We start from the raw sequence: 144,179 nt of genomic DNA, 5'->3' as shown, positions 1-144,179 counted from the left end.
GAGAAAAAGCAGACAATATATAACAGAGATAGATATTCAGTAACATGGCAGTATTATTCACCAGAAGCATTACCACAGCATTGAACAACACAAATGTTTACTTCCTTTTGTAAATGGACCACTAATATTTTACAGGAAATGTGTATTTACTGTGAATTTAGTACTGGTGGATCAAATAATATGCAGTTGTGGCAGAGTAGTTGCTGACTGCTAGGAGGCATTTGACTACTGCTGTTATGCTTATTTTTCATCTCACCTCACGGTAACACTTTAAATGAATACTAATGCATAACATATTTTCTCTCTCTAAATGACAGGACTCTCTGGATGTGTGGCTTATATCAAAATGAAAGGTTACACTCTGCCTGTCAGCGGATATAGTGAAGTGGTGGAGGTATGGCCTAGCTTGGCTCTAATCGAGTCAAGTTGTGGCTCTGCGGGTTTCTGCATCCCATCACCTTGTTCTGAAGATGACACAACCATGATGGGGAGGCGGTGTGGACCTGACTTGCTGAATGGCTCCTGCATCTGTGTACATAATTTCACCGATCAGGCATGTGACCTCTGCAATTCCATAAATGATGGATGCGCCGATCCACAGTCACAGGACAGTTTTCCTTTGTGGCTTATAGCTGTGATCCTTCCTGTTGCTTCCATTATGATTTTTATAACTCTGCTTATTGCCCTGAAGAAACGGAGTGCAAAGGCTAATGCTCCCAAGTGTCAGAGTCATAGCTCAGCACAGAGAACACAACATGGGAGAGACAATGAAGCGTTTCACTTAGATGAAAACAGAACAATGACAGGGACTTTATATGCAGAGGGAGACAAGCCACCTGACATTATTTGTCCCGAAAGACAGTTGTCAAATATGGAGTTTTACTATGGAACCAATGCGTCCAGAGCTCAGCCCGTTGTCCCAAACAGTGAACTGGAGTACTATGAAATTGGCAGTATCTGTAGTGCAACTCATTCAGACGTTACCTCCCTGAGGCTCAGTTGGCATGAGCATGTACAGTACAGTACAAAGTGTGCAGGACCTGATCCTAAAAGCTGTGGAGACTGTCAGATGTTATTAGTAGATCAAAAGAAAGACCCCTCAAGACTAGATCCGAAGAAACAGTCTCCTATGAATCTCAACACCCTTTCTCTTCCAAAAAGGCAGGTGTCAATAAAGTTAGAACCTGAAGTGCGACAGGTTAAGGAGTCACAGCGTACACCGCCATGTTTTATGAGAAGGTCTCCAACCCCAGAGCTCCTGGAGCCTGTACAGTGCCTCTCTTTCGATGAGATCCGTCAGTTGAACTCTCCTCTAGAACAAATTGACTCCTGCAAGTATCACTCATGTCAAATGACACTGAGGCCTTGGCCAGTGAATTCCATCACAATGAGCGACCTCTCATCTGATAGTGAAACAGACAGCATATTCACCAGCTCAGAGTATGAGTGTGGACAATTGTCTGTTATCAGAGACAAGGAATTTACTCATGACAGGTCATCACTGTCTGCATTCAGCTTCGGACGAAAAATCTTCTCTGTCCCTGCAGCTTTCAAAGACAACTGCCAGTACACTGAAGCTCAGTACATGTCTTCTGGGGCAATTGAGCAATGGGAAAAAATGCTGAATCTGCAGCTGAGATTTAGCACCTTTTCGGAAGTGTTTGAGGATATTGCGTGTCTGCCAATTGAACCCAGTCATAAATGTGATGTGCAGAGCGACTTAGAAGAAATCATTTGCTAGTTGCAGTTGTGTCTTTGTCAATAATGTAATATGTGAGAGAAAGGCAAGTACTTATGCAAAGTTATGCTAATTGCACTACGGATATGGAAATTAGTTCAACAGCTGTAATAATTATTGCTTGTACCGTATGCCTCATTAGAACATTTAATCATGTCAATATGTCAAGTTGAATCTGTATTTTTGGTTGGACTTTGATCACGATTAGTCATTGAACAAATCTTGTAATGACAGGTGGGATTTGAAAAGGGAAATTGCTGTATATTTTAATTAACACTCAGTTTTTGATGTGGGTACTTAATGTGCTGAATGTGTCAATGTTTACCATTATTTTAGTGAGTTTGATTGTTCATTATGTTAAGGCTCAGCACAGCGATCTGTTCATTCAATCTGAGGGGGCACAACATGCCCCCCCCCCCCCCACAAGATTTTAGCTTTCTCAGAATGTATCTGCATATTCTGTAAATATATATATATATCTCTGCTGTCCGGCAGAAACCAGCTAACTCCAAAATGTACATTTTTCAGAAAATGACAAAAACTAAACTAAAAGTGGAGTTAGGAGGTTTTGTTCATCATTGATAAGAACAGCTGAATGGACCTCCAAGCTCACAATGAGGTTGGAGGTCAAAAGGGGGTGGAGCCTGGAGTCAGCAAAACCAGCTAACTCCATCCCCCTTTGGTGGAGTAAACTGGATTAGCAGTAAATTTGAGGATCCAATGGAGTTAGCTGGTTTTGTCAGAAGCACTTTTTAATACTTTCAATTGGTTCAATATTTTTAAATCAACACACAGACGTAAAGGGTGTTCAATAGCACTCATTTATGGAAAAAAATGCAAAAGCGCAAAAATGGAGTTAGCTGGTTTCTGCCGGACAGCAACGAGATATAAATGCGGTTAAAGATAACCACTGTAGTGAATGAAAAAGTATAGATTTTGTATTTTTATTCATTAGGGGAGTGATGGGATAATCAAATGATGTGTATGAAAAAAAAAATACAAAAATATTAACTTGGTGATTTCCGCTAATAAAGTATGTCCATCCACTTAGGACCATCTTTTCCTGGGATATCAGCTTTCGCTCATTTATTACTTCATATTCTATGCACCCATAGGCTTCCATTGGATCATCTATGGTCATATCCATAACTAATAAACATGTCATGCTAAGCATTTGCATGTCATTGTTTTATATATGCTAATAAATACCCAGCCTGTTTTCACATGAACTTGTAGACACATATATTGGTGTTTTTCTTTTTTTAAGTGGGGTTTTGGGCAATTTCTTGTACGTAAAAATACATCCATGATGTTGAAGACTGGAATCCTATAGCCTAACCAAGTGGTTCTCAACCTTTTCAGGCTGTGACCCCCCAAAATAATCATATTCGAACTGGGGACCCCACTCCCTGATAAGCACTTGGAATTGTAGGAGTTGAGACATATTTAGTTTGACTCGGTTCCACAGATAAATAGTGAAATTAGCAGATCTGCAAGCTCACAGCGCCTTGCGTTGCGAGGCGTTGAGCTTGTAGATCTGCTATTTTCAAAATATTTGCCTCTTTCTTATATTATTTGACGATTTGGCCAATGTTTGAACAGTTTTTATAGTATAGTTTGTTGATTACTTTTGATGCAGTAATGGTCTTTCTTTTTTTATTTATTAAAAAGGTCTTAAAAGTCCTTGAATTGTCACTTCACTGTCATCTGGGGACCCCCTAGCCCTGGTTCAGAGCGTTAGTGAGTTCCCTACGCTCTGAACCAGGGCTAGGGACCCCCCAAAATCACCCACTGGGGGTCCCGACCCACAGGTTGAGAACCACTGCAACAGATCAGAACTGATTTGTGTAGACTTGCATCCATTCATACCTGACATTTCTCCAGTGTAGAGAAAGCCTAGCCTGTGTAGAGGTTACACTAGTAATGATTTGGCTCCGTCTACTGGACAATTATTACGTTACATATATATACATGACTGTCATACGATGACAATCATGGAACCGATTGTTCCTGGTTTCCAATTTTTTTGACATTTACAACTCTCACATGTACATAAACGTTCAAATTTCAAATATAAAGTGCTTACCCCTGAGCCACGGATGTTACAAGTTGAGCCGGCCCACTATAAGTACCCGTATCTCCCGTATTGTTCAATAAAATGCATTTTAATCCGATTGGCGGCCATTTTCTATTCTTTATTTATATATATTTTTAATGTATCAGAGTGCAATACACCTCCCAACCAGTAGTGTCGCATAGTTGAAAGCATCGGAGAAAATTCGGAGAAAATGGCTGGCAATCGGATTAAAACGTTTTTTATTTAACAATACGGAATATACAGGTACTTCGACCTTTGCTTGCCGGCTCAACTTGTTACATCCGTGGCATGGGGGTCAGCACTTTGTATTTGAACGTTTATGTACATAAAAAAAATCGAAACCCAGGAACAAACGGTTCCATGACGCTTGTGACAGACGAGCGTCATGTGAACCATGGCTTGAGATTTATGCAATGCCGAGTACTGTGTATTTCATTGGGTCTAATTGTTGTTATTAAATACTATCTCTCTCTCTCAATCTCTCTCTCTCTCTCTCTCTCTCTCTCTCTCTCTCTCTCTCTCTCTCTCTCTATATATATATATATATATATATATATATATATATATATATATATATATATATATATATATATATATTAGCTGTAGTATACAACCCTCGTAGACGTATTTATGATTCTGACGTTTTCAATCTACGAGAGTTGTAGGGTGCACTTCCCATAGTGACCTGGACTTTCTGCACTATGCCCCGTAGACACTCCAAACATTGTACAAAAGGAAAGTAAAGGCGCTTACCGCCGAGCCCCAAATGTTAACTGGGTCTACGGGGTAGTAGTGTAATGTAATAATCCATATCTTTCAATAAAGAAGTGTTTTAATGCCGTCTGAGGCCGATTCTGTCGGAAGTTCCCAATGGGCGGTAGTGACGGGAAGTGAGGGGGCGCATCCGGTGAAACCCGGAATTACACTAAATGTAAACAGGAAGTAAACGAGGGTGAAAAAATGGCGTTCGACCACAGACGGCATTAAAACACTTCTTTATTGAAAGATATGGATTATTACATTACACTACTACCCCGTAGACCCAGTTAACATTTGGGGCTTGGCGGTAAGCGCCTTTATTTTCATTTTGTACAATGTTTGGAGTGTCTACGGGGCATAGTGCAGAAAGTCCAGGTCACTATGGGAAGTGCACCCTACAACTCTCGTAGATTGAAAACGTCAGAATCATAAATACGTCTACGAGGGTTGTATACTACAGCTATATATATATAGGCTATATATATATATATATACACACGCACGCACACACTCACACACACACACACACACACACACACACACACACACACACACACACACACACACACACACACACACACACACACACACACACACACACACACACACACACACACTGTTCTGCCTCACCAGTTGGGGAGAGAGAGATAAAGAAAGAGAGAGAATGCAGATCATGATTTGAAGCCAACAACAATTCTTTATAATCAAAACAAGGTCAAAATGTCGTATTCATGTTGACAAAAACATAGATGAAACACTTGAAATCCCATCATGGATTGGACATACATAATACATTGCTCTGAAATCACTTTGACATAATTTAGCAGCAGTGTCAAAAAATGCCCAAGAGCAGAGGCATTATACAGTATATCTTAATATATTTTTAGCAGCAGTGCGCCAAAGGTGCAAAAGAAGCAGAGGGCCAACATACATGGAAAAAACTTGTCATTATGGGCCTAGATCTTTAAAATCCCTTCTTAAAACATACTTTTATGAAAAGGCGTTTCCATAATCATTTCTTTTTTGAAAATGTATGTTTTGATTTCTCATTACACATTATATTTTATATCACTATTTATTGTCTCCGCCGAAGGTGGAGAATATGTTTTCGCTTTGTGTGAGCAAACATTGTTAGCCAAGCTAACATTGGGCAAGCTCCACGTGACACGTGTCAATTTGTTGACACCAATGCCTCTGATTGGCTAGAGGGACGCGTGACGAAATAAAATTCTATAAATAGGTGTGTCACTTCAAAAAGCCCCTACTTTTTGAAGTGAGGTAAAACAGGATCAATCAGACTTGATTGGAACAGTACCTTCAGTAAGTCCAAGTCACCCGTCTGTGCGTGTGTGTTTCCCTCTGAGAACACCTAACATTGGTCAAGCAAAGGCGCAGAAGGCCAAAGCTAAGAAAGCATACTCATCTACAATTGTAACGTAGAAGAGGACTAGAGTTGAAATGATCCCACAACAAAGCCGAACTCTTAATACGTGTCAATATGTTGACATCAATGTCTCTGATTGGCTAGAGGGACGCATGACGAAATACAATCCTATAATAAAAAGGTGTGTCACTTCAAAAAGCCGTTTACGTTTTTGAAGCGAGGTAAGACAGGATCAATCAGTCTTGATTGGAACAGTATCTTCTAGTCCAAATCACCCGTCCGTGCGTGTGTGTGTCCCTTTGAGAACACCTGACATTGGTCAAGCAAAGGCGCAGAAGGCCAAAGCTAAGAAAGCATACTCATCTACAACAGTAACACAGAAGAGGACTAGAGTTGAATTGATCCCACAACAAGACCGAAATCTTAATACGTATTAATATGTTGACACCAATGCCTTTGATTGGCTAGAGGAATGCATGACGAAATACAATTCTATAAATAGGTGTGTCACTTCAAAAAACCGTTTACGTTTTTGAAGCGAGGTAAGACAGGATCAATCAGTCTTGATTGGAACAGTATCTTCTAGTCCAAATCACCCGTCCGTGCGTGTGTGTGTCCCTCTGAGAACACCTAACATTGGTCAAACAAAGGCGCAGAAGGCCAAAGCTGATCAAACACACCAATCAACTGCTGAAACTGTTCAAAACATATTTTTAAACATTAGAAGACAAAATATGATTTTTAAATCATTTTTTTTTTAATAAATATTTCTTTAACATACACCTTTTTATTTAACTACAGTATATATCTTTTACTCTACTGTATCTCATTAGTTATTGCTATGATAATATAATTGCTATAGTCTGCTGGCGGAGACTTGTGCTCCGAGGAGCACATTTTCTAGTTTATTCTGTTGCTGATTTTATTGTAGCCTATTATTAGTTTCATTCTTAGTTTAATGTCAAGTACATTGTGATTTTGTTATTATATTTGTAAATAAATCTTCTGGAATTAAAGACTGATTTTGGAATTAAAGAATGATAGGACAGAAGGACAGGAGAGGTTCACACCTGAAAATACAGCAGCTGTAATTTGACCATTGTGGGATTATATTTGTAAACTCATTATATTCTGTTCAACAGAAAACAATTACAAGGTTTGAACTAAATTAAATTAAATGTTTTGATATCAGCAGCAAATGACAGTAAATTACTATTACTAGACTGCGCATTCCCCTAATTAGCCTAATAGCTTTTAGAAGGAGACCTTTATCTGAATTCCAATATTTTTTTTGAGATTTTCAGAACAGAGAAGATAATAGCAAAATATGAAATAATTATAAATCCAAGTGGGACCAACAAACTAAATACAGCAAATCCAAATGAAATATCTTCTATGTATTTTTCCTTTCGGCAGGCCAGTCTGATGATTGAAATGCGATCACAATAGCAATGTGCAATGATGTTAGAGTTACAGTATGGTAAAGTGAGAGCCTGAGCTACAACTACAGACATTCTAATGAATGTCACAATCCAACTTGACCCACAAACAATCATCATAATAGAATTCGTAACCAAAGCTGTGTATCGCAAAGGAAGACATATGGCAATAAAGCGATCAATGGCCATCATCAGCAAAATCAGAGAATGAATGGCTCCTAGGGAATGGACAAAATACATCTGAGTGAAGCAAGCACCAAATGAAACCATTCTGTCATAGGACAGGTGGGTGGTGCTAAGGTGGTGGAAGAGGTGCTAAGGTGAGAACCAGGTATACTTAATGAACTGGAGGCGTGTCCACAAAAAAACATAATTTTAACACTTTCTGTACACTTTTTTGAAAAAATCTTCCTCCTAGTATAACCATAATACCTGATGATTATGTTTTAGGGGGGGGGGGAATCACTGAAAATCACGGCACCCCGTCTTTAAGGGCTGGCCAACCACATCATCACGCTCATGTCACTATGACTCAGCCATAACCATATAAGGAGTTCCCAATGCAGCTAGGCCCAAAAATGGAGTGTGTTGTCTAACCTAAATGTGTCGTCATCAGGCGCAAACCAATGTCATGTATCTCCTATCCAACAACTAGCGTTATTATTTTAGTATGCAATAAAAAATGACAATGATTTTATAATTTGGGGGGAGGGCCACCAAAAAAAATCTTGCTTAGGCCACACAAATCCTAGGGCCGGCCCTGGTGGAGAGTATGTTTTACCCTTTGTGTGTGTGTCTGTCTCAGCCAAGCTAACATTGGTCAAGCTTCACGTGACACGTGACAATATGTAATAAAATAAATAGGTAAGACAGGATTAATCAGGAACAGTACTCGCCTGGCGGAGACCTGTGCTCCGAGGAGCACATATTTTCTTAGTTTTTGCGACTGGGGGCACCACAATGTTTTTTGTGTAGAAACAGGAATTTGGTTTGGCTCCTCCCCTTTCTTAGTCCACTTCATCACGGGTGCTTCAGTGTTTATTCCTACTAAGAACAACACTACATGTTTAGGGCAGTGGTCTTGACAGATTCTGCTGTTAGCAATCTATCTTGAGAGATTAGGGGCAAACAAATCAGTCAGCTAAACCTGATTAATGCCACCAGTCTCAGGCTTTTCTCACATTTTCTCACATGTCAGCACTTATATTGACAAAGCGGTACAAACGGTGACACAAAGCTCTGCCAATCTGTTAAGCTGACGGGTCGGGTTGGCCAATCAGGGAAACCGGTGCCCACACCCCTCACAAACACACTTTCGGTGTCCGTCCTCCGCAGACCCACAGACAGACAGATACAGCCATTTGTGGTTTTTCGGTTCTTGGAAACTGTTGGTCCGATTTATTTGCCACTTGTCACTGCACACCCCCAGGTCACGCGACAGGTTTGAGGTCGTTCAGTCGGTTGGCGCCCGAGTTATGCCTGGGACATATGGCAGACATGCAGAGATGTTAAAGGGATTCTAGGCAACTTCAGAGATCAAAAAAAGAAAAAAAAAAAGATTAATTGACCACATATATGAAGTTAAACAACTAAATTCTATCCAAACGATATCTTAAAAGTAAATTCCGTGCCTCAAAAAATACGTTTGAGAGCGTTTTAATGTTTTAAAACCGAAACAAAAAATAGCGCATAGACAAGATGGCTTCCGCTCGTTTTTGCTCGGGTGCACTCAGGCTGGACTCGGTTCCATTCGGTTTCACTTGAACTCGCCACCTGATTGGCCAACCTTCGCTGTCAATCACAGAACATTGAGCGAGGACGCTGATAGGACAGTTCACACGGACGCGCACATGCATGCGTTTCATTTACGTCCCGGACAGAGCTGGATACCTGGATGTCAAAACATAAATAGTAGGGAAAATAGGCCTACAGATTTCAGAAAGTGTTTCAATGCAGGAAAACACCCCAGCATCATTATATAGTGGCTGATAGAGGGGAAAAAATTCAAAATACATATATATAAATATTTTTTAATTTAGGCTTAAAGTTACCTAGAATCCCTTTAAGTAGTCTCTGGTCAGACGACTTCCTCGCCACCTCCAACTGGCACAAGTCCATGCCCACACTCACTAGTGGTGGAGAATAACTAGTACATTTACTCAAGTACTGTACTCAAGTACAATTTTGAGGTATTTTTACTTTACTGGAGTACTTCCAATTTTCAGTACTTTTACGGTTTTCAGTACTATTTGCCTCTGAGTACGTCTCAGGGGCAAATACTGTACTTTTACTCCACTACAATTATTTGAAAACTTTAGTTACAAGTTACTTTGTAGATTTTGATTATTATTAAAAAACATACATTAACCACATCAGCCCCATATACATTTCGGCCATTTGAATATAGCCGATCTACAAGCTCACAATGCATCGCAATGCAACGCATTGTGAGCTTGTAGATCTGCTAATTTCAAAAGATTGTTATACGTTTTATACATTTAGAAAACTTGTGAAATAGGACATTCTGCATAATGAGTACTTTCTACTTTTGGTACTTTAAGTACATTTTAATGACAATACTTTTGCACTTATAATTTTTAATTCCGGACTTTTACTTGTAACATTGCAGTATTGATTCTTTTACTTAAGTAAGAAATGTGAATATTTCTTCCACCACTGAGAGCACAGTAGTTTCTTCTCTTTCATTTATTTCAGTGCAGGACAGCTGCACAATGTGGCACTGGCCATGTGTGTTCAGAGATAAGAAGAAGAAAGTCCACACACTGTTCTCAAGCTCCAAAAAAATGTGTGCTCAGAAACACTTAAAAGTTTAACAGTTTAATTCAATGAACTTTTCCATTTTCCATCAAAAATTACACTTAAACTGACACGGTTCCACTGCCATGTCACAAATGACAGAAAAAAAATATATTAACACCTTATGGAAGCTTAAGAAAAAACGAATACATCTGTGGTCATAGCTTTTGTTTCATGTTAGCTTATTTGATCGTAAAATATTGGCTACACTGGTCCATGTTTCTATGATTCTAATTTAGCTCTGTGAGCTTAGGTTTGATACTTGATAAATTCCATGGATAAATAATATAGGAAGAGGGTATTATTCAGATAATATCAAGGTGTAAATCTTAACTAAAGGACACATACAGTTAGTTACAGCTTTAATTTGCGTGCAGTCTTTCACAGTAGGAGCTGTTGCAAAACATTGCGTTCTTTGTCATCAACCCCTTTGAGGTTCATTACTGAATCCATGAAGAGAGGAAAAATCACTCAGGAGGACTGTGTACGCTGTATCCTTCATAGCAACACTTTTGTAAACAAAGGAGTCATTAACCTAATGAGCTAAACAAAAAAAGTACAGTAAACATTTCCTGGTTGTTACACAAGCCGTTTGCTAGAGTGACTTTCTTCAATAACAAGGTTAAAGGTTATCATGATTACATTGACAGTGTTTGTGTTAGCCAATCAGAGGCAGGTTTAAGTGATGATATGAAATGTTGTGGGCGATCTGTGTTTGGATGTTCAATTTCATTAAAGTGCATTATGGATAAAGAACACATTTGTAATATTATTATTTAGTGTTTAGCCTGCAGTGGCTAAACACTATCCAAAACAACATAACAACATTTCCTCTTGCACATGTTTTACTCAAAACACATACTGTATCTGAAAAACAACTGGCCAAATTGGCATGGAATTTGCTGTGCGCCTTCCTTTGGTGACCTGACCCCACAGCCTTTCCTATATAGTGCCACCCTTAGGTCAAAGGCATTATGTCAGTCCAAATGCATTCACAATATCTCAATCAAATGGGCAGATGTCATGAAACCTGCTGAGTGCATTTTGACTGATCACGTGAGCTTCCCTCTAGTGCAGACATGTCCAAAATCCGGCCCAGGGGCCAATCATGGAAGGTCAAGTGCATTATGATTAACACCTTTGTTGTATTTAGTTGTTTAGCCTGACCTGTGTAAAGTGTATTATTTATGTCCTGCCAGTATAATCATGTGAAATCCATACCTTGAAGTATTTTGAGTGTTTTGAAATTAACCTGGGCAGATAGGCTATTTCTCATTGAATAAGAATTTGTAAGGATTCCTAACTCCTTTTCACACCTGGTTATATTTTGGCTACACTGCCATTTGAACGAAAGACAATTTATTGGACTACAAATATAAAAGCAATGTGCATGCATGTGAAAAAAGTCTGAAAACATTGAACATATGTGCTGTTTTGTTCACAGCATATATGAGTGAGTTACATTTGGCTACACTGCCAAAGAAAAGACTTGATATTGCACTGTAGGTAAAGAAAATGATTGTAATGTGATGCATTTGTCTGTGACTTTGTTATGGTCCAAAGGTACGACAGGAGATGCAGTCAGCTCTAAGGTATTTTCATATTTTCAAATATTTTCAAAAAGTTTGAACAACCCTGCTAGTGCCACCCTCAAACCAAAATAGAGATCTCATAAATAGGCAGATTGCAGAAGGAACTGTCACCCTGAGCGACCTACAGTAGCTGCAGAAGGAACTCATCATACATGGCTGACACTGTCGCAGGCGTGCCTAACTTTGTTTTTGGGTGGGGGGGCAGATTTTTAGGGAGTAAAAAAAAATATATATATATATATGTATATATATATATATATATATATATATAATTGCAGCGCAGCCTAATAGCCTTTTACATTACGAACTTAGGACACTAAGATCCAGGAGCAACTGAAGAGCAGCTGCCATCAGACAGAAGCCTACCGTGTGTGTGTGTGTGTGTGTGTGTGTGTGTGTGTGTGTGTGTGTGTGTGTGTGTGTGTGTGTGTGTGTGTGTGTGTGTGTGTGTGTGTGTGTGTGTGTGTGTGTGTGTGTGTGTGTGTGTGTGTGTGTGTGTGTGTGCAGCCAACCAAGCAGGCAGACAGCCTGCCACTGAGACAGTGTTGGAGGATACAATAGCCTACATAAAGTTAACACTACAGCCTTTGTCAACAGTATTTCGGAAGGCTAAATGTTTTCTACAGCTGTGTGGATTATGTTAGATTATTAAGGTTTCGAGGCCTATCAGGCTCGAAGCCTTATTACATCTCTATACTTTCGCTATTCTTCTTCCGCCACTTTTTGCAGTCCTGGCCTAACCGTGTGGTCACTTTTTACGAAACTCTGCAATATGGTAGAGGGCAATGACAAACGGCCAAGGCCCGAAACTCACAACCATCGGCCAAAGGGTGGCGCTGTAGCAATCAATTGAAAAATGCCAACTTTGAACAGGTACAACTCATGCCCTGTTTGACCTACAGCCATGAAACTTCAATACACATATGCGTCTCTTCATGCCCGACAACTTTTGTGTTCTGACTTTTGACCTCTGACCTTTAGATCTCCCACCATTTTGAATTATATGAAAATCAGTAAAAATCTATCTCCTCCTGGGATCTTTGCAACGCGTTGTGAGCTTGTAGATCGACTATTTTCATTAGTTTCCATTCCGAGAAGACAAAAAAAATCTTTATTGGTCAATGTTTTGTGAACCAGCGAAACAGAGGCTTGGTTCATAAAGGACGGAAAAAACTATAGATATCAACAGACACCGTCAGGGAGGTCTTATCTCTAGCTCAATGAGATGAGAGGCAACCTGTGAATCCATAGGTTGCTGTTTCGATCCCTGTCCCCAACAATGCGTTGAGGTGATCATCATTTGGAATTCTTAGTTTTACAAATAGTGTTTCTTGAGGTTAGGTCGTTGTTTTACTGAGGTTAAGGTTAGTGAGGGTGGGTGTAGAAAAGAGTCATCTAGTCAGCAACCTTCCCCCTATTCCCATGGATTGGATCCACCCCTCTCACCTGCTCTCACTCATCACCAATCACACCTGTCTTCACTCACAACTCATTAGTGGCCTGGTGGCTTTTGTGTAGTTTTTCAAATATTTAACTTTAAGCGCCCGATGCCACGTTACAATGCTCTATACACCAGGGAACTAAATTACTCATATGCTGTGTTTCTTTTGCCAGGATTCGATCCCATGACCTTGCGGTTCAGAGTCAAGAGCTCTTCCAACTGAGCTACCCAGACACAAGAAACAATATACATTGACATTATATGAACGTGCAACTTTTACACTACAGATTTTTTCCAATTTAATAAAAAAAAAATCTAAGCTGTGTGATATATACATTTTGAGTTAAGACCATTAATATCAACCCATGTCCCTCTGCACTCTAGCAATCAGTGCACCTGGTGATACCTAGCCTGTCAGTCATTGGCTCCTCAATGGTGCTGAAAAGTAACTATTTACATTTACTCAAGTACCAATACAAGTGATTACAATGCACAGTACAATTTTGAGGTACTTTTACTTTACTTTTCATTTGTGTTACTTCTACTCTACTACGATTACAGCATACTATGACAGCTTTAGTTACTTGTTACTTGTTACTTTGCAGATTTAATTATTAGTACAACACCCTCGCCTCTCTCTCTCTCTCTCTCTCTCTCTCTCTCTCTCTCTCTCTCTCTCTCTCTCTCTCTCTCTCTCTCGTTGCTGCTTGCAGCTATATTTATTATTATTAGATCAAAGCCTTTATAAACTTCAGCATCTCTGCAGTTTAATCAAGTGGCACACTAACTCTCAACCCGTTCAACGTTCAACACAGCATGCAGGCACATTATGTTTACATTTTAGGATATGAGCACGCAGATAAAAGTTTTGTCAGCTCTAAAACGTCCCTTTGAAATCCATGGCACAGGTTTTTTTAGACCCCATCTCCCAGACAGCATAGTCAGTCATGGTTTTGAATCCCATAGCCCGAAGAGACTGTCCATCCAATAACAGAACAGATAGGCAGTGAACACTTCTGGTGAGCGGTGACTGCTGTGACGGGTGTAGAACCAAGGCTATGATAGAAGAAGGTATAGTCAGTCCACGGGCCAGGCAGGCGCCACGGAAGTTCGGTGAAATTCATTGGAGTCAACGAGAACCGACAGGACCAGCTTGTGAACAAATGGTATTTCTGAACGATTGGGACCTTTGTCGGTTCAGGAATATAAAAGAAGACCTATCACAGGTTGTTTTCTAATGATTAGTTTTTAGATGTGCACACTGTATAATTTTATTGAGGCACTAAAACAGCGCCATGTATCGTTTCTGGCTCGGCAGTATCGCAAGATTTCGTTGTCAGGCTGTCAGTGACCGACAGTCTCAGATACTTTGGCATGTTCAGAAAAGTACTCTTTAGATACCTCAATAAAATTATACAGTGTACACATCAAAAAGCAACACAGCTGTAAACAATGTGTGATATGTCTTTTATTTTCCTGGGTGGAGTATTTTACATTTTGTTCAGAAATAGTGTTTGTTCATAAGCTGGTCCACCTGGCTCTCATTGACAATGTATTCCACTGAACTCTCAGCTGCAGTTTGCCTCCCAGTGTCCCAATGCGACTAATCTGCCGGCTGGAATAGCTGCATAGCGAAAATTACGTAGATGGCTCTACCTTCTTTTTATTTACCTTGTGTAGAACAAGGTAATTAAAAAGAAGGTACGGTCATCTATAATAGTTCAACCTGGTAACCCAACTGTGCTTGAGCTCCACTTTGTGTTGGGCTGCCATGAAGGTGAGTCCGAGGGGCTTTTTGATTGCACTCTTTGGACTGCCGTGTATAATTACTTGGTTTGTAGTGATTTGTTACGTTGCTCTGTTGAGTTGTAGTGTTGGCTTGGATGCCAAGTGTAGGGTGCTATGTTAAAGTGTGTGATACCACCCCTATATTCCCCTCTGTACGGCTGCAGCCAATAGGAGTGGAGCACAAGCCAACTGGTCCATCCGTGCAATAAGGGGATGTTTTTAATGTTGTATGTCATTGCTCAGCAACAGTATTTAAAATTAATTTGGAATAAAACAGAGTTTTATTTGTACCAAATAAAGATTTAGATTTGTTCTATTCTACTTGAGAGTCCTGCCTGTTAATAGGTTAGCGGGGTTATGTTGTATAGACAGAATCAAAAGGGGTTTATTTGTCACTAGCAGTATCATCATGTTGTTGTTCTACTTCTTTCAGTTAAAATAGTACTGTATAAGCAGCAAAATGTCGGTGTGGTCTAGTGCTGGCTTCAGGTGCTGAAGAACAGGGCATCAACCTTGTTGATCAGGGTATCAACCTTGTTGATCAGGGTTCATGCTATTTATTTTCATCTTACACTATAGTAAGTTGCTCTGGATAAGAGTGTCTGCTAAAATGACTAAATTATACATTTAGTCATGAGTTCTTCTGCATGGTGGTCTGACAGGGTCTGTACTGTAGTGAAGGCTAGAGGTTAAGTTGCATTGGCAAATGTGAATGTTTGTAGCCTAGGTCAATGGTTAATTCTCAACATCAGGTCCAGGGACCACCAGGGGTCCATGTGGACCCTTAAACGTCTGGTAACTAACTCTGTCAGGGTTTAATTAATACTGAGATTTCATAGTGTAAAAAAAAAGGAGAAAAAAATGTGTCAAATGGGGGTCCATGGCCTAATGCATATCAAACTGGGGGTCCTTGAAATGCAAAAGGTTGAGAATCACTGCACTGGCCTAGTGGCACTGCACTATAACCATAGAGGTATTATATAACGACAATAACTCATTAGCATATTTTTTTCCCCTCCAATTTATTCTGTTTCCTAATAATGAAGTAAGAAAGAAAATAAATCTTAACCCCAGGCCAGCATAATCCATATTCTTTGTGGAGCATTGCCAGCATTACCAGGGAGCTCACACCCACTGTGAGCTTGTAGATTGGTTATTTTTGTTTTTAGAGATCAAAGAAAAACGGTCCAAGTAGGCCTAACCAACTCAGGTCCAGTTAAGTCTAGAGGGTTTAAAGGGATATTTCACTTTCAAACATGTTGGGGTCATTTTATGGTCTACTCTGGCTTTTGTGAGCACCCAGACAGTTTTTAAGTTGCTTGCTTCAGTATTTAGATATTTGATATTCCTTTTATCAGACACGCCCTCCTATACAATTTAATGTAACTCCAAACTCCCTTTTAGATTAGATTAATTGAAAACACGTGTCCTTGGTTCTGGTGACTGATAGTCCTTCTAATGCGTGCGGGCTGGGGCCGTGTTTTTTCAATTACTTTTTTAATTTATTGTATTTTATTGTATTATTATTATATATTTTTTTTCATTTTCTAAAAAAAATATGAAAAAAAGTAATTGAACTGAGGCTGATCAGACCCCGGCCTGTGTCCAAGTGGCATGCTACGTGTCCCCACTGTCTCTTGGGGGCTTAGGGTGGCCTTGGTTCATAGCGTCATAGAAGGAGTTCTCCTTTACGCTATGTGGTACTTTCGATTCTTTCCTATGATTCTTTCCCCTCGCACTGCGGTAGCGCAGCCTCTCGTCTGTAGTAAAAATTAAAAAATACACCTTTGCTAAAACAAACCAAAAACAAAGACGGTTTTATGGAGTTGAAAGCCTACTCTACTAAGTGGGAACACTCTGAGCCCCCCACCTCACGTCTAAAATACACTTTTTGGCCAGGAAAAAAAATCACGTTTTCACCAGAAGGAAGAATCTGGTCAATAGGAAAATTCCATTGACCAGATCTGTAGAGGGCACTGTGGAGTAACCAAAAACATATGGTGAAATATTTTCTTTTCTGGCCAAAAAGTGTATTTTAGACGTGAGGTGGGGGGCTCAGAGTGTTCCCACTTAGTAGTACTAGGCCCGATCCGAGGTTGGTCCAGACAGAGTCCAAAACTCATCATCGTCCCAAAACATGTCGACTGTCATCCCTTCTAAATAGTCAATTTCCTCCTCGTTCTGTTATGTTGGTCAGGATCGGTGCCTTCTGGACTTCTCCCCAAACTGCCACAATCCTCTGCATTGAAGTGTTTTCCCTTGGCTTTTTGTTGAATGGTACTTTCCATCTTTACTTCCCCTGCTTTTGAGCAGTTGACCAAATATCTAAAATGATAAGGTAAATCTGAAAAAAATTAAACTCATGTTTAATTATGAAGGATGGCAGCCTTTTGTCGGTTTAGTTATAGCTCTTCATACACACACGTCATGCGAAGTCCGGCCCCCTGGCCTCTCCTCTCCTCTCCTCTCCTCTCCTCTCCTCTTCCCTCCCCGCTTTGCTTTGCGGCCCTAATAGCCCTCATGTGAAAAAGAGGTCAGACTTCCTGTACCTGGTTGCTATGGCAACCTGCCAGATCAGGCGGAGGGTCTGATAGGCAAATCAGAGAATCAATCAAGCCGAGAGTCTGATCACTGATCGAGGTGGGGTAAGGAGCCTAAAAAATAGCCAGAGCTCTGATCAACAGTCTGTGGCAAGTTTCGGGGCAAATGGAGTGATCCTGTGCTTGCTTACCCCGGACGAACTTTCGGAGCTTTTGTCAATTATATAGTAGTAAGATAGTAAGATAAGATAGTAAGATATGTTTTCCACTACATAAAACCGTCTTTGTTTTGGTGAGTAGCTGATAGCTTTATTTTTCCTAGTAAATACCGGTCCATATCTATCGGTCAGATATGAATTAATTACATCAATAAATGGAGGAAGGAAACGTGTTATAATAGTATTTGGGTTTATTCTAGAGAAGAGATCTTACAAGCGTTGGACATGCATAGTTCCAGATATATTCTTCTGACGTTCTAACAGAGATACAAAGTTATATACACATAACGTGGGGTTACGCCTTTCGTCATCACGTCAGCCATCAGTTATGTCCAGGGGGGGGGGGGTAGGTTAAGACTTAGACAGGGGCCATTTTCGAATTGCAGCCTCCTGAAGGTGTATCTTTAGGGCAGTTTTGAAAGTGAGTAGGGTTTTACACTCTTACACCCTTTTGGTAGGGCATTCCACATTTTTGATGAATAGCATGAGAACGAGTTCATTCCCTTTGTTGAGCCAAATCTGGGTTGAACATGATTCGTGGAGCTGCCTCTGGTGTTATGATCGTGGACTTCATTAAAGGTAGGGTAAGTGATTTGCAATTATTAAAATAATTGCAAAATGGGTCTATGTTCTGATAGTGCTCGTTACTATAGAGTGTCCTGTCCATATAAGGAGTCTCCATGTCTCTCCAGCTCTTCATAAAACAGAAAATGCATTTTCGTTTCAGTTTCATTTCCAATTTTATCCAATCAGGATAGAGAACTCAATCAGGATATAGATTAAACAAGTGAAATTGGAAGTGATGACACTAAGAAATGAGCAGGCAAAATTAGAACTGGAACACTATAAAAATGAAGCTTAAAAATGGGTACTTTCTCCTGATTGGCTGAGATTTTGACAACTACCAAAAAATGAATTTTCTGTTTATTAAAGAGCCGGAGAGACGGGGAGACTCCTGTTACTGAACAAACACTCTATAGCAATGATTACTATCAGAATATAGTGCTTTAACCTTTAAAAAAAATACTTTTTGTTTTAACCCAAAAATATCACTTACCCTACCTTTAACGTTTTGGAAGTATTTTGACAAATACAGGGGGATCCCAATGTTGTGGTGTATCTTGAAGACCAGGCCCATAGCAAGTTGCTGTACTCTGTCCTCAACCCTAAGCCATCCAATCCTAGCAAAATGAGCAGGGGTTAGATGGGTTTTGTGATTGAGGCCAAGAAGTAGCCTTACTAGTTTGTTTTGGGATGTTTGGAGCCTTGTTTTTAAGGCCTTGGAGGTGTTGTGAAAGTGATACCATGAGGAGCATGCATAATCGTAATAACCATGAATGAGGGCCCCTGCAAGAATCTTCAGAGTATTCTTACTGACTAGACGTCCAATCCTATACAAAAAGCGTATTCTTTGGTTGACCTTTTTGATCACTCTTTCGGCGTTTTTGTTACCGGAGAGGTTTGCCTCCAAGATGGAACCCAGGTAGGTAATTTCCTCCTTTCTTGTGATAACATCATCACCCTCTTTGATAGTTTGTTGTCGGCGAGCCAGATACAGATCTTGTTGAGTTCAGAGCTGAGTGTTTTCTCAACCTGCAGCCTGTCCCTGTCCGAGACCAGCAGAGCCGAGTCATCTGCGAACAGGAACAGTTTGCAGTCGCAAGCTGAAGAGATATCGTTCACATATATATATATATATATATATATATATATATATATATATATATATATATATATATCAGGAACAGTAAAGGTCCTAGTATACTTCCTTGCAGAACACCACAAGTCACTGGGAGGGGAGGGGACTGGGTGCCGTTTACTTCCACCACTTGCTCCCTCCCTTCCAGGTAGGATCTCATCCAGCTCACCGACGTATCATCAAAACCTATTGCTTTAAGCTTATCGATCATAATTGGGTAATTAACGGTGTCAAGAGTGTCAAGAGTGTCAGAGAGTGTCAGAGAGTGTCAGTAGACGTGGTCAAAAACCAGGAGACTCTCAAATGGCTCCGTTTCCGGGGCAACCAAGGTTGGGGTAACATTTATGCATAGAGTTTATAACAACAAATCCGTGTGGCAACAAGGTTAGCCTGCTATCTAATATTGTTGACATAGCTGAAGGGGCCCATCAGACCAAAACAATGTTGCAGGCTGCCTGAGAGGCACTGACACTTTTAACCATATTAACACATACAAATGGAAAATGGTACACAATCAGACCCATCAGTAGCAAAAGTGTATTTTTAAATTTTTACTACAGACGAAAGGCTGCGCTACCGCGGTGCGAGAGGGGAAAGAATTAAAAGCACCATAGCGTTAAGGAGAACTCCTTCCTCCGCACTGCCAGCGAGCGAGCGTTCTGACGGCGACGTCGCGCGAAAAACTGTCCTCATTTGGGGCGATATGGAGCGTCGGCCATCGCGTTGCGACGTAGCATTAACCAATCATATTAATAGTGGGAAAAGTACTTAAATATTTTTGGACTTAAGTAAAAGTATCAATACTGCGATGTAGAAATACTCTGTTACAAGCAAAAGTCCGGAATAAAAAATTTACTTGAGTAAAAGTACAAAAGTATTGGTATCAAAATGTAGGTTAAAGTAGGCTACCAAAAGTAGAAAGTAGCTACTCATGGTGCAGAATGTCCCATTTCAAGTTTACAAATGTATACAAATCTTATACTAAATCTATAAACAATAGCAGATCTACAAGCTCACAATGCCTTGCATCACTTGTAGATCTGCTATTTTCAAATGGCTGAAATGTATATAGGGCTGAAGTGGTTAATGTATGTTTTGTAATGATAATCAAATCTACAAAGTAACTAGTAACTAAAGTTTTCAAATAATTGTATAGTGGAGCAAAAGTAGGCTACAATATTTGCCTCTAAGATGTAGTGGAGTAAAAGTATTGGAAATTGTAAAAACTCAAGTAAAGCACAAATACCTCATAATTGTACTTGAGTACATGTTACTTTCCACCACTGCTATTAAATTAATAAATAATAGGAGCGGACTTGTGGAAAGGACACACACACACACACACACACACACACACACACACACACACACACACGCACACACGCACACTCTCCTTCAGATATTATTTTCTCCATATGCTGCACATGATAGTCTACTCTACGCAAGTAGGCCTACGCATCATGCACAAACACACCACTTAAATTCTTCTTAAACAACCGCTATGGCATATGTTTGCCTGTTTGACTGAAATAAACGTGGCCTGAAGTGAGGGTCTCACTCACTGTATGAAAAGATACATAGTGCATGCATATGATCCATCATCCACTCAAGTCCCGCACCCGCAGGTGCAGGACAAACAATAGTTCATCAAATAGAAAAAATAAGTGCACACTGGTATGTATTGCTGTCAACGTTTCGATCAGTTAGAAGTTCATCAGGAATTTTACATTTTCATTAGGAAACATGTAGCTTTAGAATACAACTCTCGTAGACGTATTTATGATTCTGACGTTTTCAATCTACGAGAGTTGTAGGGTTCACCCTTATTTTTAACTCTATGGGTTCACCCCCCATGGACACAGGGACTTTCAGCACTATACCCCCGTAGACACTCCAAACATGTACAAATTGGGGAAAAAAAAACGGTGCTCACCCCCACATCCAAAATGTTAAGTCTCGCTACGGGGTAGTAGTTTAATGTAATAATCCATATCTTTCAACAAAGAAGTGTTTTAATGCCGTCTGTGGCCGATTCTGTCGTAAGTTCCCAATGGGTGGTAGCGACGCGCCCATCTGGTGAAACCCGGAATTACACTCAATGTAAACAGAAAGTAAACGAGGGTGAAAAAATGGCGTTCGGCCACAGACGGCATTAAAACACTTATTTGTTGAAAGATATGAATTATTACATTAAACTACTACCCCGTAGCGAGAGTTAACATGGCGTGGGGATAAGCACCATTTTTTCAATTTGTACATGTTTGGAGTGTCTACGGGGTATAGTGCTAAAAGTCCCTGTGTCCATGGGGCGTGAACCCTACAACTCTCGTAGATTGAAAACGTCAGAATCATAAATACGTCTACGAGAGTTGTATTCTACAGCTAGGAAATGTAGGCCTACTGTAGCGTATAGATCCCAAGTTTTCAATACAATTCCCGAAGAAGCAATAAATAAATAAATAGCGGCTGTGGTGGAAGTGGAAAGTAACTGGTACATGTACTCAAGTACTGTAGTTGGCCTACTGTACTTAAATACAATTTTGAGTTATTTTTTACTTTACTGGAGTATTTCCAAATTTCAATACTTTTACTTCTCCACTACATCTCAGAGGCAATTCAGGCAAATATTCCTACTTTTACTCCACTACACAATTATTTGAAAACTTTAGTTAGTTACTTTGCAGATATACATTATTCAATTATAAAACATACATTAACCACTTTAGCCCAATTATATACATAGGATATTTGAAAATAGCCGATCTACAAGCTCACAATGCATCACCCATGCATTGTGAGCTTGTAGATCTGCTACCTATTTTCAAACATTTTAGTACTTTTACTTTAGGTACTTTAAGTATATTTTGATGCCAATACTTTTGTAGCCTACTTTTACTGAACATTGGCCTTTTACTTGTTGTAACAGAGTAGCCTATTTCTTCAGATTGTTTGCTACTTTTACTTAAGTAAAATATGATATCTGACTACTTCTTCCACCACTGAATAGCGGATATTTTTTCACTCACTGTAGCCTACTGTTTGATGGTGGTCGTTTGAACTTTATAGGCTATAAATAAAATATGAAGTAGGTCCTAATGAGGGTCTCACTATAGGCCTAGCCTACTGTGTTTAGAACAATCCTCAAATATGAAGAAAGTGATGTGCAGTAGCTGATGTGTTGTCCGTCCACTATAGGTATTTGACGTCTGTGGACGGTATAAAACGTCTGACAATAAAAAATAATAGCCTATACTATAGATGTATATGCATATCAAACAGGCACAAAGCACATTTTTTTTCACTCTATGACAAAGCAGTGTGCAGATCTCAACCAGGTCCACAATGGAAATAAGTTCCTTTAGGGTTTTTTGTGTTATCCTTTTAACAACCATAGTAAAATCCTACCTCTGTACTGTTTACAAATCTGTTAATAAAGTATTTAATCAATAAATAAAAAACAATAAAAAGTGTTTGGGGGCGGGGCACAGCCGCGAAACCTCGCTCAAATAGAGACCCTGCGAGCGAAAATAGGAGGGGTGGACGACGTCGCTGCACGGTTCGTTGTCGCTCGCGGTAGGTCAGGACGGTCTCATTGAAAAACATGTATTTTAATGAGATTTCATCGCCCGCTCGCGTCGCGTCGCGTCGCATCGCTGGCAGTGCGGATGAGGTGTGACGCTACGGACCAGAGGTAGGGTGGCCTTCTTCTGTGCGTTGTGTTGTCGTTGCTGCTGGGCCTGGCCCTGGGCACAATCACCTTGATGGATTTTTAATCCCTCCTTGCAGGTTTTATCGCAAGGAGCTATACAATATTTATTAACAGGAAAATCATATTCAAAATAAATGTAAAACAGTTTTAATTAATTATGAACAAACACTCAAACAGTGTCAAATTTCTTCTGGAGTTGAGCGTTTTCCTGTTAGTTTCGTTTCAACCACCAGAGGGCAGTATAACATTGTCTAAATGTCAGCAACACTTTCCAAATCATTACATATCATTCAAATGAAGTGCACTGGGTTGTCACTTGTCAGTTTATACATCTTTGTCACACACTCTTGTTTTCTGCATTGTCCAATTGTTTATTTATTTGGGCCTAACACTAACACATTTACCCAACAACGTACAGGTAGAATCCATACAAATAAATAGCAGATGTCACTTAGGGATGGTTTGTGCTATGCCGGACAAAAATCCATGGCCATCATCACTGTAAGTATAACTGTATGCAACAACAACAAAAAATCTGATTGTGCTGCCAATAGAGTAGCCTATTGTAAGGAAGTTCAAAACAGAAGTCATTGATACATTGAACTTGGCCCAAACTGAAAATGTTGATTGTAACCACCAGAAACATAGCCATAGACCATATTCACACGGCGGCCATGTTTCTATGAAGTCAATGAAAGTAGCTACCCCGGGTGGCGGCACTTTCAATGTTAAATTCCAATATGGCCGCCGTGTGAATATGGTCTATAACCCTGACTGGCCCTTTCTGGGCCTCAAAGTGAGAAGTGGTTTGATGGGAAAAGTGCATACCTTGAGTGCATCTCATTTACCTAATTGCCTAATTTTGCTTTAGTTTTGTTTGACTTATTAACCATGCTCTGCTGATGAGCACATTGGTATCTTCTCCTTTCTAATAACGATAACAGACAGAAGGGGGCAGCAAAATATAATTGTGTAATATTCTGTACTAAACAGACTCAATTGTTTCTAATGACTGGGATGGCAATAGATCCATTAATGCTTTGCAATTGTTACTCAATTGTGTTAACTGATTCCCGGAAAGATATTTGTCATTTTCAAATTGAATTGAATTGAATTCTATTCTATTACAGTGTATTACATCCGTCTTGATCACATGACTATAGAGATCATGTGTACCGAAATCTGAAGGAGTAATATCAAGAAATTAGTTTTACATAAGTCAGCCTCCTGGTGGCACTGTAAAAGGCAGATGTGAAAAATGCAGGGCAAAGGTTTTTCCTTGGCCTCCAGGGAGTGTGCATACAAGGGAGTGCGCATTTTACACAGTTCGGTGCAGTCAGAGGTAAAAACGTGAATCGGCCCGTTTTAGTGCCACCATGAGGCTAATTTCACGGAAATTGCATGCTGTGTTCATGATTTGAGGCATTTTGTTCAAAACGTAGAACTCCTGCAAACTTTGGAAGCCAATCTTAGCCAATCAGGATGGAATATGAAAAATCTATATTATTTTTGTTTAATGACAATAGAGATGCTGTGTACCGATTTGCATGATGTTTGGACAAAATCTGTAGGAGTACTATAAAAAAATTGGCCTCATGGTGGCGCTATAACAGGCCCATGTGAACATTTTGGGTCAGAGGTTCTGCTCTGGCATCCAGGGAGTGTGTGTGCACTGTTTCACGTCAATCGGGCCAACGGTGCTGGAGATTAGCTGTCCACTGACAGACACCCGGACGGACGGACACACAGACGGACAGACAGACAGGGTGCAAAACAAAGTCTCGGCCATGCTTTCGGCTGCCGCCTGGCGGAGACAATAATACAAGCAATAGCAACAGCAGTAGTTATGATGACTAGCTACTCCACTACATCTCAGAGGCAAATGTTGTTCTTTTTTACTCTAATACAATTATTTGAAAACTAGTCACTAGTTACTTTGGAGATTTTGATAATCATTACAATACATTAACCATTTAAAGGGCAAGACCACTTTGGTAGAGGTTTGGGTTGTGTAGTTACCTTGCCATGATGTAACTCCAAAGGTGGGCAAGAAATAAAAAAATATTGCTCCATTGATTAGAAATTGATAATTCAAAATATGCTCCTCATTGACTTACATTGTACGGTAAAACAGCTCTCAAAGTCACTCTTTTAGCACATAAACGAACGCAAACAAAGTTGATTCAGACAATATAGAACATCACCAAACCCAGTACTGTTTTTTTTTTAAATAAAAATGTCAACTTCCTGTTGATTTTGCCATTTTTAATAAGTAGAAAACCTGGACTGGATCCGCGGATCCGGATCCAGATCTTCAAATTGTAAAATCAACAGGAAGTTGACATTTTTATAAAAAAAACAAACAGTACTGGGTTTGGTGATGCTCTATATTGCCTGAATCAGCTATGATTCAGGCAATTTATGTGCTAAAAGAGTGACTTTGAGAGCTGTTTTACCGTACAATGTAAGTCAATGAGGAGCATATTTTGAATTATCAATTTCTAATCAATGGAGCAATTATTCTTTATTTCTTAACCACCTTTGGGGTTACATCATGGCAAGGTAACTACACAACCCAAACCTCTACCAAAGTGGTCTTACCCTTTAAGCCCTATGTCATACTTGGGATATTTGAATAGTTGATCTTAAAGCTCACAATTCATCACGTCGTGAGCTTGTATATATCGACTATTTTCAAAACGTTTGAACGACAGAGTCACAGACAGTGAGACAGCTAGACAGACATAGATTTGGTAAATTAACATTTTTATGGAAATACTTTTGTACTTTTACTTAGGTAAAGTTTTGAATACAGGCATTTTACTTGTAACAGAGTGTTGTGGTATTGCTACTTTTACTTAAGTATACAAATCAGAGTACTTTTTCCACGACTGTCGGCGTCACATGATGAATGAATGTATGAAATAGGGAACAAGGGGTTAATGGCTGAGATACCAGGGTGGATGTTGTTGGCCTGGCATGATACTGTGCTCAGTGACCTATGATGTCCTCGCGCCAAACCAGACTTTGATCAAGTTGAATCCTGTGTCATCCCTTATTTTCCCCTTCAAAATGACTGACACTAACAACACTGTATGAAATGGTTATTTATTTTGTCACCAGAACAGAACATTTTGACACCAATTATTTTGTTTTATTTTATCATGGGAGGAGAAGAAGACCTCAGAGAGATGCTCAGATGAAAGCTAAATGTGCTAAAATGCATCGCCGTATGTTTTTTACTGTAAAGAAAAGAAAAGAAGAAATTAGGTGATTTCTCTCTTTGTTTTTCTTGTTCCTTGAGTGTTGCTATTTTCCCATCTTTTTCAGAAGATCTCCATACAACAAACCGTTTTAAGCATTACAGTGGTTGGTACAAGACATTTATTAAGGCTATCCTAAAACAAACAAACGAACAAATAACTAAATTAATAATAACAATAAGAATAATACATGAAAATAAAATATCACAACAGACCTTAAAAGTACCTTCACTTTGTAGAAGAATCAGATTATTTAACACTGAGGTAGACTAAACTAGAGCACCCCGTGTGCAGCACTCCATAACATGCACTTATTTCTAAGTAGTTTATCAGAAAATAAACAATAAAATAATTCATCACAGCCTCATAGAAAGCTCAAGTATTGCTGCAAAGTAAGTAATCAATATGGAATCAGAATTCATGATGAAAAGAGCACAAACAAAAACAATTACATCTCAAACAAAATAGGGGAGTGAAGAAAAGAGAGGGAAAATAAACTAGTGACGTATCAGCTTGGTCAATATTTGCAATCACAAATACGGTGTGCATATATTAATTTGTTTTGGTGATATCATGCAGTATCACATCTCACGTCAACACGTACATAAGTGCAAGCTCACAATTGGCATAAGTGAATAATACAAGACAAGAACACAATATGTACAGGTATCACTACATATACTATATACATTCAGTTTTCTGCCACTAATACCTGTTCCTTCAGGCAGTGTAAAATACAACAATGTATGAATGTACTCCATACACTAGAGAGGAAATATGGTTTTGCTAAAAAAGTGGACTACTTTATTTCTGATATCTTTTGTTTTCAGACCATAAATAATTGGATTCAATGTTGGAGGGAAAATTAATGTCGAGACCCCTATGAACCTCCTCACATGTGGTGAAATATTCTTCAGTCTATATGATATAATTGTAAAAAGGCCCAGACACTCCAAGAGAAGGAAGACAATTAAATGTGTCGCGCAGGTCTGCAGTGCTTTGGCCCTTGTATCAGGCCGTTTGCTTCTAAAACATGCAATAAGGATCTGAAGATATGTATACAGAATTGTCCCATTGCTTATCACCTGTGAAACAGCAACTGTAAAAAGACCATAAATGTTATTGATGGTTGTGTTTGCACATACCAGAGTCAACAAGGACGGGTTGTCACAGTAAGGGTGTGTTATCGCAGATCTACAGCGCGGTAAACGCAACAGAAGGATAAAGAGCACGCCCATCAAAAGCAAATTCAGGAGCCATACTATGGTGATTATTTTCATCATGTAGGAATTTGTCATAATAGTGGTATATTTCAATGGCAAACATATGGCAATATATCTATCATAGGCCATAGCAGTCAAAATGAACACAGCACCTACCCCATAAATGTGAATGAAAAAAGCTTGGGCCACACAGGCAGAGAAATGCATGGTCTTGGTGTCCAGCAGTATTTCTTTGATGACCTGAGGAAAGAGGGCTGTTGAGCCTATGAGATCATTGATGGGAAGATTCAGCAATAGAAGATACATGGGCTGGTGAAGGCTCTTGTTAAGGACAATGGTCAGGATTAGAACAAGGTTACAGAAAAGTATAACCATGTAACTTAGAGTTGCAAAAAGAAATGCAGGAAATACACTTTCAGGGGAGAGTTCGAAGCCTTGCAGTGTCAAAGAAAATGATGTGTTGTAGTAGTCCACCATTATTCCAGCCTAAAATTTAAAAGAAATATATATACAGTATATTGTCACAATATGTTAACAGTTGATACATCACAATTTTAGGAAACAGATGTGGAATGATTGATGTAGATAATATAAAAAATCAGTTACATAAATGAATCACTGCTGATGACATTGAGAACCCATACATAATTATATTCTTGCAAGATGGTTGGAAAAAATATCTCACCAAAGGATTTCCAGAATAAAGTATGTCAGATTTCTTCACTTCTCTCACTGTCTCCACTTTATAACATTATCATTTCATTTAACTCACATGACAGTCTGTTCCTAAATGATCATTTACGGAAATAAAAGTTTTGCACCAAAACGTCAAAGCTACTGTGTTGAAGACAAAAATGAAATCGCTGTATTGTTGCTCCTCCAGCAGCTCTGTACTTGTGGCTTTATAACAGTGCTACACTAGAGGTTATGCCACCACACAAAGCTCTCTTGGGTCCAATGAGGTGTTGTGAAGAAAAGTGGATCTAGAGATTGTTGTCTAAAGAACATTAATCAAGAGTTTGTCACAAGAGACCATGGTTTGAAAAATATAAGTCAGTATAGCCAGCTTGCATGAATTTTGCATTTGTTTATATGGGGGGAAAAAAATCATTTACTGTACGTATATTAAGTGACATATGGGTAACCTTGGTTCTACCCTGACACTTAGAGCAACGTGCTTGGGTTTTGCTTGCATGTCAGGATATTTTAATGGTTCCTGTCAGTGTTTGTTTGTTAGCACGATAAATTGAGGCTAGGCAGATCCTCACAACGGAATGGGCAGATTTCCATCAAACTTGATGGAAATGATCACGCAAAGAGATGTTCTGGGTCAAAACCTCAAAGCACAAGGCAACGATCTTGAAAGATGTACTAGAACAAGAGATGTTGGTTAAATAGATATCCTATACTGCCGATTAAAGAAATGTAATAGATACTGCCAATGAGATACTGTAGATGGGCTCTGATAGCCTGACGGAAAAAGCTATTTATGTGTCTCTCTGTAGTGGCTTTGTGACAGGTGTGGCTCCTCTGCTGTACAAGAATCTATGATCGTTTCTTTGATTTTGCTGATCTTCAATAAGTAGCTGTTGGCCTGGCACCATAGCAACAGATCTGCCACCTCCAGGAAGGCCTTCTCGTCACTAATTGTACCACGACTGTGTCATCAGCAAACTTTCATGATGGAGTTATAGCTATTCCAGGTCACAACGACAGTGAGTACAGTGGAGGTGTACTTTATTTTGTATCCCCTTGAGGTATTGTCTTTGCCAGGCCGATGGCATGGCCGAGACTATGTTTTGCACCCTGTCCGTCTGGCCGTCCGGCCGTCCGTCCGGCCAGCCATCTCCGGCACAGTTGGCATGATGGAAGCGAAACTCTGCATACACTCACACTCCCTGGATGTCAGAGCAGAACCTCTGCCCGCCACCAGGAGGCCGATTCTTGTTTTTTTTACAGTACTCCTACAGATTTTGTCCAAACATCACACATATCGGTACACAATATCTATAGTCATTAAACTAAATGGATTTTTCAGATTTTTTATATTCCATCCTGATTGGCTAAGATTGGCTTCCAAAGTTTGCAGGAGTGCCCCGTTTTGAACAAAATGCCTCAGATCATGAACACAGCGTGCAATTTCCGTGAAATTCTGCACGCACATTCCCACTAGGCGGAGAAAGAAATGCCACTTGAACATTTTCAAATCAGCCTCATGTTCGCGCTATAACAGGCCGATTTGCGTTTTTACCTATAACTCCACCGATCTGTGTAAAACTTTGTATGCGCACTCCCTAGAAGTCAAGGAAATACCTTTGTCCTGCATTTTCCACATCTGCCTTTTATAGCGCCACCAGGAGGCCGACTTACGTAAAAAAAATATATATGTTACTCCTTCAAATGTTATCCAAATTTTTTACGCATATTGGCCCACAATAACCTACCTGACCTGGCGGAGACCTGTGCTCCGAGCAGCACTTTTTTAAGTTTGTCCTCTGCATTTGACACATCCTAACTGGTAAGGAGCAGTGAGCACCCACTGTGCAGCGGGCACTGGCAGGATTATGAGTAACAACATGCATGTCTTTTGGTGTGGGAGGAAACCGGAGTATCCGGAGTGAAACTCAACGCAAACATGGGGAGTACGTGCAAACTCCACACAGAAAGGCCAAACCTAAGACCCTCTTGCTGTGAGGCAACATACTAACCACTGCACGGCCATGCTGCAGGGCTCTGCACTCAGCCTTGGGGTGCTCTGTTGTTGAGGGCGATGGTGACTGATGTGTGTCCATCCAACCTGGGGTCCGGCAGTCACAAAGTGTAAGATCTGCGAGGTGTTCGCAGTTCTAGAACTTTTATCGATGTTGAACATGCTGTTTTTCTGTACCTTTTACTAAGCTCCCTATATTGCCTCTCTTGAAGCCTCTCTTCACTGACAATTGTTTTTTATGTGATTCTAAGATTGGGAAGGTCAACCTGAGACCACTGTTGTTTACACCGAACCTGCAACGAGTTCACCATTTGATGTACCCTACTGTATGTAGGCTTTGTGTATTTTGTTGTCTTGTATCTACAGTACCTGTATGTGTTGCTACAAAACCAATTGCCTTCCAGGGACAGATTAAGTTGAAAATATAAAACAGTTCCCCAGTACTAACATTAGTATCAAATATTTAGTTCAAGGTTTATTGAACAAACATATCCCTGGGTAGACCACCTGGCCTAGCAGAGATGTGCTCTGTGGAGCATCACTTTTTAGTTTGTTATCATTGTGCACTGCTTTGGTCAACATTTGCTTTTAAATGTGCTTTATAAATAAATTGACTTGACTTCTAGTTCTATGTTTTTGCTCTGCACAAAGTCTCCAAAAACACTTAAAATTGAATTCCTAACCCCTGCATACCATACACAAAACAATCTACTTTGATGTTATCCTTTGGAGCAAAAATCCTACTTTTATTCTAGAAAACCTTTGGTCCTCATATTTAAAATGGTCATAGTGTAGGCATATTATGAGCCTGTTTTTTGTTTGTTTGTTTGTTTGTTTTTCTTTTCTCTCCCTTTTGTCTTAGTTGCAACTTACAGGTATAGTGTGATTGGCAGATTGTGTGTCTGATGCAGCCTGGTTGTGTGGTGATTGGTAGACTTTGTGATTGATTCAAAGGTGTCCTGGGTGCCGATTGGCTTTGGTACGACGTACAGCTCTCCTAGGACAGCTGAACAGAAGTCAACATTTCTCTGCCCTTGCCAACACCGGCACCTAACATGACCATCCACAGGTGTGTGTGCTGTAGGGGGTGCTATGGGGGGGCGACCCCTTAGTTCTGGCGCTGGCTGGGGGGCTGGGAGCTCCACATGCACGCGCGAGCACGCACCGTCAGCTGCGGTCTTAACACCTTAAAGTTTAAACAATAGCCTCTCAAGGTTCGCGCCGTCAGCGGCGAGCCGTTCTCAATAGCGTCTACCTGGCTGCTTTGCATAGGCTACTCGAAAAAAGCCATGGACTTGAATTGAATGTGTACATTCCTCTCACAATGAGAGACAACAGTCTCTGCACTGCAGAGTGTGAAGGGGATCGCTTAGAAGAGGACCCAGTTCTCTGAGACAAGACAAAGACAAGTTGTCTGATTATTTTAAGTACTTATGTGTGGGTGTCTGGGTGAGTCTATGTAAAGGGCTTTTATATGAAACTAAAAGGAAAATAAAATAATTAATTAATTGAAACAAAAATAAAAACAACAAATTAACAATGCAACTAAATAATAAGATATAATTACATTAAAAATCACATGTTGAATACAGTATTTCAACTAGCACTGAGCTGATTGGCTATGTGCACATGCGTGCACGTGCGCGTGCACGTGACGTCAGAAAATATAGCCCCCCTAGTTCAAAAATCCACAGCTCATCACTGTGTGTGTGTGTGTGTGTGTGTGTGTGTGTGTGTGTGTGTGTGTGTGTGTGTGTGTGTGTGTGTGTGTGTGTGCGCGCGCGCGCTCGCGCACGCCTGCACACTGTGCATGCCTGCTAGTGTGTGCCTGCATACAAGTCTGTATCCTAGTATGTAGAGTTAGTTTTAATAGTATCAGAGTAACTGATAATGAGGCTCTCTCATTGGAGTTTTAAAGCAGATGGAGGAAAACACAAACTAGAAAGTGAGACTGGCCTCTGTAAAGGTTCTTACACATAGTTCTGTTTCCTATGTGCCAGTACATTCCCTGGTCATGTTGTGCCAATAGGTTAGAGACAGTAACATTTCCCATGGGTTTGTTGTGGTTAAGTAGTTCATAGAAAAAGCTGGTGCAGGACAAAGTAGGCTAAGTAAAAGCGTAAAGAAGACAAAGAAGAAAAAAGACAAAAAAGAACGCACAACAGCTGAAAGCTCCGAAAATATGTTCTGCATACACACAAACACAATGTTTCGACCAATTGTTTGGTCAAAACGTTGGTTCAAATGGTTCCCAATGGGCAGTACTGACGGTGCGCATCCGGTGAAAGCCGGAATTACACTCAATGTAAACAGGAATTAAACGAGGGGGGGAAATGGCGTTCGTCCACAGACGGGATTAAAACACTTCTTTATTGAGAAATATGGACTAATACATTGCACAAATACTCCGGACACCTAGTTAACATTTGGGGCAAGCGGGTAAGCACCTTATATTTTGCATTTGTACATGTTTGGAGAAAAAAATATCAAATTTAAAAAACGGCCAATTACTCGATTAAAAAAAAAAAGTTCTAATCTTGTGCCATCGAACGAAGCTTCGAATATTCAAGTTATTTGGGTCAGCCCTAATATACACACACACACACACACACACACACACACACAAACACACACCGTATATCTAGGTGTGCCCTGGGATCTTTTGGCTATGCCAGGTGTGCCTTGGCACCAAAAAGGTTGAGAAACACAAGAATCAATATATCAACCAATAACTGTTATTGGTTGATATATTGATTCTTGTACCACACCTCCTCAGGTCCATCTGTGCTTATTACCAAGATGTTTTACTGTACCAATTCTTAATAGTTAAATATTGCAATAGAATCCCAATCAATTGTAATTTAAACATTACAAATGTAATAACAAATTCTAAACAACTTCTTATCAGGTAACAACTACATATTCTTGTAACTCATGTCTTGCATTACCAATGCTGGCCAAATCAATCAACTACATGGCAGAAAACACAAGCATCACACATCCCACTATACCCACTACATGCCTGACCTCGCAAAAAAAAACTCCCACAGACGTACAGGGACTGACCTGCTTCACACTGTCACCCGTCTACACATGACATCTTATGTCATACTTCCTTGTTATTGAACACACACCACACCCAAATCAGCTCCATAATACACGCCCATCACAGATGGCATCGTTCAATCAATCGTGTCAGTGTCAATAATCAAACAACATAAAGTATACAACATAAGTATACAACATAAAGAAAAGTCATCATTAAGTTTGCCTCTTATAAAACAAATAATTATTACAAATGAGAGCATAACTCAACAGTAATATTTATTCAAGGAAATCTAGGTTTAGGAGAGGTGGTGCGGCGCACTAGCGCCCTTTATTGACGGGCCGCAGCTGACAGTGTGGTTGCAGTGTAGGCCTAATGCGACCACCAGTCAGATATAATGTACATGAGAGAGAAAAGGGGGGGGGGACACTTGATACACAAAAACAAAGCTGGCAATGTATTGCTATCCAGGGATGCTTTGGCTACTGTGCAAAGCACTACATTTAGTCAGTGAGAATTGCATTGTACATAAACTGCGCTCGGAAAGGTTTCTTTTAGGAGCGCTTGTGCACTTGTACCCCGACATGATAGATTCTCCATCACAGTATAGCAGCAAAGCCCAACACAGTTTTTGATCCAACTCGAGGGGGTTCAATAATTTCCAAAATTCACTTTTTTGTGATGCCCCAGCCCCGTGCAGTCAAATCCGCGGTGTCAATAAATCCTATACTGCCCGCTCTTTGATGAGTCCTCCATCCATGAATCGAATACAAACTGCAACTAGTTCCCGTTTGGAAAGATCTTTATACTCATCCGCGAGTAGGCCTATTGCAAAATATTGTCCACTGAGTTCAGCTTTTATTTTACCAAGCAGGACTGATGCTGCAGCCTCAAGCAGCTCGTCCTGAATGCGGTTTAGGCGGTGGCGGCCGTGTAGCGTTTAGGCGTCCTCGCGTCGATGAGTTTGCTCCGGACGAACTTTTTTTTTTACGCCGGTGCCATTGCTGTCTCTCTGCTGTCTCAAGAATCAAAAATGAATCAAGAGAACGAGTCCAGCCTGGACATTGTGTGTGTGGTGTTTATATTGTGGGCTTATGTCATGACGTAGAAAACCGGTTCTGTGAATGAGGGACACAGACAGACAGACACGTACATTTCACACTCGAGTGTGAAAAGGGATTCTGAGAATACACATTGGCTCAAAAGACTCAACATCCTCCAGACACGCAGGACGTAGAGAGAGAATGGATGTGTATAAGCTGTTTGTCGGCCTTAAGTATAGGGGGCGAGATTCATAATAGTGACTATACACAAAAAGCTGTCTGGCGGAGGGAAGGTTCAGTGTATTCGAGGTAAGGCACGTGCCTGACTTGGCCTACAGTGCGTCCACCCGTGGCGACCATGTGCTAAAGATCTAATCACAGGGCTATTTGATTGAATATTTTATTAGGCAAAATGTAAAACGGCACAATTACATTTAAAATACTTTGACTAAAAGGTCTGTCCAAAAAGGTTGTTGCGGTCTTGTTTCCATTGAGGTCCTTGGTATTCAATTCCTAGTCATATATAGTAGCACCAAAATATCAACACAAAAATACAGAAAAAATAACACTATGTACAAACACTCCCTCTAGTTTTGTGACTGTGGGTGTCGCTAGCTTTTTGGAGGTCAGATATGTGCGTATAGGGGGCATTTCGGGCAAATTTGCATTTACAATTTTGAAGACCAATCCCATTTTTAGTTGTTTAACTTGTTGTTTCTATCCTGAGCCAGCCTAGGCTGGCAAAATGAGTGGGAGAAAGGTGGGTCATGGGCCCCAGTCCGAGAAGTAGTCGAATCAGTTTGTTTTCGGAGGTTTGAAGCTGATGTGGTCAATTAAGGCTTAACTAGACTGCGGGTTACCAGGCCTAGCTGCTTAAAAGAAAGTGTAGAAGAAGACGTCCAGATTCAGAATCATTCATTTATTCAGCATCAACATAGCAACAGCTTCCAGGGGCAGGGAGCCCCTGTCCTCCCCCAGCCTCACGGCGTGTGGAGACAGCACTCACTCACAAGTCACAATTCAGTCAACTCTTTATACTGTAGGTTCACATGTGGGTGGTGGTCAGTGAGAATCCCCCCACCTAGAAGATCAACTCCTTTGATCAGTGTCATCCTGCCGTCGAGGTGTGTTCAGGAAGAGAAGACAAAGGCCAGGCCTGTTGTCTCTCAGGTTAACAAAAGACCTAGCAGAGTCCCTTGATTAGCAGACGCCAGGCTGGGTCGGAATCAACGCATTATTCTTCTTAACTTTTAGCAAGGTTTCATCTGCTTTTGACTTGCATACTGTTCATAAAATATAAGCAAATAAAGGCCAATATACGACACTGAAGAGTGACATTGAGATGTTGGAGTATATACCAAGAGGTGCAAGCATAGTCAAAAAGGGTCTGAATCAGTGCCCCTGAAAGGGTCCTGAGGTCACCCTTGTTGAGAGAAGAGGAAACTCTGCCCATAAATCTGGTTCTCTGGTTTACTCTTTTGATCACCTTTGTTGCCATGCTTTCACCTGTCAATAGAACGAAAGACAGCAACCAGCGACAACCCCCCTGTTTGCCCTGGAATGTCACCAGTAAAGCCCGTATTTCTCGAAAAATTTACAAATGCAAAATATAAGGTGGCCCATTTATGTTAACTAGGTGTCCGGAGTATTTGTGCAATGTATTAGTCCATATTTTCAATTAAGAAGTGTTTTAATCCCGTCTGTGGCCGATTCTGTCGGAAGTTCCCAATGGGCGGTAGTGACGGGGCACATCCGGTGAAAGCCGGAATTACACTCAATGTACAGGAAGTAAACGAGGGGGGGAAATGGTGTTCGGCCACAGACGGGATTATAACACTTCTTTATAGAAAAACGTGGACTAATACATTGCACAAATATTCCGGACTAGTTAACTCTTTGACTGCCAGAGTTTTTCAGTAAAGTGTCAGCCCAGTGCCAGAGATTCTGAACATTTTTTCCCCATCTTTGAAGACTCACAGAATATGTTGTGTTTTGACAAAAATTACACAAAACATCTCAAAAGAGAGGTGTGGCTGTCTACTTTAAAAGTGAGTTGCTAGCATATGCCGTTCTTTACTTATCGGCAGTTGAATATAGCTTGGTTTCAGCTAAATCAGCCCTTTTCAAATGGAAACCTGAGAAAACAGGCTTTTAGTGAAAGATGCTCTCTGGAGCAGAAAACTCTCTGTAGCCTTTTATTTTTCTCCTCCGTGGTATCAGATATGTGAACCATAGTTGTTATCAAACTAATTACAAAAAAAACACGCAAACAAACACCTCAGAAAGTATTTTTTTTTACAGAGTTTTACATTCAAAGATCAGTTGTGAAGTGTCAGCCCAGTGCCAGAGATTGAGCATTTTGCCCTATCTTTGAAGACTCTATGTTGTGTTTTGACTAAAATTACACGAAATATCTCAAAAGAGAGTTAGTTTCTAGCATGTGCTGTTTTTTACTTATCGGCAGTTGAATATAGCTTGGTTTCAGAGTTTTATATTCAAGACAGGAATTTGGTAAATTAACATTTTGATGGTAATACTTTTGTACTTTTACTTAGGTAAGGTTTTGATAGGCATTTTACTTGTAACAGAGTGTTGTGGTATTGCTACTTTTACTTAAGTATACAAATCAGTACTTTTTCCACGACTGTCGGCGTCACATGATGAATGAATGTATGAAATAGGGAACAAGGGGTTACTGGCTGAGATACCAGGGTGGATGTTGTTGGCCTGGCATGATACTGTGCTCAGTGACCTGCAGTATATGATGTCCTCGCACCAAACCGGACTTTGATCAAGTTGAATCCTGTGTCATCCCTTATTTTCCCCTTCAAAATGACTGACACTAACAACACTGTATGAAATGGTTATTTATTTGTCACCAGACCAGAACATTTTGACACCAATTCTTTTGTTTTATTTTATCATGGGAGGAAAAGAAGACCTCAGAGAGATGCTCAGATGAAAGCTAAATGTGCTAAAATGCATCGCCGTATGTTTTTTTACTGTACAAAAAAAGAAAAGAAGAAATTAGGTGATTTCTCTCTTTGTTTTTCTTGTTCTTTGAGTGTTGCTATTTTCCCATCTTTTCAGAAGATCAACAAATCGTTTTAAGCATTACAGTGGTACAAGACATTTATTAAGGGTATCCTAAAACAAACAAACAAAAAAATAACTAAATTAATAATAAGAATAAGAATAATACATGAAAATAAAATATCACAACAGACCTTAAAAGTACCTTCACTTTGTAGAAGAATCAGATTATTTAACACTGAGGGTGAACAGTATTACACGCTTAGGCATTGGCACTAGGGTGAAAAAATAGGGGTCACAAAATCGTGGGATAAAAATTTAAAAATAAATAAATAAAGAGCACTCCGTGTGCAGCACTCCATAACATGCACTTATTTATAAGTAGTTTATCAGAAAATAAACAATGAAATAATTCATCATAGCCTCATAGAAAGCTCAAGTAAATCAATTGTGTATTGCTGCAAAGTAAGTAATCAATATGGAATCAGAATTCATGATGAAAAGAGCACAAACAAAATAGGGGAGTGAAGAAAAGAAAAGAGAGGGAAAATAAACTAGTGACGTATCAGCTTGGTCAATATTTTTAATCACAATACAGTGTGCATATATTAATTTGTTTTGGTGATATCATGCAGTATCACATCTCACGTCAACACGTACATAAGTGCAAGCTCACAATTGGCATAAGTGAATAATACAAGACAAGAACACAATATGTACAGGTATCACTACATATACTATATACATTCAGTTTTCTGCCACTAATACCTGTTCCTTCAGGCAGTGTAAAATACAACAATATATGAATGTACTCTATACACTAGAGGGAAAATATGGTTTTGCTAAAAAAGTGGACTACTTTATTCCTGATATCTTTTGTTTTCAGACCATAAATGATTGGATTTAATGTTGGAGGGAAAATTAATGTCGAGACCCCTATGAACCTCCTCACATGTGGTGAAATATTCTTCAGTCTGTATGATATAATTGTAAAAAGGCCCAGACACTCCAAGAGAAGGAAGACAATTAAATGTGTCGCGCAGGTCTGCAGTGCTTTGGCCCTTGTATCAGGCCGTTTGCTTCTAAAACATGCAATAAGGATCTGAAGATATGTATACAGAATTGTCCCATTGCTTATCACCTGTAACACAGCAAGTAAAAAAAGACCATAAATGTTATTGATGGTTGTGTTTGCACATACCAGAGTCAACAAGGACGGGTTGTCACAGTAAGGGTGTGTTATCGCAGATCTACAGCGCGGTAAACGCAACAGAAGGATAAAGAGCACGCCCATCAAAAGCAAATTCAGGAGCCATACTATGGTGATTATTTTCATCATGTAGGAATTTGTCATAATAGTGGTATATTTCAATGGCAAACATATGGCAATATATCTATCATAGGCCATAGCAGTCAAAATGAACACAGCACCTACCCCATAAATGTGAATGAAAAAAGCTTGGGCCACACAGGCAGAGAAATGCATGGTCTTGGTGTCCAAGAGTATTTCTTTGATGACCTGAGGAAAGAGGGCTGTTGAGCCTATGAGATCATTGATGGGAAGATTCAGCAATAGAAGATACATGGGCTGGTGAAGGCTCTTGTTAAGGACAATGGTCAGGATTAGAACAAGGTTACAGAAAAGTATAACCATGTAACTTAGAGTTGCAAAAAGAAATGCAGGAAATACACCTTCAGGGGAGAGTTCGAAGCCTTGCAGTGTCAAAGAAAATGATGTGTTGTAGTAGTCCACCATTATTCCAGCCTAAAATTAAAAAAATATATATATACAGTATATTGTCACAACATGTTAACAGTTAATACATCACAATTTTAGGAAACAGATGTGGAGTGATTGATGTAGATAATATTACAAAATCAGTTACATAAATGAATCACTGCTGTTGACATTGGGAACCCATACATAATTATATTCTTGCAAGATATCTCACCAAATGATTTCTAGAATAAAGTATGTCAGATTTCTTCACTTCTCTCACTGTCTCCACTTTATAACATTATCATTTCATTTAACTCCGACATGAAAGTCTGTTCCTAAATGATCATTTACGGAAATAACAGTTTTGCACCAAAACGTCAATGCTACTGTGTTGAAGACAAAAATAAAATCGCTGTATTGTTGCTCCTCCAGCAGCTCTGTACTTGTGGCTTTATAACAGTGCTACACTAGAAGTTATGCCACCACACAAAGCTCTCTTGGGTCCAATGAGGTGTTGAGAAGAAAAGTGGATCTAGAGATTGTTGTCTGAAGAACATTAATCAAGAGTTTGTCACAAGAGACCATGGTTTGAAAAATATAAGTCAGTATAGCCAGCTTGCATGAATTTTGCATTTGTTTATATGGGGCAAAAAAATACATTTACTGTACGTATATTAAGTGACATTTGGGTAACCTTGGTTCTACCCTGACACTTAGAGCAATGTGCTTGGGTTTTGCTTGCATGTCAGGATATTTTAATGGTTCCTGTCAGTGTTTGTTTGTTAGGAAACAAGCCCGCAAGGACTTTCATGAACGTCCTGTTAAAAGGAATTATCCTTATCCTAGGCAGATCCTCATAACGGAATGGTCAGATTTCCATCAAACTGGGTCAAAACCTCAAAGCACAAGGCAACGATCTTGAAAGATGTACTAGAACAAGAGATGTTGGTGAAATAGATATCCTATGCCGAATAAAGAAATGTAATAGATACTGCCAATGAAATACTGTAGATGGGCTCTGACGGAAAAAGCTATTTATGTGTCTCTCTGTAGTGGCTTTGTGACAGGTGTGGCTCCTCTGCGGCCTTCTCGTCACTGATTGTACCACGACTGTGTCATCAGCAAACTTTCATGATGGAGTTATAGCTATTCCAGGTCACAACGACAGTGAGTACAGTGGAGGTGTACTTTATTTTGTATCCCCTTGAGGTATTGTCTTTGCCAGGCCGATGGCATGGCCGAGACTATGTTTTGCACCCTGTCCGTCCGGCCGGCCGTCTGGCCGTCTGGAAGCGAAACTGAGCATACACTCACACTCCCTGGATGTCAGAGCAGAACCTCTGCCCGCCACCAGGAGGCCGATTCTTGGATGATTTTCTTTACAGTACTCCAACAGATTTTGTCCAAACATCACACACATCGGTACACTGTATCTATAGTCATTAAACTAAATGGATTTTTCAGATTTTTTATATTCCATCCTGATTGGCTAAGATTGGCTTCCAAAGTTTGCAGGAGTGCTCCGTTTTGAACAAAATGCCTCAGATCATGAACACAGCGTGCAATTTCCGTGAAATTTTGCACGCACATTCCCACTAGGCCGAGAACTTGAACATTTTCAAATCAGCCTCATGTTAGCGCTATAACAGGCCGATTTGTGTTTTTACCTATAACTCCACCGATCTGTGTAAAACTTTGTATGCTGATGTGCCGTGACAGACCTGTCACTCTTGGTTCAATAAACCCTAAAGTCCAGTTTATAGACGACATACACAGAAATTACCTTTTACATGCGCAAGGCATCTTTATTGACAAACAAGGGAGATTCCCTCTATACTATGTGAATAAAAGAACAGCAAATTAATGATATTAAAACAATACGACCTGATATATCACGAAGGCAATTCGCTCCACATCTAAGTCTGCATGCAAACAAGCGTTCGGTTGAGCGCCTGGAGAATTCTGAAGTTCTTATCTATTACATTCAGTATATCAACGCTGTGGCTATCAAGGCCTGTCTTCTGACTGCACTCTATAAAGTAAAGGTTGACGGCCCAAGGTTCCACAATGGACCATCAAGCCCTCCTTGGGTACGAATTTAGTACCCACAACAACACAAGATTAAACACTTAAACAGTACTTTATAGAAATTATCCACTTGCATAACATATTTCATGTTTAAAAAATCAGGTCCCATTATTCTCTTTTTGAGTCATGTGAGCCGAGGAAAACCCTTTTCTTTGAAGGGGAAACTCTGAACTAGGCTGGGGCAGTCCCAAACCTACCATCTGGACATGAGCTCTTATTGGGGACAATTACATCATTTGATTCCATATTGCATTGCTAAACTTAGGGTCCCTCAGTGGGGCATTCCCACTGAGTTTTCCTTTACAAGCAACTATTCTAACATGTGTAATATATATATATTTTAAAAAAAAATCATTTATCTATTTCTCTGTGTGCATGTTTGGTTTCTTCTCCAATTCCTCTGGTTGAGGTGGTCACTTTTCCGAGCCCGGAGGAGGAGGTTCCGACAGAGCCCAAGACTAGGCCCCCCCCCCAACCCATCCAGTGCCATTAACGAATGTACTTGGCACTGAATGAGCTAAGAGGCGGAGGTCCCACTCCCGAGCCCCCCGGGTCCGTACCCTCCTGGGGCCTGAGACCGGAGCCCCCCGTATTATACACAGGGGCCCCAACCCCCAAGCGCCAGTCAGATCCGTACCCTCCTTGAGGTCAAAGGTCGGGCGTAGATATCGTGCAGGGGTGTTCTTCGTCAAGTTCAGCATTGGGGCCCAGGTGGCAATATAATGTTTCTGTGGTGTGTATTGGGATAGCCCATATTTAATGTGCCTAAAGCTGCCAGGGAGATCGCTACGATCAGATTACATCCCCCAACATTACTATCAAAATCAACATTTATTATCTAAATTATCAAACTTATTATGTATTCTGGGGTCGTTCAGTGGCCTTGGGCAGCATAGATGTCGGGCCGTGTAAAAATCTCTCTGTTTGGTCTCTCAATACTACATCTGTCTTTAAAGAATCACTCTGATTAAACCCCATGAAACAATGGTATGTTCCTGTCTGGCTGAGAGTGATATGGGTACTAGTCAAATTTATTGTGTAGTCACCCTCCTTGATATAAAAAAAAAAAAAAATTGTGTAGTAAATATTGTCTAGTGGCAAGTCTTTCACTTAGGTCTTTGGCCCGTATTATGCTTTGGACTTTAATTATACTATCTGGACTATCGACTGTATTTGTACTATTATACTATCTAATTTGTGGCGTGCTTGTGTATGAGAGTGTGTGCGTGTCACTGTCTCTCCTTCCTTACACTTAAGTGTCTCTGTATTGGTCACTCTGCCATAAGTCTAAGCATATCCATTTAACAAAAATTAACGGCAACATTACAACACTTCGACATGAAAGTTTCTACAAGTCACTTAACATTATACTATGTATCTCAATATCAATCTGCTATTATATTATTTCCCTCCTTGACCTGACACCCGGCAGGGCACACAGCATAGGAATGTGCAGAGGCCAGGGTGCCACCCTCCTTTACCCTTTTTGACATACACAACAACACATACCATACACAAAATGTAATTGGAAACACAACAAAACAACTTTCCTGTGCTTTATGCACAGGTCAATTGACATTATCCTCGGGCTGTACAAAATTGTACACTTCTCTTCTGCAACCCATGACCTGTTTCAGAGAAATGGAAGGTTAATGACAGCAAAATTACATAACCTTAATCACACCTTGGTCAATCAGTGGTCACAATGCGCACTCCCTAGAAGTCAAGGAAACACCTTTGCCCTGCATTTTTCACATCTGCCTTTTATAGCGCCACCAGGAGGCCGACTTATGTAAAAGAATATATATATGTTACTCCTTCAAATGTTATCCAAATTTCACGCAAATCGGTACACATGATCTCTATAGTCATGTGATCAAGACGGATCTGTTTGATTTTTCATATTCCATCCTGATTGGCTAAGATTGACATCTAAAGTTTGCAGGAGTGGCCCGTTTTGAACAAAATGCCGCAAATCATGAACCTTGGGGGTGCTCTGTTGTTGAGGGCGATGGTGACTGAGGTGTGTCCATCCAACCTGGGGTCCGGCAGTCACAAAGTGTAAGATCCAGGTGTTCGCAGTTCTAGAACTTTTATCGATGTTGAACATGCTGTTTTTCTGTACCTTTTACTAAGCTCCCTATATTGCCTCTCTTGAAGCCTCTCTTCACTGATAATAGTTTTTTATGTGATTCTAAGATTGGGAAGGTCAACCTGAGACCACTGTTGTTTACACCGAACCTGCAACGAGTTCACCATTTGATGTACCCTACTGTATGTAGGCTTTGTGTATTTTGTTGTCTTGTATCTACAGTACCTGTATGTGTTGCTACAAAACCAATTGCCTTCCAGGGACAGATTAAGTTGAAAATGTAAAACAGTTCCTCAGTACTAACATTAGTATCAAATATTTAGTTCAAGGTTTATTGAACAAACATATCCCTGGGTAGACCACCTGGCCTAGCAGAGTTATGCTCTGTGGAGCATCACTTTTTAGTTTGTTATCAATCATTGTGCACTGCTTTGGTCAACATTTGCTTTTAAATGTGCTTTATAAATAAATTGACTTGACTTTTAGTTCTATGTTTTTGCTCTGCACAAAGTCTCCAAAAACACTTAAAATGTAATTCCTAAAGCCTGCATACCATACACAAAACAATCTACTTTTATGTTATAGCCCGCTTCCTTTGGAGCAAAAATCCTACTTTTATTCTAGAAAACCTTTGGTCCTCATATTTAAAATGGTCATAGTGTAGGCATATTATGAGCCTGCTTTTTGTTTGTTTGTTTGTTTGTTTTACTTTTCTCTCCCTTTTGTATTAGTTTTAACTTACAGGTATAGTGTGATTGGCAGATTGTGTGTCTGATGCATATACTTTAATTCGCTGCTGATCTTTGAACGAGCTTGCGATGAAATTACAGCTTCATGTACCTGAACATGTAGGGGAGAACTGACCCTGTGTTTAACAGTTTACAACTGTGCAGCCTGCTGAAGTAACTCAATGTTACAAATGTCAAGTGAAAATTCAACCTAAAACATCAAGCAAAAATGTTATAATTTGATTTAATACAAAGAATAACACCCTGCCAAAAGCTAAACCAAAAAATGTCAATTAATATGTCATTATACAGAATGTCTATTGAAGTTTCATATCGATATGAACTGCATATTATTATAATGCTGACACGTATGGACCAGACCATCTATCTGCAAGTGTTAAAAATCACCTTAATAAACAATCAACAAATAATCTGCTGTTTGAATTTCCTTTAATTGCATGAATTATAAAGGTGTTTTAAACAGTGGTATTTATTCAGCAGTATATATATTAACACATTTCAGTACTTTTACCTCAGTAGAATGATGTGAACATGCTTAAATCATTTAAGCATCAATATTGATCGTTTATATCTTTATATCAGTGCCTAAGCCGATCACCATTTTCTTTATCGCATACATAAGGTGCCCTTCATAATATCTCCTATTTATGGTTCACATTAGATACATTAATTAATATACAGTGCTTTTGATTACAACGCTGAATTAAATCACAGGCTTTTCAGTATAATTACAGTGTTATAGCACATTTATAAAGGGGGTCTAATTCAGCCATGTATTTAACATCGGTGTTAAAACTGCAATAAGCCATGTCTACATAACACATTATGGGGTTACATTGACATAATTATGATTATGATCTTTATTTATATAGCACCCGGCATACATAGAAGTGCTTTACACAAAAAAAGAAAGAGCAAAATACCCACAGAATATCAGATTAATCATTGCGATAAGCGAGGCAAAATATATATGTTTTAAGATTACACTTAAAAATATCTACTGATTCAGCCATTCTCAGATTGACTGGCAGGGAGTTCCAAAGTTTGGGGGCATACAAACTAGAGCTGCCTCTCCATGTCTCTTGACAGTTAGAACTTCTAAACATTCAGTGCCAGAGGATCTCAGCGACCTATGCTAGGTTCATACCTCTTGATCATACCTGACATGTATACTGGTGCACAGTCTTTAAGTGATTTATAAAATCATTTTAAAATCTATTCTAGAAGTAACAGGTAGCCAATGCAGAGATCTTACCGGTGTGATGTGTGCTCTGCGCTTAGTCCTGATGAGGACATGTGCTGCAGCATTCTGTATTGTTTGTCATTTTGCAATTGCTTTCTTTGGCAGACCAGCTAAAAGAGTGTTACAGTAGTCTATAACCTGTTACTAGTAATAAAGTCATGCATCAGCTTTTCAGTATCAGCCAGAGAGAGAAACTGCTGCACCTTAACAATGTTTCTGAGGTGATAAAAAAAAGAGCTTTTGGTTATATTTTCTATATGAATCTCAAAATTTTAATCTGAGTCAAGTATGACCCCTAGATTTCTGGCCTGGCTTTCAATGTTAAGAGCGAGTTTTTTTAGGTGTGCAGACACCTAAAGCACCTCTCTCTGCTCTTTCTCACCAATGACCAATACCTTCGTTTTGTCCTGGTTAAGCTGATAACATGATACATGCATGCATATAAGAGCTCGATCACTGCATTTTGGATGTATTTGAAGTTAGGTACAGCGTAACGCAGTATGAAAGCCAACATCCAGGTCTGTGTTTCTGATCACTGTCAGGTGGATTTCCCTTTATAAATACATTTAGATTTCTCTTTTAACATGGTCATCATATTTCTCTTAATTTCTTTTGTTCGTAGTCCATATATAAGAGGATTCACAAGAGGCGGGAAAACCAAAATAGACACACCTAATGCCCTTCTCAGGTAAGGTGATGCCTCTTCAAAACGATGAGCAATCAGAGTACAGGCAGTGTTTAATTCTAGCAATAAGAACACTACCAGATGTGTACCACATGTGTGGATGGCTTTCACCCTGGCATCTGACTGGTTATTCTTTATGCAGGTAATCAAAATCTGGATGTAGGTGAAAGTGATCACTAGCAATGATCCCCCTTGGATAAGAGCTGTAATAAACAACCCATAGTAGTTATTCACAGAAGTGTCTCCACAAAGGAGTTTCACCAAAGATGGATTATTGCAGTACATATCCACAACAGTCCTCCTGCAGATTTTTAACCGTGTGACCAGACCAAGCAGCAATAAGATCAAGGTGAAATCTATGAGCCATACAATTACAATAATTCTTACCAGGGTATTTTGAGTCATGACAGAGTTATATCTCAAGGGCCAGCATATAGCAACATACCGATCATATGCCATGGCAGTCAAGAACAGTAAATTTCCTGTACCGTAAAGATGAAGGAGCAAAGCCTGGATAAAACATGCAGGAAAGGAAATAGATCTGTTCTGTAATATGATGCTGAGCACAAGCTGAGGGAAAAAAGCTGTAGCACCCATAATGTCACATATAGGTAAGTTGAAGAGCAGGATAAACATTGGCTTATGCAGAGTTCTTTTCATGGCAATGGTTGTTAATAACAGCAAATTACAAAAGAGAATGAATAGATATGTAAGAGTCCCAAAAATGAATGCTGGATAAATCATTGCAGGAGATAGGTCTAATGGTATCATTGTCAGTAATGTTCCATTAATGAGCGAGGTGTTAGTCACCATGATTATATCATGCTGTTAATTGATAATAAAAGAAAAAAGTTAATATTTAAGCACATCTCTAACTAAAACAATATTACCATTAACAAATACAGACAGTTATTTCATAATAGAATGATGATAAGATCACAATAAGTTATCCTACCTATTCCTCCACCACAGTGGAGACGTGTCATTAGATGTATAGCACAGGCTCTTTTATTGGGATTTAGTAGGACAACCCATTAGATTGCCCAAGAGTGCAGGTCTGTCATACTATATTATTCTCCTAAGTATACAATATACTTAGTTGACCGGAGTCCCCCAGGATAAAGCTTATTCATTATATCAAATTGAGCTGAATGAATGAATCATTTGATTAGACAATAAAATAAAAAAAATACTGCACTGCTGTCATTACCCATTACATGCATAAATAACTGAGGATAGAAAATAAATACAAATTAAAAAACAATAAAGCAAAAATGGGCTTATTTCCATTGTGGTCCTGTGATGTTTGATCAGAAAGCATTCAACAACTTTGTATTGTAGGTCAGTCGGTTGGTTGGTCTGTCCGTCCATCCAACACTTCGCTGTGCACTTTCATTCTACCTGGAGGAGGAGCCCAAGCCATTTGAGTGACCCCATAACCTTTCCTCTAGTGCCACTCTCAGGATAAACATTTAAGCTTTGAACACAATATAGTATATTACAGGATGAACCCTGATTTTGACGACATCATGGTCTTTCCTTTAGTCCCACCCTTATGCCAAAATGTATGCTTTTTAATTATGCCACTTTATTATCTCTGCCAGGCTGAGGGCAGATTCTATTTAATTTGTTTGGGTATGGGTTGGCGCCCCAGCCTGTGTCTTCCGTGAGGAAGAAGCCCAACAAACCCACAGTGAGGCCTTTAAGGAGGGCCTTTCAGGCAAGCCGCAAGTGGAGCCTGCAGTACCACCACAGCCCAAGACACCATCACGCCGGAGTGAAATGTTTGGAGCGGGGGAGTCGGGTGCAACGTTCAGGCCCTGGACCTGGTGACACAAAGGAGGAGCCCGGCCAGGAGGCCATCCACAGAGCCTAGTCCCTCCAAGTGCCAGAGCCTCCCCCGGTCCCGGCAGAGTAGTTCTGGAGAAGCGGACTGAGGGGCCCTGCCTTGCCCTGTCTTGAGGACTGACCGTGGGTAGCTACTGCAACGTAAGTCGGGGCTTGATCAACCCCAGCTGGGTCACCTGGGAGAGGGTGTATGTTGCGAGACCCGAAACACCCGATGACCCCAGGCTACAACACTGATGATACCTCCCAGGTGCATCCACGTGATGTATTTTATTTATTTATTGTATGGCTTCTCAAAATCATGCTGTAGAACATAAATGAACATGAACAAAGCGGATTCAGCCGGGAAAAAAAGAGTCCTGGTACTTTATGTTACTGTATATTACCACAACAGAAATCATTAGGTCACCAACGGTATGTGCTGCTACTTCTGCCAGTGGGAAAATAGGCAGAAATAAAGAATGTATCAAGACTCTTTTCATTATTTATTGGCAGACTCTGTTTTGTTCACACTTGTTTATGTGCTTTTGAGTCCTGTTTTGCGATAATCACTACTTCCAGTTGCTCATTCACTAGCCTACAGAAGCAACAGAAAAATATGATTGACAATATTTGGATAATACAACCCCAGGTTAAATATTTATTAAAAGCTTTCCCTTTTACAATATGTTGCATTGTATATGTTATAAGACAAGGCAAAGTTGATTTGGATAGCACATTTCAACGACAAGGCAATTCAAAGTGGTTCACACTAAACATGGGTGTTATGGTGGTTTGGTGGTTAGCACTGTTGCCTCCCTCGGATTGAATCCCACTGTGGGCCGACTGGGGCCTTTTCTGTGAGGAGTCACAGAGGAGTCACAGTTCACATGAGTTTCCTCCAGGTCCTCCTCCTCCCAACAAATGACATGCATGTTACAGGTAGGTTATACCAGTGGTTCTCAAAGTTGGGTCTGGGAACCGCCAAGGTAGCCTGGTATCCAGCCTGCTTCGCTACGTTCGGCAGACTTTTTTTTCTCTCTTCGCTTCTCAGTCTGGAAAGCCTCCTATCTCCAAGGGAGGCGGGACATGCCACAAGCTTCGAATCGAACCTGGGGCTTCTGATTGGTCTGTGGTGCGGGGCGGGACCAAAAAAACAGTGTGATCGTTGTGATTCGTCATTCGTTTGAACAACATCCAATCAGCAACGACGTTGCCCAACGTAACATATGTAGTTCCAGTGTAGTTCTGCAAAACCTCCCAATGGGAGGCTTTCCAGACTGAGAAGCGAAGAGAGAAAAAAAAGTCCGCCGAACGTAGCGAAGCAGGCTGGATCCCAGGCTACCGCCAAGGGTCCTTGAGGGGATTCCAGGGGGTCCCCAGCAAAATGATTATAATTTTAAAACCCAGGACCTTCTAGCTGTGAGGCGACAGCGCTACCGACTGTGCCACCGTGCCCAAAATCTGTTTGACCACTTTAACACTAGGGGCTCTATTTTCGCCGGTGCCTTACCCGCTGGCACTACCCGCTACCCGTGAATTACGCACAAGGGAGCTGGCACTGTCCCTAAACGGTATCTTGCGGCCGCTATACCCGCTATTCATTATGCCGACTCCGTTATTTGCGCCTGGAGGTTGTTGTTGGGCTCTCCCTAAAATTGCTATCTTGCCCAAACACGTTTGGGAAAGACCATAGTGGATTCTAAAACCAAATTTGTTTATTAGAGCGCGCCTGCAATGTACATGTCGGGGGAGTCGAGCTGGGTGCACAACAGCACAACATTCAGAGGTCTCCTTCTCTCCTAATTCTCCACGTATCTCTGTGATTCAAATGTTCCTATAATCAGCAGAAGTGAGAGTGTCAATTCCTTATGTCAATTGTGTTTCAGATGATTCAAAGCAGACAATGATTTGTGCCGCGCGTCACACGATGCCATTCGTTCCGTTCAGTTTCATTAATCCATCGCCCAGGAAATAATGAACGGATTACAATAATACAAAATTCTCTATAATCAGCAACATGTGGGTGATAATTAGCCTATATCGATCAAATGTGGTTTTGTTCAAAGGCAATCAAAGGCTACAGCGTATAAAGCAAACGGCGGGTATAGTGTCCAATGTTTCGGCACCCCAGTGCGGCTCCAGAGTTTGTCTGATTAATCCAGAACACAAGCAGATTGCTGTAATTTAAAGTTCTCTATAACCAGCAATGTGTGAATAATACTTCTGTGTATCAAATATAATTTTATTCCAAGGCAACGTCGCTCTTCCATGGTCATGGCACATTGGGCAGAGAGGGAGAGAGCTATTGCACTGGGGATAATGGCTTGCTCAGTCTTCTCTTGCAAGGGAACGCCCCTTGCACAATGCTAAATCCCCAAATACTGGCTATAGGATCTTCGGACAAAAATAGGGCTCGGGCCCTATTTTAGCCACAAGAGTGGCTAAACCCACTATTTGGGGATTTAGCATTGCGCAAGGGGCGTTCCCGTGCAGAAGTTGCTATCTTCGGACACCAGCCTTATCCCTAAAACACTTGCACTACCCGTTACATTATGCATAGATGATTAGGTGTGGTTTGGGCGTTACAATAATAAAACCAATCATGTGCCAGATGCCATTGCCTTTAAGAGAAGACTGTGCAAGCCATTATCCCCAATGCAATCTTACGCTCTCTCCCTCTATTGAATAGCGGCGTTGCCTTGTAATAAAATTATATTTCATACACAGAATTATCACTCACACATTGCTGGTTATAGAGAACGTTAAATTACAGCAATCTGCTTGTGTTCTGGGTTAATCAAACAAACTCTGCAGCCCCACTGGGGCACCGATAACATTCACACATTGTGAGCTTGTAGATCGGCTATTTTCAAAATATCTTGAAAAAGATATTTTAATAACAACACAAATCTTGTATGGGGTATATTCATTTGGGCGTCCTTGATGAAAGGGAACCATTGGGCTACACACTCTTGTCTTAGAGCAATTAGGAAGGGTTAAATGCAGATAGGACACATTGGTGTCTCTAGGCTATCTATCCTATCCTTCCTTTTCCAGCCTGTATTTTGTGTTTAGTCTAATAATGTAGAGAAAAGTAATTTTACACTAATCTATGGCGTTATAGGCCTATGTGTGCTTACTGACTCAGCTGGTATAGCATTGATAGGCCTATTGGTGTTGAATAAGGCCTGATCTAGAATACTGCATCATATTTATTTTATGTCCTGTCTCAGATTAGGTTAATTAGTTATTTAAAATAAATGCAATAAGTGCACTCTTTTTTGCACTTTTTAACTCACACTGAATCTATCTATTTCTGTCAATATACAGTAGTATGGGAACCATTTGAAATCACATTAAAAAAAATTATTTTACATTTCTCATTTTCTCAACATATTCTCACTCGACTTCTGGTTTCAACTTTACCAGGAGTCCCGCCCACTGGAAGGCGGAAGTACTGTTTTCACTTCCAACTTATAATAAATTGCTGCATCCTCTAAAAACATTTAAAACAAGATAGGTGCACCAACAGAAGCGGACTTGAGCCCTGTACCGATAGGCTTGGAATCGTGAATCATCCGTCCTCGTCAACACGCAACGTGAGAGAATAGCCAGGTTGAATCAATGTCTGACGCATGCAGGAGAATCCCAATACCAATCCTATTCTGAGATATGAAAAACAACATTAATTTGGAAACCCAGCAGGCTGGTGAAGCAATGTCTTTATTTCACAGTTTACAAGAATACAGTGTAATGAAGCAAATTAATCACTTCCTTAATTATAAAGAAAATGGTTGATATTGTTATGCATAACTACAAACAAACAACAAAATACAATCAAAACAAGGGGCGTCGATGGTTAAGGCGCATCGAGTCCTGTTCCAGATCCTGTTCCCGAGCCTGATGACCTTTGCTGTGTATCACTCCCAGTCTCTCTCTCCCTGTTTCCTGTCACTCTCCACTGTACTATCGGATCCAATTAAAGGCAGAAAAGCCCCCCAAAAAAAAAAAAAAATTAAAACATTTCATTTCTCAAGTCAAAAATCCTCCACTTTTATTGTGATGTCTGCAACAGGTGATACTGTTTTGCCTATTTTCATCAAATATGAACATTGACCTGCAAATAGAAGCATATGATTCTGATCACAATAATGTTTTAATCTAAGCTAATAAAGTGACCAACCATTCTCTCAATCATATTCCTTGAATATACAGCTTAATTTTACAAAAGCATAAACAACACTACATACATACATTTATCATTTCAATGACTATTAAAATGTAAAATCAATCACAGATTACTAAGTGTAAGCTAATTCCCTATTTACCATTAAAATTCACACACTCGTTGTAATGCTTTCAGCCAAGCCTTCTCAATTTTTCTCTTTCGTGTTGTATTGGATACAGGCTGCGTATACTAGAATTATGAGTTTCATTCAACAGAGCAGGAAAGTTAACTTCAGAGGTTGTTTGAAGGATAAGGATTCTTCATTACTTCCATTACAATAACATAAAAATAAAAACCCTTCATTGCCAAATGACACAATGCCACATTCCATTTTCACATACTGTACTGTATTGCCCAAAAGAGTTTTTAGTGATTCTGTTTACATTTCCAAGAGTAAATCATTTGGTACTGAGATATTTCTTTTCAACACATTGTGATTCTTTGTTCTACATGATATCAGAAGAGCATTACCAAAATAAACAATGGTACAGTACAGTACAAATATTTTGTGTTATTATTTATAATAACGCTAAGATAAGGCTAATTTGATTAATTTAGAAATGATACAAAGGATTTAGGCTGACACTTCATTTTTAAAGACTCTAAGGAGTGTGTTTCGTATTTCACTTGTGTTCAGCCCATATACAATTGGATTCAGCAGTGGAGGCACAAGAAATATGAGCATTCCCATTATCTTTTGCAAGTCAGAAGAGACATTTTTGAATCTGTGAGATAAAATGGTGAAAGTCCCCACAATTTCAAATATGAAGAATATAACCAACTGTGCAACACATGTGTTAATAGCTTTACTCTTTGCCTCAGATTTCCTTGTAACCAAGCAAGCAATAAGAATCTTCACATAAGAAAATACCTGAACAGTCACACTGACAAGTTGCATGACAGCTGTGTTAAATAAACCTATGACATTGTTGATTGTGGTGTTGCCGCCACAAGTGAGCTTTAGAAGAGATGGGTTATCACAGAATACATTCATAATGGCAAATTTGCACCTGGGAAGCCTTGTCTGCAAAGAGAACAATGATACAATCAAAACAAAGTCAAGACCCCAAACAAGAGAGATGATACAAATGACACCTCTCGGCGTCATAAGAGAGCTGTATCGTAGTGGCATGCAGATGGCAACATATCGGTCAAAGGCCATTGCTGCCAGAATGAACAGAACTCCACCTCCATACATATGAAGCAAGAATGCCTGTAAGACGCAGACAGGATACGAAACCTTGTTTGTCCCCATTACTATATCAGAAAGTACCTTTGGAAGCATTGCAGTGATACCTATCAGATCATTGAGCGGAAGGCTAAAGAGAATGAAATACATGGGTTTGTGAAGGTTCCTTTGCAAGATAATTAATGTCAACAAGGTGAGGTTACAGAAAATGCCAATGAAATAAATTGCAAGGCCTAGAAAAAATATGGCATACTTTCCTCTGTGCGGAATAAAGAATGGGTCCAGACTTAACTCAGTACTGAACCAGACGGATCTGTTTTCCATATTAGCTTAACTGTGTGACTTAAAATCTACAAGGAAAATTTGTCATGAAATCACAATACACTAAACCAAAATTTACAAAGTATAGGCTTGAAATGCATCTTCCAGTTAAAACGTGACTTGTCGCAAAGTGCTGCAACTTCTGATGTTGAGAACTGGGCATCTTACCGTCTTAAATATCACCACCAGGCTTGTTTACTCAACCTCCGTATCCCTTGAGGTCATCAGAGTTCGCCCTAATTTCCTTTAGCACAAGTTTAAAGATAATAGCTGAAACTGCTTTCGGGTTATCACCTTTTTCTTTTTTTTGCTCTAGGTATTAATATTAATAGCTGTTGAAATAGCTTTTATGTAAAAGATTAGTAGTGTTTTGACAATTTCTATGCTGTTACTGTACATCGCTATCATTAGCCCACATGAAAAGCCACGAAAACAATTGTATTTTGGTGTGTTCTAATAAAAAGTGATGTTTTTGCACTTCTGAGTGTTTGGTACAGTAGGTGCGCAGCAGAAGACGCTGTGTTGACAGCCGGAATGTAGACGGCATCCGGGAGCAGTATGGGTTAGTGCCCCAGCCTGTGTCTTCCGTGAGGAAGAAGCCCAACAAATCCACGTGAGGCCTTTAAGGAGGGCCATTAGAGCAAGCCGCAAGTGGAGTCTGCAGTACCACCACGGCCCAAGAAACCATCACGCCAGAATGAAATGTTTGGAACCGGGGAGTCTGGTGCAACGCTCAGGTCCTGGACTTGGTGAGACGAAGGAGGAGCCCGGCCAGGAGGCCATCCACACAGCCTAGTCCCTCCACGTGCCTGAGCCTCTCAGAGCCTCGGCAGAGTAGTTCCGGAGAAGCGGATTGAGTGGCCCTGTCTTGCCCTAAGAGGACTGACCGCGGGTAGATACTGGGACGTAAGTCGGGGGCTTGATCAACCCCGGCTGGGTCACCTGGGCGAGGGTGTATGTTGCGAGACCCGAAACACCCGTTGACCCCAGGCTACAACACTGATGATACGTCCCAGGTGCTTCCATGTGATGTTTTTCTTTATTTTCACCAAATTAATAAAGAACTACCGCAATATCTTATTGTGATTAAAACTTCAAACTCGGCGCGCGCATCTCTGAGGCACCGAGGTCGGTCGGTCAGTCGGATCAGCGCATCTAAAAAAAAAACTATAAAACCACAAATCTCTTTATATGGACTGGAGTACCCTGTCATAGTACTGACGTCACAAGACTCTTGGACTCCATATTTGGGCATGCCTGACTCGGAACTCCATGTATGGGCATGAAAGGGACACAGACAGACAGATACAAAAATCTGCATTTATGGGCATAAAAGGGACGGGTGGGGCATGCATTCCCGACTTGCATCATTCCCGACTAAGCTAGTGCTCAGGCACCAGTCTAGTAATAAAAAAGTGAGGCATATACTTTTCTATGGCTAGAGGCTGCATTACAAAAACATAATCTCCGCCACCGGACCAAAAAGATAAATATGATTTGATTATTGACATGATTACATCAGCTAGCAACGTGTGCATCATTATTCTGTAAAAAAAACATTTATTAATGATCCCCTTTGAGACATGATTAAATGATGTGTTATTAACTGTCTCACTTTGTAATTAATCCCTTGATAATTTGGTGGCCTCTTGTTGACGATGACATTCCTTGTTGTTTGCTAATGGAGGGTGCTTTTGTTTCTCATAACACTCAATGGGAGACTCTAACATTCAATATGAGGTAATCTTGTTACAATTCAATAGTACTGCAGTTCAAAACAGCGGCTAAAATACATGTATTAATGTCTTTATTTTAGTTTACTTTCCTAGAGTACAAGAGCACAGTTCTTAACAAATGTTGACATGTTGTCCATAAACTGCAGGTCCACAAACAGTGAAAGTATAATAATAATAGTAATAATAATCATCATCACCACCACCATCATCATCATCATCATCATCATCATTATTATTATTATTAAATGTTATATAATAAATAACATTAGAATGTTTCACAATCACAAAAATACACAGCTAAATGTATCAATTTTCATAATTGTATCCCAAGAGAACTAAGGCAGCAAGGCCAAACTAAACATGTGACTTAAATGGTCACATCAGGGCTTTCTGAACAAAGGAAGTGAACTAAAAAGGGCAGTCAGGACAGACTAATCATCTCTCCCCCGAGAAATGGACACAAAAGACCCTGAGTTCATTGATTTGATTCTGTGAATGTTTGCATATGGCTGAATGATCTACACTGTAGATCATTCACCAACCGGTGTCCGCGGAGGTATTGCAGGTGGTCCCTGGCCATGCATTAAAACATTTTTAAAACTTTATTTATTTTTTTTATTTTTTTTACTTTTAATAACTTACAGGAGTTCTTACTGTATGGTATGTGTGTGTGTGTGTGTGTGTGTGTGTGTGTGTGTGTGTGTGTGTGTGTGTGTGTGTGTGTGTGTGCGTGCGTGTGCGTGTGCGTGTGTGTGTGTGTGTGCGTGTGTGTGTGTGTGTGATATGAAATGTGAGCTTACCATAATCACAGTAATCCTTAATCATATTCCATCATATTCAAACAAAATCACTGTATTTTATTAGATATTATATTGATATTATAGCTATTTTCTCCAGCTCCCTGTGGTGCATGAACCCCCCACCACTATTGTGTGGGGTGGGTCTATGATGGACCCACCACGCACAATAGTGGTGGTCCCCAGGTTGCTCTTAGTCAGGATGGTGGTCCCTGGGTCAAAATCAGTTGAAAACCCCTGATCTACAGTATGTGAATCTGAGAAAAAAACATATTAAACTGACTTTATCATATAACCTTAATTAGACTCTTGGCTGTTGTTATTTGTTAGTTAGGGCTTGTTAGACTAATACTAAGCCCTTTAACTTACAGTAATTATCCTAAGCATGCCCTCAAACATTGTGTTGCAACAGTGATTACATACTTGACTTTTCTATGTTGACGCACACTCCTCTTTTAGACAAATTCTGCAACCCTATACTGACACTGAAAAACACCTTTTTGACCTTAAGTGCTCATTCAAGCTTTTCAGGTCTCTCTACCTTTAACTCCTACATTATACTGTTATCTGATGAATTCCTGTGTTATTCAGCCTAGGGATGACAGGAAACATGAACATGTGACACATGTTTTGACCTCAGTGTTGATTTGATAATTGTTTGATGATGGAAAACGATAGGATACGTCCAGGATAAAAGGGGTCAGCTTTGCTCCTGAGCCTGAGCTCCTGCATTCAAACACAAGGTAATGCATCCACATGGAACAACTGTTTTACGTTCATTATTTAATCATTTTAATTTAATTGAATTTAAATAATCAATACATTTTAGGCTTAGAGTATTTTCTTTGCGTATTGCTTGATACAATATACAACAATAATACAACATTCAACAACAAATTGTTATGGTAAAAAACAAAAAAACTATACATTGAATATATATATATATTATTTATTATTGAATTGCACTTCATAATGTAATTGTAGTCTACCTAGTACCTACTGTATAATACCAGGAAATAGCTGTGCTGAGAGGATGCTTCACACTTTTATTTCACTAATGCTATGGTTTAAAAGTTATCTTTTTTGTTTTTTTTTGTTTGTTGTTGTTGTTGTTGTTGTTGTTGTTGTTGTTTTCTTATATAGCTGAATTTTTCTTCTAATACCTGCCTCAACCATAACAATAACTTTTTTACAGGTTTATATTCAGCATTAAACAGAATGGACGGCAACATTACAGTTCCAAGTGGTGTCCTGGAAATCCAGGGCTTTGACATTTCTCCAGAGTTCACATACCCCTTGTTTTTCTTACTACTGTTTGTTTATTTTAGTCTCCTCGTCTCCAATATTACAGTGCTCACTCTCATTATCACTGAGAAGAGTTTGCACCAACCAATGTATCTCCTTTTTTGCAACCTGTCTATTAATGATCTAATAGGCAACACAGTCTTACTGCCACGGCTCATGACCGACATCATATCAACAGAGAGGTTCATCACGTACAACCAATGCGTCGCTCAAGCATTTTATAGTCACACATTTGGCTCAGCCTCACATATGATACTGATCATTATGGCTGTTGATAGATATGTGGCAATAGTTCACCCACTGAGGTACGGGTCAATTATGACTACTAGAGCTGTGGTTGCACTGTCAGCATCTGCATGGGGAGCTTCAGTAATGTTAGTATCTATTCTGATAGGGCTCACAGTCAGGTTGTCCCGCTGTAGGTCTGTTATACAAAATGCATACTGTGACAATGCATCATTGTTTAAGCTGTCTTGTGAGGACGTGTCTATCAACAATGTATATGGTCTGATTTTTACTGTAATGCTGTTTGGTTCTTCAATGGGAAGCATAGCTATCACCTATTTTAGGATTGCTGTCATCTGCTGGACTAAGAAAAACAAAGACTTGAATAGCAAAGCATTGCAAACTTGTGCTAGTCATCTTGTCCTTTATCTTATTATGCTCTGGTCTGGGTTTTTAACCATCATTCTACATCGCTTCCAAAATTATCCAGATCTAAGGAAAATTGCATATATTTTATTTCATGTTGTGCCTGCTAATTTAAATCCAGTTATCTATGGAATGCAAACAAAGACATTACGAGATAAAATCATGCAAATTCTAAACAGAAAAGTGACTCAATCCTAATACTAAATCAAGGCTTGAAAGAAAGGTGATTATTTGACCAGCAGGATTGCTACAGTATATATATATGTATATATTTGCACATAGCTTTCTGGGAAGTACATTACAGAACCACAACAGACACCTGTTAAGGATAACTCTTAAATGTTTCTTAATAGACTGTACTATTTACTCATCATATTCACTGTTGATAGACTGTACATATAATCAAGATAGGCACTGTTGTAGGCCGGCTGACACTGTATATATTGAATATAAATATCTGTACTTAGCTATTCTGTTAACTATTTGTTGCTGTTTCTGCTACAACAATTTTCACACAGGGATAAATAAATGTCTGTCTACAGTATCTATACTTCCCTGCAACATTTGTTTAAGTTTAACAGTTTGTGTAACCTGTTGGAGGCAACACAAAATCTTTATATTGGTAAAGATCCATTCTACATGGGAGTTTCTAGTGTGTGGTTATATTTTCAAGTCTATGATAGGTACATACATCAATATTCTAGGGGTACGTTTTCATTAGCCTCTGCCTGAACCCCTTCAGTTAAAAAAAAGGGGGGGGAGAGAGAGATTTCTGCATGTCTAAACCAAGAGGAATGTTTGAACACCCAGTTGATCCAAACTGTGGTGCCTGTGCAGATCTTGTCAATCGATTGGAAGATATGTTTGGGATTATTTTGACTCAATGTCACCCTTTGTAAATGTATCAGGTTCATAAATGGTCCATCAAGTGCTATTGTGCAATATGTGTTGTAAGACTTAATTCAGTGGAAATAACCAAACCCTATTTTATTCTTTATCATATACACATGGTGAAAATAGATGACCTACAAGCTCACAAGGCACATCCGGATGCTTGTAAAAAAAAATTGCCTAAAATAAAGATGCTGGGTTGAAAGTGGTTAATTAGCAAATTAGTATAAATTAATGACCCATATGTTTGTGAAGCATGGTGGCTGTGGACGATGACTATAGGGTTCATTACTCGTCCCAGTTATTGTATAGGATACTGGATCTTCAGTAGACCAATCTTCCTTAAGGTTTACAATGTAAAAACCTGGAAGGAATTTAGTATCATATTAGCCTACAGGCGTTGATTGCACAAGACGCAAGGAGATTCCTGAATAAGTGACCTGTGAATCTATGATTATTGTGCGCAGGAACTCAGTGTCAAATGGAGGCTCTTTACTGACATCCAGTGCATTGGTAATAGAATAGCATTAACATCTTTATGTTGTCTGAGCCTCCTGAACTCTTCATAGTTAAATACAAGTTTTCTTTTGCTTCTGTGCATCAGCATACATTATATTAATGTCTGTGCCTCAACTACTGCTGACTGGGATATATTTGAACATTTTTACACATTTGTAATTCACAATCAAGGCACTCTATAACTCATCCAGACTTGGCTTGACAAGAATACCCAGGGCCGGTTCTCACTTTGCTGTACCTTCAAAAATGTTATTTCCAACCTTTGTGATTGTTTAACTTGCTTCCTTGGTTGTATATTCTGTGTCACAAGGCTAAATTCTTCTGCCAGTATCAGTGGTTGACCATGATGCCGCTGAGGTCAAGGACTGGATGTCACAAGATTTCATTCCACTGGCCCTGAACACATCTTAATGATATCATATCAGCTGTCACATTCTGTGCATGCTGTTTCTGAAAGATTAGATATATTTATTTGACTGCTCATTTCAGCACTTAAATGTTGATATCTATACACCATGAACAGACCTTCAAACCTAAACACAATTTTCATCAATCACTTTTTATTTCAAAACAAAATATTATAATAATTCACTAACTATCCTAACAATTCACTTTGCTTTCCAGTAGGTTATGAAGTATTACTTACAGTATAATCTGGTGTGCAGCATAAGCCCTTTGTAACCTTGTTTTAAAAAGTGTATTTAAGTTAAGACTGTGGGAGAACAAACAAACAAAGCAGTTCAATTGATGTACAGTACATCTACAAGGATTAATTCTGGGAATGTAAAATTAGGTCAACATTTGGTGGAAACCCTCCCTACCCTAGTACTATTTCTCTTTGAAACCACAGTGTTACTATAGACTATAGAATTGCTCTTGTTTGCTGAGTTGAGCAGGCACTCAGAGTATTCAAAGCTATCTATATTTTATCGCAACATTAACAGGATATGTTATCATAGTATACTTCAACTTGGCTTTTCATCTTTGATGCAGAACACACCAGTAAGACTACTATCGCCATTGAATGAAATATAAATCCACAGTTGATGATTTGTTTATTGTTGCTATTGATGTTGTTGAGGTATTTGCCAAGTACATTAGCACATACCTGGAATTCTACCTCTGCATTGAACCCATCCTAACTACTGGGAGCAGTGGGGAACTATTGAACAGTGCCCAGGGTGGAACCTGTACTGTATGGTACAATTTCCTATACTATTGTTTTTAGACTTCTAAACTTCCATACGTAAAGGTAGGCTGTGTTCTAGAAGTAGGGTTGAACTCTTTACCGTACATCTTCTTTTCAATATCTACATGATGATGAATGAGCAAAGAATCTGGCACTAAACTATGCAGACATGTGTTAACACGATAATGACAGAAATCACTAAAAAGTTCTACATCTAGATGGCTTTACCCATGATAAGGAGACTCATGAAGAAAACCATAATAAAAAATAGCCACATGAAAAAGCGATCCAAGACCTTGGCTACCTTCTTCCACTCCCCAGTTCTTTTCTGTGTGGCCCTCTGATCTCTGTAACAGTTGGCAATGTACTCAATGTTTCGTAGGAGCTGCTGTTCCTGCCACTGGGTCATGCAGTTAATTTCTCTTCCATTGTTTTCTCCATCACTCACTCCCTCCTTCCTGCACCTGCCTGTGGATGTCTGTGTGTCTCCACAGTCCATGCTCATGAAAATACCATTCTTCCAGGAACTGTAATTACTGGTAGGATTCTTCCCAATTGAGCCTACTGGACTCATTGTCTGCTCCATCACGTCCTCTTTCTCTTCTGGGAACTTGTAAACCAAACCTTCTTGTTCTCCCTCCACCTTGAAAACATAGTCCTCTCGGCCAGGAGGGCCAGCTTGGCCATTCATGGTACAGTTTGTGTTCTTTACAGGGCCCGGCTCTTGTTTCTCTGATTGCGGTGACATGCAGTTCTCCCCTACTTCATACACAAAGCACATTCTGGCCAGATACTGCAGAATGACTGTCTTGGCCCACTTGGGCACAGGCTTGGCATCTGGACCACAATGGTGTATGTTCATGATGAAGATGGTGAGGGCAGTAGATGCTGTTATCATGGTCATGGTAGCAATATAATACTTGCCTGTGAATGGAAATTGAAAGAAAAATCAACACCTCAACCATAGAGTGAAATTAATTTCCACAAAGATCTCTTAAGTATGCATTTTGAGTGCATTTTATTGTACATACCAATAAGAGGTACACTCTCAGAAGGTGGCATGATCTCTGCAACCAACAGCTGAAAGACTGTGAGGGCCAGCATCACTGTGACACCAAGAGACACTTTCTCTCCAGAGTCAGCAGGCAGGTAGAAACCAAGCGGGGCCAGGAAAGAGATCATCACACACGGAATGAGCAAATTAAATATGTAAAAGGTAGCCCTCCTCTTCAATTTCAGTGTGTATGTCACATCGGGGTATGGCTCAGCACAGCAGCCATACAAGATGACATTCTTTATAGCGGACATACCTTGCACCTCCCACTCAACATTATCCACAAGGTCAGCCAGGTCTGCATTGTCCATGGCGTTCAGGATGTCCAGCTGGTTACCATTGTAGGTCCAGGAGCCATAGGTGAACCTACACTGCTGGGCATCAAACGGAAAGAATGCCACATCTACTTTGCAGGAGCTCTTGGTGATAGCTGGGGAGTCCCACATTATCTGTCCATCATGCCGGATCACCACGTTGGTGTCCATGGAACCAGTGAAATGGTCATCAGCACTGAAATACAGAGACAACTGTAATGCCATGACTTTCACAACACTACTATAGTAGTTTTCTTTTATTTTTATTTTTAAAGTTATTTAATTGTAGGCAATATCTCCTTTCATACTGTAGTTCCCATAGGGCAGTAACAGAAAAAGAAAAAAAAACTATAGGTCTAATGGCTGGACTACAGGAGGAATGTTATTTAATGATATAAGGCACAAGTACAGACACTGAGGGAGGAGTTGACTTGCACTCATGCCTCAGCCTGGTATGCTCTGAATATCTGCATCATACACTCTGTTTATTTGCCGTGATGTCAACGCAATTATAATACTGGGACATTCAGATTCACATTTTTTTAAGTGGATTAACTGGTGTACAAAAAGCAGATAAGAACCTGAACACTCCCATGAATAACAGCTTCAAGGAATGTTCAGCTTGTGCCTTTACACCGACAAAAGAACAGCTACAGCCTGGTAAACCCAACACCACTCCGACCTACTTGTTATATAGGACTATATCAGGTCTCCATATATAACTACTAGGTATGCGGATGGTATCGAGTCCGTCATAATCATCTTTATCCCACGTGAGGAGTGCATCAATCCACACCTGCCGTATCCATAAATATGCTGTCAAAATCTGGTTACGCTCATCCTGTAAGAAATTTGAGGTAATTAACAATGACCACACCAAACAAGGTATCAAAAAAGAAATTTAACAGAACATAAGTATAAAAGCATTAGTTATACAAAATGCTCATTTTTGACAGATAATGTGTATTAGCTAGTTGTGTTGTTTTCTGCTTATTGGGAAGCAGTGCTTTGTTTTACCATATCGATGATTTGTGACAGAGTAATTTGCAGGGTGACATTCAGAATGGTATCAGTGTCTTCCACAGGCCTCAATGCACTGCTGTAATTGGCGAATAAATCTTTCAGAAGCTTCTGTGCATATTTTGCCTTAGCACACCAACACACTGGGACAGGAGAGAGGAAACATTTCAGTAAATCTCTCTAAAACCTAATTTATACTTTGTCATATGATGGTGTCACTGTGTCGCAGTTGAAAATCAGTTCTATTCAACAAGTGACACCATCATACGACAAAGTACAGCTCAGGATTAAGGCTTGCTGCTGTATTTGACTGAACTGACAAAATGATTATGTTCTATGTCCTACATTTTTTCAGAAAGACACTATTTATAGACAGGATAAAGGGTCTTCGAAAAAAGGTTAAATGGATATACCGTGACTGTATCATTGTAGCTAAGAGAAAATCTGCTGAAGTTTAATGATGCATTATTTGTTTTAAAAATACATAATGCACTTTCCCTTCCACGCTTTAACAACAATTAAGTACATACACTCTGTAGTCTCCAGAGGTTATTACATTATACCAACAAGAAAAAGGGCTTCTAGTCATTCAGCCTTTTCATTTAGGGCATCACACGGTTGGATGCATTCAGTATAGCTGGTTGTTGGCAATAGTCAGGTTTGTGAGGTTGCTGTATGCATGCTGTGTGTAGTGTGGTCTTTCCTGGCTGTATGGTGTTGTGTACCACTTCAAAGTGATGGTTAATAGTATGTACTTGTTTTATGTGATCTATACAGTATGTGCCTGTTTTGCATGCCAGTTAAATGTCTAATTTCTAATTCTACATTCTAATTTTGTATTGTGTACTAAATGTTTTCTTCTTCTTCTTTCTTTCTTTTTTACCTTTTGACATCATACTACCAAGGGGCAGCAGATACAAATTACCCTTTTGGATACATCTGACTCATTTATACAGAATAGTGATGTTAATTAATGTGTATCGTCCCTGCTAAAATAAATACATGAAAATAATGGAACATAAGCCAATCTGACCACACAGACTAAATTAATTCAAAGCAGTGAATGCTGATGAGTTGGCTGATAAAGCATGTTGTCTCTTAACATTCTGAGTGAAACCATTATGGATGCTCTGTTTGGAAAAAGAGTATCAGAGAACATGTTGACACATGACAGATGGTGTAAGGGGGACAGAATGGATTTCAGGTTGGATTGTCCCATAACACTCTAGAGATAAGGCAAATCTCATGAAGCATGCAGAGACTGTGGATTCCTCTGTTAACCCTTAGTGAATATGCGTTGGGGCGACCCCTTAATCCATGGCACACATACTGAATCAGTGAGAAAATTAAAATTAAAATAAACTTAAACATAGCGTATGGGCTATAATAATTGAAATGGTCATGGTTATGATACTTTAAAAACAATCCCATAATTTATAATTTAAGGAAGAATGCTTCTGTAAAAACCGATTTTCCAGCATTTTTTAAAAATACACTCGAAAAAAAGGATTAATTGCAAATACAACTTGGCTCAAAATGCTGCCTGTTTACAATGTCCACTCTGGATTTGGGTAATCCATATGACAACTATGTATTGCTATTTCAATAAAGCATTTTGAGTGAAATACATACACTAACTTGCTCGAAGTTTTGAATTATGAGAAATCAGAATCACAATCACAATTTTAGAGATAGATTATTGGCTAAGACACATAGGATGGGCTAAATGTACGTCAATAGGTTTATAGACTACAATTTATGTAGATGGTAAAGATACGTATCATTTGTCGTTTTCTTTATAATTGTCATTACAGACTTTGCAGCCTTGCAGTCTTTGGTAGACTAAAGATCGACAAATTATTGTGCGTGTGGCATAATTTTCTTGAAAGAAAAGAAGGGAAAAAAAACTTACCAGGAAAAATATTGATACTTATAGCTAACAGAAGTAGGCCTAATGTTTGGACTCTCATCTTGCAAAACAGGTTAACTCGATCCAGTGATCATTTGAGCACGTCTATGAAGACAATGCAGTAGCCTACCAGCAGTTTACTTCAGATATGGGCTGCTCATGGAGTAATGGCATGTGTACAGTTTGTGGACAGTTCAGACAGACAGTGCTTGAACATAGAGGCGGGGCAGTGGATTGACAGACAAAGCTTAATCCCACACAATGGCACACATACCCGTATTATTTGGTAAAAGGTTAAGATACAATAGTTTTTATCAGTGGTTCTCAACCTTTTTAGTGACCCCCCCCCCCCAATTTTTTTTTAATTTGAACTGGGCACCCCCCACCCTGATAAGCACTTGGAATGTAAGGGCTGGGGCATTCCATTTTGTTAAAATCGGTTCCACGGATAAGTATAAAGTATTGTGAAAATAGCAGATCTACAAGCTCACAATGCACAAATATTGCCTCTTTCTTATATTAATATTTGACAATTTGGCCGATGTTTGACCAGTCTTTTTAGTATATTTTGTTTTGATGCGGTAATGGTCTTTTTATTTTCTTTCCTTGTTTTCTTTAGGTTTTAAAAAGGTCTTAAAATTCGTGGGACCACCCCAAAATCATGTGGGGACCCCACTGGGCTCCCGATCCACATGGTGAGAACCACTGGTTTATACCTACGCTTTTCCCGCAAGAAAAGCCTGAACTGTAGGCTAATAATGAATATAGATAAATAATAATGAAAAACAAAAAATGTTTTCTTTGTTATAGGCAACCATTGCTGACAGTAATCATTAATCAGCACCAAGGACAGTTCCCGACGCACCGCGTCCTCTAGGCTGCTATTGGTGAATTGATTGCTTTTGTAGTTTGTTTTGACTTTTAAGGATAAACATTCATATCAGATATAGGCTATATCACTTACTATGGTCAAGGTCTGTGCATGTTTTTGATATAGGCTGCGTCATCCATCTTTATCATTGTAATGCGGCCGCTTGGTTTGCTTTCTCTTCCGGGTAGGCTATTCATATTTTATTTTCATCCAACACCTTACCTTGGCTATGTTAGGCATGGGCATTTCGATCTATTTGCGGGGGAAAACGAGGGTTTGTTTAAGAATTTCACACCTCTAATGGTAGCCGAATTCTAGGTTTGTGTTAGCCGCATGGATCACACAACGGTCGTCTGTCACGACCATCATGTATGAACTTCAACCTGGTGTTCTCCATTAACGGCCCATACATCTACATAAACGTAAAAATGTCAAATATAAAGTGCTTACCCTATGGCCATAAATGTAACAATTATGTACGGACCCTCAGAAGTACTCCTATCTTCCGTATTGTTCAATAAAAAGCATTTTAATCCTATTGGTAGCCATTTTCTCATATAATTTATCAGAGTGCAATACATCTCCCAACCAATAGGGTTGCGTAGTTGAAAGCAATGGAGAACATACCAAAAAAATGGCCACCAATCGGATTAAAATGCTTTTTATTGAACAATACGGAAGATACGGGTACTTTTGAGAGCCCGTACATAACTGTAACATCCGTGGCCATAGGGTAAGCACTTTATATTTGAAATTTTAACGTTTATGTAGATGTGCGGACCAAAAAGGAAAAAAGTGCAAACACCAGGTTTAAGTTCATCCATGACTGTCATATAATATATGACAGACATGGATGCAAAATGTTTCAGGGCTAGGTTTATGTTTAATATGTATTTGTCACTGCACAGAGCAGAGGTAGGTTAGCCTCCTACTGCATGGTCTACTACTCTATGGTTCTATTTTTACAATTTACAATTTTACTAATCCAACTGCACGAAATCAGAAGGACACATGATTATCACTATAAACATGCAACATTTTTTTTAAATGTTTTCTAACCCAGTTTAGGATGCTACACAGTCCAAATACCTTGGGGTATGAGAGACCCCTGATCGTCAGCATATCATTCTCCACCTGTGTTTTGGGTGCTGTCTTCCTGCCACTGCTTGGCTTAATAAGTTGTGTCTTCATATCTTCTGCTTTCCATTTCGAAGATTCTACTGGAACGCATTGTCAGGTAGGCTAATACAATACAGTGGTTCTCACACGTTTTCATGTCAAGGACCCTCAAATTAATGCATTTGGCCTGTGGACCCCCCATCAGAAAATATTTTGTATTTATTTTACATTCCCACATTCACATTCACTCAAATCAAATTCTTTCTTTTTTTAAAGTTTTCTTTAAAAATAGCAGATCTACAAGTATCAGCTATTTTCAACTAGCTGATGTATATAGGGTTAAATTGGTTGAACTGACTTTGATGCTATATTAATACATTTTGCTGGGAACCCCCTCGAGGACCCCTGGAGGGTCCTTGCTTTTGAAAATGTTCACCTCAATTTACAGCATTAGTCACCTGACCCTAGTCTATCATTTCTCTTAGGTTCCTAATTATCTGCCATCTATTAGTGCCTCAATAAGCCTAAGCCCTGAATGCCACATCTGGAGATTCTGTATTGGACTACACTCAGCACCAAGGTTTCTTGTAGCCCTGACATACTTTGAGTATTATAAAGGACGCAAGTTCACATCAAGGTTCCCTGAGAGTTTACTCAGCTTCCTGAATCTTGTTTTTGCCTTCTTTGAAAACTTGGGTCTCTTGCTCCTTACGTATGTGTCATCCAGTGAGACATACTGTGAGTAATCAATATATTTTCAAGCTGAATGAATGGTTGATTTAATTGCATTGTGTTTTAGCCCTTGAAATGTTACCCCACAGCTGGTTTTGTTCATGTTCGTAACAGTAAAGCAAGTTTAGTCACCGTGCTCTCCAACAGTCCACAGAAATAATGAGTAGTTTGGTTGCAGTCATCTCAGAAATATTGGATTTGTGGGTTATTTGTGTCATAAAAAGGAGGACAAAATACACAACTCTTAATTTCTTTGTTCGTTTTCACGACATATCATTAATTCATGTAGGCTATATTGGGTTGAAGACATTTTTGTCCCTAAATTGATTTGCTGGGCTTTTTTCAAATACACATATGAACTTCCTGGGGGGAACGTTGCTGTCCGGCAGAAACCAGCTGACTCAATTTTTCCGCTTTTGCATTTTTTTCCATAAACAGTGCTATTGAACACCCTTTACGTCTGTGTGTTGATTAAAAAAATATTGAACCAATGAAAATTATTAAAAAGCGCTTCTGTCAAAACCAGCTAACTCCATTGGATCCTCAAACTTTCTGCTAAATCAGCTAAGTCCACCAAAGGGGGTGGAGTTAGCTGCTTTTGCTGACTCCAGGCTCCACCCCCTTTTGACCTCCAACCTCATTGTGAGCTTTGAGGTCCATTTAGCTGTTCTTATCAATGATGAACAAAACCTCCTAACTCCACTTTTTGTTTTGTTTTTGTCATTTCCTGAAAAAAATTGGAGTTAGCTGGTTTCTGCCGGACAGCAGAGATATATTAGTATTCAGGAAAATGCATTTTTGCTTTATTTACAGGATCACATAAATAAATTGTCTCCTTCTCTCTTGGCATCCTTTCGCCCCATGTTTAGTTGTACATAAGGAAGGCTTTGTCCTGTTCCTTATCAGCGCTCTTATCCACATGTTAATAACCTGCTGGTTGTGGAACACTATCAAGAGGTACTCACTAAGTCCTGAGGTAAGGAACTCCCTCTCACACAAAAATCTCTCATGCTACTGAATGTTAGCTACACATTATCTCGTTGTGTTTGCTTGACGCTTTTGTCATTGTACTTGACATGCATGTCTTTCTAATTGTAAATTACAGCTAGGTTTAAGGAATCTCTGCTGCCATTACGTTTTTCTTATCTGAGTAACTACCCTAAAGTACATAATACATTGTATTACATGTGAAGTTAAGAGCCACCACAAGGTGGCACTGTGGTAAAGGACCACATTGACATGCAGTTGATTGACTTTCAGTGACTACTCCTGTAAAGTGTTTCATTAAGTGTGCTCACTGCTTACGCAAGAATTGCTGAACATTTTAGTTATTGTTCACCATTACTACATGCTGCATTGTCTGTACTCTATGTATTTTATGCCACTTAACAACTGTTAAGTGGCATAATAAAACAGCAACTGTTTATGAAAATATTTCCCCTTCAGGATACTAAGTCTTACCACTGGAAAGTACGTTTCTTAGTCCTCTACATATCCTTCTGTGCTTTTGCTGCTTTCTTTTTCTGGAAACACAACATGTACTGTGAACCAGGAAGTGAGTAAACTGTATATTATGTAGTTACATTCGTGTTCTTACCCAATGTTAAGCAATGAATATGGTGCAAGCCAAATTCTCTATGATCTGATTTATGTTAAAGTATCACAAAGTCAAATGTATATTTACATGTACCAAACCTGTATTGAGGTACTCATTACATTATGCTATTTTCTCTTCCCTACCTTTTACAGGCTATACCTTTTTTGCCCTGTTTGAATATTTGGTTGTCCTGTCCAACATGGCGTTTCATCTAACAGCTTTGTGGGACTTTAAGAGCAGAGAGGTCATGATCATTTTACCCTCTGAGGATAAAAACTTCTGAGGAGTCAAACAAAGATAGTCTATGTTGTACAATCACACAACCCACAACTGATGAAGGTTAGATCACATTATGATTGCTTGAAGCCTTTCTTAAAGCATTCGTACTTGACATGCATTTCTTTGTAATTGTAATTTACAAGGTTTAGGCACGCTGCTATTATTTGTTTCTTATCCGAGACTGTAACACTCCTATGTACACAATACATTGTATTACATGATAACTTGAAAGGGTGGCAGACATAAAGAGGGGATTTCTCTGTTTTCATGTTGATATCAAGCCCCAGTAGTGCCATATCAGAGTTAATCAGATTATGAAACAAACAAAAACAATTGTGCCAATAGGAAGCTTGTTTAGTTACCTGTTTATACTCTCATTTGTGGACACTTCTACTTTATGCGATATGTGTGTTATGTGTTATAATTATAATTATACTTGTAATACAATATTGTGTATGTTTAATTATTTGTCTTTTACTTAGAAATACTGAAATAAAAAATATTTACAAAGGATGCACACAGGGTGCCTTAATAATTAATTATACTTAATAATATGCCCTACACTGTAGGGCCTACAGTGCCTTTAATGCCAATGAAGCTATGGTTATATGGTATGATCTATGGTTACAGTTAACAATCTGGCTGCAATATTTTGCACAAGCTGCAGACAAGCCAGGCCTGCTTAGAGAAAAGACTGAGGATTGCAGTAGTAAGAAATGAGTGTATGGATTATTAATTATAGATCTGTAGTTGATTGCATTGATTACATTTTAGGATGTTCCAGAGTTGTAAATAGCAGGTTTCATGAACCAAAGAAGGAGTGCTTAACATTGGAGGCCCAGAATGCTGATACAGGGTTTAACTTCAGAGACAAAGGGCCAAAGAAGAACCTCAGTTTTGAATTTAGCTAAAGTACATTGAGTGGCATCCATTCTTTAAAAACAGCCAGGTAATCATGGAGGGTACCAATTACCCATATAGTTTGGCTTAACTGAAAAATCAGTTACATGTCATCCATATGATTCAAGATGCAATTGAACTGGCTAACCAGATAGCCTAGAAGTAACATGTAAAGTGAGAAAAGGATAGTATCAATGATTGAACCGTCTGGAACTCTATGGACAATGGCAGATACAAAGTAGTGACAACCAGAAACATCCTGTTTGACAGATCACTAGCCAATTGAAAGCAGAGCGTGAGATACCCTACCCACCTATTTAAAGCTCAATAGTATCAAAAACAGCTGTTAAATCAAGCAGGACCAGGATAGAATGTTCACCATAGTCACTGCATGAGGATGACATTTGCCACTCTTATTAGTGCTGCTTCTGTGCTACAGTATGTACAAAAGCCAGCCAGATTAGATTTTTTTTTTTTAAATATTGTGTCCTTCAATGACCTCAAAGAGCTGGTGTGCACATTTTTGGGAAAATTTGGGAGATGAACGAACGTTTATGTAGATGTACGGCCGGGTTGTAAATGGAGACCATTCAAAAACCAGGAACAAGTGGTTCCATGACGCTTGTGACAGACGAGCGTCATGTGAACCAAGGCTAGTAATAGCGCACCAACATATATTCTTAATAATGAGGTGGCATTTGTTAAATCAAGCCAGAAGGTCCATATTGCAATGAACGTCTTTCCACCAAATAAGTATCAAACTAATATAAAATAAACTGTCTTTGTACATCACATTGACGGTTATTGTCACTTTGAGGGGCATTATACACACTGGCATTGAAGCATTCTCAAACAAGCACAAACTTGCAATATCCTACATCCAGTCAAGGCACGCATATAGGAGGCAGCCATGGAGGCAGCACGTTTGGCAGTGGCTCTGGTAACACCAAAAGACCCCGAGGCATTTAGTAGAAGAAGACACTTCCTGCGCATCAGTCAGCGCAACACTGCGGCAAAGACCATTAATTTGAGAAGATAGCCTATCTCACGCTCCACCACTGGTCTGATGGTGGTGGGCGTGCGTTGTCCCGCCCTCCACCCCCCTATCTCTCCTAACCTCACATCACCAGTCTTTCCACCTCGGAGGCAAATATCTCTCCAGTCTCCACTCCTCCCCACCCCATTACATTTTTTCAATTCAAAGGAGCTTCATTAGCACGAGAAAACATACGTTTACATTACCAAAGCAAGTGTCAAAATATAATAAAAACAGTTAAACAGAGTTATGACACATTGTGTCATATTCACAGTATGAAGCTTTTTTTTAAACAAATAGCAGCAATCTTTTGCAGTCACTTTGGGGCAATCAGTAGCATTTTTTCTCAAAACGATTTAAATAGTGTACAAAAAAAGCCTCAGATTTTAAAATGCGTTTAAAGGTAGCAGCTCTGTCTATATGTGCAGTACAGTAGGTCTAGAGAGGTCCTCGTTCACTTCTCCAATCTCCACCTTTCCACGACGTACTTCTGGTCTGCTAAAGGGGTGGTCACCCAGCCTACATCGCACAGATACAGGAAGTGTAAAGCGAGACAGAGAGTCTTGTTTTCCCATTGTTTGTCTTGGAATGCGGCTGGCTTGCATCGCAGCGCAGCAGAACCATCGAACCAGACAGAGAGAGAGAGAGGGAGATAGAGGTGGAGTCTGTCTGCTGTGCTTCCACTCCGAGGGACCAGCCATCTGCTGCAATGTTCAAACAGAGCTGAAAAAACACGGATCGCTTTATATGACAGGTACATTGTTTACATTATTGTATTTTATAGACATGGATGTGTATAATTGTGTTGTGTTACGTTCCTCCTTCAAGCGTTTACACAACAACCCACGGAAAAAAATGTGTATCTTTGCTACGTTGCCCTAAACTTGCCTTCCTTCCGCGTCTAAAGCTCCATCGTGCGAGCCGAGGCTGTAGCCTGTCGCAATGCCCCCCGAAAAGAACAGATCTACAAGGAAACAACGCATCGCACCGTGACGCGTTGTTAGCTTGTAGATCTGTTCTTTTGGGGCAAGCGACACCGTCGTACACTCGTACTACGGAGTATATACAAGCTTTGCCTTCTCTCTGGTGGTTATTAGCTGGCACATTGACATTAGTACTACCCCAGTCAGATCTACGTTATTACAGTGATATTCCTCGGTATAACAGTAACTTAAATCCCAAAGTAAAGGCGGAGTGGACATCATGTGAGCTGTTAGATCTGTTATCTGAACATCATCCAAATTCACTGCGTTTTTTCATTTTCTTTCATCTCCTAGCTAACACGGTTAGTGGGTCTGAAACATGAACTTCAACCTGGTGTTTGCACTTTATCCATTCACGACCCGTACATGTACATAAATGTTCAGATTTCAAATATAAAGTGCTTAGCCCATGGCCACGGATGTTACAATTCTGTACGTACCCTCAGAGGCACCCGTATCTTCCGTATTGTTCAATAAAAAGCATTTTAATCTGATCGGTGGCCATTTTCTCATAGAGTTATACTGTATCAGAGTGCAATACACCTCCTCAACCGATAGGGTCTCGTAGTTGAAAGCATATTGCAAAAACACGGAGAAAATGGCCACCGATCGGATTAAAATGCTTTTTATTGAACAATACGGAAGATACGGGTACTTCTGAGGGCCCGTACACAATTGTAACATCCGTGGCCATGGGGTAAGCATTTTATATTTGAAATTTGAACGTTTATGTAGATGTACGAGCCAAAAAGGGAGAGTGCAAACACCAGGTCGAAGTTCATCCATGACTGTCATGATATGAAACTCGGAGTCATATATTATGGCTAACACGGTTAGCTGATCAGAGAAACCAGACTGCGGTAGCGGAACTTCATCGCGTCGACGCTTTTCTTTGTAATGTACAGAATGAAAATACGCCTACGTTATGTATTTAGGGGAGGGGGGGGGGTGTCGTACGGCCCTTTTGATCTCAACCCGATTTATAATTAGTGGTACGACGGTGCCGCACCACACCGGAGATATCAGATCTACAAGCTCACACATGCTGGCAGATCTGCCGAGTTTGTGGATCATCGGCTACTTTTGGCTAAATAGTTTTATGTTTTACTACATTTTTTTGCACCTACACCTTTTTTTTGTCGAGATGAAAGACAGACAATCCATATCTGGCTGGCTAGTGTCAAGTGACAGAACAACCGCTGTTACCTGACAGTTGACACTAGTTGAAATGCTTTTAGCTAAAACGAGTCAAAACATGCCTTACATTCTTACAACACCACAGAAAAGTCCAAGTTACATAACATTATTAAAGCTACAACCCAGAACTAATTACAATGAATAAAACGTTATTTTAACCATCTGTATGGTAGAGCAGGGGTCCCCGTAGAGTCAGACTAGAGTAAGTTATTGGAGGAGGTCTCCATGCTTTTCCATTGAGGAATTTAGACCCTGATGTCGGGTAGAACACCTAACTGATTAACAAATAGTACTGTCTCAAGCTCATAAAGCACAATATCAGCTCCCATAGCCAAGCAGGGATTACAGAGTCTTGAATGAGCTGTTGAAATGTGAAATGAGACATTGAGACATTGAGTCTCCTACGGGAGAGTCCGCCGGTCATAAATTTATTAGCTTAGGAATGCGACAAAAACAAAAACAAACTCCATGAATTCAAGGCTTCATGGGGTGTGTAATTGATATAAAATAAGTAATTTTTTGGGTGAAGTATCCCTTTAACATCCTCAGCTAGCCATTGGATTGCTATATCATTGACTTCTTGAGCAGTGGTAGCTAGTGTCCCTGGCATGGAATAATTTCACATACCATTGAGTATTCCTTGATCTGCTCTTTCTGATCTCCTCTTTCTCTGGTCTCTCCCACATAATGAAATAACATGTCATGAACATCACAATGCCCGCTGCACTTATTATAGTGCATAGTAGCCTTAGGAACAAACGATTCCCTAGCCATGTGGCAGAGAGGCATTGGGTACCATTATTTGTCTTTGGTACGACCCCGATCTCCCACTCTAACCACAAGGCCATTGAACTGGTCGAGTGCATAATGCAGTTTAATTGTGTTTTTTTGTTATGCCTCTGTGAACCTCTGAGACATTTCAAGCAAATCTACCTCCTATTTTACAGAAAACCTTCGTTATGGAGTTCAGCACATTGGTGACCACATGGATTTTATTTCTGTGTGTCGTTGCGGGAAGTCAGGCCGAAAAAACCTGTATGGCCACGTTGGACCAACATCATACTGATCATGGCTTGTCAGGTGAGTTACAGACTAATAGACTTGCACTGCCAAAATTGCATTCCCTATCTGGGAAATTGTACAGGTTCTAAATGTAGCTGCGCTGAGAATAGTCAGGGTATGTACTCACCATTTAAGCCTTGTCCTTTAACTTAGATCATAAAACAAGGAGGACCCGCTAGCTGATCTTGGTAGTCAGGTGAGGTGTAAGACGGGCCCTCATTTGAATTAATAACTTTTTGCATCAAATGGCCACAGTTTGGTTAGAAGACAAATCTTAAGTTGCAACACAATTTTTTATTCACTACACAAGTACACAGCACTTCTTAACTTACCGTTATTTGACTCTATAACACCTTGAGCAATATGAAAGGAACCTGACAAACATCTATGCTGAGTTCCTATTCATAGTGGCCACCCCATTCTTCACAGCATAGCAAAGTAATCTCTGGCTTCCATTGAAAAGAGGCAGCAAAAACATTAAGAGCCAATGTACCCCCATAACATAATGCTAAATTATTATTGTATTGGCATACAAAAAAGTGTACTTTAACATGTTAACAGTGTCGTTAATCCTTGTTTAACTATGTAGTAAGGCCACAAACCTTTTGCAATGAATTCAGTTTTCATCAGAGCAGCTACAGGAAGTGAATGTTTTGCTGTTGTTGAAAAACCAGTTACACTCTGCAATTCGACTTCCTCATAGTAATGTCCACCCAGTAATTATTTGGTTTAGAAATGTTTTCTCAGATAATAAATTTACAGTGCTTTTGAAAAATGGGGAACGGAAACTACAACTACTTCCCTGAAAGTCATATTTTGTTGTATGGTCCATACTCGTGCTAGCATGCTAACAGCAAAACAATGAACACAACAGAGCATACTCTACCCTTTTTATTGAAACGCACAGGAAACCTATTTTTTGCTGCATCTTGTGTTAACTGAGGCTTTTTATAATTTATCTGCCGGGTAACAGATTGGCAAGAGCCTGCTACCCAACTTGATAATCTATTGTAATTCTACTCCTGAAAAGCACCATGCAGCACCATTAATAACTTCATCATACTGTGAAAATATTAACGAGCATGGATCCTACAAGGTTAAATTGTAGCTGAAATATAGTGTGGTAGTTTCTTGCACACTAAGGATTCATTTGGTAAACAGTAACTAGTAACTAACTAGTAAGGAAAAGACTACGAATCATAATTGTTGTTAGCCTCACTAAACCATTCAGGCTTGGTCTACACAGGTTTGATTCCTGACAGTGGCCTCCGAGTCTTGCCAGACATTTTTCAGTGACTGTGATAATTCTTTGGCTATGAAGTGGAATGGTTCAGAGACAGAGTGTGTTCCCGTCTACATACAAGCCCAAAAATTACTTGCGTAACTGTGCTTAAAAAAGGCAGGCTGGTATGTAAATATCTTATCTTTTGTCTCTGGAAGTTTGCAAACCAAATGAGTACGAGGGACTGAAAGTTTGGTGTGTGAGAGAGCTACAGGTGGTAGGGTCATAGTAATGGTGTCATACTATAGTAATACAAGTCTTAAGCTCCTATAAAGAGTGAGACAGTCATTTTGACTGACTCACGCTACTCACTTGTATTTCCCTATTGTATGTTGTGAAGATAACCAGTACTATGAAATGCAATGCAATGTTGTGGCCTGGAAACTCACCAGTGTATTTATTTAAAGCAACGGTTATGTGTTGTCAGCACTTCTTCAAACCCGGGTGGCTGGGCCAGGTGTCCAACAAAAAACACGCCTATCCCCTAGCCACTAAAATGAAGGAGTTTCAGGATAAGAAAAGCTCCATCCCACTTTAGCCGCACTGCAGAGGCACATTTGTGTCGGCTAACTCTTTGTAATGGAGAGGGTTAATGATTTTGTAATTCAGATTGTCATAAAAATTAAATCTGTTATAAAAGTTATAATAAGCCATTGAGTGAGTTTACTGTCTTTTCCTGGGTTATATAAAACAATGGTAAATGGTGGATAGTAAAGGCTTACAACATGCCTTGACTTGGTGAAGTGGCTATTACATCTGCTTGAGAGAAAGGGTTAACTTACTGCTTAAATGTCTGATACCCGTTGTGACTGAAACTTTTCACAACTTTTACATGTTTATGCTCCCCTTGTATGTAAGTAGCTTCTGGAGATGAGTTTTGCACAATTCCAGAGGTTCTTGTGAATCCATTTTGACCATTTCCTTTACTGAAAAAGTAACTCTTTCACACAACCCTGAGTGTCTGCAGTTAAGGCCAAACAAAATTTCCTTTCAGTGGGAGCGGCAGGCTTATCTGTGATCCGTGGCAGAGTGTTTCTAATCCCTTCGGAGAGAGGAGGAAGATGAGGGCAGACAGGCTCCACTGGCAGACTGTTTCATAACCATGACTAGAGCAAACAGACTGCTGCTGGCATGTGATAAGTTCACAAGAGGTGTGAGAACAGGCCAGGGTTAACCTCCTTTTTATGGCAAATGGAATATTTGTTACTGAAAGTGTGTGAAGCAGGGCATGCCTGAGAAAGAGCACCCATAGTCAGTAAACCTACCCAGGATAAATTAAGTTTAAAACATACGTACAAAATCACACTGACATTTGAAACATCCACTGCAGAACGTCTTTCACCTGGATACTGAAAATACTGAAAAAGAATTCTCAATTTGTGTGGGTTTCAGCAGTTGCATAGCAACTGCAAGAGCCATGACTAGGACTTCCCTCAAACATCTGCTAAGCACTGCTAGCGCTAGCTGTGGTTACAGGAACACAATGACTTTGTCACTGCTTGCATGCAATATGCAGGTAGTTTTGCACCTCCGCAGGCTGTTTGGGGACTCTAGAAATGGTGGAGCAAACAGAACAGATATGTAAGATCCCAGCAGAAAAAGCACCACAATAGCACATGTACAAAATCTACACTATTAGCACTGGATATCTGTATACCTTTCTTGCCTTTTTCAATCAAGCAATTTGAATCATAACACTGAATTAAGCAGTAACATCTTGAATTGCAATTGAACTCTAAATGGACCAGAAATGGACCCTTTCGTGTCTCAGTGCCGCACACTTTTACTTTCTGTATATGAATCAGTTTGTGTTGGACAGAATAATGTCAGTGAGAGTTGTGGCAACTTAGTCATCAAATGTCAGTTATTTTTTGCTCTTTAGCTTGAAATATTTGATTATTGTTACAAATAGAAGCCTCCTATACATCAAGAAGTCCTGTTAAAACGGTTTCATCCAGTTGAACTGTATTTCTTTGAATTTGTAACATAGGATACACTTGAATACTATAAATACTATAATGCTATAAAAATCATTTAACTCAATTTTCATAGATAAATCAATGTGGTTGATACTATTACATTTGCCATATTATGTTAAAACCTTTCTCATTGCTCTGACTGACTAGCATGACTCTGTTTTTTCCATTAGAACTCTGTCGCATTGATAAGCTACTATGCTTGGATGAGAATGCCATTCTCAGCTTTGAGGCTATCCGGAATATCCACAAGCAGATGGACGATGATGAAAATGGCAACGTAGATGTGTCGGAGACAGATGGTGTAAGTACCAGCCCAGAATATCATTTCCTACTGGTGTTTCTGTTCTGTTGGAGGAGAAACATGGCTTTGTTGTACGGGTGGGCGATATGGCAACAATCACAATCTACCATCTTAATCACAATTATTTTTCATGTAGGGTTTTTAAGACAATTTTTCAAGTCATTGAACAGTACAACCACACTAAATTCCCTATTAACCCATTAAAACCGGGAAAGCATCTGTGTCATTTTAGATTTTAGCTATATAATATATAGCATCATAGGTTTTTCAGAAGATTATTATTTTTGGAACGTTGGTTCTCAAAAATAGCAGATATACAAGATCAAGCTTGTACATCTGCAATTTTTTAACATTTTAGAAAAATCTTGAAAGTGTTTGAACATTTTTGAATAATTTTGATTTTCTTTTTACACAAATCTTCTCTTCTGGGGGTCTCTGGCACAGAACATTTTCAGATGGGGGTCTGCGGCCAAATACATATCATTTTGGGTGGTCCTTGACATTAAAAAAGTTTGAGAGCCACTGATATTATAGCAACAATTTTTATATTTTTTTTATTTATTGTTAGGATTTAGAAGACATTTCTAGAATCCCTAGAAGCAAAGATCCGAGTAAAAAAAATCGCTTATAAAAAGAATATATATATTCAAAGATTTTCACAAATTTTCACGATAAAAAAGAAAAGCAGATCTACAAGCTCGTAGCGCGGCACCGCATATTTGCTATTTTTGAATAGCCCAAAGTATAAAATAATGGTTATAGTTAAAAAAATCGAAAATGACACAGTATGCGTTCCCGGATTAAATGGGTTAATACACCATTGACCTACAAGTTAACCTACGGTGGAATTAGTTTTACGGTCTGTGTTGTCATCCATTCTGCTATGCTCAGTATGCTGCCAAATAAACTTGAGTCCTGCAAAGACATCCTGTAAAAAAAAAAAGGGATAAATGTGCAAGCAAAAATAACAGATCTATAAGCTAACAGCATGTAGCATCACAACGCATGGTAGGCTTGTAGATTTATGTTCTATTTTGCGAGGGACACTGTTTTACTACAGAGTATAAAATAAGGTATACTGCAACTGATGGAATGAACACTCACTCACTCACTGTATCACCATAGAACGCTCTGTAAAGGCAGATCGTGGAGACATTTTAATCGTTCATGATTTAATATCGTCATATCCAGGCCTGGAATTTTGTCATTTTAGGGGCAAGGCCACTTGGCCTTTGGTGTTGTCCATTTTTTGCGGGCACAAATTCCAAATGCCAGGGCAGGAAAGCCATCAAATAAAACAAGATTTTTGTCCATTGAAATAATTAATTGAATTTAAGGGTTAAGGATCATTTAAAAGTGTATATATAGACTATCTGTAGTGAAATAAATAATAGTATTTACAATCTGATCCATATGCTCAGCCCTAGCCTGGTAAACCCCTCCTAGCTCAGCCCTGCACCAATCAAAGTCACTGGATTGGTTTAAAGATGGGGACTCAGGGGAGTTAAGAATTCAGAATCTCAACAACAGACACTGGTGTCTACATGACAAGAAAGAGACACTGGTGTCAACATATTAACAAGAAAGAGACAGAGGAGAAAGTGGTACAGTCAGCTGGGGCATTAAGGCCACTGTGGCCTCAGGGCATGCACTTTTTTTGAGGGAAAACGACGGCCATGGCCTTTGTGGCCTCCCTGAAATTCCTGCCCTGGTCATATCGCACACCACTACTTTGTTGTGTATGGTTGCACTGTCAGGCTTTTCATTATCAATCTTACAGTAATCCTTGGTCATCAGTGAGGATTCCTTTCTTTCTAAGAAGACCATAGTAAATGGGATTAGTTAATAATGGCCCTATAATGCCATTAACATGCTGTCAATGTAAGTGGAGAATTGTCCCCCAATTAATACCATCACTTTCAGTGCTCTGCTTGACATATTTAAAGGGAATGTTGGTCAAATTTGTATCAAATGTTCTTGTACAAGTAAACTACAGAAAGTTAAAAACATGGCAGGTGCTGACCTTAGTACACTGATGTAAGCACACACACACACACACACACACACACACACACACACACACACACACACACACACACACACACACACACACACACACACACACACACACACTGCTGCTAAATAAATTATTGTACTTGTATATGATAGTAGTGACACAATACAATTAATAATGGGGTTGTAAGATTTAGGTGTGCCCAGAGTGCTGTAAAGAGAGAGTGACGACAATGGAAGTCCAAAATACTTCGTCATGTCACTCGTGTAGACATGAATCAGTTCCCAGACAGAGTAGAGAGACAAGAGTATGTAGTATCTAGTTACATGAATACTGTAGATCTTCTTTAAAAGAAATGTATAATTTTCTCATATTTGAGTGTGAACAGCTACAGTAATGGTACCTGCCTTGGTGACATATTTTAAGCCAATGTTGCCCTCTTATCTTGGTTAATATACCATATCTGATTATGATAATTTAAACATCTTACCTTTTAAAAGTGGTCTCAAACAAATGGTCTGTTCTGCTGCAACTCTACTGTGGTGCTAGTGTTGTTTTCTGCTAACTTCTGGGAACTAAAAAGAAGCACCATGATCCGGAAATTGTTGTGAAAAAACAGAGTTGTCACCATTCTCCTTACACCACTCTAGGTGTGTACGTATTGACAGTAGTCAACAGTATGTTGACAAACTTGCACATTGACACACCTAAATATAACACACCCATTATTCAACATTATTCATTTTATTATCTGCAGCTGTGTTGCTTACATCACTTTGTACTGAGGTCAGCACCTGTCATGTTTGTTGCCCTTGTGTAGTTTTTAACTTAAATACCCCCAAAAAAATCAGCATTTAACATTAAGACAATACACAATATGATGGAATAAACTAGGCTATAGCTTATTTATGTCAGTAGTAGCCCTCATGGCGCTATTGTCCTGAAAATGCAATTAAAGCTCATTATACGAATACCATAGCTTATGTGTAAACAATAGTGAAGTATTCTAGTGTTTGGGGGACCTCAGCCTGCAGCCCCCTTTTTAAGCCTAGTTTAGTCTTGCTTACACCATGGGGCCTTGAAGAGGTGACTGCCGAGCGCCATGCCCATTTGCTTAATATTTTGTATTTTAAAAGCTGGACAATAGTAGCTGCTTTTCTGCTGCATGCTATACAATTTTGGAGGAGACACACTTGCATTATAAAGCCTGCTCAGGTTTAGGAATCAAGTACAGTGCAGTAGGCACTCATCTGCAGTGGCCTTGAGCCAAGACACAATTTAGACCGCTCAAAGGGTTATAGAGCACTTCAAGACAATGGGCCTGGTTCCTGTTGTGTTTCAAAGGATAATAATAATGAGGACAGAATGATTGCTATATGACTGAGGGTGGGATCCACACCTGCCAGTTTCATTCTCTCTTGATATGAGCCAGGGCTGTGTTTAGTTTTATTTTATTTAGATTGCATAAACCCATTAATCATACAAACACGTTGGTTAGAAACAATCGAGAATGAAAGACAATGCTCCTGATAGTTAGGATAAGTTAAATGTAGAGGGCACGTTCCAAGTATGTGTACCGGTAAATGTATTTGGCCAATACTCTCCAACTACAACATAAAGTGCAGGACTTACTTCCACTGTGGCCACTGTGGCCCTAAAACTTTGTATGTGCACTCCCTAGATGCCAAGGAAAAACCTTTGCCCTGCGTTTTTCACATTTGCCTTTTATAGCACCACCAGAAGGCCCACTTATGTAAAACACATTTTTGGATATTACCCCTTCAGATTTTATACAAATTTCATGCAAATCGGTACACATGATCTCTATAGTCATGTGATGAAGACGATCTGTTTGATTTTTCATATTGGCTAAGATTGACATCTAAAGTGTACAGCAGTGGCCCGTTTTGAACAAAATGCCCAAATCATGAACTTTTCGTACAATTGCAGTGAAACTTTGCATGCACATTCGCACTACTTTTAGGAACAAATGCCACCCTTTCAACATTGCCCTATTATAGCGCCACCAGGAGGACGATTTTTGCAAAACATCTTTTTTATATTACTCCTACAAATGTTGTCAAAACATCACGCAAATTGGTACATATTTCTTTAGTCAAGTGATCAAGACGGATCCGTCCGATCTGTCCGATTTTTCAGCCTGATTGGCGAATTCCGAACATTGCTGGCCCACACTAACCTGTGACTATTTTGTTAAATAGAGGTGGTTAGTTAGACAGTCACATATCATGTTATTGTGCATACAACATGCCTCTTCCTCTAATTGTTTGGAGTCCTCATAACAGACATCATTGACCTATATTTGATTTGGCCTCACCAAATAATTTGTCCCAAAAGCTAGGAGATGGCTTCAGTAGATAATTGGCACATATTGCCTGCTATCGTGTATCACACCTTTTGTTGTCACAATAAATAATTTGGTAATATTTGAAACAATTTAATATAGAACCACCTGGATGGAGTGCACTCTGGGTGTTCAGATTCTGCATCGAGGCCAATTACAGCAATTATGCTTCTGCTATTTAACAGCATAGTGGAAAAAGGTGCATGGAGCAGACTGCTATTGAAATAGTTGAATACAAGTCCAAAGAAGTGCATGGAATTATGTGTCTAATAATTGAGACTCTTCAACCAAAACCATGTACTAGCACTAATCTTTCCACCCACCTTCCCATATTTGGCAAAAAGTGCTAAAAAAAGATTGTGTTTAAAAGGCATGTGTGCAAATGAGGTAAAAATAAAACATTCCACAGAGTAGATCAAATGCATAACACACTCACAGTTTAAATATGAAATAACATGTTGTGCAGGAGAATCTTGGGGTCTGTCGATATGGGTAACTGAGAAGTTACAACTTTCTATTGTTAACCACTTGAGCCTATTTTATACTATGATGTATGATGGGGTCCCGTGGCAAAAATAGCTAATCTACAGGATTATGTCTATCTAAATGTGATCTTTCTAACACCACTATCAAACATCCCTGTCGTCCCACAGTTCCTTAGGGAGGATCTGAACTACCATGATCCCAAGGCCAAACACAACACCTTCCATGGGGATGATCAATTCATCAGTGTGGAGGACTTGTGGAGGGCTTGGAAGGGCTCTGAAGGTACGGCGTCATGTTGTAGTGTCCTTTCTAGCTGAACAAAAACCTGTCCCTAGGCAGATTTTGCACGTTTGCATTTCTTTTCATAAGTGACTTCAGTTATATGGAATCTCACTCTGTACTCAGTATTCCTCTTTGATATGCTCTGCCCAGTTTGTTTGATGGCTAATCATTCATTGTTAGTGTTGGTTGTAATGCTTTTAGACAGTGAAACTCTATGCTGACTGTCCTTATGAGAATTTGTTTTTAGTAATTAATTCTAGTCTTGAGTGCTTGTGATCTTTTTTTACATATGATGTTCAATGAACACACACACACACACACACACACACACACACACAATACACAGAACATAGAATACACCCTGTACAGTACATACAGTATACGTCTTTAATACAGTACCATTAATGGATCATGAATTCCAATAAGGCTGCAACAGTTAATTGGACCAATAAATGTAGATTATAAACTATAATCAATTAGAATCTTTTCACATTGATTCTATATAAAAATTGTTTGTCTGTCTGTCCGTCTCCGTCCGTCTATCTATCTTATCTATTTTCTTTTATTCTATAGAATAATCGATAGTTGCAGCCCTACTTCTATTTGTCATCTGTTAAATTTCAGATTTTTTTTCCCATGACTGAAAAAAACAAGGGTGGCACACAGGTCCTTCTCACCCAATCTACAGTGAAGCAAGGCACTTCCATCAGAGGCATCTTAATATCACGATTGTCATGCAAAGTGCAGAACACTTACCCACTCAAGGGGGCATTATTGAATCTGTCAACACAACACGCTGTCTCTCATAACACACTTTATCTCACCTCCTTCTAGTTATCTTTGTTCAGCTAGCCTTTTACTGCAGATATCATGTCTGCACTGTATACTTGCACTCATGACATTTCACACCCTTTCCTCTACCCTCCCCCCACCCTTTTTTGTGCTTGTGGTTCTGTTTGAATAACCCTGCATTGCAGCTTCTTGTCAGAGCTCAGAGGAGGTTCTGAGCCTGGAAACTGGGTCTTTGTTCAGTCCAGCAACATGCAGCACATTAACACTTGCAACCCACAATATTGACTTTTTCCCAGGGCTAACTGAAGCAGACATCTCTTTACCCTGTTTTTATTGAAAGTTGGCCAATGCATGCATGTTATGACAGAGAATTTGTCTTGGCTCATTTTACGAATTATAGTACACGGTTATGAAGTATTGAGTAGAATCACAGATGTCTACACTAATCTCAAGTTGCATACTCTGGGATGGAGAAGATGTTGCCTGAATCGGAATATTTAATGTTTTGGAGGAGTGAGAATGATCGAAGTTTTTTCAGCAGATATATCTTCTTTCTTTCCCTCAGTGTACAACTGGACAGTGGATGAGGTTGTGGAATGGCTCATTACCTATGTGGAACTGCCACAGTACGTGGAAGGCTTTCGCAAGATGCATTTTAATGGCACTACCATGCCGAGGTAGGTGACAGTTTATCTTCAGTAGAATATGTGATTAATTAAACTGCTTTTATCAGACATCACGTCACTACGGGATGGGGGGGGGTTACATATTGCATATTGTATATTCTCTGACCGATTAACAATAGCAAATAAAAGGCCATGGGGGCAACAAAATCAGTAGGGTTAATCCTTCAATTTTCCTGTTAAATTCGGAGATATTTGTGTGCGACGTTGTCATTTTGATCTGAGGGTAGCACTAAAGGAAAGGCTATGGTGTCACTCAAATATTAACAGTTCATTTTCCAGGGAGCATGATGACCTCAGCAAGTTTCATGGCAATCTGCCTGGGGGAAGTGCCTTTGATGGATTAATATGCATGTATTGAGGTTAGGCAGTGTTTGTAAGTTAAGGCTTGGGTTTGGTCATGGTTAGGGTAAAGTTATGGGGTTACCTTCACGTAAGCCCTTCGGGCCTAATGTCAGGTACTGAGGGTTCCTGGTGTCCGAAATTTGGGTATGCCCTCCTAAAGTTTAGCTTGTAGGTTTTGCGGCTGGAAGCACCAGTATTCTCACATGGGAAAAAAAACTCTCACTGTCTTTTCTTCTTTTTCAGGCTAGCTGTGAAGAATGGCACGTTGACAATATCTATTCTAAAGATGCTGGATCGCACCCATGTCCAGAAGTTGCAACTCAAAGCCTTGGATACTGTACTTTTTGGAGCCCCACTGAGTAAGTGATGGAAAAAAGTACTACCTAATAATTAGGAAATTTGCCTTACAGTATATGTAAAAATGTGTGTGTCAAACCAGGGGAAATAGCAATCCAGTCAATCCAGCACAGGGTCTGGGTCCCCAAGCTCAGGCTGTGGGAGGTGATAGGTGGTATATTATTGGGTCCCGACTTTGCAGTCACTGGGTGCATGGCACTGGTCAGGCAATAAGGGAAGCCCTTAACACATTGGGTGCCAGCATTTTTTCATAACAACTTACGTTGGGTGCCAGCATTCTCCCCATTGACTGCGCTTTGCTGTTTAAGGCTCTAGACTCCACGAGGAGCAAATCCATGTAAAAAAAAAACATCCATTCATGTTGCGCGATGACCCTGGCTACAGCCTGGAACGATAACATTTCACTCGCGAGTTACAATGGGGGGGGATCGCGCATCGCGCATGACCGGTTTTCCCCACCGGAAACAGATTCGGAGATATAGGTGTTTTAAAGAAGGAAATAGACAGGAAGTGGATGGGAGCCATGTTTTTGTTTCCGGTGATCTATCTGGCCTATCCTTCTCAAGATCACAATGGGTACTCCCAGAGCTGCTCTAGCCCCGCCCGTGTGGAGAAAAACGAAAAAAACAAAAAGACATATTTCACGGTCTGGACCGTGTTCGGCACCGGACCGCTACTCTGCGCAAACACGGTTCAGACTGTGTTTGGCACCCGATGTGTTAAAGGGGTATTTCACTTTAAAACACTTTTGGGGTCATTTTAACATCTACTCAGGCTTTTGAGACCGTTTTTAAGTTGCTTGATTCAATAGATATTTGATATTCATTTTATTAGACACGCCCCCTTCCTATATAAGCCCATTGTAACTTCAAACTCCATTTTACCATGTTAGACACAGTGAAAACACGCATCCTTTGTTCTGGTGACTGATATTGTCCTTGTGAGGGGTTGTGTTTTTTCAATTACTTCTTTCATTTATTTATTTTTTATTAAATGTTTTTCATTAGAAAAACACACAAACAAAAAGGTCACCAGCTTCCAAGCAGGATGTTGAGTCAGTTTGAAATGAACAAGGGAAGGGAGACAATAAGCTGGTAAGAAGAAGGAGGTCATTGAAAGTGAGTTCACATGATTATATCAGGGAGAGGGAGGGGTATGGACAGTTTTAATATACATTTTAAAGAACTGTGCGCACAGTATATGTCTCCTTGGAAAGGAGTACAGAACAAAGATGCGAGATGCAGACAAGTGGAAGGGGGAAGATAAATAGAGATTTGCAGAAGAAGAAAGACAAGTACAGACATTAAGTACTGCGCCAGTACTCTTTGTTCTAGTGGGTTTTTTTTACTGAGTGGGATTCCCTTCAGATGATTCATGTTTTTAGCCTGATTTATTCTTTATTGTATAATGGTGTCGTGCACCGAAAATAGCTGCTCTGCAACCTCAAAACGCAGCGCAAGGTCACAACGGGCTGTGAGCTTGTAGATCGGCTATTTTTGGTGTATGACACTGTCGTACGACAGAGTATAAATAAACCTAGCCTGGGGAGGTCCAGGGGGGCTTGTGCCTTGCAGAAAGAGGCAGATGCTCTGGATAGAGAGGGAGAGAGACAGAGACTGAATGGTAGACTGATGGTCTGTCTATACAGCTCCAGCCAGTCCTCCCGCATCTGCGATTCCGCGTTGGCTGATTATATGAACATTGTTGTAAATGCGTGCGGGAATCCGTATTATAAGTGCTACATTTGCGGGAATCAATTAAATTACAAGCAATTCCTGCAATCCCGTGCCGTAATTCAGGCCCTGTGTGTTAACATACAGTACATGGGCTGCAACTATCGATTATTCTCTATAGATTATTTTGTTAGCGATTATTCTATCATTAACTTTTTTGATAAATCAAATAATGTAATCTATGTTCACTGTGTTGAACTTGCAAAAATACTTTATTATAATAATCAACATTTAGGTCCTCAGACCTTCATCAGGATTAAAATGACCTCTTATTAACCTTACTACAAAAAGGGGTTTGAAAAGATTCTAATATGTTCCAGAAGATTGTGTAGAAGTAAAACGAAAAAATCTAAAGATGTTATATACCCAGTGCAAAGAAGCTCATTGCCCCATCCAAAAGGCCAGCTCTGACACAGCCGAGCGCTCCCTACCCCGTTTCAGCCAATCAGAAGCTGTGTCATACCCCGATCATCCTAGGAACATAATTATTGCGGAGGGGTAACCAGGCTGCTCTGTATTCTAGACATGCCGCTCTGCGCATGCAGATGAATAAATACTTTATTCATCCTCTCCTGCTCCTTATCCACCATCAGTGCTCCAGTCTGCAACTGTAGAATGTGAGCTTTCTGGTTCTGCTCTTTCACAACAAAGACTTGCTGCTGCATCTCTTCCTGGGAACAGAATCTGTTCTGTAACATCAACAGTTTTGTTCTCCCCCTAAGGATTTTACCGGGTGTGTCTCAACAGACATAGTGTGACTCAGCCCGAATACAATAGAGAAGCTGCAGTGGAGCTGTTGTCCTGTTGTCTGTACATGCTGCTGCAACAATATCATAGCCCCTTGCTATGAAGTTATACACGTACAAGTGTTGTGTGAAAATGTCTGAAAACATGTCAGATTTGTCAATAAGAAGTTCCTTTTTCATATAAAACATTGCTTTTCTTATTGTGGGCTTTTGTGAATGATATGCTGTGTTTTACTCTATCCCATACCAAGTTTCAGACCAGTGAACATGGATGAAAGGGCAAAAACCATATTTGGGGATTATGTAATTGTACAAAATATGACGTTGCTCAAGGCCCCAAGGCTTTCTCTGGCCCTTGAAGTTCTGTGTGCTGTCCTTCCTGGAGCAGGAATAGGATAAGCTTTGCAGATGGGAAGAATGGTATGGGTGCGTATTTCGAGGGTGGGGGGAGGGTTAATGAAAGCAAAGACATGTAAACAATTCTGTGGTACTAAGAAGAGGCAAAATGACTCTCAAAAGAAAGACGATTTCAAAGGATGGTTTCGTTTGGAGTGAAAGTGCATAGTCGGCTGCGTCTGGCATGTGTCATTGTGCTGTGTGTTTGTAAGCGAGTCCCAGCTGGAGGAAGACATTAGAGGGCTGTGTGGACTTGACAGGCCCTCAAAGCCAGGGAGGTCCCCCTAATGGTCACATAGGCTGACCGGATTTAACAGCATCATTTTAAGACACCTCTTACAATGGATTGATGCTAAATTTGGCATAGAAGTGGACACTTGTGTAATGGTTAACGCGGTTTAACCAAAGTGGACCCATTCATACCTTTTGTGTGCCTCATTTTACATGAAAATGGACTGTCTGCCTAAGGCATAATAGGGCAGACATGTTTAAAGCTTGTCTTTCCTCGTGTAATGGATGATTAAATGTCACATTGGACTGTTGGTAGCATTCCTTAAGGGCAGTGAAGCAGTATGTTGGGAAGTAGCAAATTACACAGATTAGAAATGGACTAGAAAAGATCATGTTGTAACCACAGTAATTAGGCAAGATTTTTGAAACTTGACCAATATTTTTATGTGAGTCAAGTTCTGAGTTTTGCAGCAAAGCTTCTTTGTGTGTCTCCAGTGACTTTACTTGTGCTGCTCTAACTCTGTAAGAGTCACTGTTGAAGTTCTGTTGGCTCTTACTTACCTGTGTTTGTTCTGGATTGTGTAGACATGGCTACAGGAATACACACGCTCCTCTTGGCAGGTCTTTGCAGGCAAGCCTTAGAGGCCTAATGATGTTCACATTACCTTACAGTGGAGACATGAAAATGGAGCTGTATTTCATGGAAAGAGATGTTGGTTTATGTGCTGAAAGTAGCCAAGGGAGGACTTTGTTCATTATAAATAATGGTCAGTATGGAACACGGTCGGCTAGGTTCATTTGTTATAGTGCGTGTCCTCTTTGATCTTATCCAGACAGGCAAGTCTTCCTTTTCGTCCCACTCCAGGAAATGAAAAGTGCTTGTTTGAGATGTATTCCCTCCCAAAAATAAAGCCAAATAGGATTTATTGATTGGTGAATCTGTAAAAAACACATCTAGTAAAGATGACAAATTTAATTAATACATTTATTTGTTGTATTGTCTTCAGTTCTGAAGGCTAAACTAAACTTTGGATAAGTTTCAGTTGGTGACACAGAGCAGCAAGCAAAAGGTAGCCTACTTGTTAGTTGTGTGTGGGGGTTGCACACCGGAAATAGACAATATATTGCCCAAGCTTGTAGATGCTGCTATTTTCAGTGCGCGACACCTACATGCAATGAAGTATAAAGCTGTGTGTCCTAAAACTCTTGATCTTCTAAAACACTCCAAATGCCCAAAAGTGAAAATATATAAGACCAGATAAAAATGCCAGACGTGAACCCACAACACAGAATAGAAGCTCAGCGCTTCGTCATGCTACTGATGTTTCCCAACATAGAATATGCGGCGCTCCCATTGAAAACAATTCAAAACATACCCTGTGCTCAGGAAAGAAATATGTGTTGGTGGACACAGGCCTTACTCAGGGTTAACTGCACTCACTCAGCATAAGTGTAAACCACAATGGCAGATGTGGAGCACAACAATGTTAGTTAAACAGTGTGACATCTAATAACAAAAAATTATATAGTGAAGCTACTGCTGTTTCTTAATTAATACACAGGTTCTCCCAAAACAGGCTGTCAATTAAATGTGAGTATTTATTTTTATGTTTTAATTGTATTGTAATTTATTTTTTAATGTTGTGGTTATTTATAGTATCAAGCGAACATTTATCAATTAATCTGATAATTTTACATAATACAAGTTACAGTAGTGCCTCATTGGAGGTGACCACCAGACCAAATTGATTTCAGCATGTATACAGTAGATGGATCATCTAATGTATGACTGTGAAACCGGCTCTGTTGAAGTTGCTATTTTTCAACAAATGACTCTGACGCTAATATTATCCGTTTCTTGATTTTTGACCATTTTCCTTTTTAACAAGACTGACATCAGAGGCTGGCCTATGATACTCTGATAACGGGTACTGCACTAAGGAATGGGTACTACACTACTAGTTATAACAAACTTAAACTAACAATTGTAGGTGTGAAATCCAGATTGAGTAACTGCATGGCCATTTGTCGTGTAAAATGTAATCTGAAACTGTACTATAGATGAAATAGAGATAGTTTCAAGGCAAGCCACCACTGTTCTTTGCAATAGACATCCCATAGCCTGGAGGTGCGATTGCTCTATCATTGGCTAATTCATTATTAGGCCAACTGGCCGACCAATGCTGTAACTTCATCACTCAGTCTAGTATAATATAATATAGTTATAGTAGCATCCGTAGTGGTCAGTTACACGTGTGTTTCAACAATGGGGAGTCACTCAGTCAGTCAGTAAACAACGTTGACTTGCATTGGTCAGCCCCCAGGTTCAGCAAACATTGCATTTGTAATAGTTCCCCATGTTTGAAAAATGTATACATCTAAGGGTTTTGGGGATTGCCTGTCTGTGCCGTGACTCCCAGGAATTCAACAGCTATATGGGTTACATAGGATGACACCATTGTGACATAACAACGTTGTGATATTAACGCTTCACTCCCCAGCTGTTGGGGGACAACAATGAGAGAGCAATGGTTTGAGTCATTGACTCGCAAAATGTCATAATTCCCGTACTTGTTTATCAGCATCAGTTACCAGTCTAGAAATAGATTGCGTTAAGCTGGCTTTAGCTTGGTCTTTTAGTTTGGCGCCCCCTTACTCCAACCAACATTTGCTGTACTACTAATACCTTCTATTTCCGTGACATCTGGACAGTTAAGTATGATGAGGCCATAGCAAAACCGTTATTTAACCCACTAAGACCTGGAACGCATCTGTGTCACTTTAGATTTCCTTGGCTATTCAAAAATAGCAGATATACAAGCTCATAGCGCGGCACCGAGTGCCGCGCTACGAGCTTGTAGATCTGCTATTTTTGAAAAATCGTAAATTTTTTTTTTTAATAAAATAAAATAAAAACTGCTAGGATTTAGAAAACATTTTTAAGAATCGCCTCAGGTCTTAAAGGGTTAAAGATGAATAATAATGGATTGATTTTGCTCACTGGTGAACACAAAGTGGTTCACAGTAAAGCAGCTCGAGTTTCTTTGTACATACCATGCTAAACACATGTCTTCTTTTTGTCCTCCCCAGTGAATAGACACAATCACTTGAAAGACTTCATGCTGGTGGTGTCAATAGTCATCGGCATGGGTGGCTGCTGGTTTGCCTACATCCAGAACCGCTACTCCAAGGACCACATGAAGAAGATGATGGGAGACCTGGAGGGTTTGCAGAGGGCTGAACAGAGTCTGCATGACCTACAACAGAAGTGAGGGTTTTTTCCTACCAATGCACAACACAAGCTGCTGCACCCCGACCACATGTCTTTTACAAATGTGTCACACACGTTTTATTTTTGCATTATGCACATTTAAAATAAAAAAAAAGAAGTCGCACAACTCCTAGCCACAATGCAAAAATAATTTTAATAGCGTTGGTGTGTTTATTAGAATTATTTTTAGCATCCTGGGTATAAGTTGTGTGACTTCCTTTTTAATGTTGATCTCCCTCAGCTCACTGTGGTTTGCACCTCTGCAGCACTGATGTGCGCTCCTTTACTCACATGAACCAGCATGTCTCTCCATGGCATACATTTGTACATTTAACACCTTCCTCGCTGCATTGTACCTTTTTTTTTGTGTTATTTTTACGTCGGAACACAGTGTCCAGATTAGCAGTGTTCAGATTACCAGCCGTCTAAACAACCGCTAGTAATCGCAGTAGTAAAACAAACGGCTATCATTGTCAATACCGTTAGTCTTTCTGAAATATGTGGAGCTTAGCCCATACACGTGCTAATAGCCACAATGTAATCAGATTTCACAAAAAGTCATGTTCTTTGAGAAGATTGCCGAAACAGTTGCATGTAGTGAAACCGGTTTACAAGGATACACCGGTTTCCCATAGTATTTAGTCATGTGTGTTGTCATAGCAACTTTCACAGATAGTTCATGTACAGAGAGGCCTATTCATCACAAAGAGGAAGTTAAAAACTGTTGTTGGGCTGTGAGAACAGGACTGTGAATAATTGGCTGGCAAATGATAGCACACATTCTTCACTGACTGCATTTTACAGATGGTTGAAATTTGTAGACTGTTAATACTTCTTAAATTTGATCCCATGCTGTATTCATGCACATGGTCAAGCCTCCTGCATCAGCTGATCATTTAATTGCCATTGCAACCCCTCATCCAATGGCCATATTATTTATTTTCTTCACATACTTTATGAATCTTCAGCACACACACACACAGTATACAATTAAGCATATCGTCCAAAACCTTTACTTCCGGAAATGGGGGAAAAAAATTACCTGTGTTCCAGTAGTTCATATTCAGTCAAAAACTCTTGTTTTCATTTGTTAAATATTTATAAAACCCACAAACAGACTTTCAACCTGGCATCCCTATTTTGGGCATGTCATTATAGGTGAAAATGTGTAAACATTTGCACAAATACCATGTCTACAAGCTCAAAACACTTTGCATTATTTAGTATAGAATAGGGAATGGGTTTTCAACTGGTGGTCCGTGAAGGTATTGCATGTGGTCCCTGACCATGCATTTAGTAATGTAGGAAAGTGAAGATTTGTATTATATTTTATTTTATCGACCACTAGTTGAGAAACAGTATGATGTATGATGACGCATCAATGTTGTCAGTTACTTGGAAGTCGGATGTCAAGAACTTCCACAGAAATGGGAGTTGGAATTTCAAGGGAAACTGTACCGGTTTACCTGGTTTAGTAATCATTAGTAGGTAATACATGGTGTTATACTGTATCTGGTATTATAGATTTTTTTTTAGCTGTTGGAAATAAATAACTAGGCTGCACTTGGTTGGTAAAGTCCAGATGACAAACATATGAGGTTTGTGGAATTTATAGTTATGCAGTGTTATGTTATATTATATTATATTACATTTGTTATATTAGTGTCTATCTGTCCTCTGAAACAATGGGTTTATAGTTAGTGAGAACTTCACTTCTCCCTTAAGCTTGCACAAATGTATTTATTTATGTGTACAAAGCACTTTGTAATTGTTTTTTAAAGTTATTATTTTATCGACCACTAGTTGAGAAACAGTATGATGTATGATGACGCATCAATGTTGTCAGTTACTTGGATGTCGGAAGTCAAGAACTTCCACCGAAATGGGAGTTAGAATTTCAAGGGAAACTGTACCGGTTTACCTGGTTGAGTCATCATTAGTAGGAAATGTGCCAATATCAATCGCATGTGCTTGCTCATACATATGTTGCAATGAATCAGTTAACATGAGTTTAATATGGAAGGTTAAGAGAACAGAATAGGGGCAACCATGGGAAAGGAATGGATCAGTGGTTCTCAATCTTTTCTGAGCTCTGGACCACTAGCATATCTCAGTTAAATAATGACTGTTAAGGGCTTGATTTAATTCACCTCAAATTAACAAATTAAATGAAGGCCTTAACAGTCATTATTTAATTTCAAGCTTTTCCCCCCACACCACGCCCATATCCCCCCTCCCAACACAACAGTGGTCCCCAGGTTGATTCTCAGTCAGGGTGGTGGTCCCTGGTTCATAATCAGTTGAAAACCCATGGAATAGGGCATTAATTTATGAAAAATCAGAGGAAATAATGCGTACTGTATGTTGTTGTCTGCTCGACAACATACAGTACACAATAGGTGTAGCAGGTACTGTACATATCCAGTATATATGCATGCACCTAAGGTCATGTGCCTCTAAATCTGGCACGGACACAAACTATCATTTATTATAAGAAATGTGTACAGCAACTGCCATTTTGACTGTAGTACTTCAAATATATTTTCAGGCCTCATTGCCTAAGTAAAGAAAGATGATAGAAGTCATGGCCATGAAGCAGCCATCTTTTTTTTTTCATTTTCTTTCATTAGATAGCAGTGCTATATGATTGTTTATCGGCTAGACTGACAATAAACATGTTTTGGAGTTAGTCAGTTAATCCAAAGTTCCTTCCCTCTGTGTTTGAGCTGAGCATATGACCCCGGCTCTGTTTCCATACCATTATACCTCTCCCCGTGGTATTACATCATGTCCCACACAGCTGTTCTGTGTGTGATCAAACTGCCTCTTGACTACAGACCAACCGTGTTAGTGTTGCACCAGGACAAGCCAGGGAGGTCAAACTAAAAGACTGGCATGGCTGGCATGGCTTATCTATTTTTTTTGCTCTGGTGTTTTACCAAAGGATATACTCATGCTCGCTGATACAAGCATAGAAGTGAATTGGCTTCGTTCTTTGCTATGGCTCATCCTTATCTTACTGGAACAGACAGAGTAAAGTGGTTAACATTTACTCCTAGTGTGCCCTTTGCCACGTCATGTCATATACTGCATGTCCAGCTCTGCTTTGTCAAGTCATCAAAAGCTGTTTGTAAATTGAGTTCAATGTACTCCGCTTTTAGCTTAGTTGGTAACGTGTGTTGTATTACCATTTTTGGTTGGTTATTATGACTGACTCTTCTCCTCTGCCGAGTGTAGCCTTGGAACAGATTAACGCCGTGCCTCCTGACAGACATGGCAGTGTGACAGTATGTGCTGGATGTAGCAGGTCCTAATGCTCTGCCTGTTGACTGTAAAGTGTCTCTGTTGCTACCCATGCAATAGTAAGGGAAAGACTTGATTTGAATATATCTCTAGTGGATAGGACAACATTTGATATACTTGGTTTTTACATGGTTTGGGAGTTTTCAACTCAGATGGAGCCCCTGTTTGCAGTGATTAGACCAGCTGCCCACATTTTACTATCATTTTAAATACATTATCTTATGCCTCTGGTCATTTAAATGTCCTTAATGAGATCCCCTTATCTGGACAGTCAAGCATTGCAACTGTTGAGCATCTGTAAGGCATACATTTGATTATACATTATGTGGCTGTGGCTGCAAATACAAGAGGCTGGCATCTCTCCTAGAGTATTTGTCTGGGGATCAGAGAGAGAGAGAGAGAGAGAAAGCATGAGTGCATGAAGGGGGTGGGTTATGTCCTCTGTGTCTGTAGCTGTGCCTTTCTTCCTGATCCCTACTGCCAGCTGCTCGCTTTGCAGACCTTCAAGCAGATCCTGTGGCCATATCAAGTGGCATGGCATAGTCACGGCTTCCCTGTTGGGAGACAGTAGGTTGTGGCTTTGTGGCTAGAGCGGTATTGCGTGTTGTTTCCTGGGTGTCTTTTATAACACAAGCTGGTGTGAAGTATAACTGCTTAACATGTCAGCTCCAGCACTAATTTCCGGTGAGATTAAGTGTGGCGTGCACACAGACAGGAAAGAACCGTCTCTGTCCCTTCGTCAAATTGCAAATACTGCTGACTTCTAGACATTATGATGTATTTTCCTACACAACATCAATAGCACACGTTGAATACAAAATCTATATTAATAACCTGCAAATAAAACCTTGTGTATTTGTTTCAAACAATAACCCACCACAGACAAATCTGCAGACATTTTGTTTGAGTCCTTGTGAATCCTGCAATGCAGAGCAAATGAAAAACCATTTAGATGTACTTCCTCCTTGTAGAGCTGCTAGCACAGGCAGAGCTGATGAGTCTTTATGTAGAGAATGACAGAGGTCAGGGTCGAAGGCATTAGCAGGACCGTCCACTGCCCACATTTTCCATCCTCTGCCATCTGGATCACCTTTCATTGGGCCTCTGCACTGTTCGGCTACCTCAGCCGTCAATGATGGCTTGACAGGAAGTGTTTACTGCTCCCTAGTGTCAGGAAAAATAATATTATTCCTTGTATCTTGCCTGTTCTCTGGTCCTGAATACCCCCCACCCCATAATTGTTGATAGGATTATCAACAACAGGAAGGCTGAGGACAAATTTCACACATTTAAAAAAGAAATTCCCATACACAACATGGTGCCTAATTATTTCATTCTGGCTCAACCAGTTAAGTGTGTTAAGTACATATTTGTGTTGGCCGCGTGTCCAAAGCATTTTTTTCCCAGCTGAAAACACAAAGTGCTCTTCTAAAACACTCATCATAGAGCACTTGAGGGTGGAGCGATTTTTCAGTGATGACAGTGATGAGCGCAGCGTTTCACCAAAAGTAAAAAAAAATTCAACTCTCTGTGACCTGATAAAAAATGCCAACATGCACCAGAAATCCCCAAAATGCATTGCACGAATATGGCCTGGCACTCATTTGGCCATAAATGAATGAGCATCTGTCCGATCATAAAGAAAAAAAGAAAAAAACCTGATTATACAGGTGTCCAAAACTGACAAAAGTCTAGACCTCTTGCCACTTTCAACTTCACAGTCTGTGTTGGACTGAACTTCCAAATTGCTGCTTTGCAGCTATATTTTAATTTGAGATTAGATGATGAGCATAGTTTGTTGTGGCTCACTTCAAGGGAAAGGCTCGCTCATCTCAAGGACAGTCTGGAAAAGTTCAAGAACATACTGGGTGTTAGTCAGACTAACACTGTCAAAGGCCTGCGTGCCGAAACGTGTCTGTTACTCTGTTTGGTAGACTGCAGCTGTGGACATTATTAAAAAAGACTCCTTAGAATTATATAGAGAGTGCTGATTGTATCTTCCTTTTTACATAGTTTGATATGCCAATCATAAAAATAATTGATGGGATGGGACTAAGGTAGTTAAAGCGCAATGACACTTTGGTAGAGGTTTGGGTTGTGTATTGTTACCTTGTCATGATGTAACTAGTCCAACTGGTGAGATATCTTGCTCGCATTGTATGGTGAAACGGCTCTCAAAGTCACTCTTTTAGTACATAAATGAACAAAAAAGGCTGATTCTGTCGATGTATAACATCACAAAGCCCAAGTACCTGGGTTGTCTTTGCCCAGTATGCCGGCTGATATTATTCAGCCTTTTGTTTTAATATTTTTTTATTATGTCAACTTATTATGTCAACAAAAAAAAAAGGCAACTTTGTTGATTTTAGCCATTTGTAGCAGGAACGAGACCCGGACTGGATCTGTGGATCCGGATCTTCAAATGGCAAAATCAACAAAGTTGCCATTTTTATTTTAGAGCTAAGAGCTAAGATATCTCACCAATTGGACTAGTTACATCATGACAAGTTAAATAAATACTAACTACACTGCCCAAACCTCTACCAAAGTGTCAATGTGCTTTAAGGTTTTTGTTGATGTGGTGTAATATCCCTGTGCCTTATTTACTTTGCAGTGAAATTATTCTATTGATTGTGTTATAAAATCTCAGTGCTACAGAGGAAACATTTTCTTTTTTTTAAATTAGTATACGTTTTGACCAACAAGATTAAATATACTGTAACGGATGGATGATTATGCCAATTCTGCATTATTTATTGGCTGTTTTTATTATTATTTCAGACACAATACATCAAATGCGAGTCACTACAGGACTGTTGGATATTACAAAGTGCATGCTGACAGCTGTGTCACAAGGCCTCCCATTTTTGGCCTTGCTGTCTCTGATGTCACTTTTCTGTGAGCTCTCTGGCAGCTGGCCAAAGCCCATTGACTTCTGCACATTAGCCAATGATTCCGGTGATGCATCGCTGATGCAGGTTTCTTATTTCTCACTTGCATTTCTTGCTTAATATCCAAGACAATAGAAAAATGCTGCAGCATTGCCCCCAGAGTGTGTTACAATGCCATTTCAGATTAACCCTACAGTAACACCGTCACTGAAACACGATGAAGAGAAAGGCTATTTATTTTGCTTTTGTCTGTGAAGCAAGCAACCAGAGTATTTTTAACGATCTAAAGTGTATCTGTTTGACCCCTGTGTCTCCTTCAGGCTGCAGATTGCCCAGGAGGAGCGTAGTACGGTGGAGGTGGAGAAGGTCAACCTGGAGCAGAAGCTGAGGGATGAGATCAACTCTGCCAAGCAGGAGGCCCAGCGACTGAAGGAGCTGCGTGAAGGCACAGAGAATGAGCTGAGCCGACAGAAATATGCAGAGGAAGAGCTAGATCAGGTAACATCACAACATACTGTCATGGAAAAACTAGGTATAGACAGTTCTGCTGTTGCTGTACTGTTGGAGAGAGGGGTTGTACAAGAAGCTCAGTTAGGAAATGTGTAGGACAGATCTAGAATAAAATTCTCAAGGTAACCGAATAATCTGTACCAGTTTCCAGTGAAGCAGCTCTACAGTATGTTCAGATTGAAAAGGTTCAGTATTGGTATAAATACACCTACTCAACTCATTTGCCATCAGGGATTTGGCCGGCAAAGAAACGGCACTGCCCACTCAAATAAACAGACCTTACCGCTTATTTACCAGCCAGTTAAAGGGCAAGATCCCTTTGGTAGAGGTTTGGTTTGTGTAGTTACCTTATCATGATGTAACCCCAAAGGTGGACAAAAAGAAATTGCTCCATTGATTAAAAATTGATAATTCAAAATATGCTCATATTGACTTAAATTGTACAGTGAAACAGCTCTCAAAGTCACTCCTTTAGCCCGTAAACGAACACAAACAAAGCCGATTCAGACAATATAGAACATCACCAAACCCAGTACTGTTTGTTTTTTTAATAAAAATGACAACTTCCTGTTGATTTTACTATTTGTAGATCCGGATCCGCGGATCCAGTCCGGGTTTTCTTCCTAATAAAAAATGCAAAATCAACAGGAAGTTAACATTTTTATTAAAAAAAAATAACTACTGGGTTTGTTGATGTTCTATATTGTCTGAATCAACTTTGTTTACTTTTTTTTACATGCTAAAAGAGTTTCTTTGACAGCTGTTTCATCGTACAATGTAAGTCAATGAGGAGGATTTAGAATGATCAATTTCTAATCAATGGAGAATTTTTTTTAAATTTCTTGTCCACCTTTGGAGTTACATCATGGCAAGGTAACTACATAACCCAAACCTCTACCAAAGTGGTCTTGCCCTTAATATAACAGCCAACATCTTAGTCAGTTTGAGACACTGTTAATCTGAATTTAATTCAATAGATGGTTTAAGAAAATAATCTAAACAAATAATAGCAGAAATGGGATGGAGCCAGGCACATATAGTTACTGAAGAAAAATAATGGGAAGAAGAACATTACAAGTTTAATTCTAACAAGAAAAAATACTTAAGTTTACACAGAAAGGCCTTGAACCTACATGTACCTTCTTGCGGTGATGCAACCACTGCTAACCTCAATTGTCAAGTTGTGGAAGAAGAGCAAGACAAATTAAGAATAAGAGGAGAACGATTACTGTAATTGGAAGAGCAGGGAAGAGCAAAATATTCACACAAAATATTGCCACCACTCTGGGCTGCAACTCACAACCTTTGATGCCACAGGCATTGAGGCAAATCTAGACCACATTGCGCCAAAAAAGCAGTGATGTCAAGGGGTGGTTTGCACATTAATGGGAAAAGTAGAGATGGAGGGAAAAAAAGCACATTTAAAAAGATGTTAAAGTGAGCACAATATGTACTACATATATTGTTTATGTGCTAAGGGCTCACAGTTGTCATTCTGAAGATGTTGTGTTGCAGTTTGTGTCACTTGCAAAACTAGTAAGATTAACTAATAGTTTGCAGCTTATGAAAAATCAGAGTGGTGCACTTAATCATTTCTGCTAGTTGACAGTGGCCAAAACTTTGCTCTTATTTGGGCCTACAACCTCAGAATTACAGACACTTAGCACGTACTGGTGATATAGAATTTAGAATGTTTAGAAAGCAGAGGGATAAAAATGTTCCACTTGAAAGTGGAGAACCAGAAAGCATTACTTTAAGATGCATCAATTATGTTGATGTAACATTTTATTAATATCATAAAAACATAATGTCCATTACCTGCATTGCATTACTCCTACTGTCTGTCAGAAGTGTTTAACCCTTTCTTTCTTTTTGAAAACTGTAAACTATATTCTCCAGATCCAGTTGTTTACTTTTCTTCTGACTTTTGTCACCTACTGCTTGGTATTTTCTGTAGGTGCGCATGGCTCTGAAAAAAGCAGAGAAAGAGCTGGAGTCACGGAGTAGCTGGTCACCCCCTGACTCACTTCAGAAGTGGTTGCAGCTCACCCATGAGGTGGAGGTGCAGTATTACAATATCAAGAAGCAGAATGCTGAGAAACAGCTACTGATAGCCAAAGAAGGGGTAAGATCATACCCTTAAAAGGGGATTTAATAATTTAATAATTAATTTTTCAAAATGTTTTACAAAGTTCTAATTAATATAATGCATTCGAAAGACTCTATTCTATATCCAGAGAAATAATACATTAAATGATAATGGCATCAAGTGTTAAAATGTGTTCCACCAAAGATAATGCAAGTGCTGTATTTAACTTGAGGATTAAAATATTCTGTGGATCGACTAAATTAGCTCTATTTATATTTGCATTTTGTATCTTGATGGCATCAGTGGTCTGAGTCTTAGTACTGACATTTGTGGCCCCTAGGGAGAACTGTTCATGTGGGGAAATACTGACTGGTCTTAGACCATAGGAATAATATTGGGTCCTAAATTTATAATAGCAATCGGATGTGATTCATCTTTTAACCACTTTAACCCCAGCATCATTATTCTCGGGGGAACATTCACCAGAAATAGCCAGTCTACAAGCTTGCAATGCGTTCATTGTGAGCTTGTAGATCGACTATTTTTGGCAAGGACATTTGGTGTAGATGGGGGGAAAAGCATCAAAGTACAGTTGAAACTCAAGTCTGGTTCTCTAAGAATAGAGGTTTTAAGTGGTTAAGATTAGAGATGGCATAGCTCGCAGCCATGATGCATTTCTTTTTTACCAACGTTTCGACACAATCTAGGTCTTCTTCATACCCTGAAGAAGAACTATATTGTGTTGACATGTTAAAAAAAGAAAAGTTTATTGCATCGTGGCGACGAGCTGTGCGACCTCATATCTTTGCAACATTTATATATCTCCCGTGGTCAGCACCTCTTCACTACTGGTGTGTGCTCCTGGTGTGTGCTCCTGTTGCATTGTTTACCTAAGATTAGAGATAGAACAGAATGTAAAATTGTCCTCCTGCATTCATAGGCAGAGAAGATAAAGAAGAAGAGGAACACCCTGTTTGGGACCTTCCACGTGGCACACAGCTCCTCCCTCGATGACGTGGACCACAAAATCCTGACAGCAAAGTAAATATGAGTTTGATGACACATTTGAATTAATTGACCAAGACACTGTTTCACTAATGTTTTGCTAATTTGCTCGATTTGAGAATCAAAATAAACAAATTGCATTATAAAATCACCCCATCACTTGTATACCAAAAGCTGCAACCCCTGGCCAGATATATGGTATGAAAAAAGAAAAGAAAACAGAAGCCTAGGCTCTGGATCAGAGTGCTGCTGCATTCCAGTGGCCTGTGGTATATTTTACTCATAAGGTTTCTATCCAATGTGGTTGTTCAGACGGCAGCTTGTGGGCTCCAGCGCTAGTGATTGCAAGCATTGTCATTGAGGTCAAATTGCTCTGGAAACTGATAACATGCCAGGAAAAATATTATGAAGATTCAGAATAAGTTTCACAATGCAGTAAACTGTTACTTGAGCAAAGTTCAAGCATGGCTGCATCCCTGTCTGTCAAGAGTATAAACCATTTTATTCCCTATTTTGGGCATGTCATTACAGGTGAAAAACTAATTTGCGAGTTTATAGATCGGATATTCAGACTTTAGTTTTTGTACAGGGCTTAACTCTCTCACTGCCAGACTTATTTCTGGCCGCATTTGCCCACTGCCAGCGATTTCTTTCTTTTTTTTGTAAGAAAGAAAGTGCTCAGGAGCCGAGATACAGCCTTTTTCAGTAATAAGTTAAACAAGAAGTGAATGGAGCAGCAAATCTTCAGATCATGATATATATAAGTAATATATATATATATAAGATTTATAAAAGTAAAAAAAACTTGTGATAACTCGTTCTTGGCAGCCAGGGAATTCCGAAAAATACTCGTGATAACTCGTTCTTGGCAGACAGAGAGTTAAGTGGCCTTTCGGTCCATTTTCCAATGCTATTACTCATTTCTTCTGTCTGTCACCTTCTCTGTGTCCCCTCTAGACAGGCCCTGGGTGAGGTGACTGCTGCTCTGCGGGAGAGGTTGCATCGCTGGCAGCAGATTGAGTTCCTCACGGGGTTTACCATTGTCAACAACCCAGGGCTTCCTACTTTAGCCTCATCCTTGAACCTGGATCCCAGCTTCATGCACTCAGGCAGAGTCGCTACACCGCAGCACTTCATTATGACGGACGACTTGGACGACATGGACGAGGACATGATGCCGCCCGCACCTCTGCAATGTAAGACTTCATACGAATCGCTCAGACGAACCCCTAAACACACCACGGGCCTACAGGGGAAATCAAAAAATTATTACTAAAAAACAAATCATTGCCTGAATTTATCACTGTGGCCTCCCTGTTTTTATTGGGATTGTGTGTGTTGTCATCTTGTAATATATAAACTGTAACTTCACAAAACTGTGTTTTTGTTTTGTTTTTATCTCAAGCTGAGTGAGTATGTATTTCATGTTCCATTTTGGGTCATTCTGTGCTTGACACCCAATTAAGAATAGAGGATGGTTTGGTAGAACTATGTGCAACAACGACAATGTTCATGGAATGCAACTTTGATGAAATATATGCTTCTTATTGACCAAAATGTTTGTCCTGATGTATTTCTAGTGGTTGTGTCGTAATTTGTGCTCCTTGGCTTTTGTTGTTGGTCGAACAAGTAAGGTAGAACGCAACATGGATTATGTAAGCAATATCTGATATCCCAATATTCCGTCTTCAGAGAACCATTACATTGAAAATGATTACTATATATATATATATGCCAAGCCATCACGTTTTACAAATTGTTATTCTTTACAAAAACTATATTGACTGATATTTTATTTTACAATTCCTGAGCATCAATATGTTTTTTTGGGCAATACTGTTAATAATGTTATGGTAGAACTTGCCACAAACAGAAGGGTTGACTTACTGCTGAGGAAAGTTGTACAGCTGAACAACTGCAGTAGTGACTAGTGAGTAAGTCTATTTTTATCCTCACTGATTACACTCCTTATTTGACTTCCCTCTCTCCCTCCATTACTTTTCTGGTCTTTGGCTTCCACCACTGTGTCATTGGCCAACGACAGATTCAACCTGGTTACCGGAACGCAGAGCCAGTGACATGTGGTCTGTGGGTTCAGACTGCCAGCCCCTGTGGAAATACTCTGGTTGGCCATTTACTGTATTCATGGTCGAACTCCGTCCTGAGTTCGGCATCCTTATCTCTTACCTTGAGTCATTCCTGTCAAAGCTACACAGCACCTAATTCTGCTATTAATGGCACAAGGTCATGTAGATGGAATCGGCTGAAAGCAAATGCTAACTAAATGCCTGGTTCATTCACATCCCTGACCTTGTCTTCCACTGCTTGCTTTGATTGATTCTTTATCTATCCACCACCCTCTACACTCTGTATACAATTTGTTTTTTGCAAGGGTATAATGTCTATTTCTTCACTTAATCCTTTCCTGCAGATGCACTTAACAAGACAAGCAAGACTTTTAACCTTTTCAGTACCATCCCCAAAGCTCTCTCCTTATGTTGTATTTGTTAATTTTGTCCATAATGCAGTGGCACGCATAAGACTCAAGTGGTGGAGTTCTTCAAGTCTTTGTAGTCTGCAAATAATATATCAAAAATAATTACCCATAATGAAATGGTGTTCCTGGTCAAATCAAAACATCCTTAGATAGATTTGGCATATTGAACTCAGGAGATAGCATTTTACTTTTCAAAGCCCCATTGTTTATTGTTATTAGATGGATCCCCATTAGCTGACGCCGGGGCGACAGCTAACCTTCCTGGGGTCCATAGAAGATGCACACACTATAAAAACATGAGAATACAAAATATGACATTATACAAAATAAAATACATAAGATTAACAGATGTGCAAACCACAAGCATTAAAGAAATTAAGTCTCTTACCACTTGTCTCCCATAGCGTGTCCCATTTGTATTAATTGTCGTGAGATCACGTTTTATTTATGAGTAATTGTTAATGATGCTGTCATTTTGTGCCCACAGCTCCCAGTATGATGTCCCTGCGCCAGCGCCACATTGACCCCCAGCTGGCCATGGGCTCCCAGAGGTTGGTAGAGAGTTCTCTGTTGGCGGGGCACCAGGGAGAGGGGACCCCCTACCCATCCCGGTCTAGGGTTACCTTGAGACAGTCACACAGTCAGTCTATGGGACAATTTGAGGCTTTCTCTCTGCCTTCCCTCTCCTCGGCTGTTTCGCACCCTTCTCTCATCTGCAACTCCAACCCAAATCCTCAATCTCTGTCTTCATCCTCATCCTGCTCGCCCAGCTCTGTGGGCCTTGGCCCTCATTCCTCCCACATCTATCACTCCTCTTATTTCCAGCCCTTGGACACCATCCCTGACCTCCCATCTCCAGATGTCCCCAAAGTGCGCACCATGCGTCGCGGCAGCTTCGGGTATCCATCTGCTCTCAATTGTAAACGCGCAACGCATGTGCGTGGATGTCATTGCCCCCACCCCCAACATCACCTATACTGGCCTTCCATATATATTGGTTATATGGTTTTCCCATAATCTTTCTGTGATCGTTTTAGTGGCCTTTTCAGCATATTGTTCTGCCGTACCTTTTAAAAAAAAATCTATTTGATTTATTTATTTGTTTTGCTGTGCTTTCTTGAGTTTTCCATTTTTTTAATTTTTGCTTTTACCTGCATTAGTCCACTCTTTTTTGTTTTCTTTTTTTAATCTCACAACTGCCATCCCCATCCATTTATTTCACTTCACATTTCAGCCCCCTCCCCATTTTCATGATCTTGGCCCTCTTCCTGCACTACTAACAAGTGTGGAGTTCCAATGTCTATAGCTTTGCAGGCATAGTGTGTAGACAAGCCCCGGCATGCAATGGTTTAACTAATCTATTTGTGAGTATTCAAACCTCTAATCTTTTCCCTTGCACTTCTTTTATTCTCCATCACAGGGACCTAAATCGCTCTGACTCAGACTCCTCCTTGTCCCTCTCCCAAGTTGGGGATCGGCTGTCTGCCTACAGCTCCAAAGTCCACCTGGTCAAGCCCACCTCTCTCACGCATAGCTCCTCCTCCCACCGTATGGACGAAACCACCTCTCTGCATGCCTACACGCCCAATGGGGGGAACCGTATTCATGAGGGAGGAATTCAGGGCGAGACGGCCCCTGAAAGCCCCATACTCATGAAGAAGGTGTACGGCATAGAGAAGTCTTCCAGCTTGGGAGAGATCAACAGTATGTCGATATCAGAGTCTTCCCGCTCCCTCAGCCCTAACTCCACTGAACCCGACACGCCATCGCCTACAGGAGGGCAGCCGCAGGGCACCGCAGCGGCCAAAGGCAGCACCCGAATCCCACAGCTCTCCTCTAAGAAGAGCCCCCTGGAGGAGGACAGTGGCTCAACAGGAGAAGACACTGACTCCACAGCCAGCCGCAAGAAACACACCTTTAAGATCTTCAAGAAACAGAAGAAATAAGGGCTATGAACTACGAGCTGTCAAAAACGGTTTGACTAACTTCTTTGTTCTGTTTTTGGAAAAGTCACCTTTTGGGATTTATTAATGGTCAAATGATGGCAATTTGTTGCCGCTGTGTCATTTTGTAGGCACCTCCTCTGAGGAACTGTGGGAGCAACCAACTGTTTTATCTTTATTTTGTCAATGTTGAATATGTGGGTAATGGGTAGGGTTGTATATTGGAATGTAAAGTGCTATTTATTTTGCAGGAAGTGGTGCCAGTCTGTCAAAGGAAAACAAGACTCCCGGGTGGATTTTTCTCTTGTACTTCAGTCTATATCAGTTTGCATGTCTTCACCTTCGTTTGACTGACACTTGAATGCTCTTAGTGCTTGCTTAATTCTTCGTCCTTAAAATCTCAGTACCCGTCGAGCCTACAATCCCAAACTGAATTCACACTCCATTTCTTTTCACAGACTCTGTGTTTAATTTCTTATTGATGAATACTTGGTTTTTGTTTAGTTTTTTGCCAATTTTGGTGTCTTCTGTGCAGGAGGGGAAATGGCACATATGTTGGCATGGGCCAGCTGGTCAACATGAGCTAGTAAACATAAAGTCTATCTCAGATAATTCCTCTGAGTACATGTGACCACGTGAAGTGCTAATTACAGACTAGTAGGGGCCTATTATGCTAATGTCCAGTTATATACGTTTTTATTCTGTGTCTTTGCATGAATCACAGTTTAAAAAGAAAGAAATCCGTCACAAGATGACATCAGTTCATCTTGAAAGTAGAAAAAAAAACTTTGGAAACCTAGCATTCAGAGCAGTCTGAAGCCTGAGCTTTGGGGATTCATTTATCATTAGTTTACATCATTATTTGAAACTTTGACCACCTTTTTTAAAGTTTAACATCTTACCGTGTAACATTATTTAAGGAAAAGCATAATAGGCCTGCTTTAACTGTATAAGTTCCCATGTGTTGAATTTTTTAAATTGCCATTAGCACATGACATCAATAATATATTTGTTACATTTAAAATGCAGACTCACAGGGAAATGTACATTTATTGTTTGTTAAATGCTTGTCAGTTTTGAAACCATGCCACCAAAATTAACACTGGTCCAGTAACACATTGACACACATAATGTGTTTACAACCAATAACCTTGCAAGACCAGAGGGCAACAATGTAAAAGTAGCTGTTTTTATATTGGGGTGGTGTCGCATGTGTTACCAGTATGTTTATGATAGTGAAGTTCATAACTTCACAGAGCTAAAAAGACCAAATCAGGCACACTTGTTGTGGAACCTATCCTATATACTGTACATGCTTTTAGCAACAACAGCACAAAAAAAAAGTACTGATGAAATATTGGCCTTTCTCCTGTGAAATCTATGCATCCATGATCTACATTTTGGTTCATAGAATGTTCTCATATAAGAGAAATGACATCCAAAAATGTTTCTCCAGTTTATGCTAGGCAGGCAGACAACATTTTGGTCCAGATTAAGTCCAGATTGAATAAACAAAAACGGGTGTGATATTAGTTTGTATTCATAGGCTACTGTTATCCTCCCTTTCACAAAAGTAAGCCACATGAACCCTAGCTATTCTGGGCATATCACAGTGAACATTCAGCAAAAATCCGCAAACATTCAGAGATAATTTGTGAATATTTAGAGAAAATAGCAGATTGTACACGCTCGGAACGCATCACGTTGAGACGTTTCGCTATTGACGTACAACAAGGTATATAGGGTTGAAATGAATAGTGAACATGGAATACTTTGCAGGAGTCAGTATTAATCAGTGAGAGGAGGGGGCTGATAAGGGCTGAAGAATTTGTAACCCCCACTGAGTGAGCAGCGGTAATATGAAACAAAGTCGGTCTGTTTTTAATTTACATAATATACACCAAAGCTCTGACTTGCATACAGTACATTAAAAATAGACAGGTTGATGTAGAAATGGCATCACAGATTAATGAAATAAATTGCATGTAGTTGTATAAAGCAAAACCATTTGCTGTATCTATAAGCTGCAGTAACTGTACACCAAGTTTTATTTTATTACATTTTTTGTTGCAGTTTCAATTATGGAAAATATAATTTATATTTAATTGCATACCAATCTTTAGAGGCCATTCTTAAGTTGTGCAAGCAGATGTTAAGAGACCAGCCTATCATGTAAAAGTGCCAAAAAACAGTATTGACCATATTTCCACACAGCAGCCTTTTTGTTCTTGCTTTATACTTGGGGTGGACCCCAAGTACGTATGAAGCGAGAACAGTGTGCTGGCTGTTTGAATATTGCCTACCATTGTATCAGGCCAGGTATGTGTTTAGGACAAAGTCCTTCAACACTGAACAAAAAGTGACAAATTTTAAACGTGTTCGCTTATTACTCAAAATAAATATTCTATTTCCTCAATACCCAGCAGTACAATCAGTTGTGCTAGGGTTTGCACCATAGTTATTCACCCCAATAATGTTTACCTATAGGAATCGGCAAGTGCACACATTTTCATGATCCAGAAAAATACAGTCTTCAGATTACCACAGCAAAAATGATTGTGCCATTTATTTCTGGTAAGAACACAGAACTATGCATTGGTAATGGAGACTGTTTTTAGACTACAGTCATAGGCACTCGCAATACAGTACACACCTGGGTATAATAAAAACTCAAAAAGTGATACAATAGACCTTTGTCACAGCAGCCATATTGGCATGAAATGTATAGTAATGTGCCGTAGTGTACAGTAAACAGGTCTTACCATAATGGGTTCCATTCAGGTCAAAAAGAGTCAGGGTGGTGCTATTGTGCAAAGCCTTAATTGGTATCATTGGTAATATCTGTGTTTACCTTACTATTTCATGTCAATATAGCTGTCATGAAAAAGGTCTTTTGTGGCTGTGTTCATTTAGGTGTTAATGTGCGCCAGCATGGACAGCTCCTTTGTAGTGTAACTTCATGCTGGAACATACTGTAGAAGTGAAATTCACAGCTTGAGCTTTGTTTACCTGTCAAAATGTCTGCTGTGAAGAGGTTCCATTGTGTAACAGACGGTATGGATGTAAAACATTTCTAAATCGTTTCTTTAGCAGACAGGTGAAATCACATTTTCTACTGGTACTTTAAACTAATGTAATTTGTACATCTTTTGCACGATGAAGCTGTAATTGGATTCTGCTCTCAGTGAGTGTGTGTGTCTGCCTTTCTGCTCCAGTACAATGAACTGTAATAATGCATGTCATCTGCTGTAACAAAACCTCTACTGGGTTAGGGGGGTGGATCAACTGGATCATTCGACTCCCCCCACCCTGTGTATTTCTCTATTTCTCCTTTTGAGCTTCTATTTATGAATACATATATTTGTACAGAGAAAATAATTTTGCATCTTCTGTGACGTTATATACTTTTATGGCACTTCTGCATGATAGCAATAAACTATTTTGAATGAATGTCAATGTGATTTGTTAAGGGAAATTATGTTTGACAGTAAATGCTGCACTGCCCTGTGGGTATGTGCTCTTAGATCTCCTGTCCCAAATCAAAGTGTTTTGAATTAGCTTACATTTACATATTGTCATGGCCTGGCTCTAAGGCCACAACAAATAAAGGGGAAACACAGAGGGAGGGTATGCAAAAAGACGTGGTAATTTAAAAATTTTTTTTTGAATAAAGTAAAAAAGTTTCCAACTTAAACAGGGCTAAGGCAAGCAAACTAAATCAAACAGAAATGTTCTTCTGTGGCCGCTCGGGAGTGGGAAGGAATGAAGAGACAGAGCAGGGGAGACAGTGGCCAGGTGTCTCCCCATCCCCTGATTGTCTCCGACTCCACCTCCAAACCAGCACTGCAATGATTAAGCACACAGTACACAAAACCCTGGCAAAGGCCTCAGTGGGCGTCACAATATACATATAATATAAAATTAATTGTGAAATGAAGCTTACTATGCTCCACATAACTGCACAGTATGTCAATAGGTGTGACCATGTGTTCAATATTTACCTAGTCGTGAGCACCTACTTCACTTGGGTAAAGGAGGAAGAGGTCCGGGTTGTAAAACTGTTTCAGGGCTTTGTATGTCAGAGCAATTTAATTTCTGCTACTTTGTTCCGTAACTTATCTACATTTTTGCTTTTTGCTGATCAGTTTTGTATACATTTTTATGGACATATTTGTGAAAAGACCACATGGACCATGGATTGCCATACACTATTCCATGTATTTCACATTTGCCTCAGTTTACAGGTAGGAATATTTCTTTCCTAGATATGGTAAAAATATCAGTGTTTTTTATAGCTAGCAGATGGCCTTATCAATGCTCTGCACTGCTTCTTGCTTTTGTCATACACAGGTTGCTTACGGTTTAGATAAAGTAACACTACTGAATCCTCCAGAAGAGGCTGTATCAGGCCATCATTTGAAAGTGCTTTATTCGTGTGATACCCCTGCTACTGTGCAGTTGGACTGTATTATATCTTTTGAGACTGGCACCACTTCCACTCTTCTGATAAGACACTGGAGCTGTGATCCTGGTAACCCCAGAGTAAGAACTCTGATACTGAGCTTGCCTGATTGGTTGGTGTACCAACCTGATGAGGTAATTCCACACACTCAGTGGGTGTTGAGCAGTCTCCTTCGAGCAACACTCAGGGACAGAGCATTTGAAGAAAATGACAGGTCTATCCGAGATCAGGATGTGGTGAACATGCAGCCCATACCCTTTCTCAGTCGCCCTTTCAAGCAACATCAACTCTGCCCGGCCTGGAGTACACAGATGCTCTGGCTAACCCAAATGACCTCAAGGACTCAGTGCCCATTGGAGCCAGGTAGGTTAAGAGATGCAATCTCATGACTAGAAGGTCTCTGGTTTGAGTCTGAATTTGGGGCGCTACTAATCAATATTAGAACTAAACTACTAAAACATTGATCGTTGTGCTGATTTGTGATCAGTGAAAACTTCATGTTATTCAGAAACTGTGTATTTGCTGTCATCGATGTACGCTTCAACTGGGGAGAAGTTTGGTGTGACAAAGACATTGCAGCCCTTCAACAGTGAGGTTGTAGAGCATTTGCGTCTCAAGGCTGTGTCTTATCCATGGTAAGAAAAAGCAATGTAGCACTTATCACTGCAAGCATCAGCAAGACTCAATTCAGCAATCTTTCATTTGCCTTTAGGTGTATGTTTTCCGTGTGGATATTTGTGATCAGACACTGCCCACAGAGCTTGTGTGGAATACTTCATCATATAGACTCCCATGATGACTATGCCACACCGTTGATATTCCTTACAGATTCAGGTCAAAATAAGTTTTCTGCTCCCACTTCTACAAATATTACAGAATGCCTCTCCTAATACAGCCATGCACCATTATTGTTGGGACTTAATGAGTCTCTCAACCCTTTGTCATCTCTAAAGGCCAGCTACACGTCCAGGTGAATGGAGAGTCTGGAGTATCTTCTGCATTCCTCTCTCCATTCAGAGTGCCTCTAAGTCAGTGGTGTAACCTCAACGTGGTGCTGCGTGGTAGAATGGTAAGTCATTTCTACAGAGGGCATTAAAATGGATATTACGCTGGGAAAATAAAGTCAAACAAGATGACAGCTGTTATTGTCTCATAATGGATCACAGGTTTCTTCATCCTTGGTGTGCATGGATAAGGAAGAACGTGTATTTAATTCTGCAGAACACACGTAAGGTTATGACATGACAAAGTCCATAACAATATACTGTACATGATCTACATATTTCTTGTCAACACTTCTTTATTCTCTTTTTAGATTGACACGCCTTCACTGTACTGTTAAGTGTGTATAATGTATATTCTCTTACAGATTCAGTCACACAGTAGAGTTGGATGACACAGCAGGCTATTTTGTGATCGGAGGAGGGAAATATGTCAATGGGTTGGAAGGTTATTTTGGGCCTTTGGTGTACTACCGCAACAGAATACCTCCACAACACATGGTAACATAGCCAGGTATTGAATAACCTACCATAAATTGTTCTTTATTTATTCTGCAACTGAATAATTTAACTCTCATTATTGCTCTGGTCTGCAGTCTGAAGTTGTTGTTCCAGAACTTATTAAGGGTATCAACCTGACAGGATGGCTACAGACATGTCAAGATTTCCACCTGGAGCTCGATGTGAAAATTGGTGCATATTCACGGATTGCCGGGAAGAAAGCAGAGTCTGGTAGTACACACATTGTCCACTAGATGCTAGTAAAGGATTTTGAAATGTTTGTGGGACATATACAGTCAATGGTAGGAATAAAACAGGTTGATTTCTTTTTTTTTTTCAGACAGTTGTGTTGATGCTTATTATAATTGGATTAAAAAGGATTCACTGCATTTAAAGTCACAGTGTGAACCCTGGGAGACGAGTATCCCCCAGAGACGACAGGCTGTCAAACTGGCCAAATTATTGGTTTTCAAATATGGTAAGAGGCTTGAACGATAAAACAAAATAAGTTCAACATAATTGCCAAAGTGTCCCTATATTACGAACAAAGATGAAATGTTGATATCCACTATCTGATCTCACATACAGGGGGCAGAAAGGTTGATTTGAAATCAGTGGGCAGTGCCCTCTACTCCTTATCCCTTCATAAGATGAACAAAGCGAGTCACACTGGAATAGTCGGCAGAGTAATACCATTACTGCTCCAAGCTGGCTGCTTAGGACATACCCAAGCTCTGCATTTATCATCTGTGCTCTACAGCAGTGGCCTTGGAGTAAAACAACAGCCCAATAAGGTGTGCTTATGTGTAAACCAGAGCACAAGCATATCCCTGTGGTGGGGCGAGTCCAATTTCTTTCCTTTTTTTTCAGTACACCTTTGTGGTGGTGTCGTCGTGACTTATTATTTGTACCTGTCCCTCTTTAGGCATGGCTATTGGCCCTGCTGGCAGCCCAGAAGGACTCTAGATTGGCACTCCTGCGACTTGGCCACATGCACCACCAGGGTGACCGTGGCATTCCCTTAGACCCAGACTTGGCCTATGGCTATTATGCCAACATTGCTAAGCAGACATCATTGGACCGTCACAACCCAACACCCCAGCAGGTACTGTACACCACTTTGCCTCCAGGTTCCTTTTATAGAAAATCATGTACAATCTAAAACGTTTTGATACCTCCTCCTGTAGCTTTACATCATTTCTTTTACCATGACAATCACTTTCTAAAGGATTCATGTATGTAATATATCAGTAATTTATACCTAAACTACATATTTCAGTGTGCAGCCAGCTACACAGCTTGACTGACATAATACCCGAAACAGATTCTTTAAAGGCTTGATTAGAGTGTTATTGAGAGTTGGTGGTCCTTAGACAAAGCTTTTTAATACTACATGACCAAAAACATACACATAAACAATAATCACTGTCATGACTTATGTGAAAGATAATTCTGTAATACACTGGATGATTTACAATGCCAAAGGATAATGCCCTCTGTTTGGTTTACAATGACTATGTAATGTCCCCAAAAATGCACTAACATTTTCAAGGAAAAATAAATGCATTTTGAACTAGCTTAGAATGCTCTCAGGAAGATCAGGAAAAATAGCAAATTAATATTCATTCTTATTTTCATATTATTAGAAGTTTGTTGAGTCTGTTTACCTCAATGACGATGAGACGTTAAAGCTTCAAACGAATGAGGGTCATCACATCTTCCAGTGGTTAAAACTACAGGCCCGCAATGGAGCTGCTGAGGCTGAGGTATAATTTTCCCTGCAATTTTTAAGCCTGATTTATACTTTTTTGCACATAATAAAGAAAATAGCCGATCTACAATTACAAGCTCACACCACATAGTCTCTTTTGTAAAACTACAATATTGATATAGTGGAAGAATGTTTCTGACACATGAACAACATGAGCGTGTTTTTTAGTTTGCCAAACAGGTGGTCCGGGACCCCTAGGAGGTCCTCAGAGTTACTACAGGGGGGCGGCCACATCTTTGTGTGATGGGAAACTTTTTTGTTTTTTTATATTAACCACTTCAACACTATAGCATCCCTATTCTGAGAGGAACATTAGCCAAAAATAGCAGACATGCTATTTTCAGCAAGGAGGTTTGGTGTGGAAGGAAAAAGGAGCAAATCAAGTACAGAGCCAAAGGTCAAGTTTACTAAGTATTGAGGGTTTAAGTGTTAAATGTCTGAAATAAACATAAAACATTGATTTACACAACGCTGAAGATAGTCAACAAAGCCATCTATGAAATCGATGAAAAAGTTTAATCTTTAACACAAGTTTACACATTATAGTAGGGGTCCCTGCTTCATCTCTCTACTAAGGGGTCCTTGGCCTGAAAAACGTTGAAGACCCCTGAATTACTGTATCTTCCAGCAAGCCATTGGTCGTATGCTGTTTTGGGGCCAGCAGGGGGTTTCTCCAAACATTGACAAGGCCATAAGACACTATGAGAGAGGAGCTGTCCGACTGGAAGACCCCGTATCCATGTATGACTATGCCATAGTCTTACTCCAGGTCAGATATTAATCACAGTGACACAAAGAAAATATGAACTGTAATATATTGACCCACTAGAAGAGTACTACTTATGGTCTGTTACAGTTCATATTTAGCTAATATTGAATATTCTGTTTTTTTTGCTCTGTAGGGACGTGGAGTGAAGAAGGATATCGCAAGAGCTGTCACTTTCCTGAGGAAAGCAACGGAGCAGGTTGTGTGTTGTTCATACTTAAGGTTACTGTGTGTGAGAACATAATCTGACACCTACATGCACTGTATGATTATGAGCCTATTTGCATCCTTATATTGCTGCTCATAATGTGCTCTCGACAGGGTTTTGCACCTGCAATGAATGCCCTTGGTTGGTACTATGAGCAGTTTGAGAAGGATTATGAGCAAGCAGTACAGCTGTGGGAGCAGGCGGACCTCCACGGGAGCCCAGATGCTGCCATGAATCTTGGTGTCATGTACTCTCAAGGCCTCTATCCCGGAAAGGCTGCAGACCAGGTTACATCAATTGTTCATTAGAGCCCGACCAATGCCCAAAAATGTTTTTACAGGATAAGAAAACAATTAAAAAATAAATAAAATAAACACATAATTTTTGATAGATAAAGAATATACACATAAGCTGAAACTTATTACCACCTACGACCTATTAAAAAATTGTCAGAAGATAGCAGATCTACAAGCTCTGAGCTTATAGATCTACTGTTTTTTAAACGTTTTGCCTGTGATGACTGATGACACGCCCCAAAATAAGGACACCAGGTTGAAAATTGTTAAATTATGACCATTATCATTTTTAGACCATTATCGGTCTGGCCAATATATCAGTACTGTTCATGCAATCTGTAGTAACCTGCAAGAATGCTACCTCAAAACTCTTCATTTAATTGCATTGGATGCAGTCTCATTGGATGCAGTCTCAATCCTGTGTCTTTCCCACAGTTCATGGCCTATACATACTATTTGAAGTCTGCAAGGAGAGGACATATCAGTGGAGCAATTGTCCTGGCTGACATGTGGACCACTGGGATACCTGGCCATGTCAACAGGCTCCCATTAGATGCCGTATTGTAAGCCACTAACCTTATTATTTTTGTGTTACCTCAGATAGAGGTATACCATAATAGTGTTACTGTATGCTAAAATCTCTGTGATGCAATACAGATGGGCAAAGTGGGCAGCTGAACACAATGGATACCTAGGAAATGTCTTACGGAAAGGCCTGGATTCCTATTTCCAAAGCGACATGTAAATGAGCTTATTTACATACAGTATACACATGCTATGTTGATTAGGAGGGTTGATTGTGGTTACAACGGATTAATATGCTTTCCAACAGGTTAATGTCATTGGTATATTATATCATGGCTGCTGATTCAGGGTTTGCAGTGGCCCAATTCAATGTGGCCTATCTATGTGAACAAAATATAGTAAGTGACAGAAATGTACTTTTCATGAAATAGCAGTCAAGCAGTGTTCATATATTTATATTTAATTATACCATTTTATTTGTCACACAAATATAAGAAGTTAATCCACTTTTTTCTGACCGGTATTTCATAGATTAATGTTGTTTTTACTCTGTGTGTGAATAGGGAGGTTTCCTGGACCCTGATTTTGCAGCTAATTGCATGATGCGATATTACAACCTTACAACCCAGAGTCAAAGTCCTGATACATATGGTGAATAAACAATTTGCTGGACAAAAATGAAAATAATTTTAGTTTGCAAACATTTCACATCACTTCTGTCACCTTTCCAGCCCTAATTAGAATGGGTGACTTGTTGTATGAGGGACGTGATGGGAGCCAGAAAGATGTGATCTCTGCAGCTCAGATGTACAAACAAGCAGCACTAAGAAATGAACCACAGGTATGCTTTAATTCATTACTTTAATTAAACCCTACAGCATATACGTTGACCAGGGTCCCCCAGGGTCCTGTACTTGGCCCTCTCCTTTTACCCTCTACTACATCAAATATCTTCGCTGGAAATGGCAATCTACAAGCTCACAAAGTGTTGCGATGTGACGCATTGTGAGCTGTACATCTGCTATTTTTGCAGAATGTCCGCCTATTATGACATGCCCAGAACATGCAGGTTAAATATGGTTATGTTACATTGTGTGTGTGTGTGTGTGTGCATTTATACCTAAGCCTTTGTACAATGCTACTTCTCATGTACAATATTATAATGAGTATGCTCCGCAATATTTGTGTTCTCTGATAAGAAATGGTCCATACTCAGCATAAATATAATACCTCATTGTCATTGTGCGTTCTTGTAAAATGCCTTGAGTGAATAATAATGTAGCCAGAAGTTACTTTTTTTTTTAAACTCTGCTGCTATATTGTGGAAGAGCCTTCCGCTACACGTTACGGAGGGTCTTATAGAAGTCATGTTAGGATTTCCTTATGGAACAGGGTAACAGATTTATAATGTTATTGAAAAGTTAGCTCTTGTTTTTGTATTCATTTTTTATTATGATGCGCTATTGGGATTTTAGTGTCTTTGTGTCTTAGAATCTTAGAATTGGGACCATGTTTGAAATATGTACTCTCACTAACAGGTATCCTTTGGATTCTTGTTTGGATGATAGTCCATCCATAAATAAATGAAATCAATCAATCAATTCTCCACAGGCATGGTATAATCTGGGTCTCCTTGCTCAAGATGGATATAGGCTGCCATTGCCTGTTTTGCTTGAGCTGGGTATACCAGAGCTCTATCTAGCAAACAAGACTGTGCTTCTAACTACTCTTTACACCAAGTGAGTACTGGTTGTTTCTATGAATGTTGTGTAGAGCAACCTTTTTAATTCGAAGAACCCCCAGGTCGATATGCATTAGGCTACGGACCACCATTTGGTACAATTTAATTTTGTATCTCTGGGACCCTAATCTACATTGTAAAAAAAAACGAATGGAACGGGTCCATTTGGTTCCTAACTATCAATCATAGCTGGGGACTGCCCGGAACACCCTCAAGGACACCAAACCCCACGTTGAGAACCAGTGGTGTACAGTATGTACAGTTCATACACACGTACCCTCTTCAAAAGACACCAGTCTGTGCGTGCGTGCGTGTGTGTGTGTGAGAGAGAGTGCGCGTAAAACCTTTTTTTCTTCTTTTTTTACAGATGCAGAGACTCGGAAAGAACAGATTCCTACTTGCCTTGCACTCTAGCCCTCTACAATGTATATTTACAAATATTCAAGCAAGACTACATAAGTACTATTGAGGTTTGTATGCTTTCTATGGATTTAGTAGGAGAAACATGATTTGAGGTGTATTGTATTGTTGATTGTATTGTGGTTCTCCTCTTCGTCACAGGTATCTAGTGCTGTTGCCATGGCAGTTGCAGCTCCACCAGTCCTCTTTATCATCCTGGGTGTTCTAAGGGCTCGGGGCTTGTCTCTTCATTAGGCACAAGAATCTCCTGGGTGTTCTAAGGGGTCGGGCGTGTCTCTTCATTAGGCACAAGAATATTTTCAGACTCATTTCTGCAACCACATGGATGGATTGGTAGCGGAGCTAGCCAATGGACCAACTCTGTGACACTTTGATAGCACATTAACAGTTTAATCATAATCTGTGATTGATTGACTCTTATTAAATTGCACTAAAGTTGATTTGTGCATTATCTAAAAAAAACACATTTTAAAAAGAATGGACTGACCTTTATGAGAAAACTACTGAACAGCATAACAAAGCCAGCTGAAGATTTTCTGGAAAAGGTCCCTATGTCTCAGTAGTGATAACTTCAGTGTGTGCATATGAGCTCCAGGATTTCATGTAATTAATGGCTTTTGGAGCCCCAAGCTCATCATGCAGGTCTGGCATGGATTCTAGGTACAACAAGCTGACATCTACTGTATAGTCAGAAACAACAGGGTTTGGAAAGCACATCGGCACCCCTCTAATTAATACAGCATGTTAGGAAATGGTGGCACTGGAGCAGAATTGTTAGATTATTAGTGTGGTTGGCTGGTTGCTGAAAGCAAACAATATAATTCTTCAAGTAATTACAGTATAGCAATAAATCGCAACTGGGCTGGTCACCTCCTGTGGTAGTGACCTTCAGTGGAATATCTGGAGAATAAACTGTGTATATATAACTTTATTTAGACATTGTTGAAAGAATGTAACAATGTAAAATGATGGGGGTGCCTGGTGTCTCAGCCAGTTAGTGCACAGCACAGACCATTATGATGCTCCTTGAAAGCTCAAGCACCTGCTCTTTTTTGGCCTTAAAGATGCACTCTGTAACTTTCATGTCCTATTAGGGATTCGAACCTGGTGGTCCCCTGCGCAAATTCTGACATTTTTACTACTGAGCTAATGGAGAAGACTGCTTGCTCAGGGGAGAGTGGTCCTACCACCAGACCACGGGATCTAAATAGAAGAGCAGGGAGACCTACAACCACCATAGTTGTATTAGTTATTTTGCATTAAGGCCTACCCCATTAAAATGAATACATCATTATGAATTAATTAATGTAATTCATTTCCTGTACATTTGGTGTGAGTGGCTGACACTTGCAGATATAATAAAAATGGTGTTTAATTTCGAGGAGTTGACAAAAAACACATTATGTGGAATTGTGACTGTGAAAAATATAAGCTGCCAGTGAAAGATTGTATCAAAAATATATTTTGTTAAGTTACACACTGTCCGTATGACTTTAAGTGCCTTTTTTGCAAGGCCTTTTGTTTTCTCATTTTAATTTTAGATTTTATATTTGTCCCATGAATCATTTTTACATTTAAAAGCGTATTCAATTCCAAATTTACTTGAGTAAAAGTACAAAAGTATTGGTATCAAAATGTACTTAAAGTAGGCCTATCAAAAGTAGAAAGTGCTCATTATTATGCAGAAGACCCATATCACAAGTTTTGTATGTAATATATAAAATGTGTAAAATCTGTTAAGATCTACAAGCTCAGTTGTGACCTTAAAGATCGGCTAAAGTAGCCTATAGAGCATCGCAGTTCCCGCTCGCTTCCTGGTTTTTCCTGGTGCCGGAAGAAAAAACTCAATGCATTTTTCCATTGACATTTCCAAAAATATTTATATCTATTAATTTAAGCCTCGAATCAAGCCATCATGACATGACATGAATCATGACCATAAAACGTTTTTTTCTGTGATTTCTTTTATTTTATATTTAATTAAATATACTATATTTAATAAATACCCTTTGTTTTGCCGTTTTCAAAAAAAAATATCACAGAATCAAACGTTTTATGGTCATGATTCATGTCATGTCATGATGGCTTGATTCGAGGCTTAAATTAATAGATATAAATATTTTTGGAAATGTCAATGGAAAAATGCATTGAGTTTTTCCTTCCGGCACCAGGAAAAACCAGGAAGTGGGTGGAAGTGGTTGTTTTACAAAGTTGACTAAAGTTTTCCAATAATGTTGTGGAGTAAAATTACAATATTTGCCTCTGAGATGTAGGCTAGTGGAGTAGAAGTAGGCTATAAAGTATTGAAAACTGGAAATACTCAAGTAAAGTAAAAACACCTCAAAAGTGTACTTAAGTACAGTACTTGAGTACATTACTTTACACCACTGCGAACTGCGACGTGGCCAAAAGTCCATTGGGTCCTTGTTGGGTTTAAAATCCTCTTAGCAGACCTTGTATTGAACTGTACTGAACTTTTTTTGGCTAATAAAGTGTTCAATCAATCAATCAGCTTAATTTGGCACAGACTGGTGCAAAGCGGACGGAGCAACATCAGCACCAAGCCCTGAAACATCATGGATGAACTTCAAACTGGTGTTTGCATTTTCTCCCCTTTTGGCCCGTACATCTACATAAACGTTCAGATTTCAATATAAATATAATATAAAGTGCTTACCCTATGGCCACGGATGTTGCAATTATGTACGGACCCTCAAAAGTACCCGTATCTTCCGTATTGTTAAATAAAAAGCATTTTAATCCGATTGGTGGCCTTTTTCTCATAGTTATAATATATCAGAGTGCAATACACCTCCCAACCGATAGTGTCGCGTAGTTGAAAACAAATGGGAAAAAACGGAGAAAATGGCCACCAATCGGATTAAAATACTTTTTTATTGAACAATACGGAGGATACGGGCACTTTTGAGGGCCCATACATAATTTTGACATCCGTGACCATGGGGTAAGCACTTTATATTTTAAATCTGAACGTTTATGTAGATGTACGGACCAAAAAGGGAGGAAGTGCAAACATCAGGTTGAAGTTTCGCCATGACGTTCCTGGCAGACGACCGTCGTGTGAACCATGGCTACGGACGGAGCAACATTCAGCACCCATATCCACCGTGACAGCCAGCAACCCGAGCCAGGTAACGTCGGTGTGTTTGCCCTAATTTCTTGACATTGTCTCTCACTGTTGCTAAATTAAAACACTATTAAAACATAATCAGCCTAGTAGGTGCGTTATTAGTTTAACAACAAGGAAGATAAGCTGTGTGAGCTGTAAGTAATGGCGTCGCCGCGAAGTGAACTGTGAACTTACTCCAAACAAAGCCATTCAAGGAAGGCTCTGACTTCAACAGGGTAAACTAGGCAGAGCCTTAGATGGCACTGAAACTAGCTAGTTTGAAATTGTCAGGCAACTGAAACTACAGCTCACGTTGAATCAATTATTATGAATGGAATCAGTGGTGTAAAGTAACTAAGTACATTTACTCAAGTCAGGTACTGTACTTTCTTTTCCTTTTACTTTACTGAAGTATTTCAAATGTTCTGTACTTTTACTTCACTACATCTCAAAGGTAAATATTGTACTTTTACTCCACTACCATCATTTGAAAACTTTAGTTACTATAGTTACTCTGTAGATTTGTATTATTATTACCAAACGTGCATTAACCACTTTAGCCCCTTATGAGAGGTTCATAATGGGGCTATAACCAATTAAGCCTTAATTATATTCAGCTATTTGGTAGATCTACAAGCTTACAACACGTTGCGAGCTTGTAGATCTGCTATTTTCAAAAGATTTGTATACATTGAACTTGTGAAATGGGACATTCTGCATAATGAGTACTTTTACTTTTGGTGCCAATACTTTTGTACTTTTACTCAAGTACATTTTAAATACCGGACAATTACTTTTAACAGAGTATTTCTAGATTAGTGGTATTGATACTTTTACTTGAGTTTAAAAAAATCAGTACTTTTTCCACCACTGAATAGAATTACAATTGAAAACCATTAAAGCAAGGTACTGATTGAGCATTTGTGTAGAGACAAAAAGAAGGAGATCTAAATGTGTGAGAAAATCAATGCCTGATAAGAACTTTCTGGCTAAATGTTGCACTTTTAAATTACAGTGGTACAAGATGTTTTTCTTTAAAGTTGTACAATGCAAAATCACAAATAACGATTTTTAGCAACCTCTGCTGGTCACTACCGTCACTGCATACAATTTCCCTAGTCCTCGATTACCCAGAATTCCATTCGTTTTCACCGGAAGCCGGAAGCGTTTCAAAAAGCGATCTTTTAATTGTTTTATACTATCTACGGATCGTTTCTCTTAGCCAGTGGAGCATTAGTTACCATGAGCTGTGCTTTCTTTTTCTGTTCTTTTTCGATCTCCCAATCCTACATTATCTTAAAACTAGAAGGTACTGTTCCTGAAGAAACAGTGTGGGATCGCTAAGAATGTTGATGGTATTGAGTATTGATAGTGTTAGAGTTAAAGGTTTGAAAGGTTTGAAAGGTTCTAAAGGTTTTAAAGGTTTTAAAGGTTTTAAAGGTTCTAAAGTTTTGAAAGGTTTGAAAGGTTTGAAAGGTTTAAGAGGTTTGAAAGGTTTGAAAGGTTTAAGAGCTTCTAAAGGTTTGAAAGGTTCTAAAGCTTTGAATGGTTCTAAAGGTTTGAAAGGTTTCAAAGGTTTGAAAGGTTTAAGAGGTTCTAAAGGTTTGAAAGGTTTAAGAGGTTCTAAAGGTTTGAAAGGTTTAAGAGGTTCTAAAGGTTTGAAAGGTTCTAAAGGTTTGAAAGGTTCTAAAGGTTTGAAAGGTTTGAAAGGTTTGAAAGGTTTAAGAGGTTCTAAAGGTTTAAGAGGTTCTAAAGGTTTGAAAGGTTCTAAAGGGTATTTACTTTAAATTATTTTTAGTCACTTTATTTACTTTAAAGTATTTTTTACTAATTTTTACAACTTTTAAGTATTTTTACTATTTTTTTCAACTTTTAAGTATTTTTACTCATGTTGAGTACTTTTAAGTATTTTTACTCAGTGTAAGTACTCTTAAGTATTTTTAATCAAGGTACTTACTTTAAAGTATTTTTAGTCATTTTATTTACTTTAAAGTAGCTTTTACTAATTTTTACAACTTTTAAGTATTTTTACTCTTTTTATCAACTTTTAAGTATTTTTACTATTTTTTTCAACTTTTAAGTATTTTTACTCATGTTGAGTACTTTTAAGTATTTTTACTCAGTATAAGTACTCTTAAGTATTTTTAATCAAGGTACTTACTTTAAAGTATTTTTAGTCATTTTATTTACTTTAAAGTAGCTTTTACTAATTTTTACAATTTTTAAGTATTTTTACTCTTTTTATCAACTTTTAAGTATTTTTACTATTTTTTTCAACTTTTAAGTATTTTTACTCATTTTGAGTACTTTTAAGTATTTTTACTCAATATAAGTACTCTTAAGTATTTTTACTCAAGGTATTTACTTTAAAGTATTTTTACTCAAGGTATTTACTTTAAAGTAGCTTTTACTAATTTTTACAACTTTTAAGTATTTTTACTCTTTTTATCAACTTTTAAGTATTTTTACTATTTAAAAAGTGAAATATCTCTAAAAGTACAAATTATTTCAAAAAATTCTAATGGTAGCCAATATGTCCTAAGTAGGCTGAACGTTATAGAGTTGGAACGGAGTTTCTATCTAAAAGTATGAATTTCTCCATTGAAATGAATGGGAGTTTTTTAGAAGTAAAAAGTGAAATATCTCTAAAAGTACAAATTATTTCAAAAATTCAAATGGTAGCCGATATGTCCTAAGTAGGCCGAACGTTGTAGAGTTGGAACGGAGTTTGTAGCTAAAAGTATGAAGGACTAGTTAGGGGCCAAAAAACTGTACCAAAAACGTACCAAAACGTTGAAGATAACAGTAGTGTGATCGCTTTAGCGATCCCACAATCAGCGTGAGGTTCCTTTTTGTTAATAGCGCGGTAGTTCCTGGCCAAACAGGAAACCGTTGCGGTAGTTCCTGAGGACGTCGGCCACGACGTCATGACGTTGGCCAGGAACGTCATTTTCCCGGGAAAGTCCCCCCCGTACACGTTCAATACATGTTCAAGCACATGGGGGGACCCCCTGGGGGTCCGTGTTGGGACCCCCGTGAAACATCGCGGACCCCTTCGGCTGGGTCTTTTTTTCTTCATGAAGGTGGTTGCTTGTTTCTGGCGCACATCTGGCAACACTGACCTGCTGCTTGTCTTTTCCAAACGTGGCAACCCATACTGCCGGTCGGTGGCGGTGCTCACGCTAAAGGGAACAAAATGGTGTACCCGTGATGTTGTCCGGCTCGCGGTGTTTCGGTGTTGCTCGGCGGTGACGCTAAGGAACAACATGGTCGACCGTAATGTTGTGAGTTTGTGCTGGCCGCAATTAATTATGCTCCGAGGGGGCAGATGTGTGGTGATCTATGAAATGTAGCCTACGCCACCCGTAAATTAATTGCGCGCGTTGTGGCTTGTGTTGTTAGTGACATGTGATATGTTGTTGTTGTGTTTAGTGCGAAACAATGACACGGGGAAATTATGGCTTTTCATCTTTCCAATGTATTATAGGATGTGATCTCAAAGGTTAAATTATTCTGTTTGAAGAGTGGGGTTCACATCCAAAATCGACAAACTTACAGAGAGACACAGATTTGTTTAATACCAGTCTATTGACTCAAACACACCATCCAACTTCTCTACCAACCTGTACATTGTCAGGATTCTGCCATCTAATTTTAAGACGACTTCAGTCACTTTCAAGTAGCTCTTAATAGTTTTGACGTGTGATGTTATGCATATGAGAGATGGGAGCAAAATAAAAAAAGACATCATGCTGCAGGTTTCCACCTATAACTAGATCCTGCATAGATTGTTATTAATCTTACCTCATTGGGCTTTAAATTACCATAAGTGCATGGTGCCCATGCTTGTGATTTGGAGCTTGGGAGCCTAGAGATGAATAAATGAAGGGAAAGGAAGCAGTTGTTCTGAAGTATTGTAGAATCAAATTAGTTTATGTCACTGAGATGACAGAGATTTTTACTCCTCGTGTATTGGCTTACCAAGAATGCGGCCCCCATGACAATCTGCATTATGAAGGCAATCTCTCTCCCTCTCCTTTTTCATCTCTTTCCATGTCCACCTCTTTTCCTCTCCTTTCTCTTGCTCCTCTTCTCTCTCGTCCCTCCCTCTCTCTTTGCAGATGGGCTGTGTTTTGGACTGCGAAACAGCACGGTGCCAGTTTTGAGTATGTAGCAGAGGCATAGAGAGGAAACTCTGTGCTCGGTCAGGCAGAAGAAAGAGCTACTCTCGGGCGTGGGGGATATACAGCAGAAAGACATCACGGCAGTGCAGTGGAGTCTCAGATACAGGTACTGCAAAAGTCTATGTGAGAAAGAGGAGTGGGCGGGAGTCTCTGCATGTGGAGGGTGATGTCAGCTTGGCTGTGGTGGGTACATAGTAACAGTACCGCCCTACAGTATGTATTTTAAAGTGTGGCGGAGGACTGGACAGATGTATTGATCTGAGAGTACTGGAAAAACTAAAATTTACATTTCTTACCCAACTATAAACAATATTATTTATTTTCTTAATTTTTTTTATATGATGTCAGACTTTGAGAAATGCATTGCTACTTTATGAATTGCACAATTGAAGCTACAATTACTGATGCCATTTGCGCCATTAAATATATAGTATATGAGAGATTTTTCTCTTCCTTTTCTCGTGTTGTTCTAAATGTTGTAAAAACAGCATTTATCACCAAACTTTGTTTCATGTTAGATTTTTTTTAATGTTTCTCGTCTAACCTAATTATATCTGGTATCCATTATCCTGAAAAGACAGACCTATCGTTTTTCATCTTAATATATTTAATCCGTTGATTTGTGTTTACGGATGTTTATTGATTAGTCTTTTGACCTGAGCCAATGACTCATAAATAATGCTATTACCAACACAATCCACAAGCAGTATAATCCTGTCATGTATAAGCAATTTACATGATTTACAAAAGCATGTATTCCATTAATATTACAGTTCATATTCAGTTGTGCATAATTTGATTAATCCTGAAAAATGTCCCTTGTGTAGTAGAACTGTGTTGAGAATGCAGTAATGCTGCAAGTGTTTACTTCCTGTTGATAATCAGTGTTGGTTTGCTGCAGGTTTGGGAATGGGAAAGCTAACTAACACCTTTTGAAGCAAAATGGTAAACAGGACTGTGGCCAGATGTACACGATCCACACCTACACCTACACCCCTTCCCTCACACTTAGATCAGCTAACACAGGGTGTCTGTCCCTCCCTTCCCTGCTATACTGTACCTTGGCCAACGCTCCAATCGTCCTAGATAGACTCTTCTCCCTTCTGGCTCCCAAGCTGTGGAATGACCTTCTCTCTGTCAGGACTGCGTACTCACTCCCCATTTTCGACCTCAGTCTGAAAACTCACCTCTTCCGACTCCACATCACACCGTAACACTCCTCATCCCTTCCATCACTTCTGGTTATCTATTGATATTCACACAATGTCCTCTTATTTACAGTAGATATAGACATACTTGACTATGGTACTGTATATGCTAGCTAGATGATTGGAAGAATGTGCTTGATACTAATTCCTGCAATATTTAGACCTGAGGCATATTTTAAAACGCCTTCTAAAACCCAACCAAGTTTTCTGAAAAACGGATGCTTTCCCGGTTTTAAAGGTATAACAATAGGCTTTCCAGGTCTTAATCGTTTAAGAGTACAGCCTTAATATTAACAGGAAAAGAATAGTGTTGAAGTAAACATGCTTTCTTAGACCTCCACTGTATGACAAAGATTGACCATTAGATGCAGGAAACGTTTGTTTGTTTACTGTTTCTTCTCAGTCACACTGGTCTGAAACCGGAGCAGGGTTCTCCCCATCTCTCCAGCTCTTTAATAAACAGAAAATACATTTTCAGGTGGGTTGCCAATTTCAGCCAATCAGAACAGAGTACTAGTATATATCAGCTTTAATTTTAGTTTAAACAAAATCTGTTCATTTCTTTGTGTCATCACTTCCAGTTTCACTTGTTTAATCTGTATCCTGTGTGAGTTCTTTCTCCTGATTGGATACAATTGGTCATCGTGACCTGAAAATGCATTTTCTGTTTCCTAAAGAGCAGGAGAGACAGGGAGAACCATATTACTGAACAAACACTATTTAGCAATGATAACTATCGGAAAATAAAGCTACCGTAAATTTCGGACTATAAGCCGCTGCTTTTTCCCAATTTTTCGACCCTGCGGCTTATATAACGGTGCGGCTTATCTATGGATTTTTACAGCTGACGGCCACTAGGGGACCTCCTAAATCTATGGATTTTACACCCGCGGCTTATAGTCCAGTGCGGCTTATAGTGCGAAAATTACGGTATTTAACTCTTATTTTAACAAAACGATAATCCCATACCCTAGCTTTAACTTGTCCAGGTTCATATCGAATCATCATTTAAACTTTAGTTAATCTACAACCCGTTAATCTACAGTTACTTTTCATTGCAACATCCTATACAGTAGTTAAACAGACTAAACCTTGTGCCAGTATTTTCATTGTTGGCCATGGGAGCACTAACATACAAGCGGGCAGATTGATGAGAAGAGGTTAAGAGACAGGAAGGTCATAGATGAACACTCCAAATAATGGAGCCACCTGGCTATTGTTGCTCCTCTCCACTCCTGTTCTTCTGTCAGGTTCAAGCCTACTTTTCATGAAAGTTATTTACTGTTACATACAGTATGATGTAGAACAATTTGGTCAATGATTGAAGTGTTTGATGCCATCATGCCGTGTAATGCTCAGCTTAAACCCTCTGAAACGCTGGCAGAGCTTCTACATGCTACTACAACTGAGAGAATTGAGAATTCCTGGCTGAAATACTATGTTGGCCAGTAAACAACTAATATTTATTTGCATGGTGTTATGTATGTAGGAGCAGAGCGATTTGGGTTTATTTATGTGCAACCAATGATGCAGATCATTATACCTGCCAAGTAATTAATCTTTCTCTCCGGTGTCTAGATGGAAAAATAAATGTGTGTTATAAGCGTCCGCCTATTGATTTCTCTTCATCCTGTGAGAGCTTGTTGTGAAATGTCAGAGTGAGTGATAGCACTTAGTGAACTCTGCCATGTGGTGTACATTGGTTGGTGTGATTGGATGGAGCTTTACCAGCAACTGCAGGAAAGCAATTTCTCTCTAGTCTGTTTGACACGATGCATGACATCAAAGACAAAACTTTTCAAAGGCATCTGTGCGGTGCAACATTCCTCTGGCTCAAAATGGGCTACAATAAATTGATAGCTGTCGATACGTTGGAGTAAAGGTTGTTGGCTTTAACCGTCATTAGTAATTATAAAAGAACCTTACATGAGATGTCACCATTCCCCCATCAAGGGCCGTGCAGCAACTGCGCAGCGTATGGAGTAGACCATTCCAGCATCAAAAAGCCTATAACCTTTTACTGTAGTTTCTACTTGAACTATGACATTGTTTTGCAATTTGCAGAGGAAAATGGCACCAGCCGGTTTCATTTACCCACCACCAGCACCACCACCTACACATCGCATTCTCTACCTGCAAGCTGAATGACTCTTATTTCCTCTGACGGTAGAGGATTTATTCCTCTACCAGGGACGACTGAAGGTGTACTAAAGTCTTTCTGGGAAAGTTTAACTGTTATAGAGTAGAACCTAATTTATGACCAGAGTTTTAGATGTTGTGGCTATTATTCAGAGCAGTCCAGCTTGCCAAGATTCCCTGCCAGGTTTTTAGTTGTTTTACATTTCATTTGCTTAAATATTGTATTCACTTTGACTGGAAATAAATAATACTTTAGGAAAGAGTGGTGTGACAACCTACATTTACCATTTATAAATGTATTGTATATACTGTGTGTGTGTGTGTGTGTGTGTGTGTGTCTCTGTGAGAGAGAGAGAGATGATAAGAACTGTGTTTAATCATTAAAGCTTGTTTTAATGGCTGCTTTATTTGAGCTTGATTCTACAGTAATTATTACTACACACACTTGTTGAATTAAATTCCTGTCCACATAATTTTACCTTTGTCTTAAATAAAAAAGAAATCCAAGTATTTGGATTGACTGGGACTATCGTCCTCTACTGATGTACTGGTACCTTCCGGTATGTCAGTAGCCTGTTAAAGATCACGGTTAAACCCAGTGTTAAATTATCCAGATTTGGATTTGTAGTTGTACACTCTTAGTTAAATTAACAATGATGATTTTACTGTGTTCTCAGAACAGGATGGTATGTAGAGAGAGGATACAGTCAAGGTGTCTTAGACAGACTTTGAAATATAATTTTTCTCCCCCACACAGCATCCAATGGTGTGATGGCAACAAAACACCAGGGCAGTGTGGGCTGCAGAGGCACCTCCGCGTTTGCCCATCTCCCACTCATCCAGGTCCTTCTACTTCTCTGCAGTCACTTACTTGATGCTCAGGGCCAAGGTAAGACATAAACATATTCCACTGTGCTTTTTCATGGCGCAGTTGTTGGAGAGTAACAACAGAGGCACGGTAGAAATGAGAATTTTCCACAGATATTTTATGCATGCGATAGTAGCTTTCAACTGCAGATTTTTCACATTCATCACTCAACCTCCCTCCATGGGTAACATTGATATATACCAAATTATAATGTTTTTTTCCTCTTCTGGGATGCCACATACTGTTGTCTGTTGGCTAGTTTGGAGACCAGATTCAATCTTCATTTCCAAGGCAGACAAGGCCACTGTGCCCTCTGCTGTCAGAACACTCCACTGGCATCCACGACTCCCTGTGGCCAGTTTTATTTATAGCAAGGCAAGAACTGCTACACTAACGAGTGACAAGAGCTCAAAATACATGCGTGCACACACACACACACGCACGCACGCACACGCGCACACGCACACGCACACACACACACAAGTGCATGAGTGACAAGGGCTCAAAATACATACGTGCACACACACGCACACGCAGTGCACTTCATGATTGCCAAGCTTAAGGGGTGTTGTGTGGGCAGCAACAAGGTTAATGTGCAGGAATTGTGAGTAGCGTGCATTTTAGGTTTCAGCACTTCTATGATGACTTGTGATTAATGGGTCTCAGCTGTGACATAAGCCAGGGTAATGGTGTGGGACGACAGGCGAGACGAAGTTGCAGAGGAGATGAGTCCAAACCTAAAACCTCCAGATGAGGTTTGAAATCTTGTGAATGAACAATTTTTAGCTCCACTAGCAACGAGGCTCTGAGGATGGTGCTGTCGGTCAAACAAGACACTTTGAAACCTATTGGCAGGATTGCCATGAAGTTTTGTGGCACACCTTCATGCTGCCTGTAGGATGAACCCTACTGATTTTGGTGGCTTTTCTTCCAGCACCACTTGTAGGCCTATCCACCAAAATCTAATTGGGTGGATTATTACATTACATTACATTACAGTCATTTAGCAGACGCTTTTATCCAAAGCGACTTACAATAAGTGTATTCAACATAGGTAGGGAACGAAAACTACTAATCACCAGAAGTCTTTAGTGCATTTTCTGCATAAACAAGCAACCAAGAGTATACCTAGCGCTAAGGTAAAAGTGCAATATATCAGCTACCTATTTCCTTAAGCAGACAAAATAGCTAAATCAAATGAGCATGAGCTAAAACAAATAAGTATATCGACTAAACAAGATCCAATAAACAATCCAATAATCCAATAAACAATACAGCAATAGAAAACAAGCGTTCGTACAACTAGTTAACAACAAGTAGGTCAGGCAGGGAGGAAGGGTAGTGTTTCCTGAAGAGGTGAGTTTTCAGCCTGCGGCGAAATATGGGCAGTGACTCTGCTGTCCTAACATCAGTGGGAAGTTCATTCCACCACTGTGGGGCCAGAACAGAAAAGAGTCGTGACCGTGTGGATCGGCCAGAAGGACCCTTGAGTGACGAGGCAATCAGTCGCCCCGAGGTGGCAGACCGAAGTGGTCGGGCAGGGGTGTAGGCATCGACCATAGCCCGGAGGTAGGAAGGAGCTGTTCCTTTCACTGCCCTATAGGCTAGCACCAGGGTTTTGAACTGGATGCGAGCCGCTACGGGGAGCCAGTGTAGAGAGCGGAGAAGGATGGTTGTGTGGGAGAACTTGGGGCGGTTGAACACCAGACGAGCCGCAGCTTTCTGAACAAGCTCCAGAGGTTTGATGGCAGATGCCGGAGCACCAGCAAGGAGGGAGTTGCAGTAGTCCAGGCGGGAGATGACGAGAGCCTGGATGAGCACCTGGGCTGCCTTCTCCGTGAGGAAGGGGCGAATCCTCCTGATGTTGTAGAGCAGGAATCTGCAGGACCTCGTCACTGATGCGATGTTTGCCGAGAACGTCAGTTGATCGTCCAGGGTCACACCCAGATTCTTTGCAGTCCGAGTTGAGGTCACCACAGCATTATCAATGGTGATGGCCATGTCTCGGTGCGGACAGCCCTTCCCCGGGAGGAACATCAGCTCGGTCTTGTCCAGGTTGAGCTTCAGGTGGTTTGTCGACATCCACTCCGAGATGTCAGCCAGACAAGCAGCAATGCGTGCCTCCACCTGGGTATCAGAGGGGGGGAATGAGAGGATTAGCTGGGTGTCATCGGCATAGCAGTGGTAGGAAAAGCCATGGGAGTGGATGACAGCACCCAGAGATGTAGTGTAGAGAGAGAAAAGAAGAGGACCCAGAACCGAGCCTTGGGGAACCCCAGTTGTGAGCCTGTGTGGTTCTGACACAGACCCTCTCAGCATCACCTGGTAGGAGCGACCCGTCAGGTAGGATGCAAACAGGGAGAGTGCAGAGCCTGAGACACCCATCCCCTCGAGGGTGGAGAGGAGGATCTGATGGTTCACCGTGTCGAACGCTGCAGACAGGTCCAGGATTATCATGACCCTTACTAAGCAGCAACCTCAGGCAAACTTTTTTCCCTTTCTTTTTCCACCTTTTTTAGCCACTTGTGAGAGCATGCAACATTGCTAAGGACATCAATGTTAGTCAACTATAGACTGTAAAACAATATGGACTAAAGGGACAGATTGATTTCTGCAGACCCGTTTTGAAGCCTGTAGTAAAGCGAATTCAAATCCACCATCTTGGATTTCCGGTCATGAATAATAAAATGCTATTGGGTGGAAGTGGATATACCTGATTCAAACCTATGATAAGGTAGCCTGGGAAGCAAAGCTTTTCGGGTCTATGATCCGGTCGGGAGCGGAAGTAGCCCTACGTCACCAGGCGCGTCATCCGCGCCATCAGGTGACCGGATCGCGACAATCCGGAAAGACTTCAACCCAAAATAGGTCCGTCCTAATAAAATCCTTGATGCGCCGTAGTTTAGCTTATTTTTTAAATATAAATGTGAGTGTACTTTCCGGAGACTATTTAGCATCTGTATTATCCCACGGGGAAATTCTATTCCATTTAAATAGGGATTGGGGATTTTTTTCAGTAGGCGTGGCCTAGACCGGATCACACAGGTCTTTAGTAACGCATACCAGGCTTTCCTCCAAGGTGGAAAGACTGGTGACGCGAGGTTAATGATAAGGTGAAAGGAGCACCACAGCAGCCTCTAGGGGCAGCCAGTGGGGCTTTTAGTCTCTTGGTTGTTGTCTACTGTTTTGCATGGAAAAGGTAAGGTATGTTTTATATGTACAATAAAAAGGCGTTACATGTTGTATTTTACTAGATATAGAAAGAAATTGCCATAAGTCAGAAACTTCCTTGGAAAGGTGATCACTTTTTTCCTTTGTGTTGAATTGCATTCAAAGTAAAAATTAATTGCTCTGGGAAACTGAGACAACACCATAACATCTCAGTATCCTATGAAGTTAGTCAAAAGCAGGGAATTGCAACTGTCCATGGTGCCAGCTTTAAAGGGATACTTCACTTTCGGGCCGGGGACACATTTAAAAAATATATTAAAAATAAATGAAAAAAGTTATGGAAAATTCATGGCCCCCTCACGACACGCAGTGTCCTACTAATGTGTGAGGGGGCCATGAATTTTCCATAACTTTTTTCATTTATTTTTAATATTTTTTTTAAATGTGTCCCCGGCCCGAAAGTGAAGTATCCCTTTAACACTAACATACATAGGCTTGTATGTTAAATTGGTTCAAATTGACTTATTTTGGCTGAAAACATTATCTAGATATTTTCTTAGAAAGATCTCATTCAGAATATCCAGATTACAACTGTAGTCACTACAGTTGCCAATGTTTCTTTCACCGTTCACCTACTTTCATGACCTCTGTGCTATTCTTAATGTGTTGAAAAGTGGCTTGTATACTGTAGGAAATTCCACAGCACAAAAAAAGTGGATGCAAAGCAAGATAAACTGTACAGCACCTTCTTTGCGTCCAGCAAAAGAAGAAGAATGACCCTCTCTAAAATGTATTTCCTGATGATAAAACAACTTTGACGTTGAAGGTCATTGAAGGTTTGCTATTGTACAGTAATCAACCATGGGTTTAATTATGATACCAGGGCTAAAAACTAAAAGAACAAGTTCCATTTATTTATCCAAATTCCATGTTATTGGAAAATAACTACCATTGCTGCACACTGGTGAACCACTGGCTTTACTAGAATATTAAGAAGTGCTGTATAATGGTAGGACTAAAGAGAAACTTGTAATCTTGCCTACAGTCCAGTTAACCCATAGAAGGAATGTGTTGATTATATTCAACGGTAGCATTACTTATTTACTGTGTTTTTATATAGTATTTATATATTATTGCTCAAGCTGCAATTTAAGTAATAACAAATATGTATTTAACAGTACTGTCCAATTATAGGACTATTTAAACGCAAGGCTATCTTTGTCTATTATATTTTAGGCCTCTTTTGCCTGTTTTTGTTGTGGGTGATGATTTAGGTTTTATCTTTTTAGAACCACCAGAGGTCAGTAATTTTTCCTATATCTCTCTCTTTCTCATTCTGTTTCTCTCACTGTTTTGTATTGGTAATGCATCACAGGAGAAAGGCAAATGGTTTCTAGTATCGATTTATATATATAAAAAATGTCTTATATATATATATATTTTTTTTAAGCTGATTTCTGGTTGGAAGGTGTAACGGCAATTTTGTTTGGATGGATTGGACAGACTAATGACAGTGATTGTGATTGGACAGCTTTTTTTATAGTGATTCTGATTGTGGGCTATTGAAGAGAAATCAGAAGGCTCACACCCTATCGAATTCTGATTGGATGGGTGGTTTTTAATAACGATTCAACAAAGACTATGTGATTGTGCAATACTTCACAGCTTTTACTTATAAAAAAAAAAAGTTGCACCCCCCAAAAGTTATGGATTATGTAAAGTGTGGGCTATAAGTGTTCAGTGTTGTGTGAAAAACAGTATGCTTCTTTGTAATTGCCATCTGGTTATTAGTGTTGCTGCTTCCCTGAAGCTGCTTGCCTTCTGCTGAGGATGTGGCACTCTTGTCAAGGTGAACACAAGCTGTTGCAGAAGAGATTGAGTCTGTCCAGTGCGCACTGGCTGTAGCAATAGGATTGGTGCCACAGATAATGATTTTTCCATGAAAAGGTTATACAATGGTAAAAAAAAGAAGAAGAAAAGATTACTTTGGTTGATGTTGTGTGACAACATACTGTACAATGCCAAAGCAGTGACTCATTTCCCGAAATTCCAGAATTAATCATAGAAATGGCAGAATTGTCCTAGAACTCCCTTCTCCGGTCTTCCTAACAAAAGCTGATGGCTGATTGGAAATGCAGAGAATGAAACTGCTGAGCAGTGGCATTTCAAAACAAGTGAAAATACAAGACCCTCTGGGACAGGTCATGGGTCAGTTTGTTAAGAGCAGTGCTTTTGTGAAATTAATATCAGACTCTTTTTTTGTCACGGTTTATAGAGCACTTTCAATACATTCTGACCCTGAAAATAGTGAAAGTAGAAAGTATTTCTGCCATGAGGTTGTAGATCAGCTATTTTTGCTATTTTTCCGTGACAGTACAGCGATGGGCATTCATTTAATTTACAAAAACAACATAAGAAGTTGAAATATGGAGATACAAGGTTTTGCCCGGCAGCGGAAATACATAGATATGTACAGTATAGATATGTTCTTTTCCCAGAAGTGCGTGTTTTCATCTTAAGTGGAGGTAGTTATCATAAATAAGAAAAAGTATGGCAGTGGTCTTGGCACCTAGGCTACAATGTAGCCTGACAGCGTGCCGCGGGTTTGAGTCCCGTTCCCGACGGCCTTAGCTGCGTGTCATTCCCCATCTCTCTACCCCGTTTCCTGTCTAACACACTTCACTTCACTATCAATAAAGGCATAAAAAGCCCCAAAAATAAATCTTCAAAAAAAAGGGGGAGTATTACATATACAGACTAACAGACTAGGCTGTACTATTTAAGTTGTTTCTTGTGAATTCTGACTGTTATTCAAATTCAGGTGAAGTTGGGTACCATCCTGACTCCAGTTGATGCCTACAGTAATTGTGCCAACATTCTAGTTAAAACTTCACACAAAGGAAGGAATGGAAAATGTGATTAATAAAAAAAATCCCCCATAAGAAACCCCCATGTGCAGGTACATCCACATTCTCAGTATCCATATCAACAATAAGAAGTCCACATTCATTCAGTCATATCACATAAACCTTATTAGATTCGGATCGGGATGTCTCTACTAAAGGGAGCACTGGCTGACATCTCCTTAACAATTCTTTGTAATAATAAATCAGTAGGCGTCCAAGCAGTTTCAAAACATATTTATCTTTCAAAAATATTTCAAAAACGAGGATGTATTTAACTTAAACTTACTTGAAGTAACAACTGCCTTAACATTCAAGTCTCAAGATTCAAGAGGGTTTATTTGTCACTCACTCATACAGGTTCAAGCAGCAAAATGTTGGTGTGGCATATTCCACAGACTGTGCTAACAACAAGATAATAATGATAATACTGGTTGTATACGAAAAAAAAAAAGAAAAAAGTTGGCTATAGTACAGGTAAGAATAAAAACTCGGACTCAGCCGACCGCACCAAGTTGAGGATGAGCTAGTCCCTCACCAGGCGGTGATGGGCCCTGTCAGGATGCTCTGGGTGGTAGCAGAGACTGTGCGGATTCTGCAGACTGTGTAGTTTCTTCTTTTAGGGACAGTCAGTACAATGCATGCAGTCTACTAGCCTTCACTTGTCAGAATGACATTAATACATATTTATAAGCTTTCTCAGTACTTGTGAATAAAGGTACAGCTAGCCCTGAAATACAGGCAGTGAGAGTGTATGACAGCTCAACATTCCACCATAAACATGGTTCAATACAGTCAGAGCGTATAGTATCTAGCTATTTAGCTATCTATCTATCTATCTCTTTTTTTTACAGTAGGCCTATCATACATCTATTGCAGTACATCTATCCACAGGAATTCAGGCCCCATTCAACGACACTGAGTAAACATGAAATGATATATGCAACTCATTTCTCTCATGCCCTCTGAAAACTGTTGCTATGACATTGGAGGTACATCCAGCTCCCAGGAATGTGCCCAGAGCCAGCTCAGCCCTATCAAGTAGCTATGGAAGTATGCCAGCCACCATGCAGATTGATCTTTTTTTATTACCAAGAATAAATGGATATTGAATCTGTGAGTAACAGAGCAACCTGGCAATGAAGACAGTAATGTATTTAAATCCAGTGTGGGAAAGTGCAGTTTGACAGCCAAGTTGATTCTACGAGGTGTAGTGCTTTAGATTTACGCAATGAAAAGTGTCAAAACCCACTAGTAAGGACATAGAGATACTCATTACACTGGCAATGGGTGTATTTCTTCAACTCTTTTTGAAGCTAATAAGCTAGTATACCATTTCACCATACATGCTGTTTAGAAAGATCTGATACCATTATAAGCTACTTATGCTGTTGGATAGCCCTAAAGTTGGTTAGCCAAGCCTTGTTTTGAGCCTTGGCTATATATATATACATACACAGTATATATATATATATATATATATATATATATATATATATATATATATATATATATTACGTATGTCTTGTGCTTTGTGTTCTGGTGAAGAGACAGGTTCCTTCTGAAAAATCACACTAGATGGCACTATTGCACTCTTTAAGTGGAATAATTCATCCCGTTTGGTCGAGAGCAGGAACAATGCATGTGTTTTAGATTCAGTATAGAGTATTATATAGTATAGTTGATCTGTTGCTTAATATTTTTGCTTTGTATGCACAAATATTTGCTAGGTCTGCATGATTTGTGTTAGTCATTTTTGTAAGTTGTCTATTTTGAGAAGAATGTTAATTTAAACATACATTTTAGATATAGAACACATAGTTGTTTCCATTGGGTAGGTTGTTTAGACATGGAATAGACATGGAAGTAGTCAAAGCTGTTGTAGTCAACTGGAAAAGGACCGCAACGTGGCAGGGTGCTGCTGCACCATTACTACACAAATGACTTCATCAAGGCATTTTATTAGAAGCACCATTCACACAGTTCATTTAGGATGCCTGGTTGCACTTGTACATTTTACATGACCTTATTGCCATTGAGCCTTAAGACATTGAGCAACTCAAGAATGCTTTTTTTGTTTGGTATAGTGTTTGTTGTGAACTGAAACATGGCCGTGCTGCTTTCTGTGTTTCTGCATCACTCTCTGGTTTAGTGATATATAGGGTCATGAAATATTACTGAAGGCCATAAAGACCATGGCTCTTCGATGGCCCGGCGCAGAAGAGGGGGAGAGGTGTCCCAGTGGAATATGACACAGTCACAGCCCTCGACTCCCTATACACTGCAAGGACCATTAAGTCTCACATTGCGACTCCCTACTAACATAGCTTTTTAATCTAAAATTGCTAATGATAATAATCCTTATTTCAATTTAAATGAGAAAAGTGACTGAGATGTGACATACAGTAGATTAAGTGTGTATTACAGTATAAGCTGATGTCCTTTATGTTCTTTGTACCACAGAACTATAGAGAATGTAGAATACATTGTATTCTGCTGTTGAATACAACAACATAGCCTAGATCCAAATGTTTCATGTAATCACCATTTTTATGAGTGGCAGTGTACACTGCACAACACTGTCCCGGCCATAGCTAGCTGGAAACATTAAAAGCAGCAAGGTTTGTCAAGCTACGAGTAATAAATCTCGTGTTTCTCTTTCCAATGATAAGTTCAGCTTTCCCTGCCCTGGAAGTCGAGATGTTGCAATTAAGATTTCATTTCCTATACACCAATAAACGCATACAACTATGATGGAACGTGCTACTGCAATTTGAACTGCCCCTGAGGGAAGATTTACAATTACGCAAGAAATGCTCTAGTGTGCCCTCTCACCCTGCAGCATGACCCTTTGCTTTGTGTAGCTTTGGTGTAATGTCCTGTCTCCCTTGAGAGGAGCCCAGGTCATGTTCTCTCACCGTTGGTTTGATGGTGATCTAAAGATTTAGGAACCATATATCCTTCTTCTGCCCCTGCTCCTGGCAAACACGACACCCTCATGGTGTCATGTTTGAGTTTTTAGAAAGGAGACCAAAAGCACTTGCCACAGTGATGATGCTCACATGCTGTGCATGTATTTAAAGGGATATTTCACTTTCAAAAAAACTTTGGGTCATTTTATCTTCTACTCAGGCTTTTGTGAGCCCTCCAGAATCTTTTTAAGTTGCTTGATTCATTATTTAGATATATGATATTCATTTTATCAGACACGCCCCCTTCCTATACAAACCCATTATAACTTAAAACACATTTTTTTTTATATATATTTTTTTCTATTAAAACAAATGTATACGATTAAAAAAAAAGGAAAAAAAGTTAAAAGTTAACCCTTTAAGTACATAATGCTACAACCTCATGAAGATGGTTATGAAATCTACCTTTGCTGCCTGAGTCAGAGAGCTCCAGATGTCCTCAGAGTCTTGGAGCGTTTGTCCTCTGAGTTTAATGGTGTTGTGGTAAGGGGTGTGGCTGGGCTTCTGGGCACCAGCACTTGCACTGACAGTGTTCTTCAGGATGACATTTGAGGGAGGAACCTTTCCCCAAATGCATCACGGTCTCATCAAGTGTTGCAGTCGGCTTAGATTAATGGGGCTGAGAACTGATTATGCAGGGCTGTACATCATGTCTGTCTGGCTGCCTTCTGCTCTCCCTGTCTGTCAATGCTCCACCCTCCCATATCCTAGCCTTCTGTGAAAAACTTGGATCTGTCCCCTTTAGCAAAAAACATTCCCTAGTTACCTAAACTCGCGCAATTTGACTTCAAAAGTTGCATTTCTCTCTGGATTCAATTGTGAAACATATTGCACTCTTATGGCAATGGTCCTTCTAGTACTTCACTGTCCAAACACATGACACACACACACACACACACACACACACACACACACACACACACACACACACACACACACACACACACCACACACACCACACACAGCAGATACACAGTCACACAGTACGAAAGCAGTGAATATGTTTTTGTCATTTTACATTTCTGCAAACCACGGATAGGTAGAATCTTGATGTTTCTGAATCCATACCATCTGTTTTGACCGACTGATTGATTGATTGAATATTTTATTAAACAGAATTGTAAAATAGCACGAGTACAGTCAAACACTTGGTCTAAAAGGATAACACCAAAAAAGTCCTTGCCGTCTTGTTTCCATTAGGGTCCTATAGGTATTCAACTCACTGCGCAGTTCTGACATTACAGTTAAGTATAGTTCTTTTGGTTACGGTTGGTTTGGTGTAGTAGGGGGTTAGGGTTATTTTCTACTGTGTTTAGTCGACATGGGCTGCAGTCACCCTCAGCGTCAGCATCAAACTCCAAGTATCTAGAAATGTTGATCAGTGGTTTGCTGGAAAGTATGATGCCAACATTTTGTTCTGTTGACCAATTACAAACTGTTTGTGAACTCATCTTCGCAGAACAAACAGTTAATTTGCAGAAGGTCATTATGCATGGTGTCCATGACAGCCTTGTGGTCTTAGATGGTGTCAGTGGGAAGTTTAAAATGTAATTTAACGGATTGAAACGCTAATACACAGATATTTTACAACACTGAAGGCCTTAACTGCTGAGTTCGGCTACCTGCATGTGTAAATTATGCCTGTCCCTGCGCCCTGCAAGCCCAGCCCTGTGTGGGGGACGGATTAATCTTCCCTGCACATTATTGAATGTGTTCTCTTGCTTGGGAGCAGCCGATAAATTGTGCTTGTCACAATGGCCCTGCACCTGCTCTCCATAGCCTTGGAATTTCTAACAATGCGTCACATTTCTGCACACAGCACTCAGGGACAGAAAAAATTGAGTCACAACATGGAAGGAGCAGGAGAAGCAGCTGGGAAACATTAGAGTAGGTAGGTACTATGTCGAGTAGGAAGGTGGAGGGAGATGTGATGAAGAGAAGTAGATCTTCTTAGTTGTGTGGCATTACATGATATTAACCAATACCTCCGTTATATTTCAATCACTTTTATAAGAGAAAGCTACAGAAAATAACCCCATTCCTGAGATGTCATTACATGGATGGCATGAAGTTAAAATATAGATGGGAACACAACAGAACACTTTGCATACATTTTGTATTACGCAAGAAATGCTCTAGTGTGCCCTCTCACCCTGAGGAAGACCTGTTTGGTTGAAAGGCGTCCGTTGTTTTTTGTCCGTGAGAGGTAAATAAAACCATGTGAAAAGGACATTCATTGTGTGCTGGCTATTTCCTCAATGTCAATACATTGTGTAAGAACATACAAGAATGTGGATCCTGTATGGCAGTGGTTCTCAAACGTTTTAATTTCAAGGACCCCCAGTTTTGTATGCAATGGGCAGAGAGTGTACAAATTGAACGAGATGGACCCCAGACCCCACTTTGAGAACCAATGCCATACAGCACTTGTTGAGTAGTGGGTAACTGAGACAACCATGTCTCTCGAGTGTGGGCGTGTCCACACGAAGCAATTGAGTCAATAGCGCCACCATGTAAAAACTAACCATGTGCAAATTTAAAATAGATTCTAACTGATTCCCATCCTATTTGAACGCAACTCAGACGGTGCAGCCATTCCACCGTTTGGCACGGCTGGCGCCTTGCTCAGGCCCACCTTGCTGGGGTGCGCCTCACAGGGCTCAAGGGTCTGCACCTGCCCCGGACTCAACCGGGTTACAGTTGATGTCAACTTGCCCAGCTTTGTGTCATTCCGCCTACAGTATTTCAACATTGCGCTTCAATATGACCATTTGTACTTGTGTCAACATGCCCACACTCCAGCGCCATGTTTGACTGCTGCTACCTATACTTGCACTCGTTGACAATAAATTGCCACAAAGGTACTAAATTGGTACTGATTTGTCCAGCGGTTTGCAAGATTAGCTACACTAGACATACAGACAGACAGCAGACAGACACACATACAGAAAGACCCTCGACTACTTTATTTGAAACATTAATGTCTGTTAAGTCTGTTATACACATATCCCCACGGTCCAGGAACCAGCAAACACTATAATACGAGACAGTATATGACATTGTGATGTCTACAGCCTGTAACAAATTTGCACTTCAGATTAAATAATGAACAATGTAATGTAAAGTATTTGTTTCTCACTGTGCTTGATCACCCCTCCTATCCCCGTTTTGTTTGCTAAAGCATGAAGGAAGGCACACTTGAACTCTTAACTACAGATTATTCTCCTGTAAACCTGTAATTTCATGCTACAGTGACGTTTTCTTGTGCATAGGCCATGTGTTTACATTTTGATATAGGCCTATACATACCAATGTTATGGTTTTGTATCTGCAGACCAATGTCTATTTCTGTGGTACTTCCACGCAACGCCCCTTCTCCTACTTATAATTCAACTGAAGGCTGATTGATTTGATCTTGACTGAAGGCAGTCGAAAGTCTAGAGTAGACGTGATTCAAAATGATCAACTGACGACTTCATGCAAGGGCAGACTCTCGCTGTAAATACGCACACGTTTATCAGACCGACCCCCAACTCATGGGACCTTAACTTTACTAACTAATTAACTGCTGATCCAAATTAGTCCACTCTGATCCTTCTACTATGAATAGTTACTGTATGTATGACACATTAACAGATGACGCCATCTTGTTAGTGCTACACAAATCTCTCACTCACCTAGAATTCCCCAACACCAACACTTAGTACGTCAGGTGTTTGCTGTTTGTTACCTTCAGCTCAGCAAATAACTCCCATCAATCTGAACACACTGGTGTTCTAGTAGCTGGGTTGCCTAACCAGGACCCGCAAACTTTGGAAGGCAGTCAAAGCCAAATGGAATGGGATCGGAAAAATCACACGTATACATCTTGTACCGATTTGTTAGTTTTGTAGGAGCAGTAGCAAAAACTGTGTTTTGAAGAAAATGCTAAATGGTGGAAAACTTAATCTGGCTCAACTAAGTTCTGTTGTGTTTTATATATAATGGCAATAAAACATCTAATCTAATGTGTTTATCAATAATTGACCTTCTTGACTTTGACCTTGACTACCAAATTGCACCAAATTGTCAGAATGCCAGATATAGAGTTAGAGATTTAATTGTCAGGGCCTGCTGGTTGTCCCTCGCACGAGATTAAAGACTAGGTGATCAAGCCTTTGCGTGATTTGCCCCTAGACTATGGAGCAATCTTCTGACATAAGAGCTGTGTCTTCTGTTGACAATTTTAAAAGTATGTTAAAGACATGCTTTTCCACAGTTGTATTGTGATTACAGCTATTTGTGTTGTGTCGTGTCCTGTATTGGGATTTGCTGGTCGATTGGCTAAATGATAATAATATTGTTTTATTCTGTCTCTTAATTGTATTATGAATATGCTTAAACTGATTATAATACAATATAAATTATTATAATTTATTACAACAATGATAATTATAACACTATAATAGGCTGTGATCATAATACACTATAAAGTAGTATAATGTTTTACAACTATGATAATTATAATACACCATAATAGATTATAACTGTGAATATAATACACTATAAAGTATTTTAATGTTTTACAACTATGATAATTATAACACACTATAATAGATTTTAACTGTGATTATAATAATCTATAAAGTATTCATGTTTTACAATTATGATAATTATAATACACTATAATAGATTTTAACAGTGATTATAATACAATATAATCTATTATCAATCATGTATTACAACTATATCCTGTTCTAAATAAAAAGTCTGTGAGTGAACAGTCATTGTCTCCGCCAGGCCGAAAGGCATGGCAAAACACATTTTTTGACAGTACTCCTACAGATTTTATCCAAACATAACGCAAATCAGTACACAGTATCTCTATAGTCATGTGATCAACACGGATCTGTCCAATTTTCCATATGTCATCCTGATTGGCTAAGGTTGCCTTCCAAAGTTTGCAGGATTGCTCCGTTTTCAACAAAATGCCTCAAATCATGAACACAGCTTGCGATTTCCGTGAGATTTCACACGCACATTCCCACTAGGCCGAGGAAGAAATGCCACTTGAAAATGTTCAAATGAGCCTCATGGTGGCGCTATAAAAGGCCGATTTGTGTTTTTAACTATAACCGCACCGATCTGCATGAAACTTTGCACGCACACTCCCTAGAGGCCAAGGGAAAACAACTGCCCTGCATTTTTCACATTTGCCTTTCATAGCGCCACCAGGAGGCCGACTTATGTAAAACACATTTTTTGATATTAAGCCTTCAGAATTTATCCTAATTTCACGCAAATCGGTACACATGATCTCTATAGTCATGTGATCACGATGGATCTTTTACATTTTTCATATTCCATCCTGATTGGCTAACATTGACATCTAAAGTTTGCACGAGTGGCCCGTTTTGAACAAAATGCTACAAATCATGAATGCAGCGTCCGATTGTGGTGACACTTTGCACGCACATTGGCACTACATCGAAGAACAAATGCCACCCTTTTAACATTGCCCTATTATAGCGCCACCAGGAGGCTGATTTTGACTTTTTTATATTACTCCTACAAATTCAAACATCAT

At 39.7% G+C, this 144,179-nt stretch overlaps 8 protein-coding genes across 10 annotated transcripts; 4 read left to right on the top strand and 4 right to left on the bottom strand.

Moving 5' to 3' along the window:
• Nucleotides 1-27,249: 27,249 nt before the first annotated feature.
• LOC308085860 (olfactory receptor 52B2-like) lies at nucleotides 27,250-28,185 on the bottom strand (the record flags this gene model as incomplete). The annotated part of the gene is made up of 1 exon (XM_080429172.1): nucleotides 27,250-28,185. One exon carries the CDS (start codon nucleotides 28,183-28,185, stop codon nucleotides 27,250-27,252), a length of 936 nt encoding a protein of 311 aa, XP_080285298.1.
• Nucleotides 28,186-38,360: 10,175 nt separating this feature from the next.
• On the bottom strand, nucleotides 38,361-39,296 carry LOC308085859 (olfactory receptor 52B2-like; the record flags this gene model as incomplete). Its single annotated transcript, XM_080429171.1, has 1 exon — nucleotides 38,361-39,296. One exon carries the CDS (start codon nucleotides 39,294-39,296, stop codon nucleotides 38,361-38,363), a length of 936 nt encoding a protein of 311 aa, XP_080285297.1.
• A 6,674-nt stretch (nucleotides 39,297-45,970) lies between these two features.
• Nucleotides 45,971-46,930, bottom strand: LOC308085166 (olfactory receptor 52B2-like; the record flags this gene model as incomplete). Its single annotated transcript, XM_080428251.1, has 1 exon — nucleotides 45,971-46,930. The coding sequence occupies one exon, from the start codon at nucleotides 46,928-46,930 to the stop codon at nucleotides 45,971-45,973; it is 960 nt and encodes a 319-aa protein (XP_080284377.1).
• A 5,819-nt stretch (nucleotides 46,931-52,749) lies between these two features.
• Nucleotides 52,750-53,688, bottom strand: LOC308085165 (olfactory receptor 52E8-like; the record flags this gene model as incomplete). Its single annotated transcript, XM_080428250.1, has 1 exon — nucleotides 52,750-53,688. One exon carries the CDS (start codon nucleotides 53,686-53,688, stop codon nucleotides 52,750-52,752), a length of 939 nt encoding a protein of 312 aa, XP_080284376.1.
• A 3,748-nt stretch (nucleotides 53,689-57,436) lies between these two features.
• LOC308085106 (olfactory receptor 52E4-like) lies at nucleotides 57,437-58,372 on the top strand (the record flags this gene model as incomplete). The annotated part of the gene is made up of 1 exon (XM_080428181.1): nucleotides 57,437-58,372. One exon carries the CDS (start codon nucleotides 57,437-57,439, stop codon nucleotides 58,370-58,372), a length of 936 nt encoding a protein of 311 aa, XP_080284307.1.
• An 8,638-nt stretch (nucleotides 58,373-67,010) lies between these two features.
• LOC308085049 (post-GPI attachment to proteins factor 2-like) lies at nucleotides 67,011-69,672 on the top strand (the record flags this gene model as incomplete). Its single annotated transcript, XM_080428075.1, has 5 exons — nucleotides 67,011-67,178; nucleotides 67,546-67,798; nucleotides 68,662-68,768; nucleotides 69,239-69,347; nucleotides 69,542-69,672. 5 exons carry the CDS (start codon nucleotides 67,011-67,013, stop codon nucleotides 69,670-69,672), a joined length of 768 nt encoding a protein of 255 aa, XP_080284201.1.
• A 2,559-nt stretch (nucleotides 69,673-72,231) lies between these two features.
• On the top strand, nucleotides 72,232-109,797 carry stim1a (stromal interaction molecule 1a). 3 transcript variants are annotated; one of them, XM_080428905.1, is made up of 15 exons: nucleotides 72,232-72,358; nucleotides 74,732-74,864; nucleotides 78,278-78,408; nucleotides 83,441-83,555; nucleotides 84,913-85,024; nucleotides 85,619-85,734; nucleotides 91,929-92,106; nucleotides 98,624-98,801; nucleotides 100,771-100,938; nucleotides 101,843-101,943; nucleotides 102,865-103,103; nucleotides 103,952-104,032; nucleotides 104,892-104,955; nucleotides 105,825-106,379; nucleotides 106,599-109,797. In XM_080428905.1, the coding sequence occupies exons 2-14, from the start codon at nucleotides 74,744-74,746 to the stop codon at nucleotides 106,348-106,350; spliced, it is 2,130 nt and encodes a 709-aa protein (XP_080285031.1). In that variant the 5' UTR covers nucleotides 72,232-72,358; nucleotides 74,732-74,743; the 3' UTR covers nucleotides 106,351-106,379; nucleotides 106,599-109,797. The 3 variants fall into 3 exon arrangements, with proteins under 3 accessions (XP_080285031.1, XP_080285030.1, XP_080285032.1); XM_080428904.1 differs by having other exon boundaries at nucleotides 105,825-109,797; XM_080428906.1 differs by lacking the exon at nucleotides 103,952-104,032 and having other exon boundaries at nucleotides 105,825-109,797.
• A 558-nt stretch (nucleotides 109,798-110,355) lies between these two features.
• LOC308086182 (protein sel-1 homolog 3) lies at nucleotides 110,356-119,248 on the top strand. The gene is made up of 23 exons (XM_080429614.1): nucleotides 110,356-110,591; nucleotides 110,698-111,172; nucleotides 111,318-111,444; nucleotides 111,522-111,643; nucleotides 111,763-111,878; nucleotides 111,976-112,037; nucleotides 112,179-112,311; nucleotides 112,407-112,542; nucleotides 112,652-112,789; nucleotides 112,900-113,105; nucleotides 113,237-113,416; nucleotides 113,958-114,077; nucleotides 114,711-114,851; nucleotides 114,985-115,047; nucleotides 115,170-115,343; nucleotides 115,788-115,915; nucleotides 116,010-116,093; nucleotides 116,185-116,275; nucleotides 116,441-116,528; nucleotides 116,609-116,718; nucleotides 117,489-117,616; nucleotides 117,986-118,088; nucleotides 118,180-119,248. Exons 1-23 carry the CDS (start codon nucleotides 110,541-110,543, stop codon nucleotides 118,270-118,272), a joined length of 3,069 nt encoding a protein of 1,022 aa, XP_080285740.1. The 5' UTR covers nucleotides 110,356-110,540; the 3' UTR covers nucleotides 118,273-119,248.
• Nucleotides 119,249-144,179: the final 24,931 nt, after the last annotated feature.

This window comes from Gymnoscopelus braueri (genome assembly GCF_963280865.1).
Source record: "Gymnoscopelus braueri genome assembly, chromosome: 5".
NCBI classification, from domain to species: Eukaryota; Metazoa; Chordata; class Actinopteri; order Myctophiformes; family Myctophidae; genus Gymnoscopelus; species Gymnoscopelus braueri.
This window is presented reverse-complemented; position numbering and strand designations above follow the sequence as displayed.

What these genes read in the sequence shown, in the direction of transcription:
- stim1a (XM_080428905.1), top strand. Translation starts at nt 74,744, where the DNA reads ATGGAGTTCAGCACATTGGTGACCACATGGATTTTATTTCTGTGTGTC. An exon ending in GGCTTGGAAGGGCTCTGAAG is followed by an intron (nt 83,556 to 84,912) that starts GTACGGCGTCAT and finishes TCTTTCCCTCAG; the next exon opens with TGTACAACTGGACAGTGGAT. An exon ending in CAGAGGAAGAGCTAGATCAG is followed by an intron (nt 98,802 to 100,770) that starts GTAACATCACAA and finishes TATTTTCTGTAG; the next exon opens with GTGCGCATGGCTCTGAAAAA.
- LOC308086182 (XM_080429614.1), top strand. Translation starts at nt 110,541, where the DNA reads ATGGATTGCCATACACTATTCCATGTATTTCACATTTGCCTCAGTTTA. An exon ending in CGGGAAGAAAGCAGAGTCTG is followed by an intron (nt 112,543 to 112,651) that starts GTAGTACACACA and finishes TTTTTTTTTCAG; the next exon opens with ACAGTTGTGTTGATGCTTAT. An exon ending in CCGGAAAGGCTGCAGACCAG is followed by an intron (nt 115,344 to 115,787) that starts GTTACATCAATT and finishes TCTTTCCCACAG; the next exon opens with TTCATGGCCTATACATACTA.